The sequence below is a fragment of the Sparus aurata genome, chromosome 7 (genome assembly GCF_900880675.1).
Source record: "Sparus aurata chromosome 7, fSpaAur1.1, whole genome shotgun sequence".
Taxonomy (NCBI): domain Eukaryota; kingdom Metazoa; phylum Chordata; class Actinopteri; order Spariformes; family Sparidae; genus Sparus; species Sparus aurata.
This window is the reverse complement of record NC_044193.1, coordinates 23,404,799-23,548,977: the sequence shown is the minus strand read 5'-3', so window position 1 is coordinate 23,548,977 and position 144,179 is coordinate 23,404,799. Positions and strand designations below refer to the sequence as shown.

The 144,179-nt window shown below is 43.3% G+C and overlaps 4 protein-coding genes and 2 non-coding genes across 11 annotated transcripts in view; 5 read left to right on the top strand and 1 right to left on the bottom strand.

The window, feature by feature from the left end:
• Positions 1-24,667, top strand: part of slc26a6.2 (solute carrier family 26 member 6, tandem duplicate 2) — a 33,516-nt gene extending 8,849 nt beyond the window's left edge. Inside the window, exons 2-22 of one of the 2 annotated variants that reach the window (XM_030423392.1) lie at positions 2,256-2,356; positions 2,562-2,786; positions 3,034-3,173; positions 4,217-4,356; positions 4,518-4,628; positions 5,261-5,436; positions 7,083-7,247; positions 7,545-7,697; positions 7,785-7,867; positions 7,968-8,115; positions 8,196-8,309; positions 10,593-10,670; positions 11,114-11,209; positions 14,873-14,979; positions 15,176-15,245; positions 16,176-16,268; positions 18,804-18,917; positions 19,117-19,263; positions 19,771-19,825; positions 20,819-20,946; positions 23,489-24,667. In XM_030423392.1, coding sequence (XP_030279252.1) covers positions 3,064-3,173; positions 4,217-4,356; positions 4,518-4,628; positions 5,261-5,436; positions 7,083-7,247; positions 7,545-7,697; positions 7,785-7,867; positions 7,968-8,115; positions 8,196-8,309; positions 10,593-10,670; positions 11,114-11,209; positions 14,873-14,979; positions 15,176-15,245; positions 16,176-16,268; positions 18,804-18,917; positions 19,117-19,263; positions 19,771-19,825; positions 20,819-20,946; positions 23,489-23,503 — 2,103 coding nt within the window. In that variant the 5' untranslated portion in view covers positions 2,256-2,356; positions 2,562-2,786; positions 3,034-3,063 and the 3' untranslated portion in view covers positions 23,504-24,667. Of the gene's footprint in view, positions 2,787-3,033; positions 3,174-4,216; positions 4,357-4,517; positions 4,629-5,260; positions 5,437-7,082; positions 7,248-7,544; positions 7,698-7,784; positions 7,868-7,967; positions 8,116-8,195; positions 8,310-10,592; positions 10,671-11,113; positions 11,210-14,872; positions 14,980-15,175; positions 15,246-16,175; positions 16,269-18,803; positions 18,918-19,116; positions 19,264-19,770; positions 19,826-20,818; positions 20,947-23,488 lie in introns of both variants that reach the window. The other variant, XM_030423391.1, reaches the window with a different exon arrangement.
• Positions 632-704, bottom strand: trnar-ccu (transfer RNA arginine (anticodon CCU)). The gene has a single exon. It is a non-coding gene; the product is annotated as a tRNA-Arg (tRNA).
• Positions 24,668-27,926: 3,259 nt separating the features above from the next.
• mgll (monoglyceride lipase) lies at positions 27,927-76,764 on the top strand. 2 transcript variants are annotated; one of them, XM_030422408.1, is made up of 8 exons: positions 27,927-28,171; positions 30,448-30,583; positions 50,796-50,902; positions 55,585-55,721; positions 65,174-65,284; positions 65,813-65,902; positions 68,534-68,749; positions 70,101-76,764. In XM_030422408.1, exons 2-8 carry the CDS (start codon positions 30,456-30,458, stop codon positions 70,230-70,232), a joined length of 921 nt encoding a protein of 306 aa, XP_030278268.1. In that variant the 5' UTR covers positions 27,927-28,171; positions 30,448-30,455; the 3' UTR covers positions 70,233-76,764. The 2 variants fall into 2 exon arrangements, with proteins under 2 accessions (XP_030278268.1, XP_030278267.1); XM_030422407.1 differs by lacking the exon at positions 27,927-28,171 and having other exon boundaries at positions 29,980-30,583.
• Positions 76,765-80,800: 4,036 nt separating this feature from the next.
• On the top strand, positions 80,801-125,225 carry prkar2aa (protein kinase, cAMP-dependent, regulatory, type II, alpha A). 2 transcript variants are annotated; one of them, XM_030422891.1, is made up of 11 exons: positions 80,801-81,495; positions 82,375-82,654; positions 110,222-110,257; positions 113,953-114,089; positions 116,011-116,117; positions 119,082-119,223; positions 119,693-119,794; positions 120,613-120,687; positions 120,819-120,884; positions 121,345-121,483; positions 123,828-125,225. In XM_030422891.1, the coding sequence occupies exons 2-11, from the start codon at positions 82,408-82,410 to the stop codon at positions 123,950-123,952; spliced, it is 1,176 nt and encodes a 391-aa protein (XP_030278751.1). In that variant the 5' UTR covers positions 80,801-81,495; positions 82,375-82,407; the 3' UTR covers positions 123,953-125,225. The 2 variants fall into 2 exon arrangements, with proteins under 2 accessions (XP_030278751.1, XP_030278750.1); XM_030422890.1 differs by having other exon boundaries at positions 80,802-81,495; positions 82,371-82,654.
• Positions 125,226-125,876: 651 nt separating this feature from the next.
• hyal3 (hyaluronidase 3) lies at positions 125,877-136,607 on the top strand. 3 transcript variants are annotated; one of them, XM_030424269.1, is made up of 8 exons: positions 128,573-128,836; positions 133,530-133,641; positions 133,672-133,997; positions 134,637-135,072; positions 135,157-135,304; positions 135,424-135,550; positions 135,651-135,740; positions 135,820-136,607. In XM_030424269.1, the coding sequence occupies exons 2-8, from the start codon at positions 133,557-133,559 to the stop codon at positions 136,078-136,080; spliced, it is 1,473 nt and encodes a 490-aa protein (XP_030280129.1). In that variant the 5' UTR covers positions 128,573-128,836; positions 133,530-133,556; the 3' UTR covers positions 136,081-136,607. The 3 variants fall into 3 exon arrangements, with proteins under 3 accessions (XP_030280128.1, XP_030280129.1, XP_030280127.1); XM_030424268.1 differs by lacking the exon at positions 128,573-128,836 and adding an exon at positions 125,877-126,027 and having other exon boundaries at positions 133,530-133,997; XM_030424267.1 differs by having other exon boundaries at positions 133,530-133,997.
• Positions 127,442-127,557, top strand: LOC115585862 (U5 spliceosomal RNA). The gene has a single exon (XR_003984785.1). It is a non-coding gene; the product is annotated as a U5 spliceosomal RNA (small nuclear RNA).
• Positions 136,608-144,179: the final 7,572 nt, after the last annotated feature.

Sequence of the window (144,179 nt, the reverse complement as noted above, 5' to 3'; positions counted from 1 at the left end):
TAAAATTCAGATAGCAGAGGATGGTTTCGATCCATCGACCTCTGGGTTATGGGCCCAGCACGCTTCCGCTGCGCCACTCTGCTATGGTTCACCCCAGATGGGGCTGATGTGAGGAGCGCCCAACTGCGCGATCCATAGATAGCCAGACCAGATTCAGTCTGGTTGGATTTTGCTGTTCACCCTTCAGAGTGACGACTAATGTGGGTTTTGTCCATGTGACCATGTTGACCATCACTCCAGAAGAAGAATTATGTAGGTCTGTTTGAGTTTGTTGGTTGTTTTTAACTGCTCTACCCCTATAAAATCAAGGGCTGGTAGCTTTATTGGAAAGTACAGAGGTCAAAGAGCCAATTGAAAATCAGCTGCATGATGAACTTTTTTCTGCTCATTGGAACCAAATTGATCCATAGCTAGCCAGACCAGATTAAGTGTGTTTGGATTTTGCTGTTGACCCTTCAGAGCGACGACTAATGTGGGTTTTGTCAATGTGACCTTGTGCGCCATCGGTCAGATAGCGGTGGTGGACAGCGCCCCCTTGCACGTAAAACTCAGATAGCAGAGGATGGTTTCGATCCATCGACCTCTGGGTTATGGGCCCAGCACGCTTCCGCTGCGCCACTCTGCTATGGTTCACCCCAGATGGGACTCGAACCCACAATCCCTGGCTTAGGAGGCCAGTGCCTTATCCATTAGGCCACTGGGGCTGCACAACTGAGAAAACTATTCATTTTGAAAAAAAATACAGGTCAGACTATTTTTGACACTTCAGGTGCATCACCCCAGAAGAACAATTATGTAGGTCTTTGTGAGTTTGTTGGTTGTTTGTAAGTGCTCTACCTCTCTAAAATCAACGGCTGGTAGCTTTATTGGAAAGTACAGAGGTCAAAGAGCCAATTGAAAATCAGTTGCATGAAGAACTTTTTTCTGCTCATTGGAACCAAATTTATCCATCGCTAGCCATACCAGAGTGAGTATGGTTAGATTTTGCTGATGACCCTTCAGAGTGACGACTAATGTGGATTTTGTCCATTTGAACTTGTGCGCCATCGGTCAGATAGCGGCGGTTGACAGCGCCCCCCTGCGTGTAAAACTCAGATGACGGTTTCGATCCATCGACCGACAGGTCAGACTCTTTTTTACAGCAGCTTAGTTGGTAGCACTTTCTGCAAGGCCTTAGCGGTACACTTCAGGTGCACCACTCTGCTGGCCATCACCACAGAAGACCAATTATGCAGGCCATCATTTTTCCATCTGAAAACAAAACAAAATTTTGTCCAGAAATCTTTAGAGCAGTCATTTTAGGTCAAAGATGGTACTTTAAAAAATTATAGTAAGCTTGCACACTAATGACTAATTAATCGATGCAAGTCGTTCAACTTCAGCTGTCAACAGCTGCCACAGTTATCTTCCGTGGTTAGAGCAACATAATGGTGAGAGTTCTCAAGGCTGATGCTGTTGGAATGGTAAGTCATTTTCAATTTATTTATTTCTTTACTCTATTGCCAGGCGTTAGCAACATATTGCCCCTTCAATATATATTATCACAGACAGTCAAACCTACAGCACCTAGACAACACACCAGTGGAAACAATACTTATTTTTTTTTTATTCCGAGAAAAAGTCCACAGTGCATCCTGACAGTTTGAGCACTCATTTGTTTTGAGGAAAGATGAATAAGCAATTCAAAGGTCAGCGCTCAAGGAATCTTTAAAAACACTTTGTCTTTTCGAGAGTACATTGTTTGTCCTACTTAGTTAACCAGTATCTACCCTTCCAGTGATAAAGCATGCCTCCTCCTGACTCTCCTGTGGTGTCTGGTAATCATAAATTAACAAGAACAAACCCTGACTGGGCTGAAATGGTTGAGTAATCTAATCAGAAAAAGAAATAAGATAAGACATAAAGCACACTGATAAGACACTTCTAAAACTCTCTCAAGGTAAGTGAATATATTATTGTGTGTATGGGAAATCACATTCTTGTGATGTGATGTACTGTACTTTTAAGTCAAACACAAATTTAAAGTGTGTTGGTTTCATTTTGAACACATTTCTGCAAAGGTAATTAATAGTGGGAATTAAAAAGCCATGACAACGAAAATTAATGTGTCACTATAAATGATAAAACAAGTACATATTGTATCAAGTCTAATTTCTACAACTTATGTTACCGCTTCTACGAGTGCGCATGCAGTTTGGAACTTTGCCCTCTCCCCCCCAACAATGTCCAGTTTCATATCTACGTTTCTCTTCAAGGTCTCAAGACACAGCAGTGGAGCCACAACACAGACAGAGACTGTCCTATCCTTAGTCAGGGAGGAGACAGAGAAGAAAGAGGGGACAACGTATGACGCAGGGTGCTTGGTCGTGTCTTTTTGATCTGAAAATCCTCTCTGTTGTGGATTTTACTTTTGATATTTGGATTTGCTGGAAAACAGAGAGTGCACAGCTGATTAAATCTGAAGCCTGCACACATGGAGGATTTTCGTTTAAACATGGATGTGCCATCTTATGACTGAAGGACATTATAATAATAATAGGCGGAATATTTTCTTTTACAAGTTGGATCAATTTTCTCTGAACTGGAAAACTGGTAAAAGACATCAGCACAGAAGGCAGAAGATTATATAACTCCTCTGGAAACCTACACTTAACCTTTATGGTTCATCTCAGGGCTTCAGAGCATTCTGGGTTTCTTGTAAAAACCACAAACAGAACAGACAACATTTGAAGTTGGACATCTCTTCAACATAATAAAACATTTACTTGATAGAGCTGGAACACAAGGTAATTATTATCCAAAGTTTCAAACTGTTGCTCACATGATGAGATAAACAGCTCGTATGTTTTATAGTTCTTATTGTGCCAAAAGTATATTTAAAATAAACTCTTATGATTATCCTACAATGTGATGTATTTGTAACATATATTTTTCAAGTATTTTCTAACAAAGTGGGGGGGAAAACTGTTAAAAATATAATGCCAGCATTTTGGAAAGGATTTAGAAAGCAATTTTTTTACACTGATGTTTCAGCTAGTTTCAGCTGTGGCAGAGAGGAAAAGAATGGGCTACAATGTGCACAGAGAGATCCTGGATGAAGGAGCAGTGGATGAGATGGCTGAAAAGTCTGACTCAAAAACCTCTCTGTCTGAGAGGGTCAAGAAGTCAATGAGGTAAAGATCCCCAAAGCTATTCTACTGTGCATCTCCAATAATCTCTTTCACATTTTCTGCCTTGTATATTTACTTTTTGTATCAAAACAGAAAACCTATAGAAATTACACCGAGTCCTTTGTGGTCAATTTTGAAATTAAGATCGATTCACCCACTTCTTACATCAGATTTTGTAAAACTATAAAGTACTACATTTAATTTGTTGACTTACATTTTAGATCAGATAGAGCCCGTTCCATCAAAATAACTTTTTACTCAGTACATCACATTACAAAGTTGCACAAGTCCTGTTTTATCTACTTCTTGCACAAGTTGTACTGGGGTATTTACGTGAAAGGGTCTTTGTTCAGGTGGATAGATTATCAATAAGTGATAATACATGTGTGTATTAAGTGTGTGAAAGACTAATAATACGATTATGTCATAAAATCTGGATATATGAAGAGAAGTCAAATTAAACTACAAAAAAGACCATGTTTGAGACCAAAAGCAGCTTGTAATGTCTTTGTAAGAATAGTGTCAAATGAGAAAATGTATCATTTAATTACGAACAGCCTTTCTGAAATGTTACTCATTGGCCAAGTTGCATTGTGGGTAATGTAGGCGCCAGGTTTTTAAAAGGAAAGACAAATACGTGGAATAAAGACGATAATGTCTCTGGTTCTGTTGTATCCATTTTGACCATTTATTTTCAAACTGTCTATAATGAGTCCAGTGTTATGGGTGTGCAGTGCAGAGCAGTTGACTGCATGCCTCCATTACCCACAATATAACTTAAACACTGAATGACATCACTTGAGGCAATTTCAGATTATACGCAGCTTCCGGGGGAGCCACAAAAGGCTTTATACCACTGTTTCCACATATGAAGTAGTTTTCCTCAAACACACGTCAATGTGTAAAATTGGCTGAGTTACAATTTAAGTCAACATAAAAAATGAACAGTACATGACTGACATAAAAGACTAACCCTAATTAATTAAGATAACAATTTGGTACATTTCTTCTTGCTCTCTGTTCATCACTCTGACTCACAACCTCAGGTGTTCTGGTCCCAGAGCGAAGGAGTGCCTGCTAACAAGTGTCCCTGTAGTGTCATGGCTGCCTCGATACTCCCTCAAAGAAAATGCTCTGGGTGACCTGATCTCTGGCCTCAGTGTGGGGATCATGCAGCTGCCACAGGGTGAGGATGGAGTTTCAGATGTATAGATAAAGAAAGAGATGTTTCCATAACTTCACATTATCGTGCTGTGCTATTTTTTTCCTGATATAGCTGCTTTCAAATTATGTAAAATAACTGTATTGTAGGAAATCATTTCTTTTTTTACTCTGCTATCTCTGCAGGTATGGCCTATGCCTTGCTAGCAGCTGTTCCTCCAGTATTTGGCCTTTACTCATCTTTCTACCCAGTCCTCATCTACTTCATCTTTGGCACATCCAAACACATCTCAATCGGTTTGTACTTGTTTGTACTTTTTTCTGTCTGCAGAGTGGATCATTTTAAGTGGCAATTAATCCACCATAAAGTTGAGCTGTGAAAGTATTGTTTTTGTTGAGATACCTGGAAACCTTGTGTCAAAACGTCTGCCCAGTAAAGACTATAAGTGTGATCTGATCTGATTTGATAGTGGCATCTCCCTGTGAACATGAGGGGAAAAAAAGAAAAGAAGAGCCTGACAAACTTCTGATCCTGAATCTAGAGATGTGAAGTGGACCTTAATGTTACTCAACAAAGAAAAACATTCCCATATAACAAATATATACATTTATGTTTTGTTATATATCAAAGGACTAGATATTCTTTAACACAGTTTTGATACACATACAATTGTAAGTTGGGACTTTCATTTCTGGAACCACCAAAATAATTAATTCATCTTCGAAACTCCTTTTTTTTATTGCTCATGTCTGATTGGTAAGCAGAAAAATATGTGACATCACCTTCCAACTGATGTCAAACCAGAGAAAGGGACAGTCAAACACTGTAAAACAACCTTATGTGCTCACATAGGATCCTATCTGTAGTAGGAAGCTGATAAGAAATTTGGTTGCAGGCAATAATGTGTATTAATGTCTCCCTTCTCCAGGAACCTATGCAGTGATGAGTGTGATGATAGGAGGAGTGATTGAGCGCTTGGCCCCAGACTCAGACTTCTCGGAATGGGACAACCTGACCAATGAAACAATAATTAATATCACCAACCGGGATGCAGAGAGGGTCAAGGTGGCTGCAGCTGTCACCTTGTTATCTGGGATATTTCAGGTAAATTAACGGTATACTCTGGCCTGGTAGTCAAATATCAAATACATTTTTGTTTTAAAAGAAAAAATCTGGAGCATTTTTACTTTTACTGACTTACTTGTGTATTTCCATTTTCTGCTACTTGATGCTTCTACTCAACTCCCATATTATTAATAATAATAATAATAATAACAATAATAATAACAATAATAATAATAATGATGATAATAATAATAATAATAATAACACTTATAAAATTTAAAAAAAAATTACCTGAGCATTGAGTATTCATACACTGTGGGATTTTTCTTATTTTTGACATACAAGAAACGTATCGCTCCTCCTCAGTCCAGGCAAATGTAAAAGTATTTATATATATATACAGAACATACATACCAGAGGAGGCTCGTCCATAGAGGCAGAGGAGGTTGGTCCTCCTCTATTTTTGAGAGGCAAGAGGAAGATCAATTTTTTTTTAAGAAGGAGTAACTGGTTGAAATAAATCATTACCAAATCTCAGTATAATTTATAAAATATTATATATATATTGTATCATAAAAAAAAGTTTCTTCTTTGGAAGAAAATCCACTTAAAACAGTTCAACAGCGACAGCTGCAGACGGAGGAGACAGAGCAGTCTGTGAGAGGAGCAGGGAGCAGGAAGGTGGGGGCTAGAGGAGGATGGAGGGCTTCTGTCCTCCATCCTTCCATTCACTCAATGCATTTAGGATTTTTTCATGCTGATCTATGATTGGCTAAGGCACGTAAAATGATGCGCTAAGGGAGGACGTCCTCCCTTACCAATCAGCGACCAGAATACAAGATTGACAGTAGGTTGGTCCAATAACAGTTCCCAAATTTCATTCTCACATTTATACAACCGTAAACAAAAAATACTTCTATGTATTTTACAGCTTTCACTGCCAGCCATGCTCGGACAAGAAATATGGAGTTTTCAGCAATATTGGAATCGGTTTCAAAGGAAATATAAGCACATTTCTGAAAGGAAAAAAAAACTGTTTGGAGAAATCAGAGAGAAGCAGTCAGAAAGATAATTCATAGTTTTCATTTCGTGCGTCCTGCTGGAGGAGGACATAATGTTAGCGGCACGACCGGGACACAATACAGAGCAGCAACACAGCTGTTTTGGGCGATTGTGATGAGTGATGAGTGTGATCTTATGTGCTGTCATGAAGTATTTACATTGTTTGCTGCAGTAGCACAGTGGGTAGAGCAGTTGCCTGCCACACAGGTGACTGGGGATTGAATCCTGTAAGGGGTACACATTGTTTTTTTTGTCTTGTATATTAGCCATTTAATAAATTTTTTTTTAAAATAGTCTTGTAAGTCATTGTTTTATTGCTTAATTTTCATTGAATATAAGAAAGTAGGGATAAGTAGTTGACTTGTATAAAATAACATGACACCGTGGACTGGTTTTCCTCCTGTCCTCCCCAATTTTTTCAGTCACCAGCCGCCACTGATACATACATACATACATATATATATTCAGAAGTTTTTCTTTGTGCAGCTGTAATGTGCGAGTGGGCGTCACTATCGGCTTTCAGGACAGCAAACCAGATTATTTTTTTCGAAGCTATGATTGTGTGCCTGTTCGTTCTCCCTCCTTCTGAACCTTCTTGTGCTTTTCATTCTTCATGTATGCAGATTTTGCTTGGCCTAGTCCAGTTTGGTTTTGTTGTGACCTACCTGTCTGAGCCCCTGGTCCGAGGATACACCACAGGAGCTGCCATCCACGTCATTGTGTCTCAGCTCAAATACACCTTTGGCATCAACCCTAAGAGATACAGTGGACCCTGCTCATTGATATATGTAAGAAAGAACACGGCAACAGTCACATACCGTTGCTCTCTTCCACATATTCTTTTGAAACTAATGATAATTACTAAAGCTTGATTGGATCTTTTTTATGGACCATGAAAGCACCACGACAAATGACACTGATGTTAAGACATTTGCTTCTGACTTATGATTACAACCTGTAGAGCTGACAGTCTTCTCAGTGACTGGTCTAAAATGAGCATTATATCTTCTTTATTATCTTTTTTAAATATATTTTTACGACTTAATTCTCAATTTCTCATTAAAATTTGTATTCTTTTGTTTCAGACTGTGCTGGAGGTGTGTTCTCTCCTTCCAAAGACAAACATCGGTACTCTTGTGGTGAGCATTGTCGCAATAGTCGGTCTCATCCTCGCTAAGGAGCTCAATTCATACTTGAGTAAAAAGCTTCCTATTCCTATACCTGTGGAGCTGCTGGGTGTAAGTATACAGAAATACATGATTGCACTTATAAAACATTCTAGCTCTTACGCTCTCTAATACTCCTCTTATTATCTGTTCCTCCAGGTTGTTATTGCGACAGTTGTCTCCTGGCAAGTTGACTTGGAAAATAAATATAAAGTGGACGTGGTGGGACTGATTCCTTCGGGGTGAGAGAGAAATGCAGCAAACATGCAGGAATGTTTGTTAACACTTGTGAAAAGTTAAGTGTTCATAAGGGGTGATCTATTCTATTCTGTCCATGTCCAGTCTCCAGCCTCCTGTTCTCCCAGAAGTCTCTCTGTTTAGTAAAGTGATCGGGGACGCCTTCGCGCTGGCTGTGGTTGGCTACGGCATCGCCATCTCACTGGGACGAATCTTTGCCCTAAAATATGGATACAATGTGGACAGCAACCAGGTAGGGAGGTGATAGTTGGGACCATGAATGAACTGATCTTTTAATAACTTGTATAGAAACTGTGTTTTTTCCTGATTTAGGAACTGATTGCCCTGGGTCTGAGTAACTCCGTTGGAGGAATTTTCCAGTGTTTTGCCGTGAGCTGCTCCATGTCTCGCACTATGGTTCAGGAAAGCACAGGAGGGAAGACTCAGGTTGGTATGAGTGGAACTTATTCTACTGAAGTACCCTAGAACAAAACAAAACACTTCAGTCTCTTGAAGCAGTCAAAAACAAAAGTGAAGAGAATTTAGCGTGATTACAGAAATCAGTGATTAAATGTAGAAAAGAAAAAAAATTTAAGTGAGTAACATAATTCACTTAAAATGTACCTCGCTACAACTAGAGATGGGATTTATGGCTCTTTGAGGGGAGCCGGATCTTGGTGAGCCGTTCCTTTCAAAGAGCCGTTAAAAAAACTGGCTCATTTGACTGATTTTTATATTTATTAAGTTTTAAGAAGCCAGCCTGGTGTTAACTCATTTTATCTTGGAAATAATCACTGGGAGGTATGATGGGGTGAGATTTGGAACAAAATAATACAAAATTAGATATCCCACCAATATCTGAGTTTGAATTATTCTGAAATATTGATTATTACCTCATTTGACATGTGAGGACTAGATTTTAAAGTCTGATCTGGATTCATTGTAAATATTCCACAAGGTTGCGCCATATCAATCTGCTTTGACAGTGACATCACTATTTTGGATTCACCCTTTTTACAAATTGTTTGTATGTGTGTAAAGCTACCATGACTTGTTATTCATGCAACACCGTGACCTTAACACACAGTGATATAAAAAAATAAATAAAAGAACGGTTCCCAGCTGTGACTCAGTTCCCATCATTCATGTTAATGAGCCGTTCAATAGAATCGGTTCGTTCATGAACGTCACAACACTAGCAACAACACTTGAGGTAAGTTAGCATACACTTTAAAGGAACAATTTGTAAGATATGGCCAGAATTGTAGTAAACATTCAGAAAGTAGGAAGAAACAACAGTGTTGACATTATGTCACAGTATGTATTGTGTTGAGGAGATGTCTACCAAAGTTAGCATGCTAACCAGCTAGCCCTGGCTCCCTCCTTTCTCGTAATGACACTTTTAAATAGCAAGAGGCAATAGTCAAATACTCCCCGCCCATAAATGAACAAAAGAAACTCACAAAATGTCATTATTAAATACTCTTCCTTATAATTTATTTACAGAACAGAATTGATGTATCTCTAGTTTGATCAAACTAATACATTATCTACTCATTAACTGATCGTAAAAAAAACACTTAATTCAAGCTCAATATCAAAGTAAACTCTCAGTAAGATGTGAAAATGTTATTTGTCAGAGCCGCTGTAAATCGCCTCTGTACAGTGTCCAATGTCCAGGTCCAGATGCTATTGGCTTCATGGCTCACAAACCATTAGCTAATTGGCTAAAAGACGCTAGCTGAGCAGCAGTTGTTGGTTACTCTGGTGATATGCTGGCCCCCATGTTTTTGGAGCCATCTTCCAATTTCTTACATATTCTACAAATTCCACCTTTAGGCCAGATCACTAGTGTCAAAATCTCTCATGCTTTATCTTTGGGGAGATCCTAACACAAAATGGTGCAGTAAATGAACACAGAACTAACAAAGAAGTAAATAAACATAAAGGCAAAATATGAAGAAAAAAACACCACTTCCTTAAACAAAACACAAATTTTAGCTCCTTACAATGGTAATACTGATTCACATCATAAAACCAGAATAAACACATATTATAAAAATCATTGTCAACTCAACATGAAAACAAAATCTGATAAGTTACATCTTTTAATAAGGTCCTGCTACTGATGCATCACTATAAAGTTACATTTCTACAGCTCTGATAATTTTTTTTTTTAGTTTGTGTGATATTTGTTGCTTCACCTGTGTTTACTCCACACAAGTCATTTAGAGACATGCTTAATGGTTTTCACTCTTTGCATTTTTTGAACATTACAAAGATGATTCAATGAGACAGTTTTTTCAGATTAGAATTTTCATCCTGACACTTCACTCAGCCCATAGTCACAAACCTGGGCAAACTTAAAGGTTAAACTAATTGAAAAGCCACTCATAATTAATGGTACTGTGAAAAGTGGCATCATTAAAAAACACTTAGGGAATCGATTTTCCCTCACGTTGTCCACCTACACAAACACAGATTCACTGAAAGGCTAAACCGATTTGGTCTGACAACACCATTAATCAGCTCAGGCCCATTACAGACAAGAGGAGTGGAGAGGCTTTAACTGATGATGCCTTGACTCCTCTCATAATCATGAACCAATTCACATCTAATAACCACTACATCATTCATCTTTTCTGTAGTTTTTCTTTAACTCCCTTCCTGTGATCTCTCCCCCTGATTTCTATTCATCATGCCTCTATCGTCCCTCTCTCTTCACTGCAGGTTGCTGGGGCTCTATCAGCGGTAGTGATCCTTTTCATCACTCTTTGGATTGGATATCTCTTTGAAGATTTGCCAAAGGTAAATGTGTGTGTGTGGCATGTGTTCACATATGTGCTCAAGCATAAGCATACACATGTGTCCAAGGCTGAGAGTGAAAGTATTTGCCCAATTATAAGCACTTCTTCGCACTCAGCCAAATTGAAAAATATGGACAACAGCTGAGGTTTGGGTAATATAAAGCCGCCACCAGACACTTCTTCATACTCAGAATACAACTACTCACAGCTGGCTTTTTAACACAAATAATGACAAAATCAGAGGTAATGAATTAACCACACTGATCGAGCCTGTAAAGCAGAGTTATCATATGAAGATTCAACCCAGAGCACATAAAACTTCCAAAAGCCCCATAAGAGGTGTATCACAAACAAACAACCTTCACCTTCTCTTTTTTAGGCCTCATTACTGCAGTTTCTATATAGTCTCTCTATATAAACTGTTATGTTTGACTCACTGTGTAGGCAGTGCTGGCCGCCATCATCTTTGTCAACCTCCATGGCATGATGAAGCAATTCATGGACATCCCTGCACTGTGGAAGAGCAACAAAGTAGACATGGTGAGTGTACTAAAAAGTAGACAAGGAAATTATTCATGTCTTGGGAATATAGATTCCTTTATGGGTGCGCAGTGACATTCCGACACCCCTCCATTGCGAAACCCCACCATTCAGAAACACACCCACTCCGACACACCGCTGTTCCGACCCTCCCCTCAAAACACCGCTGTTCCGAAATTGATTTTCAAGTTTACATTACTTCCTACATCAAACACTGCCGTCCACACTCACACAACTCATTGCTTTTTATTGCTAATAGGCCTATGTCACTATCTTCATTTATTATGTATTAGGCCTATATTTTCGCTTGCAGCAAACACATTTAAACGTTTCTAACGTGTCTAATCTTTTTACACGCGCTATCCGTGGTGCTGAAATCCCCACTTCCAGCCGCACTCGCACAACTCTGAAATAAACTGTGGCCCATGGGTGCGATCTGCCGGGGAATGACCCTTCTGGTCGTTCGTTTTAACATAACTTGTCTTTGTGGAAGGTTAACAAGGTATGAGTGGATTGAGCACTGCTGCTCAGTTTGTCTTTGAAAAAAAAAAGCAGAGGAGAAGACAATAGGCTACCTATGTATTTTTGATTCAATAAACATTAAATGAAATTGATTGTGTATCCATCTCTTATAGCCATAGAGGGGATTATCATGACCACGGACCTACACACGCAAACTGTGCGCACGCAAAGGCGCTGTAAGGCAAGGGCGCAAAGGCTGTTACATAATTACACTGAATGTAATAATGTCCGCAAACGTAATAAACCTCAAACACCTACTAATACTACTGACCGTGCGTGCAAAATCCAGCTGCTGACCCTCCGTTCCGCTGTCACACAACGGATCCCCCGTCCGCGCTCCCTCTCTCTCTTATAATTGTTTGCCCGAAAAATAATTTCCATGAAGAAAACATCGCTTGACATTTAGATTTAAATTCCCATTGACAATACAAATCTCAAGAAATCTGGATGTATTGCTCATTTGTAAACACAACACTTAACAGTCTATAGGCAAAAATCTAAAGGTTTATTAATTCAATTCATTTCAAATTCGCTTTAGAATGCCACAACAACAATATTGCTCCAAGCACCAAGAACCACGAAAAGAATACCTAGCACAGTAAATAATAATAATAATAATAATAATAATAATAATAATAATAATAATAACTTTGAACATTATCACAATTAAGTTGTCAATCTGCGATGTAAACAAAATGCAAACATTACAGACTTCTAACCATTTTTTAAAAGTGTCTGTATTTTAATTGAGAATAGTTTTTATATAAATTACACAAAAGGAAAAGAAAATGTGATTTGTTTTACCTATTTCAGCCATAAGCGGTCATATTGACCGCACATAATTTCGCGGGATTTCATACATTGTCTCTCTTGTCTCTAACTTTGTTAGCGGTCTCCAGCTGTGCGACTGTAACACAACTTTATATGAAGAAGGACTAACACTAATAGCCTAATTGATTCTTATTTCTTCCACTTACAGAACTGTTTACGACTCGAAACAATGTTATTATATATGACGTTTCTGACCAAATGTCGCGGCTTCAAATGCATCAAATTCCCACATCCGGTTACGCAGGCAGCTATCCAGGGTGCTGAACCAGGTGACAGACAAAGGCGGCACTCTGCGTTCTGATGTTTGCTGGGCAGATCTGTCCCCCTTGCTTTCTCATCCACTCTGTCGTGGGAGATCTCCCACAGAGCAAAAGAAATACACATTTTTTCTCCCCCCGCTCGGCTCGAGCCCGGCTGACCTCTGGCTTGAGCCCACTTCACCCAGGCGCGAGCCTGCAGCCCCCGCTCCTGCTGACAACAGACCGGGGGAGAAAACAGACATTCCTTTGCTCAGAACCCATATCAGGCTGTGTCTGAATATGCACGAAGATCGGTATATCGCATTGGAGCAATTTTCATACAATTTCGGATATTTAGCATGATAAAGTAATTTCAATTCAACATAGCCATTTGTCCAGCTGAAGTCGCTTGTTTGGCGGTTAATCAGCCACATGATCCGTTTGAACCCACAAAGGAAAAAAGGATAAATGCGCAGCCTCCGTTTCCTTTCTGATTGAGTCCGTTCGGAGTGGGGGGGGGAATGGTTTCCCCAATAGACTTTTCGGAATAGCGGGGTCTTTGAAAAAAAGGGAAACCCCGCCATTACGATGAATTGAAGTCTATGTTCGGAACAGCGGGGTTTCGGAAAGGCGGGGCTCCAGGCTATAAAGCGGCCGGTGATTTTGTGACCCGCTGCAGGTGCGTGGGTGTGGGAGAGAGAGAGACATTAGCTTATAGCACTTTGTAGAAGAAGCTTTATAAAGTTCACTCCATTGACTTGTATTAGTTCACGGGGCTGAGCTGCCACATCCAATATGGGGGCGACGTCGACGTACGGTCCAGCTGATACCTTCAGTTTATTACCGGGAATACTGACTGTAAAGTACCGTGTGTGTTTCATGGGTCTGACTGTGAGTCTGTAGTCTGACCCACCGTCACTGCCAGCAGCTCTTCAGAGCGGCTTCATTACGATCACCGTAAATGTTAGAGAATTTCGCACTGGAAAAAAAAATGTGCGGCTGATTTAACCAAGCAAACGCGAACCATGGCTGGCTTGACCACAGTACAGCACTGGACATGGTGGTGATTTCCCCGCTGTTTCTGAAAACATGTACCACAGTCTATGCTACCAACACAGCCTTCACACTCTCCTCTTGTCCCTTCTCTTGCTCCAGTGTCGAATAAGCACACCGCCGCCCCCTAACGTAGATGCGTAGCACGGTCGGTCAGACTGGGGGCTGAAGAAGAAGAAGAGAGGCCGCTGACGTCACTCTCCTACGCCGCTTGGGATTGCGAATTCAAATTGAATTTTGGACCTTTTTTTGCGGGGGAGGGCTTCAAAACGAAAAAGCAGTTTTCTTTGTCTTTGTGTAACAAAATGAGCAGTTTTGAAGAAGAAAATGAAAATGCAATCTGGATGATTTATTACTAATTTTATTTATGAGTCTAAAATGCAGCTCTGACTTTGAAATGAGAAAGCATTTCTGCTAATGCATTTTAATTTTCAAATTTGACATTTCAAATTGAATTTTGGTACCTATTTGCTGGGTCATCTTTTGAAAATTATATCTTAAATGTCCTTTTCCTTATCATTTGAATTAAGTTACAAAATGAGCAGTCTTGAAGAAGAAAATGAAAATGCAATTTGGATGATTTATTACTAATTTGATTTATGAGTCAAAAAATGCAGCTCTGACTTTGAAATGAAAAAGCATTTCTGCTAATGCATTTTAATTTTCAAATTTGACATTTCAAATTGAATTTTGGTACCTATTTGCTGGGCCATCTTTTGAATATTAAATCTTAAGTGTCCTTTTCTTTATCATTTGAATTAAGTTACAAAATGAGCAGTCTTGAAGAAGAAAATGAAAATGCAATTTGGATGATTTATTACTAATTTTATTTATGAGTCAAAAAATGCAGCTACATTCTTAAAATGAAAAAGCATTTCTGTAAATGCATTTTAATTTGAATTATGGTACAAATTCGCTTCCATATGTAATGAGCTCCACAGCTAATGGTCGCAAGACTTGTCCTATTTTTACAACCCATTTCTATATTACATCATTCTCTTTTTCTCTGTATCTCCAGCTGGTCTGGGTGGTCACCTTCATCCTCACTGTGCTGTTGAACCCTGACCTTGGACTGGCTGCTTCCATCGGATTCTCAATGCTCACTGTCATCTTCAGGACACAGCTGTAAGAATGCATTGCCGCAGGGCTCACACACCCACAATTATACACTAATAAACACACACACACGTTTAGTGGGCGTGTGTGTAAATCTAAGCTATCAATCAAAACACAGAAAAAACAATTGAGCCAAGCCTTCTATTTCAGACCACACCTAAAGTATTACAACTTGATTCCCTTCTTTGTTTTGTGTGTATTCCAGACCAAAGTACTCTCTGCTGGGGCAGATCCCAGACACTGACATCTACAGGCCACTGGAGGACTACAATCAGGTATGGCATATCACATTTGTGTAACCTGACAGCATAATGATAAATGCTTAGCGTCTTATATGCGTACAGCCTGAAGACTGCCTGAGGGCTCTTTGAGGTGAGCAGGGTTATAAAGTACACCTGCTCCCCTTTGGGCCCTGCTGAGAGTCAAATATAGAGGTGTTAATGGGAGTTATGTGCCGCTCAGTGTTCAATCAGACGGCACTGCACTCCGCCTCCCAGCCAACACTCAACCTCTCACCTGCATTCCATATTGATACAATATACAGTGCTGTTATTGATCAGCAATAATGAGCATGAGTTTGTTTCTGAGTCAGTCAAACAAAAAAAATGGGATGCTTGACACTGTTAAATAGGATGTACACTTTTAAGCCTCTTGAATGATGTGGCTCTAGTCATAGTCATGATGGTCTGTTCATCTGTCAACAACCACCAGATGAACTGCCATGAAATTGTTAGCATGTTAGCATGCTAATGCCAGCAAGAAGCCACTGATTTAAGTACAGCCTCACAGAGTGTCTAACATGGTGGTATTGTTCTCGGTGTTGTGGAGGCTAAGTGTCTTTATGTATCATACTGCTTTTCTTGACCCGCCCAACTCTGCCTCTCGGCATGTGTCAGTCATTATCGACTCACTATATAGTGACTTTGGTATTGTGTAGTGCTGTCTGGATATATAGTGACATTTTAAACCCTGTATAGTTGACTCAAAGTTTCCCACAATAGAATAGAATAGATAGAATAGATGTTTATTGTCATTGTTTCAGAAACAACGAAACACAATCCATCGTGAAAGGAAATGTACAACTGGTGTTCACTGAACAAGCATTATATACCATCATGCCTGTTTGCCCAGTTGATAACTTATTTATTGGAAATGTAGTGATCTATTTGTGTACTTAACTGATTAACTGAATGACTGATTTATAGGTGAGGCCTGTGCCAGGGATTTTGATCTTCCGTTCCTCTGCCACTCTCTACTTTGCCAATGCTGAGATGTACCAAGAGTCCCTTGGAAAGAAGGTGAGGACACACACACACACACACACACACACGCACTTATTAACCTGGCTTTAATTTAGCCAAAGCCTAAAATCAAGGCCTATCCCTCTAACAGCTCCTTCATGAAATGAGGACTGACCAAATATATCCGATGTCCTCTTCCACAGGGTCCAAAAGTAAAATTCTTCCTCACAAAGACAGGGCAGCACTCAAACACACGCAGGGATATCAATGGTATTAATGTATTCCTGTGGACGCCCCCCCAAAGAGCAGTATCATACATATGAACACACCATAATGGACACAGAAGCCAAGATTGTCATGAACATAAAGATTAACAAGCCACGGCTACACACACACACACACACACATACACACACAGGAAAAGTAACAACAATCCTCCTTGTCACAGTTTCAGTGCAATCAACTCCTCTCTCACAAACATAATTTCTGACGTACTAATAACTGGCCCCACATTTCTCCAATTCACACATCACGACTGTGACAGACATTGTTGAATATGTCATCCCACCTTTTTCTCCTCTCTTTTCTTCTGGTAAACTTTTGTTCATACTCCATCCCCCCCCCCCCCCCCCCCCCCCCCCCCCCCCCACACACACACACACACACACACACACACACACTCCCCCCCTTACTTCCTCCTTCTCCTGTCATGTCTCTTTGGGGCAAATGGGAAGACAGATTGAGGGAAGGTAGAAAGAGGATGACAAAAGAGGAGGAAGAGTGGAGGGAGGGTGAGGAGCAGAGATTGAATAAGAGAGGGAGATAATGGGACGTCTCATTCATTAAAATGTCAGAGTGTCAAAGCCAATGGGTCTCCCTTTTCTTTTTAATCTTTGACACGCAAAGAAGCTTTCATAGAGCTGGTGTTGACTGGCAGATGCTTCACGTTTGTTTACAAGGTGAGAAATAGCCACCGGATGAATTCTGGTAATTTTTTAAATTTGGACGAGAGGACACTCAAATTTGGGGATTCTTTTCCGCGACCCTCTGAGCAGTGATGATCACTGACTGCTTGTGTAAGGGGATGCTATGGCTGTAATCTGATCAACTAGTGGAGCAAGGATAGTTTTTTGAGGCAAATCAGTCATAGTTTTTGCCTAAATTCTCTTTTTTCATATCATGGTATGACATCCTCATGATGAGTGAACGTGCCCTACAAACCGCCCAGCAGTGTTTTTGAGCTGATGCTCTTAAATTAGATTCAGAGAATAGAAAGGCTTGAAGGGCTGTGATCAAATTCTTATATATGTTATAGTTGCCAGGCAGGTTTGTTATTCATGGAAAAAAATAAATCTCCAAACCTGACAATGAAACTCTGATTGGCTGTAAGGGACAGATGACCCTGACAGTTTTTCTTTCCATTGCCATTTCCTGGTTGCTTACAAGAAACCTAAAAATGAAAGAGGGGCATTATGTCACCAAAGTCTATGGGAGATGCATGAAGAAAAACACTATACCCAACAAATCAACAAGAAATACCTTAAACAAGTGTAGAGAGCGGGTTAACCTTTAAGTTGTGCCCTTTAGTTGTCTGGATGCAGGAAAACAACCTTGCATTGATCATTTTATATGTTTACTTTATACAAGAACTGAAAGGAAACCAACTATCCTAAACACGTAATACTGGCTTTACTGCCATGCCCTGTTTTTGCATCATTCAGTGAGCTGCTCATCATTCCTTCTCATGGCTACCTGCTGCACCTGCCTTGCGGGTTGCGACTGACTGAACTGGCTGAGATAAACTTCTGTGCCTTTTGTGTCCTTTGACAGCTAGTGAGCTTGACCTGACCTGCGACCTGTTTTGCTGCTGTCTGTCAGCCCCTGTAGTAACACAGTTGTGGTGCAAATTTGAGAACACACTTCCTTCTCACTAGGTTGTATTCATTAATAGTTTTTAACCTTTTGCGACAGCGTCAGCTGGTAATGTTTAAACCTCATGAGTCTGTGTGTGTGTGTGTGTGTGTATGTGTGTGTCATGGCAAAATGTGTTCCTGGACGACACCTCTGGTAGCGGGAACTAACACAGGGTATGTTTCCCGGTGTTTGTCTGTCGTAGACATTACAACGATGCAAGACACGGTCACAAAACTTTATAGGTGTGTAACTGAAATCAAAATCAAGTCAGAGTTAGATGTTAGATGTGTGTGGTCCAACCCATGAGTACTGAGAAAAATACTGAAAACAATCCCAATTAGAAGATGTCAAGAGATACGCTTTGGTGTGGTTTTTGCAAAATGTATTTTGGTGATTGCGTTAGAAAGTAAAGAATAGAAAGATACAGCAGCTGCAACAAAAAAAGGTCAAATATGTGGTGATTTACAAAGTACACATGCCCTATAATACTGAAGCAAGTACTCCACTATCTACTACTCTAGAGAGCTGGTGCCATTTAAATCTGGAATAAAAAGGTCAAACAGTGGTGTACTGCAGTCATAATGAATACCTCCGGAGGAAGCTAGACTCGACTGGCTCTATGAAGTGATGTGAACATCACTGTTACCATGTTTGATTGTCTTTTTCTGTTTCTTTTAGTCTGGCATTGACATTACCAAGATCCTGTCAGCGAAGAAGAAGCTGGAGGCCAAAAGGAAGAGGCATGAGGCGAAAATTGCAAAGAAAGCTGCCAAGAAGAATGCGGTGCACATGGTGAGCTTGAGCAGAGATGTGATATTTACTATAAATGATGCGAAAGGATGTTTTTATTTCATCTGCAGTACAATTTTTTGCTGAGCTTGTGCTTCCGCGATCAACTTTTGATTGAGATTGATCGTCTGAGGCAAATTATTTCATTTCGATTAAGCTCTCATGAGTCTCTTTGCACCGTGTCATGTCTCTTCCTGCACAGGAGGGGGAGCCAGAGATGGAGGTGCAGAAGGACATCGCTGTCATCGAGGTGGATGCCGAGCCCGACCCCTCTCTCCCCCGAGCCATCGTCCTCGACCTCAGCCCCGTCAACTTCCTGGATACTGTGGGAGTCAAGACGCTACGCAGAGTATGAATATCAATGAATATAGATACTCAATCAACGTTTACATTTGCACACATGCATTTGGTTTATGAATTACAAAAGTACATTTGTGTGTCCAGTATTTTGACAAAATTAACAGATCACTATGAAGACTTTCTACTTTCTTGCCATCTAAACTGGATCCAAACACCTTTTTTTTTTTCAAAAGAACAAAATGGACAGACAATTGATAGCTAATGATGATATTTCTCCCAAAATTTGATAATGAACCAGCCCTGGGAGAATAAAGCAAACACAAGATGCATGATTCTGATCCTTTTTTATCTTCCCTGAATAAATCTTCTCTTGCTTATCCAACTCTGCCTTTCTCTTGCCTCTCTTCCTTCAACAACTGGTGCTTATCCTATTTTAATCCCTCCCTACCCCTTTTGATTCGGCTCCTCGGGCATTCAATTACCGTAAATTGAATCGTCAGGTTAATGAAATGATCCCGAGTCTAACCTTTGCTCTGTGCGTCTGTGTCTGCTTTAGATCCGGGGAGACTACGGAGAAATCGGTGTGGAGGTGGTTCTCGCTTGCTGCCAAAGTGAGTCCCTCTACATCACTAGAACATAATAAAACACGATTTTAGCCAGCGAACAGTGGGGATTTTTTTGGCGGATGAGATTTTGTGACAACTTTTTCACAATAAAATTCATGGGGAAAGTTGAAAACCTCAGCACCAGCACAGCTATGTTATGTATACACCAAAGACCTGCTTTCTGTGTGTATCGGCGTTATAAAGACAATGAACGTTATTATATCTGTGCGTTGATTCTCTTAAGTAAGTGAGGAAGTGAGCGCCTGACAGAAATAGTCCTATTCCGAAATCCCACTGGTATATTTAGTCCCACATACTGTAACACACACACACACACACACACACACACACACACACACCAATGTATTTTTTTACATTCACGTTCCAGAATGCACTCAGCCACACACAATTTGAATTCATTCAACAACACTGGATGTTGTCTTAGCTGTTTTCTGATGTTATTGCAATGTTTATGCGAAGGAAGGAAGGGCGTTCGGTCAGTAGCTGGTATGTCTTCCAGGTTTTCCGTGTTTGGTCTGATATGCATTAGCGAGTCGTGAGAAGGAGAAAAAAAAACATAAATGTGATGGGCTAGTTGTGTTTTTACTGCAATAAAGCATCTACCCTCTGTGTTTATTTTTTACATACCAACACACGAATGTGGGTCTGTCTTGCTGGATGGGCTGAAATGTGGGTCGCCAGGGGAAATGATATTACAACCACAAAGCTGAGAGTCATCTGCGCTGCAGCTCTCATTAGCCTGATCTGGGTTGGTAGACTGTAATGAGTTAAAGAGTTTATGGAGAGTGTTTGGCCTCACAAACGGACCGCAAAGAATATTTATGTAGCCAGGAATTATAACCAGGTTCAGTTAATACAAGGACTACTCCTCCCATCCGCGTCTGACTCTTTTACTTTTGGTCCATTTCATTTCTGCTTCTTCATACAGAGCCCTGTCTGCGTATCCATTATTCCATCTCTTTGTCTCTCTCTGTCTAGCTGGTGTGGTCGACAACCTGCAGTCTGGAGGTTTCTTTAATGACAAAGTGACAAAGTCCTGTGTCTTCTCCACCGTCCATGACGCCGTCTTGTACTGTCAGTCCTCCAGACCAGAGATCGCAGATAAGGTAACATACAGTGCGAGCACTCGTGCATGCACTCAAAGGACCACATCATCACAAAGTGTCTGAAGCCAAGTTGCACACTGACTTTAAGTGATGACCTCAATATTTATACCAATACCCTTTAAAACTGGATAAATGCACACAATAACAATTTCCAGCCAGACACAGTGTAAAAGAACCTACTGGTACAATTGTGTGAGGTTTTAAAGTGTCTTCTAAAATGTTCCTTGTGAGCAGCACAAAACCTAAAAGCAGTTTTCCAAAATTTAGTGTTGGCACACAGGACTTGGAGCATTAGCCGGCCCCTTGAATGGGACCTTAATGGCTTGTTTCCATTTCTATTTATTCATAAAGCCATTAAGGGCTTTATAAATAAATAGAAACAGATGCCTGCTTTTACGTTATGATGTCTCTGCATTGTGTCGCAGAGACATCTAATGAAGTTGGCGTGCTAACTAGCTCGCCCATGCCAGTCCAAAGCTTCTGTGCTTACGGTGTAAACACCAACGGTCCTTGTTCCAAGCCCCCAGTTTGGACCACTACATGCACAGCTTACCAAGCAAACCAGCTCACAGCAGCTACAGTTAGCAGTCACTAGGGTGGCGCTGCCCATATTTGTTCTGTGTATGACTTCAACAGCTGGGCAGTTCTTTCATTTTGCACCTTTAAAGACATGATTGTGTTTGGTATGCACTAAGAACTAGTTCCCTTTCACATTATGATCTTTAACTGAGAAGAAAATGCTATCCAGAGGCAGATTCATAATCATCATTTTTGTTGCCCACTTTGGCATCAAAACAATACGAAGCAACAATACTGACTCACTGACAACTCATAAAACTGAACAGGAGAAGGTGTTCTTGCCAGTTTACACATCGGGTGGAAACAGCAACATCACATAATCAACCTAACCTATAATAAATGAAATCTCAGTTTTTTGGTCTCTGTAGCAGCACTTCGTTCACCGGATAGTCGCTAACTGTGTGTGCCAGCTGTTTGGTGCTGGACATATAGCGTTCCTTTGGGTTTTTATGTTAATTTTCTTTTAAAACAATGGAAACAGCTGCTTGCTGTGGCTGAAAATGACACAGATGAAGTGGGAGTGAAGCTACGCTGCACAGAGCTGAGGGGAGCTGCAGAGTCAGGTGATCATTCTCTGAGGGTTTGTCACTATGAGCGGCCACTCTCACATCATAAATAGTCATTTGAGCATTTGTTTGTATGGAGAAAAAAAGTAAGCATCACATTTCTTAAAACGGTGGGATTAAGAAGATGAGCATTGATTTCATTGAGCAGCCTGGGGTTTGGGAATGATGTATTAAAGTCATTTTAATGACCAATAATTCAAATGTGTTTCATACATTGGTTCATTGATCTCTACTGAGCTGGACTGCAAATTGCTTGCAAACAGTCAGAGGTTTGGGGGATGGTTTTTTTATGATATCTTGGTGCGTTTAAATTTATTTTTGATGTATTTTTTTCACACTGCTCATCCCAGAGCACACCATCAATCTATGTCGAAAGGCAAATTACTTTCGGTCCTAACATACGCCCCTGCTGCCTTGCATGCATCCCTGCATATTGTTTGGCAAGTGTGCTTTTGTTTCTGCCTGCTCTGTTTTAGTATTTAGTTGGGTGCGTGACTTTATGTCCCTGCTCCCATAGGAGAGATCTAACAAAGAACAAAAACGTGGCACTGGTCCATGAAATACAGGAGCGAAGGCTTTTTATGGGGAGATAACGGGCGCTCACTCACACGCAAATACAGTCAGTGGCTCACACACAAGGGGATACAAAAATACAGAGGGTGGAAGAGAGTGGCTGTTCAGAGGAGCGTGAGGTTGGTCAAGGTAACGGTGCAAAGAAGAGCATGCGTGCAGGCAGGCATGTGCAAATTCATGAATACATGCATACATATGCATTCACATACAGAAGTTAGCCTATACTGCATGAATATATTTCACACGGAGGTGGTTTTGCATAACAGAGAGAGGTCTTCAAAGTGATAGCTTGGTTTCCATCTGGCGTATAGTCTATTTCCAGCTCACTTTTTTTTTACAATTCCATTCACAAAAGTGATCTTTGTTGGTGTTATAGACGCATTTAAGCGTATCAGAATGCGTTTTAGAACCCCCCCCCCCCCCAAGCCCATCAGACATTCAGAATGTAAAGATTAACATAATGGGACTGTGAATCAACGTGCTGCAAAGTGAAGACATCAGATTTAAAAGAGCTTAATAACATTTCTGAGATTGTGGCAGGCTGACCTAGAGTTTCAGCCAAAATGTTCACAGTCCTGTTCTGTTCTCTTCCTCCTCATTAACCTCGAATGAGACTTTCATGCCACTGGAGAAAAAATATAAAAAATCTGCCACATATTTTCTTTAATCAGGCTAGCATTTGTCTCTGTCCCACTTGGTATCTCTCTCCTCTTCTCTCTGGTTCTTCTACTTCTTCTTCTTCTTTTTCTTCTTTTTCTTCTTCTTCTTCTTCTTCTTCTTCTTCTTCTCTGGTTTCATGTCTCTGTTCTCCTTCTGTTTCACAGGAGACACATTTTTGAGTCCTGAGAGGACCGATGGAGGAAATTCTGAAGAAATGCTGCACGCTGTAGGAGGGTTTTATCCCGGGTTTTATCCATCTGCCACAAATACAGACACGCAAAGCCGCACATGATGACACATTGTAACAAACATATGAAGAAAAAAAGAATAGAATGTAAATAAACGACAACAGACTGCACACATGGAGTCACACTGATATGCCATGGTGGAAAACTATACAAAACGAAGCAATAACGCTCACACACTCTTTGTCATACGAAAACATACACACTTCTAGGGTAAGCTTATGAATAGACAGAATCACTGTGACATTGCACTAACAACAGTCACTTCAGGAGGGATTGTTGAGATATGTGAAATGGGCAAACTTGAAATTTTTAGCCATAACTGTATGTTAGTATATTAAAGCACGATGGTCTGACCTATCTGATATTCCTGCTGTGCTCATTTTATGTGCTTCATTGCATTGTTAGCATCTTTGAAACTGCTAGCTTCGTATGAACTGAAGCTATGATTTTATATTTTATTATGAAATTATTTCTCCGACCTAATGTCAGTGAAATTGTTGATATTTATATGATGTGACATGATACTACAGCATCGGACATGCATTTTAGATGAATGAGGTGTACGCAACTTGGGTTTCTACCCGGAAGTTATTGTGAACGAACACTGTGATTGGTTCAATACATATTCTTCTGTGATGTATTTGACCGTCTCTGCATCCTGTGTTTTAAAATGATCGCCTTTTACTTACATACAAACAAAATCAATACTTGTATAAAGGTGCAGTATGTAAGACCTCCAGCAGAAAGCTTTCAAAAATGAACTGAAGTTATCGACAGAATGAGAAAAATGACGTCTATATTTTGCAGAGATACGTTCTGAAGGTAGCATGCTAACCAGCTAGCAGTGGTCCACCCCTGTCCAGAGCTCGTGCTCTAGCTGCACGGCTAACTGAGCTAACTAGCTATTGGCAGCTACAGTTAGCAGCAGTTAGCGGCTACTTTGACAATATGCTACTCTCTATTTTTTCAGTATGAATTCAAAAAGGGTCCAATTCTTACATATTGCACCTTTGATGGTTTATTTATTAAATTAAAAAAAAATTGCCAATATCCATTCATTTACATTCAAAATAAACATTATTTTATTAAGTCAAACGCCTCTCTTTGTTCATTCCCTCTGCAAACATAGAGTTTTGATTAAAGTCTTCAAGGAAGACGAAACGCCTTCCGTGGAAGATTCTAATCAAATCTGTCTGTATTTGGTTACGGAATGACAGGAAATATCCAAAATACCTCTGGACGGATATAACAGATGCCTCGAATATGGGTGCAGGGTGTTCTCCTCTATCTCACTGGGAGAGTCTGCTTCATCACCACTCAGCCTCCTGTTTACATGTTGTCTATCTACAGATGTGTTCCGGGAATCTGTTTTACTATATTAGGAGTTGTTCTCTAAGACACTTTCAGTTCTTCTGAAACATGTTGCAGATGTTGATTACAGTAATCGGAGCACAGATAATCTAATTCACATCTAATCTTAGTAAGGAATGCCACGGTGGGAATCAAGCACTTTGTTCACTCGACTCATGAGACTGCATATTTTACGATACAAACCAAAGTGTTTTGATCAGAAACATTTGTTTCTTCCAGTTTAAAGTCACACATGGACGTCGTAACATTGGATTTCAGTTAGTCATCTACATGTTTCTTTAATTGTCAGAGCAAAGAAAGTGTCTCAATTTTTGAGCGTGTCTGTGAGCAGTTAGAGAAGTGGGAAGAGATTAGTTTCAAACCGTGAAGATTGAACCACAACAGTCCTCTGTTAACTACAAGCAGGTATAATGAGTCAGGACTGCAGCGGGAACACTCTGAATCCTAATGTCACTAACAAAATCACACACATTTCCAGTAAAGGCTTTTCTTTAGATGCCTTTTATGTTCCCTTGGCACAAAAGCGAGGTTCCATTTCTTTGTGGATTCACGCAGACAAAGTTTCTGTCAGCGACTCAACGAATAAATGACAGCAAAACAATCTATTATACGCTTTCCTGACAGGGACCTCAATCAGTCAATGAAAAAATAGATATATAGAAAAGCGGTGAATCATATTCCGCTGGGGACAAAAGTCTCCGGAGCGTTACACCTTTCAAAACACCCAGAGGTGATGTCATCGTGTACTGTCACTTCTACATCACAGCAGCACAGAGAAGTTACTCCACTAGAGGTCAGCAAAAACAAGAATATCAGCGGCTGTTAGGTTTCACTTTAACCATGACTGATACCTCTTCTAGTCAGTTAATCAGACTGAAGTGTTAGTTCCCTTCCGCTTCAGACATCATGTTAGCTTTTCTGTTTGGTGAGGCCTCTAAACAGTCAGCAGCAAGATGACACCAGGATAGATCTGTCCCCAACATTAAAGCTGCACTAATCAATATTTTATGTTTTGGATCAGGTTACTGTTTGTGAAGTGGAAGTGGCTGCTCTCGGTGACAAAATAGAGAAGTGGCACCAGCGCATTTTAGCACCTTCAGGCTCATTACTCCACCACTCTGGTTCACCACCGTCATCAACCTCATTAACAGCCTTAATAAGTGTAAATGCTCTGGTAAACTGTTTACTCCCACCCATGTAAAGAGGCAACTGTGTGCTATCAAGTCCAGCACATCACATTAAAGAGATTTCCTGTGAAGGAACATAAATAATGCTGACATGTTACTCAACTGGAATGTATTTTTTGTATCCTTAAGCTTTAACAATCCACACTGAAAGCATGTCCTCTAAATTAAAAGGTACAGTTTACCAGTTTAACAGGTTTTTTTACTTTTTAAAACAAGCGTTCATTAGCTGTGAAACTCAAGACATTTCTTGTGGGCTACGAAACTTCACTCAACCTTCCATCAGTTTGGAGGTGAGCATATAGGAACTCAGTTTTCCTTTTTGGGCGAACTTATCCTTTAAACACTTGCAAAGCTGATTTTGGGGACATTTTGAACTGGTGCTATCAAGGTACTGGAATTTATAACATCGATATTTGAGATGTTTTGGGTTTTTTTGATAAAGATAAACATCACAAGGCGTGTGTGATGTGTGTTAAGCACAAAAGCATACAAGATAAAATACCTCTGATCATAGTCATAGTGGAAAGAGGTGTGGACACTGCACTGTGTGTGGCCGTCGGAGAGGAGAGAGAGCGAGAAAGAACAGAGTATCGATACTCAAGAAAATCATTATTGAAACAATTTCAAATCTTCAGTATTTATATTTATTGATATTTCAATCATTTTGACAACACTATTGAAACCTGCATTGTTTACAGTCACGTTGACCAGCTTGCAATATTCCCATATTAGTCTTCGCTGTGTGTACAAGCCATTTGCTCGCACATTCACCATAACAACAGCATAAACACTTTATAAGAGGCCTAAATATGGTATTCATGCTGCCCCAACAAGTGACTTGTGATGCTGCTTTAACCAAGCAGTTTACTTGCCTAAATCCAAACACATATGAATGTAGGCAACACACGTTTATTTGTATAGCACAATGCAGACACAAGACAACCCAAACTGCTTTTACAGTGGCTTAACATGATATCAAAGACATTAAAAACAAGTTAAAAACATACAAGTGAAAAATAGAAAATAAGCTAAAACAGAATAGGTTTTAAAAAGACAAGACAATAAAGGTAACAGTTCAAGACGTTGATCACAGCCTTAAACTTGCTTCAGTAGAAGGCAGTGGCAAACAGTCCTCAGGTCCTCAGCCTTGATCGAAATGAGGTGAGAGTTGGAGCTGACCTGCAGTTTTCTGGTAGTTTGTTCCAGATGTGTGGTGCACGCGTGATAACTGAACGCTGCCTCTCCATGTGTAGTTTTGACTCCAGGGACTGAAAGCAGACCTGTATCAGACGACCGCAGAGGTCCGGATGGTTGATAAGGTGGCAGCAGGTCAGACGTGTATCTCCGTATAACCGTTCAGCGCTTCACAAACCAACAGCAGGATTTTAAAAAATCTACTCTTTGACAGACAGGAAGGCGAGAGGGGATAGATTCTGAGAGGACATTCTTTGAGACTCATTGTGATGGTATACAAGGAGTGGAGGCATTGTGTCATGGGGTGGAAGCTTTCCAGTAAATAAGGAGAGGCCATCCAGCCCATGATACTATTAATAAATAAACAGACTATCAATAGGAGTGCTATGTACAACATGTGAACCATGTGGATTCGGTTTTTACATTAGATGAGGGTTAACAGAAAGGGGGAGAGAGGAGCTGTGTCTCTGCCTCTGGGGGGAAAGTGTGTGTGTGCGTGTGTGTGTGTGTATGTATGTGCGTGCGCGTGTGTGTTATGAGAGAGAGAGAGAGAGAGAGAGAGAGAGAGAGGGTGTGCGTGTGCATACTTATTTAGTTTCTCCCCTATCGTCGCTGACTGCATTCTTCTCCTGGAGGGTGGTGAGAGCAGAGCATCAGAGAGGGAGAGAGAGACAGACAGACAGAGTGAGAGACAGGCAGAGTGAGAGAAAGACACAGAGAGAGAGAGAGAGACGTACGAGAGCGAAACAGAGAGAGAGAGAGGGGGGACAGAGATAAAGAGAGCGAGAGAGAGGTATCGGGGAGTCCGAGAAGAAGCTGAAACTTGACTGGAGACGCTCCTGCACAGGTTGGTACCATCTTGTCACTTATCGGCGCAGCGCGTCTCCGGTTGGGGGGACGACGACGACTCAGTTCTGACCTCAGGGACACTCCACGTATCCCCCCCCTTCAACGTCAGAGCCCTTCTACCTAGTGCTTTTAACCAGTGTCACTTGCACTTCTGCGGTGATATTCGCATCTTCGACCACCGACCTTAACGCTGATGCCACAGCGCGTCCTCCACTTCCACGGCAGGCATCCGTCTCAGCCGTCAAACCCAGACGAATCGGCTCCCCGCATGGCTTTTATGTCACGTTTTGCTCTTTCTCTTGAAGCCTGCAGCCAGTAACCATCCTCCCCCTGTCCACTTTTAGTCAGATCTCTCCCATGTGCACGAAGGTGGGAACGGTGGATTGCAGCGGAGATGAAAACAAAAGGGTGGTTTTGCGCACACATGTCAGTGGTGAAGCTTTCCAGCGAGGGTCCGCTCAGACGCACAGCTGCAAGTTTAGTAACAGTATATATTTTTTCTAACATGTGTGATGCAGACTTTCCACTGTTATTCATGCGCTCTGTCATGATTCTGTCATGTGCAGCTGAGATGAGGAATGCTGTCTGCTATGGGTAAAAGAAAATCACTCAGACTCAGTGGGCTGCGCGCATTGGCGTCGGCAACACAGAAATTCATGTTAGAAGTATCATCAGAGGAAAAAAAAAAAATCTTTTCTGTATGGCCCACAAACAAACAGCCGCATAGTTTACTTATCACTGGGCATAACCTATTCAATATAGAGGTCGGAGCTCCCCGGCTGTCAGGTCACTGGACCAGAAAGATGACACCTCACACCGATCACCTCAGGAAATACTTTCATGGGCCCTTCAAGAGCTATTTTTATCTCTGGCCGTGTGTCAGGCGGCACACACACTCACACACACACACACCGTCCACTTCATTGTAATGCTGCACATACCAGTAAGACTACGTGGATATACCGAGTATCCAGCTGGACCCGATGCCAGGGAAGCCTCGTGTGTGACGAGACTGATGTGTGTGTGTGTGTGTGTGTGTGTGTGTGTGTGTGTGTGTTAGTGTGTACAGCTTTCTTGACATGGTTTGGCAGAGTTGGAGAAAGAAAAACAAGTGCAAAGAGAGAATCTTTGTTTTTTACTTCCAATTCAGATTGTATTGCTTTGCCAGTGACAGGTCTTGCTTTTTTAGTGAAGCAGTTCATTGTTTGAAGGCTGAACAACAGACAGGTGAAACACACCTGTGAGAAAGGGAAGTATTGATGCAAATGAAATAGATGCATTCATTGTTCCCACGTGAAATACTGTGAACAAATGGTGTCTTTTTTCCGTTGTTTATATGCTGATGGATCATCTTGTTCTTTTATTCCTTAGCGTTTATGACCTGTTGTGTTGTTGCTGTGGGCCCATAGTGGATGTTGAAGAGCGCAGGGCAGCACTGAAGTTGTTGTTGTTTTCCCCCTAAATACATTTGTGAAAAGGGGGCCCCGATGTTCACTCATATTGGCACGTCTCGCAGTGCCAACTATAGACCCCCTTAAATATCCCGTACAGGCTCTATAGTGTGCACCAGTGCTGCCTCAACGACAACAACTTGCTATGTGTTGATGATCAGCTGGCCTTATAATGTGGGTTATTTGCAATGTGACAATGATGAAGTTGTTTAGTTATTAATATAGGTTTTAATTATTCTGCTTTTTAATTTTTTTGTATCAGAACATTTTACTAATGTGATTTTGTCCTTTTTTTTAAATTTTTTTTTTATTTGATTATTTAAAAAAAAAACAATGTTGATGAATGGACGTTAGGGGGCCCCCTGGGAATCTTTTTGCCCTGGTCCTCATCAGACTACAGAATCGCCACTGCTCACAGCTACAACCTAATTACAATAATGGTTATAATAGTGGTCAGGGCAATAAGGTTAATTTGAATTAGAGAGAGAGAGAGAGAGAGAGAGAGGGGGGAGAGAGAGAGAGAAAGACCTTGTGGAAGTAGAGCATATGGTCTGGTGACGTAACGCCGGTCGTTGCGAACGCTCTGACAACACAGCAAGTGTGTGTGTGTGTGTGTGTGTGTGTGTGTGTGTGTGTGTGTGCAGCTCAGGATTAGTTACACATCTCCGATGCATTCCTAAAAAACACGCACCAGCACAAACGCACAGCCCGCTCTCAACAATGAACGCCGTCACCGCCGCCACCTGCCTGCTCGCTGCCGGCGTCAGCTGCTACCTCTACGGCAGCGATGTGTTGTTATCGCTGCTCCGTGTCTCTGTTGCAGACCCCTCCATGCCCGAGCCGGGAGCTGCTCCGCGGCGGAGCCCGCAGGGAGTCCCCTACACCGACCTCCAGCACATCGTCAACGCCGACGGACTGCACCTGTTCTGCCGCTACTGGGAGCCCGCCGACCCGCCAAGGTCAGTGGAGAAATCGAGCGCCAAACAAAAACTAAAGGGAAGTGTGTCTCTGTGTCCGTCCCTCTGTGGGCTGCGCGTGTGACACGGAGTCCGCAGCCAGAGGAGTGCTGTTTTTAAATCGTTTTAGTTTGAGGGGAAGTGGGCTCACTCATATGGTCGCTCTCAGTCCGGGAGTCACATGAGGTCCTTCTTCTGAGGTCCTGCATGTTAATGATTAGACGTGTGTGTGTGTGTGTGTGTGTGTGTGTGCAGTCCTGGACAGAGCTGTAATAAAGCGCACAGTTGGGCATATAACCCTGCCTGGTCAGTGCACATTCACCTCACCACAAAACTCCACACCCGACTGATTCAGGCTGCTTTCTGTTTTTTATTGAGATTTCATTTCAGCTCTGGGACTGGTCAAACAACCCTCCTGTCACTCTCTTCCAGATACTCTCACCAGAAATGTGTTGTTTCTAAACTGGTTATTGTATTCTCCATATGGGTTATATTATGATGCTGGCTGGAAAGTAGCCCATGTTGTTCACTGTTAGATGTTTCAGAGCTGTAACTCAGTAACTCAACAGTAATAAATGCAAACAGGTCCATGCTTAAAACAATGCACCATTCGCATTCCTGACATCTAGGGAGTTTATTGTGGGCTGTACTGAGGGCCTTCTCAGACCTCACATTTAGATGATCAGTTTTCTGTCCAACACAAAAACATCACTGGGTAGAAATGGGACGACAACAACATGAGATTAGTCACAAAAGATGAAAATCAATCTGTGGTAGTGAATCTGGACAATCGCTGACCCAAGCTCGTTAAAGAACATTTTAATTATGGTAATCTCCTCACAGTGGCGACCACCAGATGCACCCGTGACTCATACTGGGTCATGACCCTGTTAAAAAAAAAGAAAAAAAACAAGAGCCAGGAGCAGTTCCTCCAACAATCAACCCAAAATGTTTTTGATAAATTAACAACAACAGTAGGCTACACTATTGAGATCAGCTGTTTGGGGCTTGGAAGGACAACAAACTGCAGAATGTTGATGATGATAAGTTTACCTTCATCCTCATTTGGAGAGAGAGAGAGAGAAAGAAGGAAAGCCACAAAAAAATACTGTCCTTTCCTTGTTGTGTATATTATATAGACATTAAAACTTAAGTGAAACACTGGTATTATATTGATATGACTATCCACAGATCGTTTTAAGGTAGTTTTTTGTTGCAGCTGCGCATGAGACTGACTGCTCAAGTGGGCTGTGTGGCTGCTTTACCTGTCAACATGAGCAAACAAATAGGTACCTTTTTTTTTTTTTTTTAAAGCAATGCAGATTATCTCCTGGCCGTTATTCTAGCAATGCAGTTTAGCTCCTGGCCGTTATTCTAGCAATGCAGTTTAGCTCCTGGCCGTTATTCTAGCAATGCAGTTTAGCTTCCAAATTAAAGCACTATGCAGATGAACAGGAACATCAGTATTTTCCCATCACTTTATTTTGAAAAACACACCTTTCATCTTCCCGCACAAGGAAACACCGGCCATTAGCTGTCATCTATCTGACATCAATTTCCTCATACTGACAAACCGTTGTGGTTCGAGGTTTTTCATTGTAGTTAAGGTGAATTATATTTCCAACCCTTGTGAAAGGCATCATAGCTCATTTACAAAAGGCCTGAGATCCTGACTCATCGGTCATTCTGGCGTGTGAAACAGTGTAAATCGAAAAGCGTTGTCGCCAAGCCACAAAGACATCAGACAACACAACTACATGATTAATAGTTTAACCGGGGTATTTTCCACATTCTGCTGTCGGAGGCCATCTTTCTGCGCTCCCTCGGCCGTTTTAAGTTCCCTGCCCACACGTGGCTGCGGCGATGCATGAAACGCGGCGCAGATGTCACACTTACGCTCACTTACAAACCACATATTTGCATGAAGTGTGAGAGCACTGGAGGAATAAGATGCGTCAGGAACCGGAGGCCCACAAAACATCTGGAGTCAAGATATTACTGATCTCTCTCGCTAACATACACACACACTTGAGGTTCGCACATCTCAGCAGAGCAGTGACTCATTAACTGACACTGTGTCTGTGCCTCAGCTCTATAATTGGTCCATGAACCATGGCTGAAAGTTTAGAGTGTGTGTATATGTGTGTTTATCCCGCAGTTATATGATTTATTCTACATTTGTACATGTGGGTGTTTGTATACCTGCGTGTAGCTATCTGTGTATAGCCGACCTCGGCGTGTTGTTTTTGTGGTTGGACTTAAATTCTCTGCCTGCTGTGCTCTGGCAGCTCTAGTTAACTCGTAAATGTACATGATTCTGCACAGGCAGTGGGGAAAATATTTGACCTTACAATTACCCACAATGCCACTGAGGCCTGAGGGCTCACTGGGGTCAAACAGAAGCCCTTTCCCAGAGCCGTGCCGGCACTACCGCATGAGCAAAAATGCACTTATGCAACATTATATTTAAAGTGCGTCAACTAGAGTCGTGGTGATAAATAACCAAATCTAAAAATGTGTCCCACTCTTTCTTGCCCAAAGCATCAATAAACAGAATAGCGAATGCAGTTTCACTGACATAACCAAAACAGATTTATTTTTTTCTCCTGCAAATCATGTTTTTTGGAAGTAGAAAGCTGAATCACTGCAGGCTTAAAATAGCTGCAGATCTCTCTGCGTTGTAACTGCTTTACAGAGCCAAGGCTTTGGATGGCTTATATAAGAGCTTTCTCATTGGAGGCCAGCCAGTGACCGGGCTGGAAATGGATGCATTCATGGCTAAGAGAGGCGTGCAATGTGTCCATGGGATGCGGTGTGTCGCGTTGTGTATATACATCCGCCAATATTTGTGTTCAATAGCTGATTTATGGATCGGTGTTGCGATGCTGTATGGTGAGTTTTGTGTGTCGTGCGCTGAAATTTGAAGCTGCATGTGGGACGGTTAAATCCTTCTCGACACCCAGACTAATGAGAATGTTTTAGCTGAGCTAGCAGCTCCTAAAAGCTGGATGAGGGAGGTTTACTGCAGGTTTTACAAGCTGACCAAACAGAAGCTATTAAGTAAAATCACACCCTCATCTGTCGGGCTCCTCCCAGAGCTCAAGTACATGTGCTGTATTCTGCTGCTGCTCGGAGCTGAACTGTTAGTTCGGAGCGAACTCGCTGCCATCTAAACCTCTCAATGCAAAGTCACACAGAATGTTATCAAAGAGTGAAATCGCTGAGTATGTGTCACTAATGGAGACAGCCCGTTGTCTGTCGTGCGGCCTACACCTTACCGTGAAAGGAATACTCTGACACACAACCTCCTCTTTTAGCACACGCTGCCCTTGCACTCTGGGGATTTCAACGACTCCTCAGTGGTCTGGATGGATGCATGCAGCCTCCAGACTCGCTGCAGCCCAGTCAGATTAGTAATTTAACACAATGTGACACAGCTTGGCTCGGTAGATGCAGCGCAGCCACAAGCTAATAGAATTATGCTGGAAGTATTTAGCTTTAAAACTGGTTATAGCCATGAGCATGAATAGGAAACAGGAATTAGAGGCTCGGAATATTGTGTGGATGCTTTTACAGTAAAAGTTTCATCATGGCTGCTTCTCTAAAATGCTGTATTTTCTAGAAAGGATGAGTACACTTTATGGTTTATAGATTATTTCTTTAAACGGTGGGAGCATTTATCGTCCATAGACTTTGTACGGACTACAGAGATTTTCTGCCGGATAGTTTTATTCAAACAGCAGCGTTTTGGATAATACAGTGACTTCTGATAATTGACGGTGTGACATGTACACGTATTTCCATTTTAATAGAGTTTCTTCAGTTAATGTGACAATTGTTTGGTCTAATAATCAATCCATCGTTTGGGCTATCAAATGCCAAAATTAGGTTTCGTCCAAAACCCAAAGATGTTTGGTTTAAAGTCCCACAAGAGAAGGAAAAGCAGCACAAATTTAGATCTCTGATTCTGGAACAAAGGCATGTTTGCGTGAATTTGGCTTAAAGGAAGTATCAATCATCAAAAAAAGTTGCAGATGATTCACCGTCATTGTTGCCACCACTGAAGTTGTGACATGCTGTATCCATGGTGACAGGCAGCAGTATGAAAATGCCAGGCTGACGTTTATTGACTCAGCTAACTGGAGCAACTGTGGGCCCGACACAGTTTATTGCACATAGCAGCATATAAGCGGAAATTAAGCAGACTGTTTAGATCTCAAGCTAAGCGGTTGAGGAAGACCCCTTCAATGTGTTCTTCATGTTAATCAGCCAGAGGGAGAGGGAAAGCACCTTTAGCCAGCAGGCAGATATGGACAGATCATAATAGGAGCTAGTTATTAACTCTCTTTGCTTTGCTCAGAAATCAGCCAGACATCCTGGTCTTTTTCAGAGAACATGTATTTTCAGTTCAATAGCAAAACTGTATGATGAATCAATGAATCCGTTGCTAGGGGACCAAAAAGCCTCAAACGTGCACTAGTGAGCTCTTTGCAAAGCTGTCAGTCAAAAAATGTTCAAATAGCAGGTGAATGAGACAACGGTTTAGTATCAGAAGGTAAATGAAGGCGATGGATTTGAAACACTTCAGTCACATGCTTTGTCATCCAGTAGTACTCAAGGAAGTGTAAGGTGAATAATCGGCCAATCATTTCATCAATTAATGAATTAGTTGTTTTGGTCTATAATTTTCCAGACCTTTTACATGTGCAAGAACCTGTAAAACACTGAAGGAAAAGGAAAAACAACGAAAAAAGCACAATAGCTCCTGTAACACGCTGGATGTTGAGCGCGCTCTACACGACAAAAGGATCATTGACGGAACCTCCAGCATGCAAATCTTTAATAGAATTATCTCTTTTTAGGATTAACATCAGACTTGGTCAGAGGTCACCGGCTCCTGAAAGGCCTTTCACTTGAAGCGGGGGAAGTAGGTGAAAGGTGGAGGGGTGGCGGAGAGTTGCTCAACACTGACTGACAGGTCTTCCAACAGACATTCAACAGGGGCTTTGAACTCACATGGAGACCAGCCTAGCAACCTAACATGCACTGCACACCTGTAGTTTTACATAACAGACGGACACACACGCTCATCTTGTGTAAATAGGTCGTGCGTTATCCGTGTTTTTTGCTGATAGTGTCCGAAAGAGTTTCCTTCCCCGTCTCTGTTTCTACGGCCAGGCTACTTAATTTCACTGCCACTGTTTCTCCTGCAGTGGAGGATTTTTTTTTACAGAGCTAAAAGCTCTACAGTGGTTTTCCCTTCATGTGTGCGCTTGGGGGGAAATGTTGGCTACGTAATGCAGTTTATAGAATATTAGGGCCTCTTGTGTTGCCATAAAATGAACTGAGTAGGTGATTCCAAGAGTCCGTTATGATCATTTTACTGTGAGTTAATGAGAAAGGAGATGGAGGAGAAGTGCTCCGGAGCCTGTTTTCAATGTTTAATCCACTGCCGCTCATTTTCACAGCGATTTATTGATTTCATTCGCACTGTAAAATAATGTTATAATTCCTGCATCAGTCCAGAGACATGTGAGTGTAGATGGTAGTCAAAGCACTCTATATAATTATAAGCTTTCCAGAAATTTGATGTTTTTCTGCTGCTGCAGACACAAGAACGCGTTGAATGTAATTTGATGATGCCCGTAGTGAGAGTGGAGCACTCCATCGGCAAATAGTGATAAGAAACATCAAAGGAAATTACGGTTACATAAGAACGGATCAAAAATGAAAAGCTGCAAAAAAAGAAAATGTGCAAGCGAAGGATTCCAATGCTAAAAAAGAAGTGGAAAACCAGCAGTAGCGGTGTCAGTGGCAGTATTTCATTCAAGCTTTTGTCGGTGCTTAATGAAAACAGCTGATCGAAGGATAAGTCTGATCAGAAATAGAACTATGAGTGAGACTTCAGGACGTAGCCTGCGTCGTCCACCGGGGCTTTCACTTCCTTCAGCTCTTTTTTAGCTCCTTTTAAGACTTTTCACAACAAGCAGATGATTGCATGTCAGGATTTCAGGAAACACAGTGACTGTTCAGTTCTTACGTAATTCTCTGCAACTGCGCCACTAATGATCTCCGGCGTACTGAGATCTGCAGTCTGCAAAGAAGAAAAGGTGAGCTGATTAAAACGTCCTTTTCAGGAGGGTTCCTGGGCTTCTTTCTATTTTTGTTTATACTGCGCGGTTTACTCCCTCAGATTGTACATTACTTCATTTTAAATATGAGTTATTATTAAATATGAGTTATAAAAAAAAAAAGTGCAGCGATAATCACCAGACATAGCAGCAGACAGGAGGACCCCGCTCCCTACGCGTTTGCGAGCAGACAGGACCGCCTCTTTATTAAGTTCGCTGTCCTGATTGGATAAAGTGGGCAGGGATACCAGGAAGTTTTTCTTCTCTTTTACGGCATGAGCAGGAGGAGGAGAGACGTGGTTTTGTTGGAATATGGAGCTATTCAACACTTAAAGCTAACCAGCTACTAAAATGTTTTTGAACGCGTGGTTCACTCTTACCTCAGAGGTCGCCACTGTTGGGTTTGTTTTTTGTCATCAATGTGAATTCACAGGGGAAATTTCACCCCCCCCCCGTCAGGTTTCTTTTACTTTTATGGTCTTAAAACGACTCTAAATTTGGCTTTTCAAAGGCTACTGATGTCCTGTTTCCTGCCCCGCATGCAGTTTTTCATCTCCTTCTGTCTTTGGTCCTCTCTTCTTCCTCGTCTCCTTTAATCTTGGCCTCTGTATTTCTTTACACACCCCTATAACTGTACATTCACGGAGTCTGCACTTAGCAGCCCTGATGTGGTCACCCCATCCACATACATACACGTATGATCATACACACATTGTACATCACATCCTTTGGGCATGTCTTCAAAGCAAGCGCAGTCATTTGTGGTTCTCTTTTCTACACTTACACCGTGATACACCGAGGATGGAAGGGACACACACACACCAGCACACACATGCACGCACACACACACACACACACACACACACCATTAAGTTTCTGAGCAGTCTAAGTCCATTAATCAGATTAACATGCCGGTGTTCGGTCGGTCTGTCTCGTGCTTTGGCTCCTGTTCAGTCTGGACTGCAGGGACACCAAACTCTTCAGTGTTAATTTGACAGTGCGGTATGTTTATACACGGCCACATCAGCAAGAGTTAATTAAGCAAGTTCGCATTGGTGTTGAACCGTTGCCCCAGAGACTTGAGCCAGTCAGCAATTTTTAAATGTCAAATAAACTGTTGCTAAGAATGCAAACTACTGAGCAGTGACTCAACACTTATCCTGCATGCTTGAACTAAATAAACCAACAGATTCATTATTTAGCCCAAATATTGGCAAAACAGGCGAGTCAGCTCGGCGTCGTTCTTTTTCACCGCAGACAGTTCGACTGGTAAATTGTTGTTACTTCTCAAAACTGTTTGTTTTTCTGGTGATTCAGTACTGGACGTCTAGCTGGCCCCTTGCCAGAACATAGCATTTTAGCGGCATGCCTAAAATTCTTGTGTAAAATTTGAAGGTGCAGAAGGTGGCGTTTGAGCGCAGTCGGAAGGTTTTTGCGAGTTCCTCCATAATCTTGGAGCAGCCAGTCAGCATTGCATCAAGGGGATTAGGGTCTTGGCTTTGTTTTGGGGCCTGTGGTTGTTTGGAGTAGCTCTGAGTAGAGCCGGAGGGAGGACAAAACTCTCTCCCTCGCTCCCTCGCTCCCTCAGAGTGTTTTAATAAGGCTGGTTATAAGCCATGTTGTTCCAGCAACTGAAAGTGGTGTGGGAGACAAGTGGGTCTCCAGTTCCCATGAGGAATGAGAGAAAGACAGGGAGAGGGTGAAGAGAGATAATGAGTGAGAAAAAATGAAAAGCCTCTTATCTGGATACTGGAAGTCAGTTTAGCTGCACACAAAATAATCACTGCATCATTGATAATGCACAGCGAGCTCTTGGTGGAACGAGCAACACCAAATGAAAGATGACGTTGATGTAAGAGATCTGCTTGGGAACTGAGAAAGCACAATTTCAATAGCAACTGACTTACAACTACAGAAGCAGTTTCTGCAGTGTAAATGTTGAATGTTTAAAAGGTTGATGCTAAACTGCACTGCTGCCTTTTAAAGTCGTAATATACCGTAAATATTTCAAAGATTTGGAATATTTAACTCTTTTTTTTTTGAAAGGCTGACGCTAAACTGCATTATTGTCTTTAAAAACTGAATAATACCAATAACATATGAAAGATGTGAAATATTTCATGTTTTGTTGAAAAGTTGACGCTAAACTGCATTGCTGGCTTTTATTTCTTTGAAGCAGCGGCTGAGGGAGTCATAGTTGTAAAAGTTGGGTGAGGTCGAAGGATGCAAACTATGCAAACCGTGGGCTAAGTCTCCAGAACCTGCTCACAATCAGTCAAATATTTCAGGTATTTACGTCGATAACAAGCTTTCAAGAGCATGTTTGTACGGCATGAAGTGAATAAAGCTGGGTTCAGGGACAACAACAGTTTTCCTGTCCAATATAGGCTAAATTATTCTATCAAGGGATGAAGACAAGTTTGTTTTTAATCTGTCCATCCCTCTACTGCATGTGATTTTATTTGAGTGATTTATTTATTTTGATACAGTTCAATTTCATGTAACTAGACAACTTAGAAACTGTATATCATCCCTAGCAAGCGGGTCAACCCTTCTCTCAGAAGTTGGTCTCAGCAGCTTGATGAGCAGCTCAGTCAGAAGCAAACTCTTTGCTTGGAACTTTTAGATTGGTCGACCCTTTCTGAATACGTTCCCATATTTTAGTCGATCCACGAAGAATAAAGTGAGATCCCGCAGTCAGACGTATGTGTGTGGGGGGTGTAGATTATTAAGTGTGTCACTCAAAAATGATTTCAAGTGTTTTCAAACCCATAATTCTGCAACATCTTTTATCTTTTTAGGCTCGAGAAACCAATTTTGTGGGAACATTCAAAACATTTTCATAGCTGCCATTTGTGTTAATGTCTTTCTTAGGGGCTGTCATTGGTCTTCTCTGTAACACAGACTTAAGACGCAGCGCAGTTGTCCACCCGGAACAATAACCCGTTCAGGTTGATGTCTGAGTATAGTGGAAACATGTCAAAGAGTGTAACACTTGTTCAAAGCGAATGCCTCTTGAGCCTCACCAGACCACTTTTTTGGCGAAGAGGAAAAAGTGGGACACACTGATGACGCTTGGATATTGTCGCTTGTCTGCGAAACGCCTGTAGCTGAATGAATGCAGGCATCTGTTAAGATTTCTGGGTAATTCAATTGAAACCTCCTAGCGGTAGCTGTCACCAGACATTTTGCCTTTATTTGATTTTTCTTTCCTCCTTCTTGCAACTCTTTAAAAACTGAAATTGACTCGGAAAAAGGCAAAGGATGGAGAAAGAAAAGGGAGAGACAAGATGAAAGAGCGATTATGAAGCAGACCAAGGAGGTATTTAGAGGATGACGGATTGATAGAACCATAGAACACACATTGCATTGGCACATTGCAGCCGGGGTTCTCAGCGGAGTGTGCGGTGTGCTGTTGACTGTACAGTCGTCTTTACAATGAACCCAGATTAGCCCCATTAATCCCCTGCTGCCCCTCGGCATGTGTGTCACAGAACATTGTGCCCATACAAAGACACTCATTCACTCACACACACACACACACCAGCATACATGTATACGCGCACTCGTTCTGAAGCCAACAAGTGCAGAGGAAGTCTAAGCCCGAGGCGAAGGCTTTTCTATAAAAGGAGGGAAAGAGCAGCGAGTGAAATCAGAGCGACTTGCTAATGAAGCCTGATGAACAGCTACTCTTATTCTGCTCTTCCACACCCCGCTTTCGCTCTCTCTCTCTCACTCACTTTCTCCCTGTTTTCACTCCATTCCCCCTTTTCCCTCCGTCTCCTGAATGCACTCGGGCTAATTGTCATGCCGCCGCTGATTGAAGCTCGCACAGGCTTCTCAGCAGAACGCCGGAGCGCCTGCTTCACTGCTGCTCCGCTGCTTGACATGCACAGACCGAAGAAGTAAAACCTTAAACAAACTTTGTGTCGCAGGGATGCTGCTTTGATTAGCGAGAGGTGCATCTTTGATATTAATCCCACGTTTCGAGGTCTTCGCTCTACGTGAGACCCTCTTAACTGTCTGTCATCATCTGTCTACCGTGACTGAAATGGATTTAATAGGTGGAAATGAATAAGGGATTATCCTGTTAGCTTTTACATAATTAGTGAATTTTGTGAAAAGAGTACGCTCCAGTGTTGGTTTGAGCTTTACCTCCGGGGCGTGTTTGACAAATCTCGTAATTTCTCGCTGTATGGGGATTCTGTCGAGGGCTGTTCGGATGTCACGACTAATTGAAAATCGTAATCATTGCGTAACCGCAGAACATTGGCCTGTTGGCAATAATGAAACACCTCCACAATCGGGATAAGGCACATGGAAGGTGGAGGTGTGAATCTCAATGTATGGCATCCTGTCAGGCGGGGGGTTAAAGGGAAGACTAAGGAAAGGGGAAGGTGGACCCAAATGCAGTTATACACGAGAGGCAAGGCTGGGGGAAACAAAAAGCGAGCTTTATTGTAAGGCTGATCATGAAAAACAGGAGCAGACAAAACGGGGGCAAGAGACAAAGTATCAAAAGAAAGCAAGGCGAAGTAGCAACAAAAACTGGGCAAAGTACAAATGAAAACCAAAGTTCAAATCAAAAAATGCAAAATGCAAAACTCAAATCCAGAACACATACCGTGGGGAACAAGGAACTGACAGGAGCAGGCACATGGACGGGAACATGGACAAGACAGAGGCTGACAATTACAATGACCAGACAGGGAGTGAAGGGAAACACACAGACTAAGTACACAGACACTGATGACGAGACGAGGAACAGGTGAGGTGGACCAACAGGTGAGGTAACGAAGGGGAGGAGCACATGAGGACATGAGGGGAACAAAACAATAGACAGAGGGAGCCAGAGGGAACATAGGAAAAGACACAGGAGAACTTAAAGGACACATGAGGGCATGGAAAAACAAGACACAAGACACGATACAAAGACATGGAAATCAAATACAAGAAGCAACAAGACAAAACCAGACAAGAACACAACAGACAGATTTACAGTCATGACAGTACCCCCCCCTCAAGGGACAGCTTCAAGATGTCCCTCAAAACATAAGTCCAAGTGAGCCTGGGAGGGTGGAGGGGGTCTGGAGGAGGGCCAAGGTCCAAACAAACAGGAGAGTGGAGGCGAGGACTGGAGCCCACTGGAGGCCGGGGGCGTGGGCTGGGGCCCCCTAGAGGTCGGGGACGTGGACTGGGACCCACTAGAGGCCGGGGACGAAGACGAAGACGTAGGCGTTCTGGAGGCCGGCGACGAAGGCGAAGGCGTGGGCGCTCTGGAGGCCGGCGACGAAGGCGAAGGCGTGGGCGCTCTGGAGGCCGGCGACGAAGGCGAAGGCGTGGGCGCTCTGGAGGCCGGCGACGAAGGCGAAGGCGTGGGCGCTCTGGAGGCCGGCGACGAAGGCGAAGGCGTGGGCGCTCTGGAGGCCGGCGACGAAGGCGAAGGCGTGGGCGCTCTGGAGGCCGGCGACGAAGGCGTGGGCGCTCTGGAGGCCGGCGACGAAGGCGTGGGCGCTCTGGAGGCCGGCGACGAAGGCGAAGGCGCGGGCTGGGACCCACTGGAGGCCGGCGGCGAAGGCGTGGGCTGGGACCCACTGGAGGCCGGCGGCGAAGGCGTGGGCTGGGACCCACTGGAGGCCGGCGGCGAAGGCGTGGGCTGGGACCCACTGGAGGCCGGCGGCGAAGGCGTGGGCTGGGACCCACTGGAGGCCGGCGGCGAAGACGTGGGCTGGGACCCACTGGAGGCCGGCGGCGGAGGCGAAGGCTGAAGCCCTCTTGAGGCCGGATCGCTGACTGGGAAACCCTCCTGGGCTTTGGCCGGACCACCAACAGAGGTTCGCAGGGAGCTGGTGGCCTGTGAGCCAATAAAGGGTCGCTGGCGGCAGACGACCTCGGCCTGGCCTCCGACCAAGGAGCTGGCACTGGACTTGGCACGGGACTTGGTACTGGCCTCGGCCGGGCCTCCGACCGAGGAGCAGGCGCTGGACTTGGCGTGGGACTCGGCCGGGCCTCCGACCGAGGTGCAGGCGCTGGACTTGGCGTGGGACTCGGCCGGGCCTCCGACCGAGGTGCAGGAACGGGCCTCGGCCGGGCCTCCGACCGAGGTGCAGGGTCTGAACTTGGCATGGGCCTCGGCCGGGCCTCCGACCGAGGTGCAGGAACGGGCCTCGGCTGGGCCTCCGACCGAGGTGCAGGGTCTGAACTTGGCATGGGCCTCGGCCGGTCCTCCGACCGAGGTGCAGGAACGGGCCTCGGCCGGACCTCCGACCGAGGTGCAGGAACGGGCCTCGGCCGGACCTCCGACCGAGGTGCAGGAACGGGCCTCGGCCGGACCTCCGACCGAGGTGCAGGAACGGGCCTCGGCCGAACCTCCGACGAGGTGCTGGGACAGGCCTCGGCCGGTCCTCCGACCGAGGCACTGGGACGGGACTTGGCATGGGCCTCGGCCGGTCCTCCGACCGAGGAGCAGGGACGGGACTTGGCATGGGCCTCGGCCGGTCCTCCGACCGAGGAGCAGGGACAGGGCTTGGCATGGCCTCGGCCGGTCCTCCGACCGAGGAGCAGGGACAGGGCTTGGCATGGGCCTCGGCCGGTCCTCCGACCGAGGAGCAGGGACAGGACTTGACATGGGCCTCGGCCGGTCCTCCGACGAAGAGCAGGGACAGGACTTGACATGGGCCTCGGCCGGGTCCTCCGACCGAGGAGCAGGGACGGGCCTCGGCCGGGCCTCCGACCGAGGTGCAGGGACAGGCCTCGGCCGGGCCTCCGACCGAGGAGCAGGGACAGGCGCCATCAGGTCCGCCGACTGAAGGCCACAGGCAGGAACAGGCCCCATCGGGTCCGCCGACTGAAGGCCACTGGCAGGTGTCGACCGGGCCGCCGACTGAAGGCCACTGGCAGGTGTCGACCGGGCCGCCGACTGAAGGCCACTGGCAGGTGTCGACCGGGCCGCCGACTGAAGGCCACTGGCAGGTGTCGACCGGGCCGCCGACTGAAGGCCACTGGCAGGTGTCGACCGGGCCGCCGACTGAAGGCCAGCTGGCATCGGCTGGGCAGCCAACATGGGAGCTGGGAATCGAGCAGAGGCATGGGCTGGTAGCTGTGCTGACACTGATGACGAGACGAGGAACAGGTGAGGTGGACCAACAGGTGAGGTAACGAAGGGGAGGAGCACATGAGGACATGAGGGGAACAAAACAATAGACAGAGGGAGCCAGAGGGAACATAGGAAAAGACACAGGAGAACTTAAAGGACACATGAGGGCATGGAAAAACAAGACACAAGACACGATACAAAGACATGGAAATCAAATACAAGAAGCAACAAGACAAAACCAGACAAGAACACAACAGACAGATTTACAGTCATGACAGTACCCCCCCCCCTCAAGGGACAGCTTCAAGATGTCCCTCAAAACATAAGTCCAAGTGAGCCTGGGAGGGTGGAGGGGGTCTGGAGGAGGGCCAAGGTCCAAACAAACAGGAGAGTGGAGGCGAGGACTGGAGCCCACTGGAGGCCGGGGGCGTGGGCTGGGGCCCCCTGGAGGCCGGGGGCGTGGGCTGGGGCCCCCTAGAGGTCGGGGACGTGGACTGGGACCCACTAGAGGCCGGGGACGAAGACGAAGACGTAGGCGTTCTGGAGGCCGGCGACGAAGGCGAAGGCGTGGGCGCTCTGGAGGCCGGCGACGAAGGCGAAGGCGTGGGCGCTCTGGAGGCCGGCGACGAAGGCGAAGGCGTGGGCGCTCTGGAGGCCGGCGACGAAGGCGAAGGCGTGGGCGCTCTGGAGGCCGGCGACGAAGGCGAAGGCGTGGGCGCTCTGGAGGCCGGCGACGAAGGCGAAGGCGTGGGCGCTCTGGAGGCCGGCGACGAAGGCGTGGGCGCTCTGGAGGCCGGCGACGAAGGCGAAGGCGCGGGCTGGGACCCACTGGAGGCCGGCGGCGAAGGCGTGGGCTGGGACCCACTGGAGGCCGGCGGCGAAGGCGTGGGCTGGGACCCACTGGAGGCCGGCGGCGAAGGCGTGGGCTGGGACCCACTGGAGGCCGGCGGCGAAGACGTGGGCTGGGACCCACTGGAGGCCGGCGGCGAAGACGTGGGCTGGGACCCACTGGAGGCCGGCGGCGGAGGCGAAGGCTGAAGCCCTCTTGAGGCCGGATCGCTGACTGGGGAAACCCTCCTGGGCTTTGGCCGGACCACCAACAGAGGTTCGCAGGGAGCTGGTGGCCTGTGAGCCAATAAAGGGTCGCTGGCGGCAGACGACCTCGGCCTGGCCTCCGACCAAGGAGCTGGCACTGGACTTGGCACGGGACTTGGTACTGGCCTCGGCCGGGCCTCCGACCGAGGAGCAGGCGCTGGACTTGGCGTGGGACTCGGCCGGGCCTCCGACCGAGGTGCAGGCGCTGGACTTGGCGTGGGACTCGGCCGGGCCTCCGACCGAGGTGCAGGAACGGGCCTCGGCCGGGCCTCCGACCGAGGTGCAGGGTCTGAACTTGGCATGGGCCTCGGCCGGGCCTCCGACCGAGGTGCAGGAACGGGCCTCGGCTGGGCCTCCGACCGAGGTGCAGGGTCTGAACTTGGCATGGGCCTCGGCCGGTCCTCCGACCGAGGTGCAGGAACGGGCCTCGGCCGGACCTCCGACCGAGGTGCAGGAACGGGCCTCGGCCGGACCTCCGACCGAGGTGCAGGAACGGGCCTCGGCCGGACCTCCGACCGAGGTGCAGGAACGGGCCTCGGCCGAACCTCCGACCGAGGTGCTGGGACAGGCCTCGGCCGGTCCTCCGACCGAGGCACTGGGACGGGACTTGGCATGGGCCTCGGCCGGTCCTCCGACCGAGGAGCAGGGACGGGACTTGGCATGGGCCTCGGCCGGTCCTCCGACCGAGGAGCAGGGACAGGGCTTGGCATGGGCCTCGGCCGGTCCTCCGACCGAGGAGCAGGGACAGGGCTTGGCATGGGCCTCGGCCGGTCCTCCGACCGAGGAGCAGGGACAGGACTTGACATGGGCCTCGGCCGGTCCTCCGACCGAAGAGCAGGGACAGGACTTGACATGGGCCTCGGCCGGTCCTCCGACCGAGGAGCAGGGACGGGCCTCGGCCGGGCCTCCGACCGAGGTGCAGGGACAGGCCTCGGCCGGGCCTCCGACCGAGGAGCAGGGACAGGCGCCATCAGGTCCGCCGACTGAAGGCCACAGGCAGGAACAGGCCCCATCGGGTCCGCCGACTGAAGGCCACTGGCAGGTGTCGACCGGGCCGCCGACTGAAGGCCACTGGCAGGTGTCGACCGGGCCGCCGACTGAAGGCCACTGGCAGGTGTCGACCGGGCCGCCGACTGAAGGCCACTGGCAGGTGTCGGACCGGGCCGCCGACTGAAGGCCAGCTGGCATCGGCTGGGCAGCCAACATGGGAGCTGGGAATCGAGCAGAGGCATGGGCTGGTAGCTGTGCTGACACTGATGACGAGACGAGGAACAGGTGAGGTGGACCAACAGGTGAGGTAACGAAGGGGAGGAGCACATGAGGACATGAGGGGAACAAAACAATAGACAGAGGGAGCCAGAGGGAACATAGGAAAAGACACAGGAGAACTTAAAGGACACATGAGGGCATGGAAAAACAAGACACAAGACACGATACAAAGACATGGAAATCAAATACAAGAAGCAACAAGACAAAACCAGACAAGAACACAACAGACAGATTTACAGTCATGACAGTACCCCCCCCTCAAGGGACAGCTTCAAGATGTCCCTCAAAACATAAGTCCAAGTGAGCCTGGGAGGGTGGAGGGGGTCTGGAGGAGGGCCAAGGTCCAACAAACAGGAGAGTGGAGGCGAGGACTGGAGCCCACTGGAGGCCGGGGGCGTGGGCTGGGGCCCCCTGGAGGCCGGGGGCGTGGGCTGGGGCCCCCTAGAGGTCGGGGACGTGGACTGGGACCCACTAGAGGCCGGGGACGAAGACGAAGACGTAGGCGTTCTGGAGGCCGGCGACGAAGGCGAAGGCGTGGGCGCTCTGGAGGCCGGCGACGAAGGCGAAGGCGTGGGCGCTCTGGAGGCCGGCGACGAAGGCGAAGGCGTGGGCGCTCTGGAGGCCGGCGACGAAGGCGAAGGCGTGGGCGCTCTGGAGGCCGGCGACGAAGGCGAAGGCGTGGGCGCTCTGGAGGCCGGCGACGAAGGCGAAGGCGTGGGCGCTCTGGAGGCCGGCGACGAAGGCGTGGGCGCTCTGGAGGCCGGCGACGAAGGCGAAGGCGCGGGCTTGGGACCCACTGGAGGCCGGCGGCGAAGGCGTGGGCTGGGACCCACTGGAGGCCGGCGGCGAAGGCGTGGGCTGGGACCCACTGGAGGCCGGCGGCGAAGGCGTGGGCTGGGACCCACTGGAGGCCGGCGGCGAAGACGTGGGCTGGGACCCACTGGAGGCCGGCGGCGAAGACGTGGGCTGGGACCCACTGGAGGCCGGCGGCGGAGGCGAAGGCTGAAGCCCTCTTGAGGCCGGATCGCTGACTGGGAAACCCTCCTGGGCTTTGGCCGGACCACCAACAGAGGTTCGCAGGGAGCTGGTGGCCTGTGAGCCAATAAAGGGTCGCTGGCGGCAGACGACCTCGGCCTGGCCTCCGACCAAGGAGCTGGCACTGGACTTGGCACGGGACTTGGTACTGGCCTCGGCCGGGCCTCCGACCGAGGAGCAGGCGCTGGACTTGGCGTGGGACTCGGCCGGGCCTCCGACCGAGGTGCAGGCGCTGGACTTGGCGTGGGACTCGGCCGGGCCTCCGACCGAGGTGCAGGAACGGGCCTCGGCCGGGCCTCCGACCGAGGTGCAGGGTCTGAACTTGGCATGGGCCTCGGCCGGGCCTCCGACCGAGGTGCAGGAACGGGCCTCGGCTGGGCCTCCGACCGAGGTGCAGGGTCTGAACTTGGCATGGGCCTCGGCCGGTCCTCCGACCGAGGTGCAGGAACGGGCCTCGGCCGGACCTCCGACCGAGGTGCAGGAACGGGCCTCGGCCGGACCTCCGACCGAGGTGCAGGAACGGGCCTCGGCCGGACCTCCGACCGAGGTGCAGGAACGGGCCTCGGCCGAACCTCCGACCGAGGTGCTGGGACAGGCCTCGGCCGGTCCTCCGACCGAGGCACTGGGACGGGACTTGGCATGGGCCTCGGCCGGTCCTCCGACCGAGGAGCAGGGACGGGACTTGGCATGGGCCTCGGCCGGTCCTCCGACCGAGGAGCAGGGACAGGGCTTGGCATGGGCCTCGGCCGGTCCTCCGACCGAGGAGCAGGGACAGGGCTTGGCATGGGCCTCGGCCGGTCCTCCGACCGAGGAGCAGGGACAGGACTTGACATGGGCCTCGGCCGGTCCTCCGACCGAAGAGCAGGGACAGGACTTGACATGGGCCTCGGCCGGTCCTCCGACCGAGGAGCAGGGACGGGCCTCGGCCGGGCCTCCGACCGAGGTGCAGGGACAGGCCTCGGCCGGGCCTCCGACCGAGGAGCAGGGACAGGCGCCATCAGGTCCGCCGACTGAAGGCCACAGGCAGGAACAGGCCCCATCGGGTCCGCCGACTGAAGGCCACTGGCAGGTGTCGACCGGGCCGCCGACTGAAGGCCACTGGCAGGTGTCGACCGGGCCGCCGACTGAAGGCCACTGGCAGGTGTCGACCGGGCCGCCGACTGAAGGCCACTGGCAGGTGTCGACCGGGCCGCCGACTGAAGGCCACTGGCAGGTGTCGACCGGGCCGCCGACTGAAGGCCACTGGCAGGTGTCGACCGGGCCGCCGACTGAAGGCCAGCTGGCATCGGCTGGGCAGCCAACATGGGAGCTGGGAATCGAGCAGAGGCATGGGCTGGTAGCTGTGCTGTGGCTGAGGCGTGGTCTGTGGCCGGAGCTGAGGCATGGTCTGTGGCCGGAGCCCCAGAACCTGACTTCAGGGAGCCAGGCCGCTGCCGAGAACGTCGCCTTTTAGGTCGGGGAGCCTTGTAGGCCAGGCGGGTTCCCCAGAACGGAGACACTTCAGCTGATGCTGGAGTTGAGACATGGGCTGAGGCATGGACTGAGGCTGGTAGCTTGGCTGTGGTGTGAAAAAAAAGGTTGCTAGCAGCAATCTGACGAGCCCTGCTAGCTGGATTAGTCATAAAGTCTTGGTACCATCGAATTATGGCTAAGCCATCAACTGCTGGGTCTATTTTTGGTCTGGTCATTCTGTCAGGCGGGGGGTTAAAGGGAAGACTAAGGAAAGGGGAAGGTGGACCCAAATGCAGTTATACACGAGAGGCAAGGCTGGGGGAAACAAAAAGCGAGCTTTATTGTAAGGCTGATCATGAAAAACAGGAGCAGACAAAACGGGGGCAAGAGACAAAGTATCAAAAGAAAGCAAGGCGAAGTAGCAACAAAACTGGGCAAAGTACAAATGAAAACCAAAGTTCAAATCAAAAAAATGCAAAATGCAAAACTCAAATCCAGAACACATACCGTGGGGAACAAGGAACTGACAGGAGCAGGCACATGGACGGGAACATGGACAAGACAGAGGCTGACAATTACAATGACCAGACAGGGAGTGAAGGGAAACACACAGACTAAGTACACAGACACTGATGACGAGACGAGGAACAGGTGAGGTGGACCAACAGGTGAGGTAACGAAGGGGAGGAGCACATGAGGACATGAGGGGAACAAAACAATAGACAGAGGGAGCCAGAGGGAACATAGGAAAAGACACAGGAGAACTTAAAGGACACATGAGGGCATGGAAAAACAAGACACAAGACACGATACAAAGACATGGAAATCAAATACAAGAAGCAACAAGACAAAACCAGACAAGAACACAACAGACAGATTTACAGTCATGACACATCCAAAATGTTCTGTGTTACTGCACGGCGTTTTCATCATTCAACACAGGCTGTAAGATAAATCTAAATTCCCTTTTTTACTTAGGAAGCCATTCCAATTATCGTGACACAACAGCCTGCAAAGCTCTCTTCTTCTTCCAAAACATTAAAGTTTGGGCCAGATGAATAAACAATAAACGGGAGCCCGCTATACAGCCTTGTAAAGCAGATGGGGGGGGGGGGGGCTGCAGATACGGCTGATAATTCTCTGCAACGTCATCGCCAGACAACGAACGACCCCCTTTCATGCTGCCATTTGAGACGGTGTCATTATAAAGATGAAGATAAATGCAGTAATTATCCGTGTCTGTTTCATAATGCTGCTCGAACTCCTCTTTCTCCTCTTTGACACAAGACACGTCTCCTCAGGCCGAGCGAGGACGGACACAAACTGGGCTGCTGAACACAACACACGGCTTCTCTGCATCAGCCAACACAACCAGAACAAAATATACAAATCGCACCAAATCACATGTCATTTATGTGAGATGTGAAATTCCAGCCCTGCTCGCTGTATAATTTCCTCATCGACAAAATGTTTCTGCCTCAACCAGCAGGCGAACCCTTTAGGATATGCGAAGTGTTTATTTCCCGAGTGAAAACTTCATAAATCACTTACTAGGAAAGCACTCGGATGGAAAACTGACCGGCTAATGTGCAGTTCTCTCAGAAAACTGAATAGTTTCCAGTGTTTTAGGTCAGTGAAATGAATTTTTGGGACAAAGAGAGCCGGGCTGTGAAAGCTGTTTGCTGTGTACCAACGGGTCACATCGTGTTGCACTGGATTCCCCTCAGAGTGTGGTGTTTTTTTTGAGTCAGGGCAGGCAGGGATGTGTTGAGGCAGAGAGAGGGACAGATGGATGATAGCTGCTATCTCAACACTCACATACGATCCTGCCATTTAATCTCTGCCACACACACGCACACACAAAGTCGAATTCCCGTGGAAAATCCCACAGTTTGCCAGTCAGGATTTTTTTCAGATTTTCATTTGATTGTTTGTATTTTTTTTCTTCCTCGTCTCCCCACCTCATCAGTTCCTCCATCTCGCAGCCCATGTTGAGAAATCTTCAAGATTTACCTTAACCGCAGTCAATAAAGAATGCAAACACTTTCTTTGTGTCTGTGTGTGAGTGATTAAGGCGGCCAGGTGGAGGTCTACGTTTGTGAATGCTCGACTGATGTTTTTCCTCTCCTCCTCTCAGGGCTCTGGTGTTCGTAGCCCACGGGGCCGGGGAGCATTGTGGGTGGTACGCTGAGATTGCACAGAGACTGAAGGAACTGTCCCTGCTGGTATTTGCACACGACCACGGTGAGTCACCAAACACGCACATTACTTTACATGAATGCATGCATACCATTACATCCACAATCTTTCTTGCCTTTGTGCTCATCAGCAGTTCAAACACTTACTCTGTGCATGTCTTCAAAGGAAGCCCATCACATCCTCCCTGTGTGATAACAGTTAATCGTTGGTTGAACAGAGCTTGTTAGGGAAAATTAATTAGCCTCAGCGCTACATTCCTTGTGTGTCTGTGTGTGCAGATGTGAAGGTGTTGTGCCTTGGATACATTGTCAAGGAAATCTTCACATGTGTTGGTTTGGTGTGAGTGAGAATTCCTTCTCTGATCGGGTTTCCACGAAACTGTCTGAACAAGACAGACCAGTCACACATTTAAATGTGGCTTAGGCAACAACAGTATTGGTGTGCGACCGCTAAAGCAGGATGATTACCTGACGCTAACCAGGTGTTTTTTTTTACCTGAACCTAACCACAGCATTAACACAGTGTTGTCACAACATAACATTAAAACTAAAAGTTGCCACATGAAGAAACGTAATGTTTCAACATGGTGATTGGTTTCAAAAAAAGATGGATAAAAGTCTATAGAGAGAACTAATCTTGAGATCCAGCTTCCTTGAGGGGCTGAAGCTCCAATAGTAGTGGTAGTAATAGTTGGAAAATGAACAGAAGACATAACAACAGGGTTTTAATCAGACAGGTGTGATGTTTTACAGCTGTTGATGGGCAGTTTTGCTTGTTAATTATACACTTTATACTGCTGTTGTGCTATATACAACTACTGATATTAATGCAGTTGGCTATTCAAACGATCAGAATGTGAGTCACATGTATCACCTTTTAAACACATCATCATTCCGTTATTAGAAATACAGAAAGTATAACACAAATGTGGTCAAGTTTTATCATTACAAGGTTGGAATCTCACACTAGCAGCCCGGCTCTGTGGAGGTCCGCCGGTAGGTTAATGCACCACTTTGGTCAACACTGACAGATCTTCACAAATGTTGGATGTATTGTATTAAATTTGGTAAAGACAGTCGATGATAAATCCTGCTGACTTTGTTGATCCTCACACTTATATCCACCGAAACAGAACTACTTTGGTCTGTGACCATGTTAATGCATTCCCCTCAGCCCCAGCTGTACTTTGTGTTTAGTGCTAATTATGCTAGCATGCTAACACGTTAACCTAGGACGGTAAACGTGATGGTTAGAATTTTGAACCCCGCCTGCTAAACACGATCATTTTACCTCATTGTAGGCATGTTAGCATGGTGATATTAGCAGTTAGCTCAAAATATCCTTGTAGAGCTGCGAGCGCAGCTTCTGATTTGTATTCTTCAGTTTCTCAGGTTTTTTAAGATGTGTTTTTCCTGTCTCATGTTTCACCATTCCCTGTATTCCCCTGTCACTTTGAGATGGGCTCAAAGAAGGATTAGATAGAAACAAAAGGGGATAAAGAGGCAGAAAAAAAAAATCTTAATAGTAAAAAGGCAGCAGCAATCTCGTTCCTCCACTAAGGTGCTAAGCCGACTGCACTGTGTTGTTGGGCCGAGTGGGTCTGAGATACAGCAGGAATGTGTGAACGCATATGACTGTGAATCAGAGCCTCACTGTAAAAGAGCATCATGTGTGTTCAGTAAATCCTTCCTACTGACAAACAAGGACAGAGAGAGGAGCCACGGAGGGTGAGAGGAGAAAGAAATCACGTGCCAGCTGTAAGCAAAGAAATATTTACCGTCGGTGAAGAGCCGACAGAGATAATAAAAAGAGGCTGAGTGATGAGGAGGGCTGAGGCTGCTCACACTGGAGCAGTTTGTTCAGTGACTCGCAGTGAAATGTCACGCTGAACTGGAACAAGTCCCCGCAGACACTCGCTCTTCATCTATTGCTCACACTCCTGATAGAATTTGGCAGCTGAGATCTTTCTCTCACACTTTCCTCCGCCTCTAATGTATGTCTTTCTGATAAAAGGACCCTGAAGTCTTTTCATTCACAGCCCACATGGCCCGGAGGTTCCTTCCGACTGTCGCACACTGTTTAACACGGCTAAACAGCAAAAATACAAAACTTATAGCGCACCAGTTTTCTGAAATGTTATTATCAGAGAGTGGGGAGTCGTTCATAAAGGACTGTTTGTGAGGGGCACGGACAACAGAGCAGCAGACAGGAACAGCCTAATGTTGTGTGGCGATGCCCAAATCGCGTTTGTCTTCTCATTACATTTGAGGATTATAATTTAATCCTAATAATAGAATTTTGACATTTAATTCGATCAGGTCCCGCACAGTTTTTGAATTCATCTTTCTTCCCCGAGAGGTCATTATCAAAAAGTGTTTTTGTTGGTTTAAAATATAAAAAAGTCGAGAAAAGGTGAACTTTGGCATTGTCACACACCATTAAACAGCCATCATTTGTACCATTGTATACACAAAGAACTCAGCAAGAACTCAGAACATCATGACTGTTATTCTAAAAGGTAAAAACTTTTTCCCTTGGAGCGCAAAACCTGAAACTTAGTGGTTGGGCACAGGCCCAGAGCAAACACCTACTGTAGTGTATTGGTAAGATGCAAAATGGTAGGTTCCAAAGCAGGGGGGGTCGAGCTATGTTGTTTAGTAGAACTGGAACACACCTATGGCTCACTTATGGCTCAATCCGGAGGTCAAGTAACCTCCGTTCAGTTAGTGGTTCTGAAAGTTTATATACATAAATCAATCATAACTAACCACATGGTTAAATGTAAACTGGCTTCGTTGTGTTGAGAATATAAAGCTGTGAATCAATCAGCAGACCTTAAATGTTGATATGACGTCTTTAACTATTCGTTTGTTCTTTTTGTCTGTCTTACATCACAGATGCTGTAGTGATAATTGGATCTTCAAGGGCTTAAAATGAATATGAGTTTTAACCGGATTATGCAAAACGTAGGGGAGCAGTGCCTTAGCAGCACTAGATCTATGATCCCAAGTCCCCTTCATTCACAAACATAAAACAGCTTAAACATTATTATGATTTTTTTTTAAGTGACGTGTTGGCGGCCCCACTTTGGATGGTGGAGGACAGAAAACACCAGGCAAACAGAGAAAAACAGTAGAAAACACGTTATGGCACCAACCATATCATTATGTTGCTCCGGTTGTGTAGCCAGTAAAATCAATTGTGCAAATGTTTCTAATTACTTGTAAGTAATTGTCAAACAATTGATCCGGCATTCTCATTCCTGCAGCAGAAAACACTGATCACTTCACTTGGAACCTTGGAAAATTTGAGAAAAACTAAATCATATCACACGGCAACAGATCTGTGTCAGCTGGGCTCATGTGTGTGTGTGTGACAGAGCACAATAACAGAAGATGTGGAGGGTGAGGTCATTGATCCGGCGTGGGTGGGAGGGGGGATGTAATGTGCATCGATCCGAGGTTCGCCATGCTCCGTCACTCACCGCTGCTCTTATTGGACATTGATCCCTGCGCTGTGTTGATCGCTCCAGTATCAATGAGGAGAAACACACACACACACACAGAGCGTAGACGTCCTCATATATATATACAGTGTTTATTAATACACGCGCTTAAGAAGTACAGAGCGAGAGCGAGAAGGTGTGAGCCGCACACGTTGTGAATGTTTAGGAGCTCACTGGTGTTATTGGTTCAGCCGTCGCCATGGCAACTCGCCTCACCTCTCCGCCACTGCTGCGGAAGGCTCGAGGAGAGCACACACGAGCGTATACGTGAATGCATACACACATACATATTCATCGATCGTCCCTCCTCTCCAGCTGTCAGTCTTCTTCTCTCCTTGCATTTATCTCGTCTCCTTCCCCTCCGCTTCTTCTTCGCTTAAGTTCTCTCCTCTTCTTCAGACGTGTTTTCTGTTTGCTCATTCGCTCTGTTCCTCCTTCTTGCTCTCCTCATCGTGGGGCATATGCTGGTACCCCTTTCGATCGTTCCGCACTCCTCGCTCGATCTGGAAATCGTTCCCACATCTTCCATCATGTTTCAATGCTCCTTTTTCCACTCTGACATTTGAGGACGGATCTCTCAGGAGACATTAGACCAAACCTTTGACCTGGCCGATACAACCCCCTTTATTGGAAATCTGTCCATGATTGGTCGCGCAACGAACTATAATTTGTTACCGGTGTGGACTGACATTGAACAGAACCAACTTAACCTGCTCCCCAGTGTTATATATGATTTGTTTTCAGATAAGAATAGTAGAGCTGTAGGTTGGATTGACAAATAATAAAAGTATTATACACATCTCCATTCCCTTCCTTGGTCCTCATTCACACCGTGTCCTCACCGCTGTCTCTCCCTCCATCCGGCCTCCTTCTGAGCTCCTTCCTGTTCTCCCCCCACCTCTCCTAAGGGTTTTTAAAAGAACGGATCAATGTTTGAAAATCACAACCAGTGGGAGAGGATGTCCTCAAAGCCGAGAGTATCTCGCTTTGAAAAAAAAATAAAGGAAGACATTTGACACATGTTTTGTGCAAAGCAGCCAAATATTGGAAATAAAGAGGAGCTAAAGATAGTTTTTAAAATCCATCTGGTGTGTTGGAGCCCGTTTGGAGAGCTGTTCTGAGAAAGTGTTTCAGACGATTTTCAGGAGATCTAAAAACATCTCAAAATGGCTTTAAAAAGCACTTCAATGCAATTTTTCGTCTTTCCACTCTCTCTTCACAGTCGGCCATGGGCAGAGTGAGGGAGACAGGATGAACATCAAAGATTTCCAGGTTTACATCAGAGACTCTCTGCAGCACATCGACGTGATGAAGGCTCGCCACCCGGACCTGCCCGTCTTCATCGTGGGTCACTCCATGGTAGGACACTGTCCATGCAGTATCTTGCTATTAAGTGCAAAGATTACACATCAATCTTTGTTTTTTCTGTGTGTGTGTGTTTTATTTAACTTTATTATTGAGTTACAAAACAGAGCTGAGAGGATCTTGCGACTCTCGCTGTCGTGGAGGTTTGTTTTGTTCGGCGCAGGGTTACATACGGCGTGCATGAGGCACACAGAGAGAGAGTGACAGCTGCATGAAAATTGAAGGGCAAGTCTGGTTCAAGCACGGGAATGGAAAGTACTGAGATCAGAGTCAAGAGGGTTTCTGCAGCACTGTGACATTCAAATGAAAGAAATGACACACACTCTGCTTTCAGTGTGAAGTGGTTTTATGTCCCAAAATAGCCGGGCATGAATAACCACTGAGCGCATGGTGTTCTGCTCTGAGCTGAAGGGAATCAGAGTTAAATGACAGAATCAGGTGTATTATTACCGCGCACTAACAATGCAGTAAAATACTTTATGTCCTGCTCGAGAGTCATCATTTCTGTAAGTTGGAAACCCCGAAACCTTTCGGCTACATGCGGTCCAGCAAATGTTTGCCAAGTTGGCTCTTCTCAGAAAAAGCCCTGGTTACCTTTTACACAGTGACACAGATTCTGCACAGGCAGCAGCAGATGCTCGCTGAAAAGCTCCAACAGAGCACTTACAGTACAGGTTCAGTGACCTGCTCAAGGGCACTGTGGCTGTGTTTGTGGACAAAGAGGAGAGAGTGTGCTCACTGTCTACAGCCGGTCAGTGGGCCTGCGTAATGTTTCATGCAATGTCATATTCTGCTGACCTCCTGCCTGTTATTATTCCCCCTCCGTTTCACTGAAACACACAGCACTGTTTAAGTATGGAACAATGTACAGCTGCAATTTCATTATTCATTATTTGTTATTCACGGATCTGTTGATTATTTTTCTAATATTATGTAAAGATAAATTAATCAGACTTAAAGGAATATTTTAACAATTTGAGAGCTACACGTGTTTGCATTAGATAAACACAAAGAGATGGAGGCCACTCATTTTTTTCTGACAAATATAAAGTTACAGGTTACACAACAACTCAGCATAGCTTAGCTTAGCTTAGCACAAAGGCTGGAAACATCTTACCTTCCTCTGTCCAATGGCAACAAAATTCACCTATCAGCAGTGTAATTATTGAGCTTTAGAGTTACTGGTAGATAGATTTCTTTTGTTTTCCTTTTTTTTTTACTTTAGCAGAGTGCCGTAGCCACTAACATAGAGACATGAGAGTGGTGTCAATCACATTTCTGCCCCATGTACAATTAATTATTAGAATGGTTAACCACCGAGACCCAACAGTCACGCTTGGTTCAATCATGTCTCATCCAATATCAAACTTGACAGGCTTGTGTCACTCTACATTTTAGACCACCAATAATTGCTTAACCATAATCCAAGCTCACCAGATTTAGGATCAGCAAGAAACGGTGCTCATAGATCTAAATACATCATTACATCATTCCCTGAGAAAGTGATGAAAATGTCTATCTCACAATTCCTGGGTCCGTCCCGCTGTCTGGATCCGCTGAAGAATTTCTGTTCAGTAGTTTTTGTCTAATCCTGCTGGCAAACCGACCAACAATCCAACAGACATGGGTGAAAACATAACCCATTAGGTCGAGGTAATTATTTTATCTCTTGGCGAACAACAGCAGCTGGACATTAACCGACACAAAATACAAACTGTCACCATTATATTTATTTTTTAATGTTTTTTGAGCTTTGGAGAAAGCCAGGCTAGCTGTGTCCCCCTGTTTCCAGTGTTTATGCTAGGCTACGCTATTTTCCTCTTGACTCCGCACTGTGGTACTTTATGTTTATTGTTTATATACTGTTTTATAAGGTGTTTAACATGACACATGCAAAACTGTTTGCGGATGAGAAATCAATTGTAAATCTTCCCTCTGTTTGAGTTCAAATGTGGTTTCGTTCAACACAGACAGCACCAGAAAAGTCTTTGAAGAGCTCCAAATGTGGATCGGTGAAATCAACACACACACGATTCTCATTGAGAAAAAGAAAATCACTTAACGCCTGGACACAAAAAACACCGTTGCAGGCCAAGAAACTATTTATAATTGATCAGTTTATTCAGTTTTTCACGAGGCTGCATTCAACTTCTCTGGATCTCCCTGGGCTCTAACAAACCACAGTGATGAGTTGTATAATAAATGATTTCTCGGTGTTCTGTAGGTCCATTCAGTGTGTGTGCTCCTGTTCTGCTGGAAGGGAAAAGCTGCAACAGAACGCACAAATATTTGCATGTATGAAGCTGCAAGAGGGTCTTTGAGCAGAGTGCAGTCAGCATCACCTGTGTGTATGCCAAACACAAATACACAGTTTTTCAGTCTTTAAGCCCACAGCTGGAGGGCTCCTTTCAAGCAGCGAGCGCAGAGGATGAATGCAAATTCGCTGCAGAGCTGTTCTTCCGTGAGAAGCGTGGAGCCTTGTTATCTCGCAGCGCAGCGCTGATTCAGTGGGGCTTCTGGATTCAACGGGAAAGAGGTTGTTTTGTTCAGCCGATATGACGAGCTGTGTGAAAGACCTTAACCTGTTAGGAAAAAGCCTCTATTTTGTTCCTCTGCTCGATAATTAACAGAGTGTATCTATGCAACTACAAAGGTCTATTTGAATAATCAGGGTGTCATAATAAAGGGAACACATGAAATATTTGTTCAGACGTGTTGTCACTGCCCAGAGGAAACAAAAATTGGAAAAGAGATCTCAGTAGTGTCTCATTCATTTCTCCTAGACAACGATGAGATCTATGTGAGACCAAAGTGAGGCTGTGGCTGATTTCTCCTGTTTCTCAATTGTTTCTCCTGAGAAACAGGTGCTGAAAATCTCAACTTGGGCTCCCTGTAAGTTTCAAAGGAGATCTCATCAAGCTCTCAATGAAGTTTCAGAATGTCTCCCCAGTGCTGGAAAGGAGCAAGGTTTAAGCGGTAAAGTCTCAATTCTCACCTATTGCTCCTAAGGAATTTTAGGAGAACCTACATTTAGCAGACGCTTTTTTCCAAAGCAACTTAAAGTGACGAGTGATTCATACACTGATGGCGGTGCTGCCGTGCAAGGTGCTGACCACCTCATCAGAAACATTTTTGGGGTTCAGTATCTTGCCCAAGGACACTTTGACATGCAGACCAGGGGAACTGAACCAGCGGCCTTCCGATAACAAGACACTGGCGCTACCCCTGAGCCACAGCCGCCCATACCCCTGCCAACTTTTATGCTAATAAAGTGAATCAGAAAAAAAATTAGAGAGGTTTTTAGTCTAGAGTGCTTGGGCTGAATCTCCGAATGTGCCATTTCAACATTCACGCCCTTGGTGTATTGTAGTGGAAGAACCCTTTATTAATGACATTCTAACTCTTTTACTGTCAGAGCAGATGACTTAAACAGTGAGAAAACTATTAGATTTCATGAGTAACGTTTGATCTGAAGAAGGGAAAGGGTCTCGAAATGCTTCTCACTGATGATCTCTAATGATTTGTTGATAGACACTGCGTGTCACATATCATATATGTTTGCTATCAAGCTTCTCCTACAATCTGAAGACAATCTGAAGCTACTTTATGTTTAACATTTTATTACCCAAATGTTATTTTCTGCTGAGCCTTTACCTTGTGTGTTTTACATCAAACTTTCCTCCAGCTCCTCCTTGTGACTGAGGTCATATTGAAGGACCTTTTGGATGCTTTAAACAACACTCCATTTAATTCATGAGTCTGTTTTTACAAACCTTTTATGGCTCGTGCTCTTGCGGGCAGCAGACCTGTATTTATACAAAGACAGAGGCTGCGTTCAGAACAATCCGGGGCCCAGGCGAAAATAGTTCAGTGCAAATTAAACTGTGGGATCCCAGATGGAGGCTGAGTGCCTGTTTGGACAATCCGAGTCTGTAAATATCAAAGCAGAACTGACCGAAGCCACTGTTTCTCATCCCCTCTTCTCTCCTTTCTCTCTCGTTTCTTCTCTACCTTCTGCTCATCCCTCCATCTGTGTCATTTCATTGTCATCCACTGCTGCCATGTAAGCCGGTCCACCTGTCCTAACAGCTGCTTTCATTTCCTGTCATCTCTTTCCTCCACAGCTCCTTCCTGTTGTCTTCCTTTCATTTGTTCGGCTTTGATTCAATTTTCTCATTTACTTTCGTTCTCCTCATTTCCTCCCAGCTCATTTTTGTCCCTCCTTCTCCTTTCTCTTTCATAGCCATTCTTCCTTTTCTTCCTTTCCTCTTTCTCTTACGGGAGACCCGGAAACCCTGCCCAAATGAAATGTTGTTTCGCTGTGTTTTTACAGGCCTCATTTCCCAGCTTCCCCGCGTTGTTACTCCTCATCCTGTTTCTATTAGCCTGTTCCTCTGCTCCTCTGTTTGTATAAATCTTTATTTAACGGGGCCAGGATGACGCAAAAAACTTCAAAACAAGGGAAACCACCTGTGGATTCTACAGTATCCAACGATAACATCCTGAGGAGACTGTGGGGCAGTTAACGGACTCCAGCTACAGTGTAGATGTGAAAAAGAGAGATGTCTCCCTCCTCAGACATCACCTGAGGTTGTGTGTTCAAGCAGGGGGGTTGAGATTTCAAAATATAGTGTCAAATTTAGGGAAGGTAAGTGTAGTTTTCTTTAGCATCGATCATTTTAGCCAAGCTACCGGCATGTGGCACCATCATCAGGTTTAACACGTCCAATTAATACTGACCTGGTTTACTGTGTGACCAAATGCCTGTAAAACTAATAATATTCTCGTTAGACTCAGCTGTAGTTTGAATTTAGTATCAATTAGCAAATGTTAGCATGCTAGCAAACTAAATTAAAACATTAAACATTAGAGCTAAATATCCAAACAATAATCCAAAATCACTCATTTCTTTCCCTTCTCACATAACCGACACTTAATAGTTAAGTCTATTGTGAGCAGTAAAGACACTGAATCGCTGTCATTTTCTTTATTTGCCAGCAGGTGTGGTGTCGCCCAACTGTAACTTTTGCATCTATAAATTGCCTTTTGTTTTCAGAAAGTAGTGTACAGTACTTTGCATTGTTGAAGACATTATATAGTAGATGTATTAAAGTAACACTCAAAATAATGGCATGTTAGCGTTGTCATTGCGAACACATTAGCATTCTGACGTTAGCATTTAGCTCACGTCACCTCTGTGCTTCATTAGGCTAAAGCCTCAAAGAGCCGCTAGCGTGGCTGTAAACTCTTAGTAACTGTAGGCGAATAATAATAATTACATCAAACAGGATGATTTTCAAAGCATGCGAGCTGACGTGAAGAATTTATTTGTTCACATCCCAAAGAGCTTTCACACAGCATTTAAACATGAGAAAGAAATCTGAAATAATTTAAACTGAATAAACGAATTACAGTTACTCAATTGTAGTTTATGTGTCAGATACAACACAGTGACTATTTCACAGTTTTCTCTGCATCTTGTTTCATTACGCACTAATTCAAGAACTGGAGCAGCTATCTGTGTTGTATCCGCTCATGGGAATGCTGACAAATGCCTTCAGCCCTCATCTCGCCCTTCCTCATTTCTCTCTGTCTCCATCAGTATTCCTGCCAAGGCCCATTTGTCCTACTTCCTCAGTGCCAGAGTTTTATATAATGGTTTGTCTCTGTTTAGGGCCTTCGGTGTATTTGTTCAGCTTTTCAACCCTCCATCTCTCCCTGAAGGTTCTCACTCATTCAGTTTCTTCTGTTTAACCTCTGCACTCGTGTTTGTCATTGTTCACTTTTTGCTGAATAGTTTGATCTCGTCGGTTAAATGTTGAATTTGTCAGGGCTTAATCCAAATCACGTAAACATAAGTGCTGTCCAATGAAAAGGCTTCTTATGTAATCAGAACTCCAGCAGAGTGAATTCCACGTTTCTCATAAACAAATCCAGGATCACTTGTTATTTAGGGATTTTCCTGCTGCAGCCTGGCAGGTTCATTTGTCTGCCATCTCCAAACATTTACCTAAGACCTCATTCAAATTCTAACCGGGAGGAGCAGGTTTGTTGCCAGCCTGTTGTTGAACAACCTACTTCATAAATAATGTCAATGTATTAGCTGTGTAGCCCATATAATGCCAGTATGTTAGCTGTATAGCCCTTATAATAGAATAGAATAGAATAGAATAATCCTTTATTGTCATTATACACATGTACACTGAAAAATTGTGAATGGCTTTCACTTCAGGTCAGTAGAAACAAAATATATAGTAAAAATCTACGCATATATGAAGTAATAAAAAAGACAAACAGAATAAAAATATATAGATATACACTGTATACAGTAAAGACAGAAGAAGAAGAATCTTTATTTGTCAGACATGAAACACACCTGAAATTTGTCCTCTGCATTTAACCCATCACTAGCTGCACATTCTAAGTATAGACATACATACACATACAAGCTAGGAGCAGTGGGCTGCTATGTCAGCGCCCGGGGAGCACACATGGGGGGTTTGGTGCCTTGCTCAAGGGCACCTCAGCAGTAACCTAGGAAGTGGACTGGCACCTCTTCAGCTACCAGTCCACTTCCATATTGTGGTCTGTAGCCAGACTTGAACCGGCCACCCTCCACAACCTCCAGTCCCCAAGCCAAGTCTCTACTGACGACATGTCTGTATATTGGCTGTATTGCCCACACAATGTAATTATTTTAGCTGTGTAGCCATATAATGCTAATATGTTAGCTGTTTTATCAATATGTTAGCTACAGTATGGAGCCTATGTAATGTCAGTATGTTATCTGTGAAGTCTATATAATGTCAGTATGGTCACTGTAAAGACCATATATTATCAGCATGCTGGCTCCCAAGGCAATTTTTGACAGTTCAAATCCGCCCACTGTCAGCGAATGGACAGCAAACAATACCAGTATTCATCTGCTCAACCAATGTTCTGAGGGAGAAAGTGTACTGAGGCCTCTTCTTAAAGAGCTTCTCTGTCCCCATCCTCCCTCTCTCCCTCCATCTCTCTCCCTCTCTCTCTCTCTCTCTCTGCTCTTCACTATTCACACTTATCTCTCTCTATCATTGGAACCCACTCCACAAAATGTGTGTGTGTGTGTGTGTGTGTGTGTGTGTGTGTGTGTGTGTGTGTGTGTGTGTGTGGAAGGGCATGACCCACAATGGGCTTTTGGACCAAATTGCATACAGTCATCTTGTTGTATTTGAGCAAAATGTGTTGAAGTGATCAGTCATTCTTGGCAGTTTGAATCAATCACGTTAATTTCACCATGTCATTTTTGAGCGTGTGTGTGTGCGCACACGCGTCATGGTGTTTACACATGGGGATTTTGGCTTTAACTCGTCTTTGAGTTGGTGCTGGAATGTGTGTGTGACGGAGAGACGTGAAAGTGAGGGGAAACAAGAGATGGAGCCTCTGTGTGGGCATATGCATGCAGGCAGCAGTGAGTGAGTGTGTGCTTTAGAAAGTAAGATTTTTCTGGTGGGAAATGTTTTGTGTTTTAGCGCCTCTTTTCATGAAGTGGGCCTGTCATTGGCCCCAGCCTGATGAATATTCAGTCGAGCGACAAAGAAACGCTCACATAAACAAAGTTGAAGCCAATTAGTCCCCAAAGAGAGAGAGAGAGGGAGAGAGAGAGAGAGAGAGAAGGGGACGGATTCACCCATGCAGATTCACAGTGCTCGTGTGTATCGTTCTGACACTTGCACTTGTTGCGTACTAGAAGAGAGACCGCGGCGGGGTGAACCGCGGCAAATCAATTTGAATCTTGGCCGCCACCGAGCTGCTAATTACCATGGCCTTACATCATAGGATTTAAATCACAATCCCCAAATGTCAGCGTGGGTGCCAAGGTGTGGCCCTGCTGCTGTTCACTGCAGTGATGCGGTGCAGGCCGCGCCCCAGAGGGCCGTGGGTTCACATGTGCAGTTTCTCTCTCAGTCTTTGCGGAGCGATGGCAACAAAAGGACAGGGTGGAAACTCTCGCCCGTCTAAACAAAAGAAGGATTGTTTTCTGTTCGTCTTGACCTCTGAGGAGTTTTCCCACTCCTCCTCGCATCAGAACCTCTCACCTACTTTTCCGGGACCCTCCCACTCCTGTTAGAGGAGAGAAGACACTCCCTGTCTACTGTTACATGTCAATACCCCCTCACCATTTTTAAGCCCTCCAATGGCTTTAACCTCTTGTTTTGTTACCTCTCTCTCCATCATCAGTCAGGTCACTGCAACACTGCATGTCTCACCATTGGCTGCTTTTACTGTTTTAGCTCTAGAGAGTCGGAAATATAACACCATTGCCGTCATTACAAGCTGCTCTCACCAAGTCTCAGATTGATTCCTGCCATGTAATAATTGAAGATAGGATCGAGACAAATCTTGCAATTTTGTATATCAACTAAGTTCACTACATAACGGAAAGGCTGCCTGCAGCTTATAACCTGAAACTGAACCATTTGCAACACTGTCTTGCACAACAACCAATCAAACATGCTGATATTAGATCTCATGACTGTCATTTGGTACTAAAAGGACCAGTTGACACTATGGTCAGCAAACACCTTGTGACACAGATCAACTGCATGAAATCCCCATGATTGATTTGTGATTTAACGCTCTACGTGAGTCTTGAATTCCGTTAATCAAATCGAGTTACAGGTCTGTCAAGTAAAACCTGCTGTTGTCCCAGGCAGCAACTAACAATTGATTTTAATTGCCAATTAATCTGAAGACTGTTTAATCTGTTAGCCTTTCAGTCTATATCAGTCCAACATTCCGGAGACTATTAACTGAACCACATCTTTTATCTATATTTGCCTTCATGGTCTGGGTTCATCTGCAGCTCACCTATGACTCAAACCGTAAAGAAACACCCACCATTAGAGCTAAAATCTAAACTATATATAATTTTTCTGAGTTGTGTTATTCTGAATGCGTCCAACAATGTTCAAACCCAGAGAAATCCCTAATTTTGTTCAATGTGATGGTGCGTTTCATTTGGTCGTCTGGCACCACAACTTCCAGGACAAAGTCCGAGCCTGAGGAAGGAAGTCAGCGACTGTGTCCAAACCTAAAATGCATAAAAACTCCAGATCATAAATGTTGGTTGTTTCAAAATGTGGACAACAAATCCCATGATCCCACGCTAGTAAATTCTTTGGTTGGTGCGCAGGTGGTCGAGTGGTTAGAGCGCATGCCGAAAACGCAGCCGACTCTGGTTCGATTCCGGCTGGAGGTCCTTTGCTGCATGTCACATCCCCCTCTCTCTCTCCCATATTTCCTATCTGTCTACTGTTTAATAAAGATGTCTATGCCAGAAAAAAATTCTTTTGTTTTGTTTTTGAGTGAGAGATTCTCAGCGGGGAAAAATAATCACAGCATCTCACCTTCTCATGAAGAAAAGTACCACATCAATTCAATTCCCAACTGTTTGTTTTATTCAGGGCGGTGCCATCTCCATCCTGACAGCCTGCGAGAGGCCTGGAGATTTTGCAGGAGTGGTCCTGATTGCTCCGATGGTCCAGATGAACCCAGACTCTGCGACACCGTTCAAGGTACCACATTATGTCCACTCGTTCTCTCAGCTGCTTTTGACTTTTTGCTCTCTGCTCAGTGAGGTACTCATTTAACCCAGAAGACAGTTGTCTTACTCCACTGAGCCCTTCTGCTGGTAATGACTGTAACACTGACACCTTTTATTCTGTGTGTGTGTTGAGAATCAGTGTAAGTACCAATTGAGCAGCAGTAGCTGTCTCTTACTGAATCACAGATACAAGTGTGTCCGTTTTTTTGTTTTTTTTTGGACCAAACGCAAAACGAGGCTGGTGTCAAAATCTGCATTATTAGTCTGTTTTAACAAGTTAAAATGTGTCTTTGGATCCTGACTGACATAAACATACAGTCAAAACACACTGGGTGAATTACGAGGTACACACACTCACAGTTCTGTGACTGTATCTCTTTGTAACACTCGGCAGATGGCGAGAAAAAAGGAGAGCGACAGAAAATTCTTTAGGGAGGTGTTGATGTGTGAAAATAAACAATGCAATGCCCCGGCGTGCTTTGTTTTTCGCTGTTTGCAGGTTTTCCTGGCGAAGGTCCTGAACCACATGCTGCCCAGCATCACTCTGGGCTCCATCGAGTCCAAGTGGGTCTCGCGGGACAAGAAGCAGGTAGGAGACAAATGTTGGTGGGCGAGCGTTGCATCTTCTTTTGTGATTGAGTTATCAGGTATGTGTGTCACTGAAAATAGAGTTTGTGAGGTCTCAGGGGGGAAATGTGCGTGAGTGAAGTCATGCACTGGGTTTTTTTTTGGACAGTCCCAGGATGGAAGTCCGTCACACCGTGCGTACTTTGATCCCTTTCCAAGCCTTATCTCGCCAAATTCCTGCGTGTACCTTGGGTGGGTTGTATTGTGTTATATGTAATTATAAAAGCAGGTGCCTTTACTGTGTCACCTACAGGACAAAGGTCTGTTGTGTAGTTTGTGTGTGTGACTTGTATAATCTCGAGAGGAACCACAGAAGGGACAAAAACACACACAGGCGCGTCTGCACGCCTCTGCCGGCACGTATATGTGTCTGTGAACGTCGCCTGTGGGTTTTTTGTACTGTTGGGGTTGTGTGTGAACATAACTCACACGTGTGCGTCTGCAAGTAATGACACAGTAAAGCCGGCCTTTGCAGAAACAGTCTGTAGTAACAATAGGATCCCACATCCTGCTGCTTCTGCTTCCCACGGTCCGTTAGAGGAAGTAGTGTTATCAAACGTCTCAGGTACAAGAACAGACGCAACAGATTCAACAGAAAAGTACCTGAAGCATTGACAGAAACAAGTACTTTTAAGATGTTTTTTTTTTCTTAATCAGGTAGTTAACAGCAGAGAAAGGTAGCATGGAGATAGCAAACTAAACCAACCAGGGGATGAGGTGCAGGTGGAGAGACTCTGGAAAGAGGGCGGAGCTAACAAGGCTTATGTGAGACAGGTGTGGGGGGGGGGGGGAAATCAGACTGGGGAGGAGCACAGGAACGCAGGAGGGAAACACAACACTGGGAACACAGGTGAGGGGGAAGGAGAAAGCGACAAGAGGATAGAACTACAAAATAAAACAGGAAATAAGTAAACAAAACCCAAAACCATCACAGTATGATGCAGGTTTGGATGTACTGTATAGTTTAGCTCGTATGATCACCACTGCGACAGTAAACAGGTGTATTGTACATGACTGGGCCATGTCATGCTGTAATTCTGATTTTATCTTTTTTTTAATCCCAAATCCTTACTTTCTTTCTTTGGCATTTGGATATGAGCAGCAGTGGAATGATCTGCCTTGTTTCATTACCTAGGAGTAATGAAATTGTTTCAGTCACAGTGATAACGCAAGGGAGTCATTTCTCAAATGGCTTCACTGTTTCACTGAAAATAAAGATGAGAGAAATATCAAAGAAATTGATACAAGTTTGTGGAGCAGAACTTATTTTGTCATTATTGTGACCCTTGGATTGGCCTGACCTTCAGGCAGAGGACCACTGTGCTACACAAGCTTATAACATATAAAAACTGTTTATATGGTTTAATAGATTGATATAGTAGTAACAGTAAAATGGTGTAGTCATCGTAGGTGTGCTTGTAGGCATGTTGTGTAGCATCATGTGACCAAGCCACCGGGATGTTCTGCAAGACCTTTTTTATGAAAAATAAAATATTGAGGAGCAAATTTGTTCTGATACAAAAACAATAAATCAACAACATTATGAAAGAAACTTCTAAATCCTCGCTCTAAGTATTTTTTATTTTTATTTTAACATTTATTTAACAGGGACGATACATACAGCATTGCCACAGAAAATGGGAAAATGTGATGCATAAGACGTCTAGCTTCAGCTAATTTGCAGTCTTTACTGCAGCTCTACCTTTCCACAGTTAGATGAAGTCACAGTCTGGCAAAAAGACTTTAAAGCCGATTTGTGTTATGTAATTATTTATCCCAAGTGACTTTGTGTGATTTGTTGTTATCTCAGTTCTGAAGGAAATGTCTCGCCTCGTGTCTTCGGAGTGTCGCGACTCCTCTGAGCCGTCGTAACAGGTCGTGTTGGGTCACAGCTCGGCTTACAGTCATTCATCATTCAAAGCAGCGGCACATGTGGCCTGAGAGGAGTTGCTCCTGTCAGGGTCGGCCATCAGCTGTGTTTACATGTACGCCGAGCAGAGAAGGGAGTGTTTGAGTAATGTGAGGGCACATGCGGAATGTGGAAGTACTCACGTTTGATGACGGTGAACTGGGGTGTGTCCCGTGGTATTCAGCGCTGATTTAAACTAACGTAAAGTGGCACATCCACTTTCATCTTTCCTCTGACTCTTATTTTTCTTTCCATAAAAGCCCCTCCACCATTAATTTATTCTTCTCACTCGCTCTCGCTCATTTTCATCGCTCTCCTTTCCTCCATGCAGGCTCTCCTTGTCTTGACTTTCTTCCATATTTGGATTAAACTATGGAATTTATTGTTCTTGCTAAATATAGACGCTTAATACAAACATCCCGTCCTTACACTACCACTTTATAAATGCCAAAATGCAATTGGTTGATTGTTATATTAAGAAAAAAACTGAAAAAAAAACATGCAGAGTTTAAAGTAGGACAAAGATGTTATCAAGAGATTTCTCAGCATCAAATGGTAAATTAGCCTCTGGGACAGTTGGTCAGAATAAAGCCTGGGAAATTCAAGAAACAGAGCATGCATCAAAGGAGCATATGTGGCCTTCAACCTTGGCCTATAAGTATTTCTTTCTTTCTCTCCCGCCAGGTGGAGGCGTATGACACCGACGAGCTGAACTTCCACGGCGGCATGCGGGTGTCGTTCGGCATGCAGCTGATGGGGGCGGCGGCGCGCATTGAGAGGGAGATCCCGTCCATCAGCTGGCCCTTCCTGCTGCTGCACGGCGACGCCGACAAGCTCTGCGACATCAGGGGCTCCAGGATGATGCACGAGAACGCTCCGAGCTCAGACAAGAAGCTCAAGGTGGGGACAGCCTGCCCTCAGGAAGTGTTTTGTAATGTGTTTAATATAATTCTGTGATTTTAAAGGTGTTTATTTGAAATAATTTGTTTGTCAGTGAGACTAAGTATGAAGTAGCCACAGCTTCATTTTGTCCATGCTGGTCCTTTTTTAAGAGGGATGTTCCGCGTCACTGACATTTTAACAAAGGCATTTGTCCTGGCCGTATGGGAGGTCGCTACAGCTGGAGGCCAGAAGAATAGATGATTTGTGGGTGACTGATACAACTGAATTTCAAAGCAGTGTTAAAACGTACTGTTGCCTTGAAAACCGAGTTCAGTAAACTCAGCTTATTGGCAAAAGGTGCCTAAGGGAAGCTGTGTTGGCTGTTTGGATGAGTAACAATGTATACATATTCATATTTTATATATTTATTTGATCATCATGGTCATTATCAGGTTTATACTTTTATTTGGGGTGTCCATTAGAATAGGTTTACATGCTTGTATGCTCAAAAAACACGTTACTTTTCTCATACTGTCCACTGCTGCAGCACCTCTGTTCACCCTCTGTCCAAGCGCTTTGCCCAAAAGGCCCAGCCTGCTCTGATTGGGCAGCTGTCACAGGCTTGAGCAGGCACCACTAAATCATGTTAATTCACCAGCTCGGCCAGTGTTATTGCATCCAACTGTATAGCTGTTACATCCCAACCTTACAGAAATCCTGATGGCTTGTTTGAAAGGCACAGCTTCTGTATACGAGCTGTGTTTTGATACTTGCAAAGCACCTGCGTAGCATGTAACCCTGCTTTGTCACCAAAGGGACAGGGAACGGCATTTTATACCATTCGGGACGTTTAAATCATTAAAAGGTGCATTCATTCATTAAATCATTCAGTTAAAACTTTCTCACACACAGCTGACTCCAGCAGGACGCATTCACTGACAGACTGACCCGAGGCTGTGTTAAATACTTCCTCCCCTGTAGAAGGATGTTAATTTGTAAAGAAGGAAGTGCATGCTCTGTCTTATCACATGTTTGATCGCATGAATGATGAACAAGACAAAATGTAACAACTGAAATTAGAGGTGAGAGGATTGAAGAGGGAGAAGGAAGTTAAAGGGAGTTCATGCTCACTTCTCATCTGCGGGGATGTTCTCCTTTTCGTATTGTACAGTATCACGCGGTGTCTGTGAGTTACAGAGGCTGCTTTATCACATGTGTTGTCAAAGAGGTGACTTGTGTGCTTTTGCAAACCCGAACAAATAGCACAAGGAAGTCAGTTAATCGGAGAAACAAATCTGCTCGTTCTAAACTTTGTGGATCGCAAACAAACCCGCTCACAACAACTTCTCTGTCGCACGCTCCTGTTCAGGTCTACGACGGAGGCTACCACGCCCTCCACCACGACCTCCCGGAGGTGGCCGAGTCCGTGTTGAAGGAGGTGACAACTTGGATCACGGAGCGCCTGCCCGCCACGACATTGCAAGAACCGCAAGGCTCCTAGAAACATGATTCGGTCAACCGCCCCCTCCCCACCGGCTTTGCTCCAAGGCGCCTGCTCACTTTCCAGCAGTCTGTCAGGCTTAACAACACTACTACACTCTCTGGTCTGGGGAAATACTTTTGAGCATATAGACTGATATTAATTTCTATGTATAAAAAGTTTACTGACTTATTACTCTGGGCATGTACTTTTGAAATATATCCACCTCGCCATGTGTACCTACTAATCAGCCCAGGTTACACTGATTCGAATTAGATGATGGGGTCAGAAACCGCCTCTTATCGCAGGAAGCGGTCCCTTTCCCTTCAAAGCTTCAGGGATGTGTATTTGGGGTGATGGGTTTATTTAGTTACTGTTGTACCCTTCATCACTGAGGTGCAGCTCAATTACAGTACAGTCTAAGCTGCAGTATGCTGGGGTTCAAAGTGCAATAATGACGCCTCCATCTCCTCGTTCATACACACAGGTCAGATTGTTTCAGTAGCCACGAGAAAAGTAATGTGATACGTTATTGATGCGCGGGGGCATTTGTTTTTTTTTGCACATCCATTCACAGGCAGGTCACTGGTCAGGGTCAGCTGGAGGGCAGCACCTCTGGAGCAGCACAGCCAGGTCCTCCCGCTGCTTCGCTGTCCTGCGGCGGACACAGTGGATACTGAACACATTTTCAGTGAGGCAGCGTTGTTAGAAGCAGTTTCCGTTTTCAGATTTTGTGGCTCAGGAGAAACTGTCATCCTCTCAGAAAGCATCCCCTCTTCGAAAATCTCCTCCGCCGCCTCCCAAATTTGCACAGTTTTAACCGAAAAATGCTAGACGTGACGAATGCAGCTCTCGTATAGAGTCACCCTGAAACTTCTACTGGAGACACGTGATTCTGCACATATAAAACAAATACTCTCTCCTCCTGACTTCCTCCAAATGTCCCCCGACAGGTTCAGGCCTGGTCCGAATGATTATATTCATTTGGTATCCAGCATTTCGTGACAGAGAGACCAAACAATACAATCATTTTCCATTTAAAGTACAATGCCTCTTCTATTGAGCCTATCTGAAAAATTAAGCATATGAATCTTCTCGCTCTGCCGGTGGGAATTAGAGGGAAATGTCAAAAGGTCTCCCCCTCAGTGTGACCTTTGAGCTTTCGGGTCACAGTTGACTTCACTGGTAGGGTCTCTCTCCGGAGCGGTAACTTCATTAAACCTTAGACTGCAGCCAGGGGGCCCAGCTGGGGGACGTGGGAGAGCACAGCGCTCCGTTACTGCGGACAAAAGCGTAGATCATCTGTTAGCGTGTGCCATTCGGTGCAGACTTGTCATCCGAACGCACCTTAAAGTTAGACGGCTGCACGTATTTATAGCACGGGTGGCCACAGCGGGAATCCGAGCCCCTATCTTATGACAATGCCCTGTTCATGCTTTTTAAACAGGAAGTCCTGTAGAATTGAATCCAGACGAGACAAAGGAGGAAATGTCTCCCCCCCCCAAAAAAAACAAACATATGTTGTCATGTCTAGAATCATCAGCATCATCATCAGCTGCTTTGTTCAGGAGTGTGTGCAGGCCAAATCGTAGCAATAACATCAGCGTATAGTCTTGTCAGCTGTTAATTATAAGCTATAGACAGACGCACACTGAGCTCATCCACCTCTTTATATTGTCAGGTGGACTGTAATAAGCAGGTGTCGCCGCACGCGTGGGGCTTTTTCCACCTATTCGTCGAGCACGAGAAACTTGCAGAAGCACAAGTTTTTTTGAAGCTGCACAACCGTCCGGCCGGCCGGCCCCCGCCATCAATCACATTTTTGACGTGTGTGGCGGTGCAGACATCCAGTTCATTTCTCTGTGCGTTGACTTCAGACACCACTGGCGTCCTGTAGGAAACACATCCAGTGCGCAGGAGACTCCGCCGTCACCATGGCAATTTTATTCATTATCACCCAGAGTTCAAAGGGACTCGTGCAGGGAGAGTAGGGGCAGCAGGGAGCTCATGTGTAACCACGGCAGCAGGCCAGCGGCGCGGCCCGTTTTACATGTGTAGTCGCCAGAGTGATCACAATGAGACTGGTGGAATGGGATGAATGTGCGGTCTCTCTCTCTCTCTCTAACTTTCTATCTCCTCACTCTCCCCATCTCATCCCGTGTCATCCCGTCTCAGCACCTTTTTTTTTCATAGTTGCTGTGGCGACCAGCACTCTTTGTTCTGTCCATCACAGAGCCCCTTGTTCTGTTACAGATTCAAACATCTCGCACTGTCAGCTGCGCGTACAGTACTGCCCCTAGGGGCCAACTGTCAGAACAGCAACAAAGGCTAAAGTACAGTACATTTGTTATGATTGTATTCTGGTTCTGTTGGCCGAACAGCGGCCTCTGTTTGAACAGAGGACACAACAGCCATCACCCCTGACTCTGCTGAGCGTGAATTTGCATCTTACCCACAAAAGGGTTACAAAAAGCTGACATCTCTGAGGCTGTATGCAAGACTGTGACCTAAAACTGCTCTCTGCTGACAATTCCCAGCTCACATGTGTTGTGTCTCTATTTTTAATCGTCTCTGTTTGCAAACTGTTCCCTGATCTTGGCTCCGAGTGAACCTGCTGGGCCGCAGAGTAAAAATGAGATACGAATCAACAGAGATCAACAGGGAACGTGAGGCAAGGCGATGTTATATTAGCGCATTTCCCTTCCAAAATCCAATTTAAAAATGCTTTGCAAAATGTGTGTTAAATTAGAAAGAAATCATGAGACAATAAAAAACACAGACTTGAAAACCCGGGGGAAATATAAAAAAAATGGAGCTCAGGATGTAAGCGCATCCTCCTCTCTGTTCAGAAGACATTTTGTCAGCCCAAATATCAGGTTACGCTGAGATGTAATGTGTTCATCAGTCCCAGTGGGAGTCAGACCCTTAACCTCAACCGGAGCTGCGGGGGGTTTATATCACGAGCACTTGAAACACAAAAGACTCCTGATTGGGCTGCAGCAGCCACAGCACACACAAAAGGCTGCACAGTCCCAGTTGTATTCAAACTCCTAATAGCACCCCTGCTACCTAACAGTAATATTGAAAGAGCTCTACCTGTCAGACTCCACAAGTGCATATTACTGCCGCCGCGAGCTCCGGAGGTGGGGACGGAGAAGAGACAGGAGAGAAGCTGTCAGTAACCATGGCAGCACGTTTTCAGCCCGTGGAAAATGTGTAATTGTTAATGGTGCGAGATGCGAGGCGGTCGTCGCCGCGCTTTCAGAGCTGGTTGTCCATTTTGCTGCTCCGAGGATTCCCTTTTGTGCGAGCGTCGAGATAAGACGGCAAACAATTACCGTCATCAGCTCACAGTGATTATAAATAACAAGAGCTACACACACACACACACACACACACACACACACACTCGCCGAATTCGAATCAGGCTTCGTTGCTGTTTGTACTGAAATTGCACTGTAATTTCTTGGAGATTTTAAGGCCAAAATGTTGCCTTTTTTTTTTTTTTTTTTACCAGGACTGTGCATCCATACCTTGTCTTGATTCAGTGCTGAATGAAAGACTGAAATTAAGGAGCAATCCACCACTTTTTCACTAGATTCTTTCCTACTCACCTGTAATAAAGGTGTGCAATCCCTGACACAATGCTCACATCTTGTAAAGCCAATCCAAGCATGAATCGTATGCAGGTTTGCCATACTGAGAGATAGCCATGTACAGATGCACTGCTCTGTTGATATGTAATAATCCACTCGACTGTTAATATCCTTTTTATTTAGGACAGAAGTTCTAAGTGAGGGAAAGTAAAAATATAACCGAGGCAGGAAACCGCTGAATCTAATCGGTCTGCGGCTTTTTCTAACAAAGCGAAAATTCAGTTGGCCTGCCGGTTTGTCAATGGGGCCGTTGTTGTTTTTTTTTTATCTCGACTTTATGACTGTTCCTAAGAAAAGAGCTGGTGTACAGGACAGAGGACTTACTAGGCACGGGGCCAGTCTTTCTGTAACTTTATGAGATTAAAGAGCGCTGGAGAGATTCAGTACAGAGTTTGCATGAATGAGTCAGTAAAGAACAGCGAGAATTGAAGAGGTTTTTTTTCTCCAAACTGCTGTGAATGCATGAAAAAAAAAAAATGCATCGTATCTGAAGTAGATCATCCTGTCTGTAAAATACAAAAGACCTGCTGAGTTGCACACGATCATTTGGTCTGCGAAATGTCAAAAAATCTCTCGCTCATCATTGCAGCTGTAATGAAAGCGTCTCGATGATGTTGCATTTTGGACAAAACCCCGATTCAAGTCTCGCTGCTTTTATCAACAATTATGGTGGATTTATTTCTAATGGCCGTACTGCTTGATAACTGAACATAATTGTAATACACTGTTTAAAAGCATAGCATTGCTAACAACACTTGACGAAAACAAACAAAAACCCACACAAATCAATACTGCGATGTATTTTACGTATCTTTTATTTATCTTGTCTAGAGTATTTATAGGAATTAATTTTATGTATAGGCTACTATATATTGATTAAACATCACGACAAGGCACTTTTTATACCATACACCAGCCATATTGTGTCATTTTTACTGTTGACGCTCAGCTACATGAAGCTCCATTACACTTGTTGAGAAGGAAACTGGTTCGAGGTTGTATGTATGTACAGTCAGCAATCCCAAAAACATGTGACAGTGTTTCTGAAATGGTTTTGCATAGAGAGTATTTTACTACTGTCTGTTTAGTCGTCGTCGTCGTGCTGAAGAAAAAAAACAAAAAACTCAAGTTCTTGTTGCAGTTTGTCACAGAAGTATGAATGTTTGAAACATATGGTATGAAAATGTTTTCGTTTGGTGACAGGACCTGAACAACCAGGGTGTTATTGCTACAAGTTTGGGGGAAAACGTTGTACACTTTTATTCCCAGAATTGTTTTTCAGGAACTTATTCCCACTTCAATCGTGTCTCTTTCTAGTTTCTCTTCTTAGAAAATGATGTTAGAATTACACGGACATGAGGGAGAGAATTAACGTAGCTCTCTCCAAGACAATTATGTCACATCACATTTGAGGATTAAAATTGCAGGTATCAGGTTTTTCTAGCATGTTCCTAGGAAAAATACACCTTGGATTCATTTGACTTCTATATTCTATAAGAATTCTACATTTTAAAGATTTCTATGGAGAAAAAAAAAAATTTACTTTTATTTTTGTATTGTCTGGTGTTGTCTGTGCCTTATTATTATGACGAATGTGTATCGAAGCGTGTGTGTGTGTGTTTTGATATAGATGAAGTGTGATGAGCTGCAGATCTGTTACTCTGGTTGTCACATCTGTTTCTGGTTCAGTAATTGTGTCCGTCCTGCTTGTCTTTCTCCTGTATGTCTCCTTCTATTCATGTCTGTCTCTTCGAGTTTCAAGGGTTAAGCAGACCTGGGTTAAAAGAAAAACAACAGTTTTTTAAATCTTTAAGTACAGGCTGAGATGTAGCTTAGAAAATACCTCCCAGCTTCTTTAAACACATGTTTTGTTTTAGCCTGCCTGAAGACACCCCCAGTATCGAGAGACATGATACTGTACATTAAAGATGAGGCTCCCTTGCTCCAAGTGCTCTATGGCATAATGACTGTAACATTTGGAACTTATTTGTTTTCAACCAAAAACAAGAGAGTTCAGTTCATCACACGATAACACGCGGATTTGTAACAGGACAAGAACCAGATGTTCTCCAAGAATGTTCTGTACTGGATGATTTCATGTGTCTGTATTTGTACATGTTGAGATACTTGGGGCTGTTGTAAAAAAAATGGGTTTGAAATTTTGAGTCGATGCAGAAGCATTGACTGAAAATAAACAAGTTGTCTATCAACATGATTGATTCTTTGGACCAACCAACAAAAGGCTGTATATGAAGATTCTCTTTGTTTTTTCTTTGTTAAAAGTATGAAAACTGTTTAATTTACATCATGAACAGTCAAGAAGGTTTTTGAATGAGCACAGCTATCGGATGTAGAAGCTGAGGTGAAGTGTGATTTGAGAGGAGAGGTCATCCCATCGAGACTTATAGTGTAACAATGGCGAAAAAAAGATGACAGTGAGCTGGAGTGTTTATAGGCAGCACCTCATGGACCACGCGACTTTAAGTTGAGGCGCCACATTCTTGAGTCTTCCTTGTAAACTAATGTGTTGTTTGTTTCAACAGTTCACTGTATACTGTCTGACACTTTAGCTCAACAGCCCTGCGCTGATACTCAACCACAGGTGACAAAAAGCAGACGTTAAAACCTTCATTTATCCCAAATTTATATATTAAAACAAACTTTTCACTGATGCATTGATGTCACGTCACAACACGTTGAGTATCTGCTTTGGACAATTGAACTAAAGTGTGTTTGTGACAAACTATTGTACGTACTATTGTACTATTGTATAAGATGTATATAAAGTGTAATAACGGAATTACTTATGAATCACTGAAAGTCAAACTACTTGTTACTAGAATGTTCATAATGTCCATAATCTCTTACAGAATAAACTACAAGACTGTTTAACTGCACCGCCTGACTGGAATATTTTCACAGCTCACGAATACACATGAAAACTAGCTCTTTGCAACATCCGGCCTAATATTGTTGTTTCCACCTCAATGTTAAGCAAATCATTAAAATCATTTGCAGTGTGAGGGGGAATGAGGATAGTTGCAATCCCCTTGTTAGCAAAATGACCAAAATGCACACCCCTTGTTGGTCGGCCATCGCTCTTCTCAATCCCTGCGAGCAGAGAGAGTGAACTGGCAGTGATAGCCTGCATGACTCAATGATGCTTTATTTGACTGAGATTTGTGCAAGTTAGAATTCATCCTAAATCCCTCTAAGTGCTGTACTGTAGGCAACTGGATGTGTTTCAGTTTCTTGAAGACGGTCCACCTCTCATCCAAGAGCCTTCCTCAGTTCTAACTGACTGGAGGGGAGTTGCAGGCTTTTAAACTCTGTGTGGGAGTGTCCTTACAGAGTCGTTGCTTGACAAGTTTTTCCTCTCAGTTCCGCCGGTTTCATCTTGGAGTTTGTCCCCATCACTTCTTAGCATAATTTGTTAAACATGTTCTGAATAACATCTTGCACCAAGAAAATTGTGACACCTGACAATGGCTGACTGACATGGCCTGGTACTGGTCTGTGTAATGTTGACATTGTTTCTATTGACGTGGTGCTGAATTTGTGGAGGTGATTATTGTTCTTGGTCAAGTAGAAACGCGTCATTACAGAAAAGCAAGAAGATCACAGAGAAACTGCTGCCTGAAGTCTGTTATTTCTATTAGTCCTATGATGTTTCTATTATCATTGAAAGTGTCGAATTACAAACGTCCCTGCGATGGTGCAACTTTTGGAAGGTATTCATGACTGTGTGTTGTTGACTGAGATCAGTATGCTTGTGCATTATGCCAGCCTGGTTTCTGTGGTGTTTTATGTACAACTGAAGAATGATGCTGGATATACATTACTCGGTCGAGCTGGAGAGCACCCATCAGCCAGTAGGTGGTGGAATTGCATCACAAAATCCCTTCAGGACAGCCTGCGTTGTATGAATGTAGTGTTTGCAGATGGGTGCTCACATACATTGGGCATGAATGAAACAAGGACCCAGCTACTGATTACAAACACAGAGATTTTCCAGTTCTTCTCACAGGGTTATTTATTTGGTTTTCCAAGACTCGTTTTAATCTAAGGACATTAAAAAATCCTGGTTTTATTCTGGTCCGAACTGTGAGGTCCAGTTATCAAAATATTACTTTACTCTCTCACCACCAGCACGTTTTCAGCCCTGGATGTAGTTTTGAAAGCGCTGATTTTGTGGTGTTTTCCTCCGTCATTGATCTCAATCTGAGCGCTCTTTTTCAGTTGTATCTGAAGGAATTAAACAGTTGTATCATTAAAGATGACTTCCTGAGTCATTGCTGGTTTTTTTTTTTGACTGCACAGATGAGGCAGTAACATTGAAACGCAGCAAGCCTCACAAGCCAGGTGACCCACATCACTGCAGGCATATGTCACAGTATTCATCATCACTCTCTCAGCCAGTCTCTCTTCTCTCATCCTCCTCCTCCTTGTTCATCCTCATGTCAACACCTGATAACACCTGAAGCGAAAACTGGCTGTGCGACAGCAGTCCAGGACGGAGATGTTGGAAGGTTTTAGATACTAAAACTCACGCATTACACACTGTTTAATCATGGTGTCCTTTCACTCTATCTCTGTCTCCCTCGCTTTCGTTTTTCTCTGCCCCATTTTCTCTCCCCCCTCTCTCAGAAAATGTAGGCTAGCCACTCTCCTTGAAACAGTTTTGGAGTTTGCTGGAACCACATTAGCAGCAGCAACTCCCAAAGGATGGCACTTCTAGGAAAGCCAAAACCACAGTCTCAACTGTAAATGTGAATATTCTTCTGTCACTTTCAGTCAAGAATGTACTGCCACTGTGGAGTGGAGGGAAATTATCCTTCAAAAAGCACTCCCACGGGGTGGCCCACACAGACATGAGTGTTATTTCAGGCCAAGTCGCACACATCACATACAGCGGTGATTATTCACGATTAGTCAAGGCGGAACAGTAAAGTTCACAAGCTAATTGACATCAACCTCCATCATCTACCCTGTGAAATTGAGAAATGTCAAACTGATGATGTGGTTTATTCGAGGCGTTTGATTCATTTTTGTAAAGGGCACAGTTTGGAAGTGGTTACAAACTCTGTAAAAATCTTTATGTTTACAAGAGTGCATTATTTCTGAAGTGTATTCTCCCAGTAGAGGGAGCCTGGAGGCTTGTTTTTCTTCTGTGTTTGTTGGAACCAAAGATCTAAGCCAATCAGGAACAGGTTTGAGGAATTAAATCCGGGCTCCCTGTGGCCATGGCAACGGCTTTACCTCTGTGACAGCTGAGGAATGGAAATGCAAGAGGAGAGATGCTACATGGACTCTGTAGGTGCTTAGCAAACCTGTCAGAAAAGGTACCTATAGCTGCAACCTTAGTGACCCTTCTCCACTTCGACTGTGTTGTTCCGGCCGGGGGGAAAACTGACTGTGGGCCCGGACTCAAACAAAGTTAACAAGAACAGGAAGAGGGGAGGGGAAACAGGAATCATCAGTAGTGATGTGCTGACGCGGTGTGTACAGAAATAGAAAGAAAAACAGACTGATGAATTCACTCAGATGAAATTTGATTTTGAAGGCTGCATGAAGATTTGATATATAAACTCAGGGGATGAGAGCAGAGCGTGCTGTCCTGTCTGAACAAAGTGGGAGAAGCGTGATGGATGGATGGCAAGTCGGGGCACAGAGTGACTGTGTGATGATTGCAAGGAATGGCACTAAGCCAGAAGGAAACCTAAGGTGTTAAGTCTTTTTACGCTTAAAGGGTAACTCCACCACTGTTACACAAATGCACTATTGCATAGAGCTGCATGGCAGGTGATGTGAGCACCAGCTTTTGAAAAGGAAGTAGAATGGGTGGATATCTCTGGTTCTGCTGTATCAGTTTTGATCATCTGTTTATAAACTGCCCATAACAAGTCCAACAGACGTTGTGGATAATCGCACCTACGTTACCCACAATGCAACTTAGTCAATGAGTAACATCACAGGCATTTTATGAGATATACATACAGCTTCCTCTGAAGGCTTTATACAACGTGTTTTCTGCTCCTTGTTCTCATTCTGTTTAAGGTGCCTGATCACTATGTGTTGTAAGTCCGTAATTTCAGTAAGTATGTAATAAAACAATAACACAACGTTGAGCTAGAGTGATTTTTTCCAGAATCAGAATCAGAATCAGAAATACTTTAATAATCCCAGGGGGAAATTATTTTTCTTACACACTCCAGAAATACAAACAACATATATTAGACAAGCAACATATATTAAGAACAAAATATAAATAAATGAATATATATATATATATATATATTTATAGCTCAAATGTACAGTTTAAATAATGTGCAAAGAGTGCAAACAAAAAAATTATTGTCCTTATTTTTGCTTGAGTCAGGTTACAGAAGGGGGGTTGTCTGACTCTCTTAGGGAGGCGTTATAGAGTTTAATGAACACAGGCAGGAATGAATCTCATCTCATCTGAGTGAGAGGAGTCTTCCACTGAATGTGCTCATCTGCTGATTCCTTCCTATGGTCAAAGTGCAAAGTTTACCAATTTGCTTTAAGATATCAGCAATACATGACTGTTTTCCTTTTCCCTATCACGTCACAGGTGCACTTTCGAGGAGAGATCCCACTAATTGCAACACAAATGCAAATACTCTGAACCCATTCTAGAAAATATTTTAGCTAACAAAAACTCTCACAGCTGTTATAGATCAATGCATGTGAACATGTCTTTTTCTCCTTACTGATCCCATGTTTCTAGATATCTCTACCAAGGCCACTTCTGTGGGTGTGGTCCTATTTGAGCTTTGCAAATGTGGTTCTGCCTTTGATCCCGCCTATATTTGCATTACCATATCCGATTGGCTGGAGTATCATCATACTTATTTTCTGATTCGGCACTCTTTCTGTCAATCAATGTCAAACGCTCTCTGCTCACTGACTAACCACGCCTCCTCAGCTCGCTTGATCTTAGAGATCCATTCGTGCGTGTAAAGCTGTGGAGTGCCTCGCCGGGAGGGTGGATGCGTGTTTTTCTGTTCATTTTTACAGGCTTCTCCGGTTGCAATTCGCAATCATACTTCAGGAATAGCGTTAAATAAGGGGTTTCCCCCAGCACTTCGGGTTGTACTTAACGGCAGTGTGGCGCAACGCTGTAAGCGCGGAGCTTAGGATCTGTCACCTTGGCTGCAGCAGCTGCATTACTTGTGTCTTGAGGAGAGTGGAGTCGCTAGGCAGTTGCCAAAAGAAACGGGCAGTTGCTAACAAGTAGTTAGCAAGTCAGCCAGTTAGCCTGCCAGCTAGCCACCTCTCCCTCCTGCCACAGCAAGTCCCACCCTCGGCAAGTGCGTGGACGTCGTAAGAAGCTGCAGCGGTGAAGTCGAGTGCTTTTCCCTCTCAACTTAGCCAGCATCGCTGTACAGCTGGCTGGCAAGCTAAAATAGCCCACCAGACGTTAGCTAGGTGACGCCAACGTGCGATTGTTGGCTTTAACGGCGGACAAGTGTCTTTCTGTGGAGGGATACGGTCGCTACACTGGCAAAGAGACTGGCTAAAAAGAAGAGGCGAAATAAGAGCGAACAAGGAAGACACCGAGAAGGAGGGGACTGGCTAGTGTAGCCGGGGAGACTGAATTTCACGTAAGTGACACACAGTTGGTAACATTAAGTTAGCTTGCCAAACGGCTTACTGGTCCTGTACAACTTGCTGTGCTTGCATGGCACCGTTTATCCAGACAGCCACTTAGCTTCATCTGTGGCTTAACGCTAGCTCCTACAGCCTGTGCGCCATACTATAGCGTAAGCTAACGGTAAATGCTTCCTTGAAGGTGGCACACTAGCTAGCAAGAGAGCTAATGCCTGATGGGTTGAAAGTGAGACTGCACTTGATTCGCAGCCTGTGCACGTTTGCTGCAGCCAGTCCTTATGAGCCAAGTTAAACAACTTTAGTTAAGTAGTCAGCTCGTCAATACGTACATTGAACAGTACACTTAACCGGCTGTCATGAGTAATGGCTAATTAGCTGCTTTGCTAGCTAGTCCAAGCCGGCCACCAAGCCAAGTTAACAGTTCAGTTTCTGGCGATGCCCAGCAGTACTATTACGGAACCCTGTGAATGTCGCTGGTTATCTGTTCCCCCCATAGCAAATGTTGGGCTCATATCTGTTTGGTGCAGCTGCGGGAACTGTGTGTTCCCTGGCTCAACCCTAGATTAAGTGGCCGCTCAGTGACAATGTCACAGCAACACTTCATGTACGACATTACACTCCCTTGCTTATAAATGGCAGTGTAGTGTCTGCTCAGCTGTCAGACCTGATGGTTATTTCTTCACTCTCAGTATTTTTCAGTTGCCATGCAGAGCTGTCATCAGTCACTTAACATTCTCAGGCTGCACACAGCATACTGCCATAGTAAAAGTCAAAGTCAGCTGTTCAAAGCAACAATTAGGCAGTCCTGAGTACACAAATATGACTCTGTACCCACACAAATTCTGACTTATTTTCTCTCCTTCTGTAGATAGATAGCAAAAGCCGCCACTGAGCCACGCACAGCCATGAGTATTGAGATACCGGTGGGCTTGACAGAACTGCTGCAGGGCTACACTGTGGAGGTGCTGCGACAAAGGCCGTCAGACCTGGTGGATTTTGCAGTACAGTACTTCACCCGTTTGCGGGACACCAGAAGTCAGGATGGAGCCGGTGCCTGTGGCAAGACGGGGAAAGGAGTGATGTTCGATGGGGAGCCGATGCAAACAGAGTCTAACGGAGAGGATGATGAAGATGACGATTCTGACTTTGAGCGTAAGTCCATGTTTTATTATTGTGGTTGTCAGCTGTTGCGTTGGACATGTCTCTGTGAGCGAGGATGAAAGAGTGTGTTTGTGTGAGGCGGCTGGATGGTGAAAGAGGGAAAGTAAAGAAAAAGGGGTTGGAGCCTGATGTAGTCAGAATATATTTCACCGATTCCTATAGAGACGGGTTTCTTTTAAGTGTGCGAGGTCTGCTATATTTACATACACACATTTGCATCCAGAAAATCCCATTGAGCAGACAGTTCAGCGAGGCAGCCCTCATCTGCCAATCATGTAATCTAGGTCTTCTCCATTCTCATTATCTATCTGGCTGCCAGCATCTAAAAATGTGTGTAAAGTTTCAAGGCCTAAAAGGTGTCATTTTGTTAAATTTAGCTTTCCAATCAAATTGTTTCTGAAACTGTGGAAATATATTACATCATGAAGGGAAATTATTCCTGACTACTCAGGTATTCCACTTTGAGTAGGAAAACTGAAATCGGATTGCACACACAACAATCAAAGTTAAGTAAGTAAAAATATGATAAAATGCATTTGTCTTAACAACAGTAGATATACATTTTTAAATGTAAGGGTTCATGACTGTATAACTTTTACTTTCTACCTTTACTTATCATGGTTCTACAGAAGCGCTGCCATGCCATTTCACAGCACTCTCCTGTCTTCAAAATGACTGGTGGAAGATGTAAGCTGCTCTCTACTCTGTACTGAGCTGCAGAGAGCAGCGTGGCCTAGATCACATCAGCGTGCTGTGGAGCCAGGGGCTGTTACCTTATGAATGGGGGTTCTGTGTTTTGTCAATGAGTTTATCCATTGTAATGATCTGCTGTGGATGATCAGTGAAACTATCTTACGTCTACCTTTTTAGAATTAACGGCCAGTCACATTTTAAAAAAAAAGTAATGATAAAATTTCATAACGCGTTTTGCTTGTGGAAATGTGAAATTAACACAGTCTAAACAGGGTTCTCCCCAGAAGGTGGAACAGCGGCGCTGCGCCGCTCTACCGCTCGGTCAGCGCCGCTATACTCCGCGCGTGACAGTGTCGAGCGTCCGTCCGTCCGTCCGTCCGCCGTCCCCCGTCCCCCGGTTGACGGCTAGGAGCTCCCGGCTGACCGCGATGAGCGTCCGTCCGTCCCCCGGCTGACGGAGTTGATGACCGGCTGTCCGTACGTCCGTGTCCCCCCCCCCCCCGGACTGACGTTGACGAGCGGTCCCGTCCCCCCCCCCCCGGACTGACATTGACGAGCGGTCGCGCACCCCCCCCCCCCCCCCCCCCCCCCCCCCCCCCCCCCCCCCCGGACAGACGGTGCGCCACTATACTAAGAATTTCTGGGGAGAACCCTGGTCTAAAGTATAACTTTGTCTGTCCATCTGTATAATTGGCAATGCTTAAGCGTTGTTGTGTGAGTGTCACATCTAGGTCTGCGTCAGCAATGTGAAATTTGGAATCCATCAGAATTGTTTCCTGCAACTTGGATACAACTTCTAATTTAAAGTTTAGTTCAAGTTTCACTCGTGTTTAATTTGTAGGTTAACCATATTTATCATGCCCCATATGCACATGCTCATCCCTGCTGAAAGCAATATTGGCCAACCTTGTAGATTGGTACAAGCTGGCTCAGGGTAAAAGAGGGATTACAGTTTCTGTTTCTATGCTCACACAAGTGGGGTTTGGCTGCTGTCAAACAGCTGTGACCTCAGCTGAGGGAGCAGTGTGTGCGTGCTTGTGCGTGTGCATGTACATGTTGTGTCTGTGAGTGTATGTGTACATGCACACTTGCGAAGGCAAACAGTGTTATGTCTTGATTTCACGCCCGTTCAAATTCCAGCCTGGTGACGGCATGAAGCGATTCTTCCTAGTACATTCTGATTAGCGATCCGTTGTTGAGCATTTTCCACACCTCTTCCAAGGTAGCAATAAAGTACAGGGAGCTGAAACTGTTGTGCTCCAGGGATAAGCTGGCTGGATGCTGTGGGTCACACACATGACATCCATGAAAGTAGGATAAACAGCTAGGCTTGTGTACGCAACCTCCAGGGGACATTATTTTTGAGGAGAACAAAAAAAGGCCTGTATAATGAAAGGCATCATGTGCTCTTGCCTGACCACTGTTGTAGCCTCATAGGTATAAAGGGTACCATAGTGTTACTAGTTCAACAGCACATGCTCCAGAACTGTTTGGTCTTGTGAAGAAAACACCTCAAAATAACTCTTAACTCGGGATTGCAAAACAGGGATGGATATTATTAGTTATTTCCATAAGTGACACACACACAGCCTGGCGTTCTTAGTTTCAACCCCTCAACACTGAACAGTCCACAGACATTACAGTCACACAGTACTTGGACGAAGTTCCAGATCATTCCAGTTTTATGGGGTTTTCTGGTGGCCTAGGGTCTCAAGACACTGACCATGTTATCACAACTTCCCAGGTTTGAGTCCAACTGAGGGCCTGTGTTAGATGTTATCATAGCTCTGCTCTCAGATCTGTATTGTTCACAAGCCTGTAAAGGAAAAAAGTTTAGTTTTTAGGTTGAAATAGAACATATTGTGTTAAAATTCTTTGGGCAAGATTAATAATACAAATAATTCAGCATTCAGTACAAGTCATTACCTCCCCCCCCCCAACACGAAGCACATTAAAACACAGTATCATAATAAGTAGGCCGATGACTAATTTCTGCTTTTGATCGCTGTGTTAAGAAATATGGCCATTGTGAAATATAATATTGCGGTGAGAGGCTATGACTCTGCATGGGAGAAGTTGTTTATTGGACTAATGATCAAGATTGAATATGGTAGTATAGTTTGGAAAAGCTTCAAGGTGAAATGCCAGTTGTGTAACATGAACATGATCTGTTGTATTCATCTGTCGTAAACTCCCGACACTCTGGTTATCGTCTTTTATTAGGCTACTTACAGTTACAGTGATTCACCAGTGTGCTCTTAACCTTTTATTTGTGCTGCAGGAAATGGCTGTGTATGAGTGTTCCGGCTTAACGCCTAAAATGCAAATGAGTTAGATAGCCACCAATGTATTCCCATGGACAAAACAGTGTACTCCTAAAACATGACGTTCTGTTTTACATGCCTTGTTTTCCAAACTCTTAGTGCCTAAGTCCACAGTAGGATCAGTGGACAGGTCTAAGCTGCTTAACAAAGGCAGATATTGTTTTGAATACAAACTGTTGTACCTCCATTATGTCTAGTGATGTTGGGCCAAAGATTTTTAAGTAACCCTTTGTGTCAACGCTGAGCTTCAGTTATGAAATGGTATACATTTGAATCAGAGCTGCTGTATTTTGCATAAGAGTTGACTCAGTGGCTAATGTATAGGCTCTGCTAGAAAAAAACAAGTGTAGTTCAGGATCACCTGTGGTCTTTCTTTTTTTAAAAAACCTAACTAACCTGTTGATTCCAGGTGACATTTTACCCAGCATTCACTTGAGTTAAAAAGGGCTGTGGTAGATAAATGAAAGAATGGGTTTTATGCAAAAGATGTTCAATCCAAATATGTGTCCTAATATGTGCATACTTTTTCCCCTCCTTCAAGCTGGCTGGGCTAGTGTCTGGCTGTTCACACAAAAAACAGGAGGGGATGAATGGATGCCTCTGTGACTGAAATGAGTGGGGCTTTTCATTAAAAGATAGATGGAGGCACAGATGAGTTCCAGGGATGATAATAGACGTGAATCTAAATGTGTTTTTATAGGGAAGACAGCAGGGATAACGCAGAGGCTATATGACAAAGTAATTGAGGGAGGAGAAAGGATGGGGGGGGGAAAAAACCTGCTCTCGCTAACTCTGAACAGAACATGACAAAGCTTAGTAGCTAGATGACGAGTCACCTGGATACATAACAGACTTAAAGCTCAGCTCTTACTCATCCCTGACAGCATGGTTTTTACCACAGGAGAATGGGGAATTTCTGCTAACTATCAAAGATTTACCTCCAAAATGATGTAATCTGTTTGCGGAAATAATTCTACTTCCTGAAAAGCAACCAACTAGTATTTTAAAATCCTACCTATGTGTGTTGTGTTGATCATTTTGTAAGCACCGTTAATTTGAAAGCGAAGGTCTTGGGAAGACACATAACATCAAGAGAAGCCTGCAAAGTGTTTCCTTTTCATTGCAGCAGCACTCTTACAGCAGCAACTGCAAATTTTCCGACATCTGTGTTCATTTTTGAGTGTAGTTCATAGGGGTGTGCATCTCTCCCTCATAAGACGATTCAATATGCATCTATTTACATGGGCTATGATACGATTCAGCGACGATACATTTTCAAATAACGGAACGATTTGGTGCGATTCGATACAATGCAATATGATACAGTTCTTAACATTTGTTTAACTTAGACATTTATTTTCCATTATAAATTAAAATAAGCAATTCTATAAAAGTGGCATTGCTTACCCTACCATGTCTCAAAAGCCATCACTCTCAACCACACTGTAAGGTCTTAAGTCCTTCGCAATAAAACGGGCTATGATGCCATGATTACCTTGGACCTCGCCGAGTTGTGGCTAAGTAGTGGCTGGAAAAAGTCTTTAAAAGCCATGTCGTTATCTTGCGTGTTCTTGCTTGTGCTAGCTCTAACGTTACTAATGTTAGCATCCACAGACTCCTCGTCGCCCGTGTAGTTTTCTCCATGCTGTCTCACTAGGTGAGTTTTCAGATTTGTTGTGCTACTGCTATATTAATAGCTGTTCTACGACCTTACATATGGCCAGACTTTTGTCCAAATGTCCCTCCTTCTTATAAAATCCAAATCTCTTCCAAACGCACTGCAGAATTAGCAGCAAAGCTTCCGTCAACCAATACGTAACTTTAAAATTAGGCCATGAACCAGTTAATGGTAAATTAATATCGATACAGGGGTCCGCGTATCGATGTAGTCGGTGAATCTTTACACTCCTAGTAGTTCAACTGTTGGTTTTAAACATTCAGTTTAAATGGACAGATGACCCATAGCTTGGTGAACTGTAACCATGAAAATGATAGGCCATGATACAAGGGAAACTTACTACACAGGTTGTCTGTGTGCAAGTTATGGAGAAGATTTAAAATGTCTGAAATGTTATTGAGTATGTTTAAATCCTTGCATAAATGTGCATCAGTGTTCATTAATTTTTTCAGTGCCCTTCTTTCAAGTAAACTTCTTTTGTACCCTTGGTCTCTGTATGTGGTTTTACATACTAACGAAGATGTGGTTTTACTGTACTGAAATATTTATTTGATCAAATCGGAAGTGGTGACATCAACATCAAATCCACCCACCCTGTACGTTGATCGACGGTGTGAACACGTCCATGTATACAGACCACAACGTGTCTGTAGCAGATAAATATTCCTTGCATGTTTGGTTGTTGTTAAGCCAGGGGTCAGAGTGGCTCGGAGCATGATCACACATAATGTGTTGAAATCCTGCCTGTTTGATATTCCTCACTCTATAATCTCTTCGTTGTCACCCTGACTCCCTCTCTCTGCCCCTCCCTTCACCCCCCACTGTTCTGCCGCTCTCTCTCTGTTGTAGTTAATGATTAGGCTGTGTGTTTTGTAGATAAAGTAACTCTTGACTGTCATAACATACATTAGGGTTGCTGTGGTAATAACATTTTCCCACTGGCTAATAAACTCGTGACAACTAAAGTGTAACCAGTACACCAGGGTTTTTATTTTTTTAATTAATTTTTATTTTTTTTTTGGAAAGATGCTCACGACCAGTTAAAATGAACCACTAATGCAAACTGCTGCTGCAGCTTCACATTACGACAGGCTTTACACCTCCAACTTCTCAGTAAGATAACCAACTACTTTTCCCTGAAATGAATAACCAAAATATTACCCATATATGCGCTTTGACAAGAAATACTCCACCATCATGTCAGTTGCCTCTCCTTACACTCGTCACCTGATAAGTGACTCCTGCTACTCTTTGCTGCGACTATCCTGCTGATTGTCCTACATTGAGTAAACACATTCAGTTTGTTATTGTAGTGTCCGTCATCCAAGTTAGTATTGATTAAACACCCTTTAACCCCAGTAACTCTAATTACCATGTCAAGCCTAACATACATAGAAAGGTTTTGTTGTGTACTATTCTCTTTCCCAATCTGTTTCTCTTTGTATCCTATTATCGTCTAATTCACACATATGTTCTTTGGTTTCTACTTTTTTTAACGGTTTTTAACAAATCTTGCTTTGTGACATTTTCTTTTCAGTTGTCTGTGTGTGCGTGGTAAATAGACATTACACTGAGCCCTTATAGGTGCTCATAATTAGCACAATAAGCAGAGCAGCAATGTCCATGTTCATTAGCCTGCAGGGTGTTTGCCTGTGTGTGTGTATATATGTGTGTGTGTTCACGGTTGTATGAGCGATTAAAAGGGAGAGGGAGTGCATGCGTGCACAGATGCCCCCTCACTGAGTGTGTACATTTGTATATCTGGATAGGTGTGTGTGTGTGTGCGTGTGTGCGCATGTGGCAGGTCTCAGCGCAGTGTTGTGCAACAGGTGACCTGATTAGCAGGCTGCAGTGTGTGTGTCCAGTGTGCTTTTAGCCTGCAGGCAAATCTAATGCAGCCTAGCATCCCTACAGAGACCTGCTGCACTGGCTGACTGACAGCGCTAAGTGGAAAAGCCCTCAGATGGCTCATGCCAGTCAGTCTGGCTTTCTGACTGTTTTTTAATACGGTACCTGTCTGTCTCCCCGACTTATCCCTCCAGGTCTTGTCTTTCTTTCTCTCCGCGTGTACTTATTTTGGCTCCTTGCCCAGTTAACTGTCTAACATGTATGTCTATGTGCTGAACATACTCTCTCCTGCTTTGTGTGTGTTTCTTTTCCTTAAATTTTTTCCTCTGATTCATGTACCTATAAGTCTGTTTTTATCTACCTGTTGATCAACCTCTCTATTTAATTGTCTTATTTTTCTGTTTGTTTTTGTGTCATTCCTTTGAAAGCCAGTCTGCTGGTTTGTCAACTTCCCTGCCTACCTGCTGTCATCCTACATTGCCTTTCTTATCTGTTGTGTCTCTTTGTTCAATCCCTCTGTAGCTGTATCTCTGCTTCTCTGTGTGTACCTCTTTCTCCACCTCCCTTTTGTTCTTTTTCTGTATTTTTATACTTCTCCTTCTTTCTGTCAGCATATTTTGGTACACGACTCTTCGAAATATTTGTTTGGTATCCCTTTCTGTGTCTTTATTTTTTTTATTATCATAGGGAGCATGTTAGAAAACATTAATAGTAATTGTTACAGACACACTATGTTGAGCAACCTAGATACTGGAGATGAGGTAAAAACAACCTTAAACAGTGCAGTGTCAATCAATTCTTAGGCCACAGTTCACATTACAGAGACACGCTTTCAGATTAGGAGGAAAAAAAGCATTGAAAGTCTGTGTCAACTTGTAGCTGTCTTTATCTAATCTCCATGTAAGGCGACATGTCTGCGCATCCACTAAGACATTTTTGTGCTTGACAAAAGGACATAAACAGGGCAGTGTATTTCTTCATTCTATTAGAATGCCATAGTGGCAATCTGCTCCTCTTTTGCAAGAGTACAAACAGACAAAACTGAAAGAAAGGAAAAACAAATATACGCACACATTTCTGAGCCAATGAACGAAGAACAAAAAGGATAAATCCTGTGACTGTAGTACAACCTGGACTGCTTGCATTTACCATTACACATCATTAATCTTTGGTATCCCCCAATTCTCTGTTCACAAGCCATCTTTTGTAGCACTGCAGAAAACTTAGGAAATAGAGGGGGTCGGCAGGCATTTAGCCTGTGGCTGTACATCCTCATCCGCTGCCCCTGTTAAGAGTTCACATGCCCCCCTTCCTTTAACACACACTGTCTCTGTAAAACGTGGTGTTTCCCCCACTGACCCATCGGGTCTACCTAAAGCCTTAGCTGATGTACTACATATGATGGTACTAGATGGAGGTATGAATGAAGTGAACATAACCCACAATGTTTATGTAAATGTGATAACCTCCTACTCCGAGTCATCTATATTTAGCGAGGGTGTGTTGCGTGTCCTTTGTCACTTTTTCTTATTGTGAATTTACAAGCCATTATTAGTACCTCTCACCTCAGACTGCATTGCTAGTAAGAAACAACAGCGACACGGGATAAAAGCCACATGTCCCATTCATGGAGGCAAAATTTAAAAATCCAATGAAAAAAGCATTACCGGTCATATGTGGGAGTGAAATTATTTTGAGAAAAATGTGAGGGATAATAGTGTGAAATATCTGAGGAGAACCATGCTTTAGACTACATTTAGATGGAAAACAGTAACTTTTACTGTAACAAGAGGCAGCAAAGCGATTCGCATCAAAGCCCTGTACAAGTGGGTGATGTTTAAAGAGAAACACTCAGTGGCCATGGACCTCAACTGACCCCTGATCCACTATGTACAGAGAGAGGAGGGAGTAAAAATAAGAGAGGGGCATTTATGGGTGGGGGTCGGGGGTAGGAGGGTGTAGGAATGGTCACAGTGGAAGTTGTTCTTTAGAGAGAGAGACAGGGTGTTAAAAAAATGAATTAATCATTTAAATTAATCTGAAAATCCATTATTTTAAACTGGATTTCAACTTATCATTCATTACAGATTTGAACAGTTATTGAAGTCAGCATTTATTCAGATACAACAAAGACTTTTATTGTCAGTTTTTCAGTATTTTCACTCCATTGCCAATTTAATTAGTGCATTACTTACAGGAGACAAGACCACAAAGATGCAAATTCCTCAGTCGGCCAGATAGCAGCTAAAAAACTAACATTGGGCTGAAACAACACTGCTACTGGAAGTGATGCCCATGTATTGATGCTTCTCTCAGGAGAGAAGTGGGAGTACAGAGGGGGTGAAGAGAAGGGCATGGGATAGAAACAAAGTTAGGGTGGGAGATGAAGGGAGAACAAATGAGAAGAAACTCAAAACAGAACAAGTCTGAGGAGGAGGAGGAAGAGGAGGAGGATAAGCTGGGCTGAGAGTGGTCAAATTACAGAGGATGTGGGAATCGGGCCTCCAGCGATCAATGTTGTGACTGGCTCCACATTCATCTCAAAGATTTTAGGATCATCAATTATTCCAGAGAATTAAACACTCCTTTTTTATTAGAATTTTTTTTAGATTATCTTGTTTTGCGAGTGCCATCCTATATATTATAAGTCTTAACAGTGTTCCAGCATTAACCCAGTTAGGACACTTCTTTAGCCAAAGTAAGGAAATATTCTGCGTTTGAGGTTTCACAACATTTTGTCACACCTTCGGCAATCTGTTTTACAATGCATGCCAACGATGTACCCTTGTGAAAGAGCACATCACTCTATACAGTATATCTTCCATTGTTTTGTCATTTACAAGCGCTTGTTGCCACTATCTCATTCTTGGCAAACATGCTTCCTGTGTGGCCGTTTTCCAAGTGCTGTGTCTTTCCTCCGGGCAACCATCTTTGAGCTCCACCTCCCAGTTGAATTTACTCATGTATATATGTGTTTACAAGGAGGCTTGGAGCTGTGTTTTTGAATAATGTAAATGGCGGATAGAAGGGATAGTACAGAAATGATGGCAGCACAGGGATAAGATAAATGGTTGCATCATTGCAGTTATGCAGATATAGTCGGTGATTTGATTCAGACATTTATCAGCACTATATCAGGCCACCAGTTCTTTTTAAATTTAACTATGCTTAGTTACTCAACATGGTAGCTGTCGGTAGATAAACTTGCCACCTGCAGTTCTTGTTTGTCATCGTTTCCTAACCTAGCAATATGAGATAAGAGTGAATTGGCCTAGGTTTTTGGACTAGTAGGTTACCTAGCATTCGTTTTTTTCTTTTTTCTTTTTCTTTTTTTATCATTTTCTACACTTGCACAAGAAAAGCTTGTGAAAACAGGTCACAGCAACATGTTCAATTTGTCCTCCGCTGTGGAGTCAGCTGCAACAGCCTTAATCATGGTCAGACTGACAGAATGAGAAAACACACGCCATGATTTGATCTCTTTCACACTCCTGGTTGCTTTTTTTCTTCTCAAATCTAGACACGTTTAGATCCCTACCGCTCTGAGGCATGGTCCACCACAGCTTTGTTTCTAATCCGTAGGTCTGTCGTTGTATGTCAGCCATCACTCGCTCATCCTGTTTGCCCTGAACCTACTCTCTTGTCCTTTCAATCCTCCCGTCTCCCTCGCTCTGCATGTGTTGGTCTCGTTGTACAGGCCCAATCTCATTAGACAAGATGGCTTAGAGGGAGAAAGGGTTATATGGGCGGTTTTGCTGAACCGTATTTGGCACGGTAAGAAAGGGAGAATTAACAGGGGGAACAAGTGTAGAGAAAGATGGAGAACATGAATGAGAGGAGACTGAATGAGAGGGAAAGTAGCAGGTTAGAGCCAGCCTTGAAATGCCAGCCAAATACAGTTAATTTCTGCCTTGGACTGCCTGGTTTGTCTACCCTTTCAGACACCTTGGCAGACAGGATGTAGATATCACTAAGAGGTACTCCAGAAAATATGTTTGTCTTGTAAACTGTGAAAAATGGCTGTTTTTGGAATCCTTCTTACCTGCCTCAATACCAGCCAGTCACTCCAGCCATCTGGACTTAACCATGTCCCTCAAGTGTCTGTAGAGCAAAACATGACCATGCATTGAATTTCTGTGCAAAGAGAAATGTGATTTATCAATTCCAATTAAGCACTGTAGTTTCATGATGTCTAGAAATGCAGCCTTGTGAAGCAGATTGAATCACAGCTCTTCAGATTATGAGTCAGGATGGAGAGATGGATTACATGAAGGTGACAATGGCCTAGTTCTGGTATAGTACATAATTTACTTTTTTAAAAGAGGTGTTTCAAATTTGTCGGATCATCTGCGCAGATGTGTCTCTGGGGGTTATAATAAGGGCATTTAATAATATCGACTCCATTAAAAGAAGTACAAAAATTTTCAATTTAGTGTAATTTATTGCCGATACAATATGTGGAAATGTGTGTCTCCAAATATACTACACAGGCAATGGTGATTTATTTTTTGCACTCTTTTACATCACCCGTTCAGTGTAACCTTAGACCAGGGTTATGATTGTACTTTGACCATGCTGGGTGGACAAAAGAGTTCCCTAGCCTCCAGCTTGTGCGAGTTTTAGAAAAGGGGTGATGGTTTGGTTTTCTGCCAAATTGGCTGTTAGAGCAGACAGCTGAACAGACAAAGAGCAGCGTGTCGCTCACACCCTGCCTCAGATATCATTCTGACTTGTCAACTGAACAGTCGAGCACACATGTGAAAATGGGGTATATTTTATAAATTCTGCACCGATGCTGTAAGTTCTTTGTTGCTTTTAAACAACTCCAAACTTGTAGACATGGTTAAGGCCACATATAAGATCATGCTAGTGATAGAAACTAATATTTGTCCTACAATATGGCCTATTTATTTTCGTGAAAGTTGTTGAAATTTGTTCATATGTTTTTAGAAATGTGACCTCCTTGTTGGAGGCAATGAGATGATCTGCTCCTTCTCCTGCATTGAATAAAGTGGGCCCTCACATAAACATAAAACGGTCTATTGTTATGGCAGCAGTTTTTAATGAATTCCAACCTTCACCCCATTTTTGATGAATCCCAAGGCTTAGTACCATACCTTTCTTTTAAAAAACAAAAAACAAAAACAACAAAAAACATGTTGCAAGCCTGGGTTGATTCTGGGTTTAACATGGTGGCACTAAAGTGGCAGCAGCCATGGTCACTATACAAACCACTGACATTGAAACTGCTCTCAGCTGGAAGTGACTGATGGGCAGTGGCCTCGCTTCATCATGATTCAGATAAAGAAACTCGGGAGGTCAGTAGTAGTTCACAGCCCTCAGTTCTTTAACTAGTATCTTTTATCAGTGTATTTGCATAGCCTTTTATAACGCTGTCTTTCTGTTGCAGTTCTGATAATGTGTGTTTGTGTAACCCTCTTATTATTTATCTTCTTAAAGGGCAGCTGCACTGTCAGTGAGGGATAAAGTTGTCATTTGAAAGCAAGAGAGGGATAAAAAATAGCGAGAGAGAACGAGCTCAAACTGTTTGCCCCAGCTGTTAAGGTTGTTTATGTATAATTGTATATTGTATGAACCACATTTCTTCCTATACTAGCCTGTGTTAGTAAAGACCTAATTAGCATGACATAACCAAAGTTTGACCTGCTCACCAAACTCGGGTACCTGGTCCAATGTTACTGTTTTGTCTTTTTATGGCTGCAGTCTGATTTAAGGTAAGCATACAAGTGTGCATTCGTAGTTTCCATGGCACGGGAAGTGGTACCCATGTAGCTCCAAGTCAAATTGTATTACATTTAATGACCTTACTCTAAACATAGGCTTGTAAATGTGGAGGTTTGGAGCTCTTTTGTGACTGTAAATGGTCACGTAACGGGAGACCAGATTGGCCTTGTTTACGTTACACCCCAGTGGTTTGATGAGAGTATGTTGCGCTCTCCTACCCGCAGGCTGGCCACTAATGTTATTCTGCAGTTTGACATTTTACCACCGCACTGGACCTCTGGCTGATATTGTGCTGTACTTGTATGTCAATGCCATTCAGTTTCTAACCTGCGCGTTAGTAAATTTTTTAACCCGGGGAGCCAAAATTGAATAAATTGAGTGTCATCCTCGGGATAAGAAAACATGTCACTGTACTTGTCATGTGGAGACATGATGCTTTAGACCCAGATGTTGGTGCTGGAGTTTTTGTAATTGTTAATGTCTTAAAGCTTGCCTTCCCAGGCTGCTGGCCTACTATTGTTCTATGTAAAGTCTTCAGGGTCGGATATCTTAAACTGTGTGTCAAGATGCCAAATAATTACAGCCCATCTCTTGTGGGTTCTCCTTATGGCGAAAGAGGCAATATGTTTTCATGAGAGAAGCTCCAAGGGGTAGAGCAAAGTTATTTGTCGGGGTTGACACTGTAAATGTTGCAGAAAACCTGCAGCATCGAGTTTCATAAACTCATTGTCAGATATGGTCAGGAAACAGATTCCTTTCTCCCACATTCTGCAATGTCACATTCTACAGGTCACAGGTAACACTCCTCAGGTTCTGCAGGTTTACTGCTATGCAGGCTGTTACTGATAACATGGTGGACTTTGTGAGCAGAAGTTGAGTGGAAATGTGCTTACAACACATACCAGCCTCATGTGGTAATGCTTAAACGCATTCAGAGTATTTTCACAGTTTGTAAACTGAATCTTTTTGTTATATTATATAATATGAATAATTTCATTCATATTCCAAAGCAGTGGCACAAGTTCACATTACACTGCCCTGTTTTGATATAAGCACAAAGCAAAAATCATTAATGACCACTTCCTGCTTGTTCTCTGAACAACTGTCTTTTCCAAACTGCTCACTATTTACCCTTGAGAAAGGAAGACTGGGAAATGCCAACTCATAAACAATCTACAGTCAGTTATTTAGGTTGATCTCTTCAGAAGTCTTGCATCAGTTTTAAATAAAATCTTTTTGTATTTATGGGAGTTTTCTAAGTGCTGGCTTACAGTTTTACAGTTTTCCTCCTTATCAACACCAAAGTCATACTTGCATGTTAGCTATTGTGAATGAATGGGCGATTTGATTAAATTTCATTTATTTTCTCACATTATTGAATATCGAGCACAGGAAACAGTCTGAAATTTTACATTGCATCAGTATTACGTCATATGGCTGTGTTATTATAGGATGATAAAATAAATAGTCTCTCAATACTCTTCTAAACCAATGAATTGTGACCTTACTTGGGTCAGTCTCAGAGCAGCATGTCCTGTAGAAAAGTGGGACAGTCAGGTCAGGAATTAACAGGCTAGGTAACCACGAGTAAATTAAGTTGGCATTGAAAGCTGTTTTGTGTTGCTTTCATGCAGCATAGCTTGTCTCCATGCCCTGTCTTATATGTTTGATGTATCCAGTAACTGAAAAATATCACTCATCATTACTCACTTATTTCTAAAACAGTAATTTCTGCTTTTTTCACTGCAACTTCTGCTGGCCTGTGTGGGGAATGCATAGTATTAACACTACCAGGGTCATGGGGGGATTTCCATGGACACTAAATAAGCACTTTCTCATGGCGCACTAAGATACTTTGACAAAGCCTGTGCTTAATGGTGTGTGTGTGTGTGTGTCTGTCTGTATGTGTGTGTGTGTGTGTGTGTGTGTGTGTGTGTGTGTGTGTGTGTGTGTGTGTGTGGTTCCATTACTGCTGCTACCAACGCATAAAACACTAGCTGCTGGGCTGATAATGTGTGGACTGTACAACCTGTGGAATTTCTGTTTGGAAATTGTTATTGTTATAACTTACTTTTATTTATACTGCTTGGTCAGATTTGTTTGTGTTAGTATGAAATTATTATTATTGTTACCGTGTGTTTCGGCCACATAGACCATACACTAAGTGGTGTGTTAAAAAAGGTATGGACACAAACAAACGTAAGCAGCAGAAGCGTTCTGTAAATTAATCATTTGATAAAACTAGAAAGAAAAACACCAGAAAAGTTGATTGTGGTTTCTTTCCTTAGTTTAGTAAATATCCAATAAGCTGCAACGACATCGTCTTTCCATTAAGCCTCAGTTTAATTCTGTTTTTTTTTTTGTGTGTGTTTTTTAGATTTTATCGTATCATTGTACAGGGGTTGCCATTACTGTTAGTACCGCTGGGAATCAACACCTGGATCAACAGCTCTGTGCAGCTGAGGCACTAAAAAAAAGAAAGCAAGTTAAAAACACATTAGCCAGAGCAAATTAATAAGTGTAATTTTTGAGTCATCTGCTACCTAGCAACTTACATATTTATTAATGGGTTACAGGATGGTTACTGCAGATGCTTTGATCATAGTATTACTTTTATGTGATAATTAGCACATAGTCTCTGCTGAGGCTGTCACCCTCTGCTTGTGACATGCTAAAGATTAGACCTTGGTAAATCATGGAAAGGTCATCAGGTTAAGTCAAGCTTTAAAGGGTTAAGAGGCATCAACAAATCTGGTTCTGCTGGGAAAGGGTTAACAGCAATGCAGCTATGAGCAGGACATGGCTACTTCCTTTTAAGGGCTTAAGTCCTCTGAAGAGAGCAATAGGCAGAGAGAGAGAGGGGAAAGAGAGGGTGAGATACTGGGAAAGGGACAGACTCAGATATGGGGCAAGGGGAGACAGAGAATGTCAGAGAGAGAGACCAACAGGGAAATGGATAGAGTTGGATAATAGAAAAGGTAAAGAGAGTGAGAAGGGAGCTGCATGGTGGGAACGGGGAAGAGCGTGAGAATAATGGTGGAGGCTTGATGACATAGGAAGCAAGCGGTAAAGGCTGTGAGAGAGGAGTGAGAATGAAACGGAAAAGCTTACAACCAACAAGAAAACAAAAAAATGGAAAAGGAAGAATTTGAAAAGTGAGCTGATGCAAGAGAATGTGTGTGAGAAACATTTACAAGTGTTTTTGTGTCGGAAAAACTTAGTTTGAAAGGGAAATGCAGCATGGTGGGGAAAAAAAGGACAACAAAAATTTGACAAAAAGTGCTCCATTAGAGAGAAGTATTATTTACGTAATCAAATAGACCCCTGCTGTAAATCTGTTACAGAGGAAACCCCAAGTGTGTATTTTTTGTGATTGAGGTATACGTGAAGTGCAGATATTATTTGTGTGTAAATATTTATGTTTATATATCCCTTTCCCCAGTGTCATCTTGTTACCTCGTATATTTGTTTGTTTACAACTTCTGTGTAGTCAATTCAACATTCAAACAAGTTCTCACAGCCATAAATCACAGAGCTGAGAAACCATAGATTGGTACAAGCTAGCAAATGTATGACGCATGTATGCTCTCAGCATATTTATGCATCTTTTATAGAGTCTGCTCAGGGACTCCATACACCACACGTTCGCGTGAGTCACAGAAAGAGTGAAAGAACTTCTATTAACTTTAGTGATAAGCTACAACCGGGCATGTAAGTTTACTGTATGCGTGTACACTAACTCAATAACATGTTAACCTGTTTTCCTCCTCGACGCTACCAGTTCACCCTGTTAACCGTCAGTAAACCAGAAAAGGGTGTCACTATGGGAGACGTACTGTAATAAACTGTGAAATAGCTGCACGTGTCAGAAAGCATCTTTGCTGATTACACAACCTAATCAGATTGTCCCAAGGCCATGCAGTCCACCATTCAGTTTCCCAGTTACACCACTAAAAATGGCTCAAGTCCGAGCCTCTAGATTTTCACTTAATGGATGCGAATGCGATGGCTTCTAAATCAGTTGCTTTTCCTAAACATTGCCCTTCAGAGTAATTCGCACGACACATCTATCTTGTCTAATTTCACTGCAACTCCGCATCAGGATACAAGAATTTTTACTTCAGAAGAAGCATTGAAATTGTATTTGACTTAATGATGGCTGCAGTTTGCAATTAATCTGCAGTACACAAGTGTGCTGAACGGCGCTATGAATCATGGAACAACTATGTTCTGCAAGAGAGCATGAGCACAAATACAGTCCCACAAGCTTCCTTTACCTTTTGCAGTTTTTTTTTCGCTGAAGTTTTGCAGCCCAAAAAATTGTATTAGGCACAGTCCTAACCTCAACTCACTTTGAGCAGAATTCTCATACTGATTTTAGCGTCTTGAAATGTTGTTTCTTTGAATCCATCAAATTTCCAAACAGTCCAGATTTCTGATTTATGTGTTCATTTAGGAGTCATTTGTCATCATACATACAGATTCTTTTGCTCATTTTACTTATGTCATCCTCGAGTCACAGAACAACACAGGTTTCAAACCTACAGGAAAATTAGTCGCTGATCAGCTTTACATCATTTGATATAAACTTGTAAACCAACAAGTCGGTATAACCACACAGGAGCTCCATTGAACTTGGTGCCTTGCTCTAAGCAGTCTCAGAGGTATCTACCATAATTTTTCATAATGGTGAGAATAATGTCAGAAACTCGCTCTCTGTAACCCCTATTCTGCCGCCAGACACATTAGGATGTATTATTTCTCAACAGTCGACTCCATTCATGTCATCTATTTTTCCAGCTGACTCTCATGTGATACAAACAGCCACTGGCGTGAAAACAGCCAGTGCTGATGACACACATTAACTCCATGTGCGTGTGACAAAGGAGAATTCCACCGTGAAATACGATCCTATTGCTGTTATCCAAAATACAGTTTTAATATTCAGTATTTTGAGTTTATTCTCAATCCATTTTGTAAGGCCCCAGTTTGCTGGAGGCAATAATTGATGTGTTATTTCACACTTATAATTTGCCTCCGGTGTGACGCACCACAGCTGGCAGACATGACACATCAGCAGTCCTGATACCTGCATTGCACTACATATTTTACCTGAAATGACACAAAGGATGTCATTATTATGTTAATGTTTATTATCAACTGTCTGCTCCCTCTCTTTGGACACCAGCTGCATCAGAGCGGTCAAAGTATGTCTCTGTCTTGACATTTGTAGTTAAATTGTCTGCAGATCCTGAAACCATAGGAAGACGTTTACATGATGACTCCAGAACTTAATTATGGACTACTTGGAAGCTATATAAGACAGCGGCAGATTAAATCTAAATGATGCCCAAACTTATTTTCACTAGGGGCAACAAATCTAAGTGAAAATCAGTTTCATCTGATTTGCTCCTTTTTAAAAGTACCTTCCAGTGATAATTAGCTTATACTAAACACAGTGACCTATATTACAGCGTAGTCTCTAATAGTAACTTTTAGGGGTACGCTTTGTTAAATTCCTTCACTTGTGGTGGGCTGCCACGCCTATATTTTCATTCCAAAAGATGTAACAAATTCAGTAAAATATGTCACTATAATAATACAAATATTGTCCATATTGCCTACACCCTGAGTCATTTGAAATGCATTTAAAATCTGTGTTGGGCTGGACAGCGGTTTTAAAGAAAGCAGTACTAGATTGTAGTGCATGTATTGTATTGTCAGGCTGTGTGCGTATTAGTGTACCTCCTCAGCTGTCTGTGCCTCTGCTTTTTATTATGCGGCTCTCCACATACACTGCAAGTTCGCAGCCTGCATGCATAATTGTGCAATTGTGTGCACATTTTTATAACTTGTAATGTATTGCAGACATTATGTGCTTTTTGATTAGATTCCCACATTAGCCTGGCATTGTATTGCAAGCTGTAGAGCCTGCAGTCAATGCTGCTGAGCTCAGCACTTCAGCACGCATCGACCGCTGACATATAGAGGCAGACTACATATATCTACTCTGCGGAGGAGGACGCGCAGGGACAGGATTTATGTTTGTTCCTCTCTGCACAGGTCTTGGGGGGGAAAAACGAAAATGGGGCTGGAGGAAAAAATGAGGAAAAAGACTTGGAAAAACTAGAGATATATTGATAACAGATCATGATGACTCAAAGTTGGGTGAAGATGAGAAGGTGGTCGGGTTGTTGGCAATGCAAGCTCCTGAAGAGGATTAGAGGGTGATGTCACAGTTTCAACAATCATATCTCAGCTGTTTTCAAGGGAAATTATGAATGATTCGGTTTTTGTTCATCATGTTTATTTCACAGTCAGCCACTGTTTATTATAGTATAGCAAATGCTGCCCCACCGTGCTGCATGAAGAAGCTGCATTTGATTTGAAGGCATGATTCTGGAGGGAATTCTGGGTATACGTGGGTGTGCAGTAGGAGATTGGAGCTCATGTGCTTTATTGAGTCTGCTTTCAGCTTGCCAATTGTTGCATGTCTTCCTCCTCATGTGTATGTCTGTATGAGGTTGCAAATGTACGCATGTACTGTGTATGGGGTTCACCTCTGCCTGCTTTACGGTGTGCCAAAGTGCATGATTAAGTCCCCCCTGTGAGTGCATGCCAGCAGAGGCTGACAATGACGTCTGAGGCTGCTGGTTCTGGAGGAGAGGCAACACGTGAGGGAAGCTCCCTGCTCCACATCTGACCCTGCTGTTATCAATCAGATCTTGAGAGGAGGAGAAGTGGGGTGGGGGGTGATAAGCAGAGAGGAGAGAGGCAGAGAGGACACAAAAAAAGAAAAGAAATGGAGAGACAGAGTGGGAGGGTAGAAAAAGAGGACCAGATGGCTGGGCCGTTGTTGAGGAAGAGGAATGTAGGGGAAAAAGGGAGATACTGTCAGTCAGAAGAGAAAAAGGGGAATGGGTGTAGGAAAGGGGATCGATAATTGTATGACTGCGTTAATGTAAAGTGACTAATTATTTAGTATCAAATTAATCCTATGTTAATATTTTTTATGAATACCAATAGTCCGTTTTTATAGTATTGTCGCAATATAGATATGGAAGTATTTGGTAAAAAATAAAGTAATATTGATATTTCATATTGTTGTCCAGTCCTGGCATTTATGAGATGCTTTTGAGGAGATTTAAAAATATCAATATATATTTTGTATCACCGTTAGCCTAGAATATATATTTATATTTTAAGGCATGGGTATAGGTATTAAATCAAAACCTTACGATTGTACTTACTTGTGCGCTCAAACTTTAAAATTTTTAATTAAATAAAAGTTGCCACTGGTTCCCTCGACTGTGTCGGACAATCATAGAAAGATGGAAGAACAGTAAATGACTGGAAAACTTGTCAGCCCTCTGTGCTTGAAATGGGCACAAATTGGCCATTTAGGTGACAAAAATGTCACTGAGTCAGCCACTGAAGCATTAGGAGAGTGCCTCTGAAACTTGAGAAAAAGGAAGTCAAACAGCTTGATGCTCTTCATTGAATGCAACGAATGAATAGGCAGGCGCCATTCATAGTCTACATGACTATTTTCAGTGATGGGCTGAAAGACCGCCAACAGCACACCCATCCCCAAACATGATCCAGCTCCTTTCACTATTTTATTCTGCCAAATCCATCCTGTCCAATAGATTAAAGGCTCCAAATGGTGGTTGACTCACTGCCAAAGTGGCTAATGTAATGGACAGACTTGTCCTTTTTAAAGCACAAATTTTCCCTGTGTTTTTGCTGATTCTATTCAAGGAAGCAGTGGTAAGAGGGAAACCAGGAGGTGTGAACAGCAACAGGTGGGCGGACAAATAACAGACCTGTCCAAACCTGGTTTACGTCACCAATTTTCCTTTAACTCCTCCAGTTGAAAGCCAGCTGTTACTTCCGCAGTTTAGGTTCGGGTTCATTTAATCCTTACCAACTGTGTTGCCAGATCTGTCTTTTTTTCATTTGTTTGTCTTCATCTGTTCCCCTCTGTCTCATTCATCTTACCAGTCTAACCTCTCTGGAGCCGTTTAGGGACAAAAGATTAGCAAAATGTGAAATATTGAAATTTGAAGTGAATGAGGCGGAGTGGCCACATTGAAGTTCTCTCCTCCAGCTAACTGGCTGATGTATTGACGGGCCCAGCAGACAGACAGTCACACATTGAGAATGGCTGTAAGGAAAATCGATGGAAAACACCAGGCAAGGACAGACATATCGCTCCCTTTTTCCCTTCTTCATTTATTCACTCAGTGGGCTCTGTCTCAGTGATTATCTGTCCTTTTCTTCTTTTGTAATTGTTTCTCTACATGTTTTTTTCTGAATCACCAGTCATCACATGCTATAATCATCCTCTTATCCCCTTATCCTTTTTATCCTTCTCTTTCAGTATTTATACACATAACAAATCTGTAGCTAGTTTGCTGTCTGTCCATTTTTCTTTCCCCTTTTTCTTTATATCTTTCATTTCTCTTTATATATCCACAGGCATGTAAACTAGCTTACTACTCATCACTGCCATCATTTTATCCTGTCTTTTTCTCACCGTTTCCTTTTTATCCCGTCGCCCCTTCTGGTCTGTCTTTTTGTATATCCCCCTCTGGTTCTCCCTCTGTCCTCCCCTCTCTCCTTTTCTCTCCCCCTCCATCTCTCTCTTCTCTCCATCTGTTAATGCTGTTATGGCAGTGAGTGGGAGTAAAGGGAGGGAGGGATGGAGAGAGATAGAAAGCGAACGTGAGAGGAGGTGGTGGTGGGGAGGGGGGGTGATCAACCACTTGGATAGAGGATAAGGGGGGTGGATGGAGGAGGGAGGGGGAAGGGGGTAGAGTTGTTATGGTGATGAGATCTTCTTTGTGTTAGGTTGCTAAGGCAACTTCAGGCGTACACTTGATACAGCCACCATCACCATCACCACCACCCCCAATCCCCCCCAGCCACATGACTGTAGGGAGAGCACTTCACACATTGCACACTCAGACTAGCACACCCACACATCGAAACACACAAATGCACGTGCACGCACACACTTTTTTTTTTTTTTTTATTATGTCCACCTGCTCTTGACAGACAAAACTGCATTTTATGTGACTGTTGGAGACAGTGTATGATTCATTTTCAACTCAACCGAACCACTGCGACTGAACATGTGTTTACCAACCTTCTGCTTTTGGTTTAAAAAGGACAAGAACAACAAACTCGCTAGTGTTCCTCCTATTCTCCTGACTTTTTAAAAATTTCCCCAAAAGCTCCAGGCTTATGTGTTCAGTTGATTAGTAGTTGTATAATATTTGCTTGGGTAGAGTTTGAGAGCTAAAAGACTTTAAGGTCACCTGACTCTTGAGTCTAAACAGTAAGTGTTGAACCAAGGCAAGAATATCCACCCAACTATTGCATTCTTCAACAGTAATATAGGGTATGTAAAGATATAAAGGGTACAAACAAAGAGGAGCGACACAACAAATAAATGTTCCCTTGCATGACCTGCTTTGTTTGCGTCTATGCGTAGATCTTTAATTGTGCACGTGTTTTCATTGGTCTTTGTGCCTCTTTACTGCGGTACCTGCAGCGATCTGACCTGTTCACGAGTTTGACTTGGATCAAAACAAATCATTTGAAACAGTTTGGAATGTGTCCTCCTGGTAGGTGGTACTGTTGCAGATAATAGAGTTTCGGAGTGAAGGGGATGAAAACAGAAAGCAAAGTAGGAATGAATGAGGGTAAAAATGAGGTTACTGAAATGATGATTCTAATTCTTTTCAGGTGGTGCTATCATAATTTTGTGAATAGACCTTTTTAAAGGATGCTTTTGGTGGGGCATGTTTCATTCCATTAATCACAAATTGTGTATACTTTAAAAAGATTGTTAACCAGTGAAGGAGGAGGTTTTGTGTCTAAATTGCATTCATGGAGAATAGGCATCAGGGAGTACAATATTGATGATCAGTGAGTCAAGTGTTGTTAAAGGATGTTGCTGTATGTTTTAGAACAAATTACATAAAAAATCAGCTGTATCCATATATATTTGAATGCCTTATTTGTGCTGAACTCGAATCAAATGAGATAATTAGCTGACTTGCTAAAGCCTACAACTGTTTTATTGTTTTTTTTCTATCCATACTCAATTGACTGTACTTACTTTTGTAGTTTTGTGTGCCAGGGACAGGGAAGTCAGAGGTCAAAGCCCAAAGTTGTTATTTAGTTATTTAGATGTGGCACCACATAACTCGGCTGGGCATTAGGTCATGGGAGCAAAGCTGTATAAAAATAGCCTATTTGATTGTTGTTTGGGAAGAAGCCTGAGATCAGTTAAAGACATAAACTGTCATTACAAATAAAAGCAGAGGTGTTTCTGTAATTATTGCCCTTGTCATTTGTTTTGTAATTGTTGTTTGTCATTCATATTGACATTACATATTCGTTACATCCTGAAATAAGTAAACAACACAACGCCACCCTAGAAAATACAGTTTGAGAAGAATCTTGCAGCTGAGCATGATGGCCTGCAGTGTAAATATGATGGTAATGTACTGTGTTTAGCAGAGTAAACATCCTAGCTGAACAAAAGGCTGGTATCTGTTAAATACTGCTATCGGAATGTCGACTCTCATCTTGGTCATAAACTGGTTAAGACAAAATAATATATCAGGAAACACACCACAGTCTCTATTTTGTTACAGTCCCCGACAACAGCCCTTAAGGACTGATGTATCTCTTGAGGTTAAGGATATAAAGTAAGAGAAAAGACTGAGATGCAAAAGAGAAGATGACGGCAGGGAGAGGAGTCATGAAGCTCTGGGAGCAATACGGGGGAGGAAGGTCTGTTCCATTGAGACAACTGAGGGGGCGACGTATACAATAAATGACAGAGAGGAGGGAGCTCGAGAAACTGAGAATAGTGTGGAACTCATGGGAGTGCATTACTATGACTGTATTCCTTTGTAGGAAGAAGATTCATGCTGATGAAGAATTCAGTCTAAACATGTATTTGATGTTAAGTGGCTTGTGACGTTATTCAGGTCATCTGTATATTACTGTCCTCTCTATGACTCATTCTTCATAGTTTTTTTTGTGTAATTTCAAGAACAGTCACATTGCGATCGTAATAGCCTGAAGGATTTCTGGTTCCACTGTCACAGGGTTTGGTATACCCTGCAGGTACTTGGATGGGGATTACGTAAAAGAAAGACAAAGACTTGCAGGTCAAAGAGTTGATTTGGTTGCTACTCATTTCCTACTCCATTTTGGCCGTGGCTGGTAGGTTTGTCTGCCAGTCTTGTTGGCAGGCATCCAAACATGGTTCTGAGATCGATTCCATCCTGGATTGAGTCGAAAAGTAATGATCTCAAAGATCTGCCCTGAGTCATATGAATAAAAATATTATGGATGCGCGATATGGATTTTTTTTCAGCTGATACCTGAAATGATCTGTACCTGCCTTTCATGTCTGATATTGATGAATAACTGATCATTTTTGTAGTGTTCATTGTTAGATCACAAACCAACTTTTAAGGTACAAACAGCCACCTACTGTATCTGAGTTTATAAAGTGCTTATTAAATCGGTCAAAGTAATTTGGCTTCATGTTTATCAGCTAGAATGTCACAGATACTTATAGATACCAGATATTAAGAATTTCTCAGTATGTCACTGATAATTTATTGGTCTGATATATCCTGCCTCCCTAGAAAATATTTAGAGGGAGAGCATAGCCTTTGTGAGTAGAGACAAGAGTCAAGCAAAGTAAGGGAGAAACTAATAGGTAAGCAATATACTTTTGGGATTATTTGAAGTGTCTCTTGTAGCTGCACTCGTAACTCATTTGTCTTCATCTCAAATATCTGTCTTGTGTCAGTCTCGTATAGACTGCAATTCACCATGTACTTCCAGCCCATCCGGCACCCAGTGTGGACAGGATTAGAATGGATCCTCTTCCTGTTTCCTGTTTCAACTAATGTTTATTAACATGACATGCCACTGCTGTGTAGAACCATTCCAACACACTGACATTTATTTGTATTTACTTGTTTAATTGAGCCATGGTTTTACTTATTTGATTGGTTGATGGACAGAATGTGCTGTGGCTGGCAAGGAAATCTCTATCTGCCCAGAGCCCATTTAGCTGGTGTTTGATACATTTTGGGTTATTACTCACCATGACCCTTTGTTTAAACAACGTTAAGGCTTCAGATGTGGCAGGCACAATGAGAGTTCGCATAGGTGAAGCAGATGCCAAATGAGTCTAAATGTCCAGCGTGTATGTGAGAGTTAACACATGCATACAAATGGAATAGAAATGCAGAAGTCACTCTTACTGCATTTTGTCTTTGTGCTGTAAGAAAAAAAATCCTTTTCAACAAGTTACTATGCTGATGTAGATCATTTCCTAAAAAAAGAGACAAACTTTGTACGTAAAAATTTCCTTTACAAAGGGTATCAATGTTAGTACGGAAGTGGCTGAGACCATGCTTGAGCTGTGTTGACTGATGGTAAGAGTGATCTCCATGGAGAGTAGAGTGTTAAACTCTGTCCATCTCCCCAGGTGACCGGGGGGGAAAGTGTGTGTGTGTGTGTCTGTGCGTGTGTGTGCACTTCCCCCAGGCTCCCATCTTCACAGTCTAGATCTAATGGGCTCTGACAGGATGGTAATAAGGTAGCAATGGACACACACTGTGCATCTGTGTATGTGTGTGGCAGCAGTGTGCTCTGTCCATGCTGGCTAGTAACAGCCCAGCCTTAGAAAGCAGGTGTTTAGGACTCTGACCTCACCCTCTGTGTGCGTAATTTACAACACCCTGTTACACACATTCGCAAGGTCAAGGTGCCCCTATACATGCACACAAATGCTGCACAAGGCCAAAATGCAGTCATGCACCATGTCGCACATAATGTGCACACACATACACAGCCCTTTTGTTCCTCCCTCATGCACACAGTTCGTTCTCTCTTGACTTGCTACTTTATTAGCTCTGATGCATATTCATATCCAGCAGTGTCTTTCCAGGCTCCCGCTACTCTGATGAAAACTGTCTAGTGTCAAGTACACAGCGCCGAAATCATGACCAGAAATTAAACTCGATTACGGCTGCTGTTTAGACATTTCCAGGAAACATCCTCTGCCTTGCACAGGATGTTTTTCCTGTGTTTGGCTTTAATTTTATTAGAAACATAGGTTGTAGCCAGTTTGTGTCAACATCATAATCTAGGAAATGTGGCTTAAAGATAATGCTTTATTACACAAATAGGCTGAAACGATGAAATGAATGAACTTTGTATTATATTAAACATATTTACAGGGTCTGCTTTTACATACATACGACCAACCATCCTAAGTATTTCACTAGCAAACTAAATCAGGTGAGGCAAAACCCCCCTCACCCTTGGGTCTCCTCGGCCTCTGCCTGTAGCCAGGTCTGTGGAAAGCTTATTGGCAAGAGGCTGGTGTCTTGGCCTGTTGTCCTGGGGTAAAGCTGCTGCCAGTGAAAGGAAGTGGTTGCTCTGCTGCATTCGTCTGGACAAGCAGAATGAAAATGAGTGAAAGGAATTAGACTTTTTAACAGAATAGGACTGATTACCCACTAACCTACAGAATAAAAATGCAATGCCTGTGCCAAGAAACATTTGCATTGGGTGGTGTTATTTTGCCTTTTAATATTTAGATTTGGGTGAGGCTGTTAATCGGCTCAATATCCTGCTTGCAAACATCCCTGTATACATGGAATATTCTGTAAATTTTATAGAACCATTACTGTAATAACAGGATGATTAATTTAGGCTATATGCCATTCTTCCCTGGCGTAAATCAGCGTCTCTCACAGGTTGTAATTTCACACAATCTCACTCTTTTGGCCTAGTGTAAGAGGCACTTGGTGTTCTCATGGGCCATCACTTAAATAAAGTAGTAACTTGAATATTAATGTGAATAGATATGCACGTTTGCATTCCGAACAAGCTGAACAGTGTGATTAGCAATGGTCTTTTGTTAGGAAATATTCAGTTTTTCATTTACATTTTCTGACCTAGATGCAAGGTGTGAAAAGGGCACACAGCATGCCTCAGTAATGACAGGCTTTTAACAGAGAGGCATCATTCAACAGTATTTTACTTACTTTATTTTAATATATTTATTTTATTTTATTAATCTCTCTGGCCAGAGATCTCCAAGAGGGTCAAAGATCAGGGTCGCCACTCAATAGCTCATCCAGTAAGCCTCGTGTTTTTCTTAAGGAACTACACAGATGGGTAGGTGCCTTTTGTTGAGAGTCCTCAAATGCTGAATCTTAAAGCGGAAAGACGTCAGATGTGCCATCCTGGTGGCTCAGGAATGCTAACAGTGTCCCAACATTATCTGTTCATCCAAACAGTGCTTTGCAGCAGCTGGCTACGCTTGCACAGACAAGTCTGCTTGTTGAGACAAAACGTAAACAACCTCTTTGTCATTTGTAATGAACAAAGAAACAGTTATCACAAATACTGATAGGGTAACTGTCAGTATTTGGGGAAAGAAACGTGTTGCTGGTTCAGACGGCCTAATTGATTATATGTAGAACATAACTGTCATTACTCTTTCAACCTTTTTCTCTCCTAATACATTATTCCTTATAAATATTTTACTTGTAAACATGTAACTATGAGGGCTTTTATTTATATATTTGTTAATACTCTCATATCTGTCTGGCTTCAGGCAGTCACTGTGCCGTCATTGCTGCTTATTTTGATCACGTTTTGTTTTACTAGATTTAAATTGGAATTCATGAAAAAATTATACTGCCATTTGTTCAGTGGAAAGTGTGTGTGTGTGTGTGTCTGTGTGTGTGTGTGTCTGATGTCAGTGCTTGAGGCTATAACTGCCACAGAAGCATTCATGTGTATAAAGAAAATATAAACTTAATATATACAATACTGAAAATACCTTTTTTCTCAATTCATCTCCTTACTCACATCTTCTCTCCCGGTTACGCTCTATCTCTCTCTATGTTTTTCTTCATGTCCGCCTGTATCTTTGAGCATGTCCTACTTTCTGTCTCTTCACCTCTCGTTGCCTTTATCTGTTTGGCTGTCTGTGTCTTTCTTTATTTCTCCAATGCTGACTGTCAGTCTGACTCACTGTCTGCCTTTTCCTTTTCTAAACCCCTTCTTTCACTTCAGCTATTGTTATGAAGAGCTTTAGAGCAGATAATGTAAATTGGGTTTTGAATGCAATCATAAAATCATATTAAATGTCATTATGTTAAAACAATGATGTTAATTTCACCTCTCTCTCTCTCCCTCCCTCCACAGCTCCACCACCCAGCAGATTCAACAGGAGAGTGTCAGGTAAGATGTGTGTGTGTGTGTGTTTGACGTCATGTCCCTTAAGTGTAATCCACACCAGGGACAACATTGCATACATCACCACCTAAGTGGCCCACCAGCAGCTTGTATTTGCGTTATTGTGTGTGTCATGTGCGTCGACTGATTTGTGTCCGTCTCTGTCACTGATGTCAAACACTGTTCAGGCAGTGTTTTCATAATGAGAGCATTTGCGTATGTCAAGCATGTAAAACAGTGTTAGAAGCATCACTGCGGTGTGTTTTGGGTTTTGTGTGTGTTGGTGTCTGTGGTTTGTGTATACGGTGCTCTTGTTTTCTCACGCTTGCTCTTGCCCGTCTAGTGTTTACATATGAGTAATTGAATGTCGTCAGCCGTCACAGAGCGCTGCACTTTGATTAGGCTCAGGGTGTGTCTGCTGATGTTTATCTTTACTGCTGTCCTACTGTCACTGTTGACCCTGCTGTCTATACCGCAGCGCCATAAAGATTTATTGTGGAGGATGCTCATTTGTGCAAGTCGTGAACTTTGTTTTTGTAGCTGTAACATGTAGTTGCGTAGAGTTCCTTGTTGTTATGATGTGATAAACAAAGTGGTTTCAAAGTTTCTTGTTAACAAAATGTTGTGTGATACAAGTAGATCCTCTTTGTAGTGGTAATGTTGTAAGACATAATGATCCTTTTTGAGCCTTGGAGAGAAATTGTGTTAATACAACAACAGAGGTGGAGCGTCACAGTGATGCTCATCATGTTTCCCAGAGATCTTCCTACAAAAAGCCTGTTTCAGTTATTTTGAAAAAGATTCCCATTTGTAATTTGCAAGTTGTACAAAGTTGTTTTCTTTTGCAGGTGTTTTTGTATGTGGGGTGTTTTTTTTTAGGCTAATTAGAACCACCCTTTTATCACCATAATATTCTATTAACAAAAGAGAGGAAAATGCTTTATGTGGTGTCCCATTTGGTTTGGTGTGTTGTAGATTTCTAAAGATAATTGGTTAAATGTGCAGGACAAGGTGTCATATTAGATAGGTTTTCATCCAAATATGGTACAAATGTTAAACAAATGTAGAAAAAATTGTCAAAAAACATGCAAATTAATGTGTTTTTATGCACTACCATTATGTGATTATTAGGGATTGGTTAATGAAAATTAACAATTGGATAGAAATCCAACTAATGACACACTTTCAATGCAGTTGCACTTAGCAGGAACATAAAAGCCCTTAAACATTTAAATGCAATCAGAGACGAAAAAAGGTCAATCATTTATATTATCTTTTGAGAGACTTATCATTTTTAGTTAGTGTTGACACTGTCAGAGTAGTGTTCATTCAACAAGTTTGCCATGGAAATGTACTGGACTGCATTGAATCCTAAGATGCCTCAAAACCTTAAGTTCATCCATATCTGGATGTACATGAGGTGGCGGATATCATTAACATATTTCAATGTACCATACAATACACAGACACAGACAGCCAGGTGAGGTGGTATTCTCGCAGTACTAAGGCAGTACTTTTAAAGACAGGCTGAGAAGTTTATTGGGCCCTCTGGATTAAAGTTTTATGCCTGTTTCACCTTTGACCACTGCATCACTGATAGGTGTGGTTGGTTGTCATCAAGAGCGTGCTTTGTTGTACAGTGATGTCACGGGGTCAAGGAGTACACCTGTACATCTCTGTAACAGGACGAGAGGTCAAACATCTGGTGGTCAGCAAAAAACAAGATATTTATTGTGTGTTAAGTTTGTCTTAGTTTATGTAATGCAGAGCTATAAAGAATTACATAAGATTGTCCAGGTGTTTCTGTTTCCCGTTCATGGTAAATGTAATCAAGTGTGACGATATTTGCATGTTGTACAGCCTTCGGTGACTGTTCAACCAACACCAATGTTGTCGTTATAGAAACAAAATTATCTTGCATGAAGTCATTCAAGGTAGAGAAATCTGTATAGAATATAACAAATCCGACTCATTTTACTCCTGGAACGTACACACGTACTTTGTTCGCAGGTAATAGAATACATTTGCTCATTAATCATTGATGGACACACATAGAGGACACATCTGTTTTACAATCCTTATCATGAGACATGCACACTACAGTCAGGCAGGAAGATATCATTGATGTTACTAGGAATCAGCGTTTTCTTACATGTGAAACATGAGACCACAATCACAGCTACATCTTTTATTTATTTTTATTTTTTTGTGGCTGAAAGCAGTGTGGAAATGATGACTTGATTATATTTGCTTTAGATTTGACCACGCTGCCCTCTTACAAGTGAACTCAGGCTTGTAAACAAAAACATGCTTTTGGCTGCTGTTTTGATATCCTGTCATCCTGCCAGGGAGAGATAGATTTGCTTCCTCCACGCTGCCAAAAAATCTGATTCCTGCAACTTAAGCTAAGCATGATGGACCTGCCTCTCTGCCTTAACTGATTTTTAATTCACACCAGTGAAGAGCTAAATATTTACACTAACATCTGTGTTTTCATACTTTTTAAACCCTTGTGTGGGTTTCAGGGTCGTATCTCGTCGTTGGTTGAGATTATGTTCTCACTCCTAATTAACAGCATCACATTCTGCTTGGCAGCGCTCTGAGGCCCACATTAACTGCTTTTTACTCTGTTCCTTTTATTGACCTGCCTTATCGAGCTGAAACTAAAGCAGTAAACACGTTGACACTTGACAGGTCACACGGCTCCAAACATGATTGGTATGAATGCTGAGAGATAAGGCGTTACACTCATGACTGTGCACGCACACATGCGCACACACACACACACACACGCACACACTTAGAAACTACCGTGCATTTTGTGATAAATGTCATGTGAGAAGTGGAGTGTGTCTCTGCAGAGTTGGAAGAAACACAGATACACAGTGACAATTTAAAAATGACCTTGTCAGTGTTTGTCATCCAGTGTGGGGAAACATGTCGCTGTGCATGTGTCATTTCCTCACTTCTGGGCTCCTTCAGTGGCCCGCAGTAATGATGTCCTCTCATCCCTTGTCCTGCAGGCTATGGTTTTATTTTGTGTTATACAATATCTCCCTCTCTACTTATGTGTGTTTGTGTAACGTCTCACCTTTCCCTGTGTGCGCGTATGTGTAGAAATATTTGACCAAGATGAAGTGGATACAGTGTCTGTGTTAGCATCTTTGTGGTTTTCTGTCCTGCTTGTGTTTGTGTTGAAATCATAACATGAGTCTCCTGTCACATCTCAACAAACCTTAAAGTTGTTTGTCTCAATGATGGATATGTATTGTGTATAATCTGCAGAAATTTGATTATTTACAAAATTGCTAGTCAAATGGCCGAAATGTATTGGTAATCTTGATTGTAAAATCTTTACTGCCTGTGGTGCCACAGCCATGCCTACATATTTTGCAAGTTACAGGGGAAAAAAACCCCATAGTCATACAATTAGTAACATGGAAATGAACATCAGTCTGTCCTTCAAGAAGAACAATGAACATTTTATATCACTTCCCCATATACGGGTAAAGTGGCAGTATGTACAGAGCTGCCTGCAACCTGTCTGCTGGCTTATTTTATTCTTTATAAAGGTTATTCGTAGTTATAGTTATAAATCATTGCACTTTCTGAAACTGTCTATAGCATACTTTCTTACTTGATTATTTGTACTACACATGTTAAACCAGTATGTAAAATTAGTTTACACGGCTTCCCTCCAGTGTGTGCGGAGGCGTTCAACCCAGACGAGGACGACGAGGACACGGAGCCCAGAGTGGTTCACCCAAAAACAGATGAACAGCGCTGCAGACTGCAGGAGGCCTGCCGAGACATCCTACTCTTTAAAACACTAGACCAGGTAAATTGAACTTGGCTCTGATACTTGCCGATGGCTGCGCAAACTCCACTGACCACTTGGGGGAGTGCATCACCATTTTGCATGGACGATAAAGTGAGTCATTTGAGGGCAACTTCTGCTGAAAATATCTTTGTGCGTGTGTTTGGCACAGACGGGTAACTGCTGTACATTAACATTAGATATACAGCAGCCATACATATTTGACGGACTTTAATTGATGCCACGTTTTTCAGAGAGACTACGTTACATCAGAGGTATTTTTTCATAAAGGTATTCTACACTCCAAGAAATTACTTCCATGCACTACTCTGGCAAAACATATCCAGGGGGAACGTTGGAGCAGCTGATTTTACCAGAGGCTGACAAATCTGGCAATCAAGTCATATCTAGCCTCACATAGCCGGACCTCTCTCATCTTACTTGTTTTCAGTTTATCCGGCCTCAACAATATATAACGCAACACCATCACCTTGTTCACGTGGGACAGGGCCCTGAAAGGCAGCAAGGCAGGCAGGAACAGAAACCATCCTTTTAACGTTATGTTAGGTTACGTAATACTGTACTTACCAAAAGGCATTCTCTCAATTCTCCTAACCCCTGGGAATATGCACAAACATTTAAACATTTGTGGTTGTAAGGGAGTGATTTAACAATGTAGAGGGACGTGTAACAGAAGTAATCCTGTAATTTTTCACCGAGGGAGAGAGGGCCCTAAAGTTCAACAATTCTAATAAAGTTAACACTTGAGATTGTTCTATTTCAACAGTTTTACATTTAAAAAAATAACAAATAAAAACATTTAAAATATGGATAAATATGACTATGTTGTACCTATCCAGCTTACAACAGCAAAAAATTATCACCATTTTAATTATACATGTTTTTCTAATATTCCTTCTCCCAACTATTGTTATTTTATTGACCTTTAAAAATCCCCTATCGGTCGACCTCTACCTCTAATATTTTCTCACTTAATCGACATACGATGGGGCAAAAGTACTCGCCACCCAATAGAACAGCACCAGAAACTCCAGCTTTAACAGCAAGGAAAAATTCTATGTTGCATTAAAATAGAGTTTATTGCAAAACAGTTACATTGGATTTTGTGACAAAAGACAGTTTCCGTCTTGCCTGCTCAGTGTATGAAATCACTCTACACTCCTCAGGAACCACACTTAGAAGCAACTGGTCCTTGGGCAGGTCAGATGATCAATTTGTGAAAAAAAAAGGAAAAATAACACAGCTGAAGAACTGTCCACGAACATGAAGTGCAAAAAAAATGGACAAAGAAGTGCTTGTTAAACATCTTGTCTTCCTTGTATCATTAATCAACACAAACCATTCTCTGCTTAGTCCCCAATGCCCATGTTACAGTGGTTTGAATATGTGTTTTGTTGCAGTATTAAAACTTCTCATCTTAAACCCTCCTATATATGGGCATAAGTAGATTGACTCAACCATTTATTTTTGTGTTTCCAAGAAATCACATGTCTGTGTGATGTCACTATAGCTGATTTATCCAAGTTTGTTTTGGCTGGGAAGATGCCTTTCAAATCAATTTGATATTTTTCAATCCCATTGTGAACCATGCAGCACTTGGAATCTACAATGATAAATCTATGAGATTAAGATGAACTCAAACCCCAGTGACAACAGTATTGTCCTGGAATGGCATATCCTGATAAAACATGGAGAAATCGTCACGATATGAAACAAAACGTCCTCTGTTCTTTCTGCTGAGCACTTTCTCAGTTTCCCCACTGGGATAATTCAATTTAATCTCATTTCCCTTCAGGAGCAGCTCTCACATGAGCTAGATGCCATTTTGAGCAGCTCCATAGCAAGTTTTCACTGATGCTCCATGTTTCTTCACCTCATCTGTGTCTGACGTCCTTTTTCTAATCCCACCCCCCCCATCCAGGAGCAGTTCTCAGAGGTGCTGGACGCCATGTTTGAGTTAAGGGTTCAACCCCAGGAGCACGTCATCGACCAGGGAGATGATGGAGACAACTTCTACGTCATAGAGAGGTAGGGGCATGTAATAATTTACTTACAAAGTGGTGGACCTTGTTCCATCATTGCTTGTGATCAGCTGAGCCTTTTGAGGATGGCCCATTCAAACTCTATCACGTGTTACCAATGAACCCGTTTACTTGTAGAATGTTCCAAACAGGAGTTTTTGGAGCATTCAGTAACTTTCCCAGCCCTTTGTTGCCCCTGTACCAATGTGTTTGAAACATGTTGCTCGCATCAAACAGATATTTGCAAAAAAGACAATTAATTTTCGATGAGGTCAAACATTACATTCATTTTTTTTGTACTGTTTTCAGTTGACAATATGGCAAAAAAGATTGGCAAATTATCACACTCTTATTTATTTATGTATTACATGGCCTCTCAACTTTTTTTTTTTTACTAAATATTTGTTTTGTAATTACAAGGAATAGATATGAATGGAGAGAAATAAAGATGCAAGAAACAATTGCATATAAGGATTGTTTAAATGAATAATGAATGAATAATAATGATGTAAACCACAAAAAATCTAAAAAGGGAAAAAAAAAGATTTACAACAGTGCAGCCATTTTGCTGGTCTTTCCTAGTTGTGTGTACGCTGTTTGTGGTTATGGTGGTTCATATGTGTGTGTCCATGAATACAGTACCTCTGAAGGCTGTGTGTTATTTTCCTACCATATTGCCGAATTGCCCAATCTGGAATACAGCATTTGATTGTAGGAGCATTTAAATGGTTCTTCTCATTATACTTGTGATGAATATGTGATGAATAACACATTTTAACTGGAAAACTATGATTATGCATCAAGCTGCAGGCAGCGTCTTTAATTGCTGTAATAATGTTCCCAGGTTCTTGTCATGTAAAGAGGTGAAATGGAAACATTGTAGGTTGAATCGATTATCTTTTCAATCATGGAGGCTACTTTGATCATCCATGAAGCTGCACTGCATGATCATTTCACAGTCTCTTGACTAGCCTAAGTGATTACATAGGTTTTTAACCTCTGCCACCAATGAGAAAACGGACCTGCCAGCGTTTGGCTGGAGGCTGCTCATTGTTTATCCCACCCTGGGCTCTATTCATTCTTGGCATGGGACATATCAGTTCAGCACAGCGGTTTGGTTCCACTTGTTGTGTGCTATCTTTCTATCTGCATACACACTTTCTAACACAGCATGCTGCCTGTACAAGAGACATGTGATGACCTTTCAGAGCAGCACGCCTGCCTGGTCATATACTATCCCGGGGTTTTCCCTGGCCTGTAAATGGCGTAGGTTGGAGCTAATGTCACCAGCAGGGTGTGGTGTGAGCACGGACACACACAGAGATGGAGGGATAAACACAAACCAAAAAACAAAAGCAGGAAAGAAAACAGGGCAGAGTAACACACTGAACCACATGTATACATCTCCACTGCCCCCCTGCTAGCACATCATAATGTTAGTTGTTAACTTAAACAGACTTGGTTGTCAAACATGCCACATATTGGCAAACTGAAAGCACTGGCGTCATTGGCCTGTGTTGTGCTAAAACCTAAACAATCCAGTCCTGAAACCTTGAAGACAGGAAGTAGCTGGAACATACTCCGAAGCCCTTAGGGACAAGGAGTTAGTATTTAATAAGAGGGATGACGTGTTTGATGTGAGAGGAAGTTAATTTGTTTATACATTAATGTTCCATCAAAGTTATCACAAGATAACTCTTTTTTTTCTTCTTTTTCTGATCATAATAAAGGATGAACGACCTAGTTGTATTTCTCTATATTAGTTTTGAAATGATGAACAGCTCAATTTTGTATTTGTCATTTTATCTTTAGTCCCTGCATCTTTCCAAGAGCACTAAAACATCCCAGTTGTTTACACATTTGATACTGAGTAGTTTCGTCTTCTATCTCTAAGTTTTGAAGAGACCTGAGGCTACAGTGTACAACTCAGTCTTTCCAGTTGTTAACCAGCAAGTCAACTTTGGATCGAAACCTCAACATTCTGGCAACTTAAACATAAACTACTTCTTCTGGGTATTCATCGATCATAGCTGAGTTGCCTGTTTTCCAAGAAGTAAAAATTGTTATTAAAAGAATCTTGGCTCTTTCTTCTACAGCTGTCTTCTTGGCTCAAGCAGATTTGTGAAATGTATCAATGATCACAGCTTTCACACCTGCCAGGTTTCTTTATTAAAACGCTAGCCGCACTGTGTTTAAAACACTGCCTCTCTCAGCTGTGCTCACAAAGGTAGGCGACGACATAAGTGATCATCGTCCCCATCGTCATGGTAATCCAAATGAAGTTAATACTCCAGCAGCGACAAGGGTTTCAGCCCCACTATACAGCCAATGGGAGGACAGGCTACCTTAGAAAATGACTGGTTAATCCTGCAGAGCAACAACGCTGCAAATTACCTACGCCGGTATTAATCCTCATACAGAGAGAGAAGAGGGAGGGAGGGGGAGATTGAGCTGCTCTGCTGAAGTACTACTATCTGCCAGAAACGTAAAAACCATGACCAAACATTTTATGATACTGTACATGAAGGTATACAACAATATTCAGACATGCAAAATTTCTTTCACCATTACATTTCTTCACAATTTAGCACTTTTCAGTCTCCAAAAAGAGCATAGCACAACTATACACACTAGTGCACCCACACAAACACAATTAGTGGTTTGACCCTGGACCCTCCAGGCTCCAGAAAATCGGAGATTAGATCTTTAGTTGAACCAGTGAGTAGGTCGGTAAACAACACTGCCCCCCCCCCCTCTTAGAGTTTGTTTCAACTACATAAGTCATTGTAGAATATGGATTTATGTGATTTTCTCTTTCAACGTTTGCCTTTTTCTTCTCTTTCCCTAACTCTCTGTCCCTCTCTTCTCTCTCTCTCTCTCTCTCTCTCTCTCTCTCTCTCTCTCTCTCTCTCTCTCTCTCTCTCTCTCTCTCTCTCTCTCTCTCTCTCTCTCTCTCTCTCTCTCTCTGCAGGGGTGTGTATGACATAGTGGTAAAGGGAACATGCGTGGGTCAGTATAACAATAAGGGCAGCTTCGGGGAGCTGGCACTCATGTACAACACGCCACGCGCCGCCACCATCGCCGCCACCACGGAGGGAGCATTATGGGGACTGGTAAGAACATACAAATAGACAAACACACCAGGGTCATATGTAGATTAATGTGATATTTTATGATCATTATGAGTTAAAAGTAAGATCAATTTTCTGTCAAAGCAAACAATTGCTTAATTACCTGCAGTTTGTCCTCAGTTGTATTATATATCAAAGAGGTGTGTTCTGTCACATGTTTCCAATGTTGCTCTGTCAGTCAGATTCTCAGTTATAAACTCCGCTCCCCTGTCAGGATTGTTCTGTGAGCAGGTTAGGTCCAGTTTCTGTTACCAAATACAGTACATTGAGCTATGATGCTTAGACATGTTAAGAATGGAGCTATGTTATCTATGAATGAAGCCGGTGCTGTTCTCTCAGGGTTTGTTCTGCTGCAGCTCCTCCCTGTGGTTGAACAGAGGAGGACCAGCGGCAGTCTGTCAGTCTGAGAGAATGTGCCCTCAGGAGGTGTTTTTTTTTTTTTTTCCTCCAGGACCGTGCCACCTTCCGTAGACTCATTGTGAAGAACAATGCCAAGAAGAGGAGGATGTACGAGTGTTTCATCGAGTCTGTGCCCTTACTCAAGTCACTGGAGGTGAGTTCATTGGTTATAGGCTTTCTAGATAGTCCTCTCGCTGTCTGCAGCAGAGACGGTGTACGTTCCACTACAGAGTGGATGCAGCATCATCACATCTCAACCTAGCCATCCAACTACCCAGCCAGTTAATCATGGGAAATTTGTTTATGATGGGAAAAAAGTTTGGGCACACTCACCAACAAATAGTATATTTAAATCAGACGATGGACGATGTACTACACTTTTGAAGGATGATAATGAACTTTATTAAACCCAAAGGAAATTCCTGTGCCAGAGAATGTTCAAAAACACAGTAGCTTGATAATAAAAGAAAGTGTAAATGGAGTAAATGCTGATATCCCTGGCTAATAGAATAACAGTAAAAATAAAATCAGATACATTTAGTAAAAAAAAAGTCCACTCCAAGAAAAAGTAAATAAAAAGGTAGTTTGAACAATGATATTGAGAAGTAATAAAAAATGATATTGCAACTGATGAACAGTGAAAAAGTAATATTGCACACATTCAGTAGTATTTTATATAATGAGTTTTGGCATTTCTATAAAAAAACATTTCAAATACAACTCCAGAAAAAACAATAAACACAATATGGGGATAGATCTCAGAGAGATTTCTTTTGCTTTTCCCCCACCAATCACCCATCCTTTTTTTGCACCACCAAGCTTTAACTGTCCAAAACACAGAAGAATAGATATTAGTATCGCCCAGCGAGAGCACAGTGAAAGAGTTGATTGGATTTTGCATGATTTTCTCTGCTCCCACATTTTCTCTCATTATTTCTCATGACCTGTCTTGATTTTTTTCTTTCTTTCCAGGCAACAGAAAGGATGAAGATAGTGGATGTATTAGGAGCGAAGCAGTTCTCAGATGGCGAGCGCATCATCACACAGGTAAGAACTTGTAGCTGGTGTGGTTTCCAGCAATGGGAGTGTGACTCGAGCATTGGAATGTTGATCATTTTATCATTCACAGAACCACCTTTGAAATGCATTTATAAGCAATCTGTTTTCTTCCTCCTCAGGGTGACAAGGCTGAGTGCTTCTATATTGTAGAATCCGGGGAGGTCAAGATCATGATGAAGAGTAAAGTAAGATCCTCCACCTCACCTTCTTCATTTCTGTTTCATCACATAAGGATTTTTACTCTGGGGTTGACTTTATTTGACCTTGTTCAGCAGTCACTTTTTTAACTGTTCATCTGCAATGTAAAGAAGGCTGGCTCACATAAATGGAATGCAGAAAATGCAGCTGCTTCTCACGAGGCTGATCATGATTTTAAAAAAAAACTTTCATTGGTAGGAATATGCACCAATATTGAAGATCACTCTAGGTACTTTCCATGTAGGACATTTAGGCAGTGACAACCCACACTCTCCAGTAAAGACCACCAGAGTGTTCCCTGGTTTTGCCTAGCAACAGCTGAAATCACACTCGTCTGCTCAGCCACCGAGTGCTCCTCGCTGGGGGGAGGAAATAACTCAGTGGTTCCTAACCTTTAATCCTCTTCTCTCCTTTGTTCCCATCCGTCCTCTTCATTCCCGCCTGCAGACGAAAGCGGACCATGCAGACAATGCGGAGGTGGAGTTAACGCGCTGTAGCAGGGGTCATTACTTTGGGGAGCTGGCCTTGGTCACCAACAAGCCCCGGGCCGCCTCAGCCTACGCAGTGGGCGATGTCAAGTGTTTGGGTGAGACGGAATGCACTCGGACACACTCGCTAAACGCATTTGTCAGCATCGACGCTCAAAAGAGAAACAGTAATGTCAGATGTCAAAAAGTCAGACGTGTATATAAAGTAGCTCTGATTCATCATCACATTTCCACAATGTGATACCTGCATCCAAACGCTCAGGGTCAAAAGTTTACATACAGTCTCACTTCCAATCATTTCTACAGCTCTCGTTTTTCAAACACATTTTACCTGGTCACAAAAAAAACATTCATATGAATCTTTGTAGCATGGCCTCATAACTTCTTCTGAATGGCTAGTGACTTTTCTGTGCACATTTTAATGGGGCATGTTTGATAAACCCACTAGACTCACAAAAACACTACAGTTTGAATGTCTGAAGAGCTCAGCATTGATCTAACAGAGCCGATTATTGATTTGAACAAGTCAGTAAAGTCACTTGGAGCCATTTCAAAGCAGTTACAGGTCCAAAGATGAGCTGCTTTTCTTCTGACAGTGTAGTTTGTGTTCTACTCATTCCATCACAAAATGATGAGCTGTAGAAAACGCTGGAACTGAAATTGCCATGATATACACGTTCTTAACACGTGTATGTAAACTCTTTACCACGACCATACGTGAACATTGATATGGGATCGTTCTTCATTTTGTTGTATGATCTGCGTGTTGTTTCAGCTGCTTCACACCGAGTGCAAAACTAGGCTCTCTATGAACATTATCATGTAAAAGATTGCAAAAATCCTGTTATAGTTAAAGTTGATAAGCAGCGTTATACCACTCAACCTTACAACAACATCTGTGCTATTCATTCATTTTCCAGTAATTGTAATGTTACAAGCAGTTTGTCATGAGATATCAAGTGGCATTTGAGTTTTGTTTAACTCACGATCTGCATTCGGCTCATATCTCGTCTGTCATCACCTTGTATTTCTGTTAATTTGAAGGCCATTCAGTAATTATTTTTGCTTTTGAAGTGGGTGTACTAAATCAGCCTCGACTGTGACACGAGCAGCTCTTCACTTTGGAAAATATCACAGGATTTTCAACAGCTGCTCGCGTTTTCTGTCATTTCTCTTGATTCTGTCGTGAAATCTGTTTGCGCTTTTTTTTTTTAATAGCTCTCACTGCACAGCTTTTATTTGTTTATCCACACAAGTTATTTTTTTCATAGTAGATATAGTGTGCCGATGTGTTCTCCCCTTCAATCCCAACAATGCACACTCCGTCAGTATACTCGCTCACCTGTCTGTCTGGATTTTTCTGTTTACTGTACTCACAGTACAGCAGCCTGTCTCCAACAGCTGATCCGCTTTGAAGCAGAGAGAAATGTCAATCAGCCGCACTGCAGCACCAGATGCTGTCTCTTCTACTCTTGTCATTCTCCTTTTCTATAACAGCTGTAAAAGATGAGCAGGACTTCAAGGGTCCTCTGGGGACAGGTAGAGAGACGGGAGTGCCTCTGCCTTTATCTAAAACCACTTTTGCACAGAAATCAGTGTGTGAATGTGTTTTTGTTTTCTTTGTAATGTGCATACACTGGCTAAAAACATATGATTGACTCCTCTCCCATTCCAAGGAGACTAGTTTGCCTTTCTGTCATTTATTTCCTTGCTTGTCACCTTCTTCATTGCGAACATGACCAAAAAACAAAATAGCTGTTCAGACTACATACAGAGCACGGTAAAACTTGTTTCATAAAGTCTTAGTCAGCAGCATTCTGAATTAGTTGTCGTTCTTTCCAGAGCTGAGAACGGAAGTCGCTGTAGAGTGAGACATCTCGCTTCTTTCTCATCTCTGTGCAGCACATATCAGGCAGCTGGCAAGTCACTGACGTTGTAACAGTGGTTACTTTTAAACAAATATATTCAACTCCAGTCTCTCTTTCAAACTCGGCGCCAACGGCGCTGCTTGAACTGAGACGGATGGAAACGTTTTAACAAGCCAGCAGCTTTAACTTCAGCACGTGTGATGGAGTAACATCGTGCCTGAAGAAGGGCGACAATATGTGTTTCCATCCCAGATGATCAGAGGTGGAGCCAATAAACACCCGTGACTAGTGCAGAGTCACTTGACCCTGGAGTTAATGCTGATCACTGACCACAAAAGCCAGATGTTAGCAGGTGTTAGTGAACTTTTTTGTCAGTGTGAACGTGGTGTGATGAATGTCCAAGCACAACTTGGATTAATATGCTTAACCTGCAAAAATTAATAAAAATAAAATAAAATATAATGGCCTCGGTTCTGATGCAAGAACAATTAGCCCTTGAATTATTTGACCAAGATGATGACACCTAACATATCTTGCTCTCTCTCCCCCTCTTTCTCCCCCTCTCTCCCTACAGTAATAGACATACAGGCATTTGAGCGCCTCCTGGGCTCCTGTAAGGAGATCATGAAGAGGAACATCGCCCACTATGAAGAGCAGCTGGTGGCCCTGTTCGGCTCCAGCATGGACCTGAGAGACTGAGCCTCCCACACCACCCTCCGTGCCTTCTACCACACCCACACACACACACACACACACACACACACATACAAACACACACACACATACACAGACATATGTCCTCTATCATACAGTGGCTATACGGGCTTGTAGTAAGCGTTACACAGACAGTAAAATATATGAGAAAATTGGCATACCTGCAAGTACATAACTGCCCACACATTCTGAACACACATACATGTACACTGACACCTATGTAGGCACAGATAGACGCTCACTTTACTTAGCCTGCTCACCCTCGTGCACATACTAGCTCAACACACTCCTTTATAAGCTCACTTTGTAGATGCGCACACACACACACACACACACACACACACAGCTAGCTAAAAGCCACGCACCTTGTTAATTGAGCCAGCTTCAACCTCTCAGTATGAATGTCTTTGCTGCAATGACCTTGAACCAGGTAATGCAGTGTAAGGACATAAAACACACACATTCGCACACACTCCATACACATGTTAAAAAAAACATCGTCATGCTTCATTTGTGCAGGCTTTGCATTCACATTGAGCACATAAACAACTTAAAGTTGTTCGAACGAGCCTCAGTAAAGGACACATCGACACACACACAAACACACACACACACACAGGGGTACAGGTACTCAAAAGTACATAGGTTACCACACTTGCAAAAACGGACACATTGTGGTAAAATGGAGACGAAAAACTTTAAAAATCTCTGAAAAGGAAAATGAATCAAAAATGCAAAAAAAGAGAAAAGTTTAAAGAGAACAGATAAGTTTTAGAAACATTTTATGAAGATAAAAAAAACAGAAGCTTTGATAAAATATTATTTAAATAAAAAAAGTGTTTCCTCTTTGGGAGGCCGGGGTGCAGAACTTTGTGGGCGTGCTCCATTTCTTCCTCTACTGTTGTTGATTGAGTTGAGTTAGTGCTGGTGATTATTGCAGTACCACAGAAGAAGAAGCGAAAACGATAACAACCCTACGTTTTCTGGGACATTGTTATTCTGTCATTGACGCCACTCGTCATTGTATTGAATTAATTATTAATGTATTGTTATTATATATTCATTTATTATTTTTTTGTTTTACTTTGACCAATTCTGATAAAATTCACCATCCATCTGACAAAATGATAAAAACAGAAAAAAAAGTTCTAATAAAAACAGTAGTGCTTATTTCTCCTTGATTATCCTTGAATGAGTTGTCCTGGATTTAAAAAAAAAGAAAAAAAACTGAAAAAATAAAGCAAACATTTTGTTAAAACTCTTGTCTTTTGTTGAATTTCTACTCACACTCCACTAACACCTTTGTTGCCTCGTGTGTATAATTTGTAAAACTGTTATTTTGATGATTCAGCCATGCTCTGTCTGTATGCTCATACGCAGGGGAAGCTTGCAGGTTGTCACATTCAGTATTTGTTGACTGTGAGGTGATGATTGAGCCCAGGGGTGGTGTGGAATCCAACAATTTGCAGTTCTATGAAGCAAGTACCCTGTTAAATGAGTATCAGTATTTGTGATATCAGACAACTTCACTGCTGTGTTGATGCAGTTTGCTTCGTCTGCATCTACCAGACCTCTGGTTCATGCGGTCATTACTGCAGATCACTGTAATAAAGCTACACAGGGAGTCATATTTAGTTAAATGCCAGCTGAGTCGTATGCTTCAGCTTTAACAAAAGGTTGATGATTATCATGTTTTTATAAATACATAACAATTCACCTCAATATAATATATATTTACTGCCAGACTGCCTTTTATTGTACAGCACCAACAGGTAGGTAGTTTGATCAGATGTATGTGGTGTGATAACACTCCCAGCCGCAGGGTGGCAGACACGACCTCTTAGACCAGTGACCAGACGAGCATCAACGTTTGCTCATGTTGCAGAAGAAGCAGTGTTTATGACTATTAACTGATCTGGGAGCGGATTTAATTGACGGTCACCAGCTGTTGCTCCGCGTTTTAAAATGTAAACCCGACCGCAGATCAGCTGTGAGTCCCACACTAGCTCTCTGAGGAGGAAGGAGGACCAGCACCGGCGACGAACCGCGAGAGTAAAAATGTAGGTATCGTTTCAGTGTGGTGAGAAAATAACGCTGAGTGTTATTCGCTAATGAACATTAAACATGTGGTTCTTTTCTAATATCTAATAAACGTCACTGTACTGCATTCGCGTCCTAAGGTAAAAGTAAGCGCATGAGCTAGCTATAGCATGCAGGACTGACTGCTAACGGACAGATTTGTAGTCTTACCTTACATGGAAGTTAGCAAGTAGTTCAGAGTGTGGTGGAGCTGTCTGTTGTGTGCGGGGAGAGGAAATATAGCTTTTTCTTTAGCCCAACGAGTGTACTCAGGAGCAGCAAAGTGAAGAGGACATTCTAATATCTCTACAGTCAAAGCAACAGTAGTGCGTTTATCTTTACTACTGCTGCAACTAGCTTGGGGGAAAAGATTATTCCTGACAAGATAGTAACAAACTAAGTTAACTTACTATTTGCATGATACTATACATTTATCATACTGTCCACCCACTACACTGTTAACTTAGTGTAAAAGTTATTGTAAAACCAGGGGGAGCATGAATATACACGAAAATGCACTCGAGCTTACAGTAGGTAAGAGTTGGGAAGAGTCTGCAAAGATTTGACGGATGAAGGGCAAAACTGCTAAATGGTATACAATCGTTATAAATGTTTAATTAAGACTATATACAGTAATAAAACACAGATGGGGCATGGAACAGAAATGTTCATGTTGGGATACACGGCCCCAAATAATACATATTTAATCGTATCTTGCTGGCTGGAGAGAAACTTCCGTGATTGTCACACTACGCATGTGCGAAAATGCTCCGATTAAAAAGAAACAACACGTATTCGAATATGTGAAATGTGTTAAATACATTACATGCAGTCACTTTGTCGATGCAAAATCACGAAATACTCTCGGGGAAGTACTATGAATATAATTAAATATACTAGTTTTATAAACGTTTTCGCCATGGCGAAATTGAAGGCGATTACTCTCTCTGTGCCGGTTATCTTCGGACTGTTAAACGCGCATGCGTACAATTTAGCGCACACGTGGGGAAAAACATGAATTAGTACCGTCTTTCTGGTGTCTGATGGAAACACTTCACATCATCGCGTCGTTCAAACTTCTTAGAATCATCACACCTTTGTCGATACGAAAAAAGCATTCAGTGTTTAACAGAATAAAGCATTTTCAAGAAGTAGAGGCGTGGCCAGGGTAGTAGGAGTCCCAGAATGCGCAGCGTGTGTGTAGCAATATGTTAAATTATTCGTACTTAAAATACATTCAGAATACAGTAATGTGATTTATAGTCATTTTTAAGATCGTTTGTGTCGGAATGACACAGATGAGCCGTGTTCGCTAACAAGCACATATTGTGAAACCCTAACAGAGGACGCTATGACGGAGAATGACTTCTTACACTTAGAGATTTGACCGTCAGTACACTCTTGTTTCTCTTCAGATCGTATAAATCTTTCGCCTTTTACTAAAGATTTCCGTGGAGAGGAACAATAAGAGTTTCAACTAATTTTTTGATGCCCTGCTTTATTGCGGGGCTTCCTTATTATGTGAAAAATAAATGCCGAAGATATGGTTGTTGGCGATGAGTCGGTAGGATGGTACTTTTGAAACGTCAGTCTTGATTATAATGTGTATACGCTCTTTCTATAGTCCCTGTGCTTGCATCCTGCTTAATGTACATATACATAAAACTTTAATTTATTTAATGATCTAGTCACTTAAACAGATACACACATATCACTGTTTTCAGAGACTGAAATAATGAATGAATGAACACAAATGTATTTCAGACATGTGAAAACAAAACAAAAAAGTTAAGTTAGTTCATTGGGTAAGCATAATAAAGTGACAAGCAGGTAACAAAGTATATTCCATTAACAAACACTGACATGCCTGAAAAGGACTAGAGCTATATACTTGTTAAATCCTTCTCCACAACTCAGTAATTAATCATAATCAATGTACTTCCATTCCTGAACCTGTGTGCCAGTTTGACACCGCTGATTGAAATGCACTTTCTTTTTAATCTACATTTTTCAAACATTATCTCTCAAACATCTACATGCAGTTTAGTAAAAAGAATATACATCAAATCCATAGAAATAATAAGTCAATTTCACATGTTCTGATCATGATAAATAATGTAATTGATCAAAAGTTCAACATTTTTCTATCAGAAAAGCTTAAAAATAAGTCATGTTTCATTCTGATACTACTGTGACTAAACCACAGAAATCCCGCTGAAGGCGACTGTGGAGCTAAATGTTGGCAACGAGAGGTCAAAGTATCTCCACAGAGCTGTAGCAGCATTGAAGACAGCAGGAATAAGTGGCGAGGAAAGACACGAACAGCAAATGTGTTCAATAAGAACACAGAAAAAACATGCATATTAAAGCTAATAAGTATGAAATGTAATCATAAAATCTCTTTTTTAAATTGATGTCTGTAAGCAAGTTATTTTCCTGCAGGTCTCACAAGAATGTGAGGGAGTCGGTGCCTTGCTCAAGAGCCCTTCAATGCGCTGGAAGCCTAAAGGGTCTTTTTCACAGCAGACACTTTTGTGGTGTTGTTTCCTGCTTTTAATGGCATTGTCACTACTGTGTCTGCTGTGTCATTGTGTCACCATCTCAGAGGGAACAGTAATTTTCTATTATCTTGTGGGTATTTATCAGTCGAGGGCCAGTTTCCTGTTGGGTCTCTGTAACATCCCTTTTTTACGTATACGTGTTGAAATTATGTTAAGTACACAGCACATCGCCACAGCGCACAGCAGGTCGCAGCTGTTTGACAGTCTGGCTTCAGCCTATTCTCCGTTGGTGAGTTTGTACCTTTTATTCCCCCCGATTTCTGCAAATTAATCCCAGACTATTTGGGCCACAGCATTTTAAAAAATCATTTTACATCTACATCGTTTCTTCAGTGAACATTTTAGGTTGCGGTGAAAATTGAGAAGCTCCTCAGTGCTTTCTCACAGCTTTAAGGTGATCTCTGCAGATGAGTTTATGGAAAATACAGTTTGAGACTCTTAGCTTGTAAAAAAAAAAAAAAAAAAAAACATGAATTCTACTCGAAACAGATTATTGATCGCTGAGCGATGTAGCACTGCTGGTCCTGTGTCACAACACAGCTGTCTACCACTTTGTGCTACAAAATGCCAACTTTTAGCTTACATCTTGTTCTAATAGCGTGATCTGATACAAGAATATGAGGCTGACATATAACTTAATCAGAGCTGACACGTCTGAACAATGTTTTTATGTACTATCATCGAAAAATGACACAATAGAAGGCTTTAACGCTGAATGCAACAGAAACCGGCATACTTATGAGTTTAGCAGAATAAGTGTCTTCACTGCTGGGCAGGTCAGCCTTCTCAACACTGTGTGGTAAGATGTGGTAGATAAGAGTCGACTTCCCCATTCGTGATGACTGCATCAAATTGTTGAATGACTTGACAGTAAATGCACACAGAGGTCTGTAGAAGTGTAAGGTTCTTGTATTACAGAGGTTAATGGGTTTCATTCTTGTCTTCATATCAGACACCAGCTTTCCATCTAAAGTTACATCCAGTTGTATCCTGCCAAAGCCGACATGACGCTGCAGTGGTCTGTCATAGAATTACTGTTTTTGTGACTACAGCGACCACCCCTCGTCCTTAACCACTCTGTAACCTCCTGTTGCTGTTACATTTACCCATTTCTTTGCTAAATTAGCTCTGGTTCTTGAATGGGTTCTGTTCAGGATCCACGTTTCCACCAGTCTGCAGCAGAACCATTGCAATCAAGGGTTCATGAGCGACGTAGGCACGAAACGGGGGTAAACGGTAGCAGCGACATGGCAGATCACGCTGTTCTGTTATCACAGATATGCTTGCTACAACAAGCATGGAGCAGCTTTTAATGAAAGAAGACGTAGAAGACTATCAGGTGTGAGACCAACAGCCTTCTCGCCCTCTCTTTCCAACCTGTGGAATATGACACTGAGGTCGTCACTTCAGGACTAGGACAACCTGCTGCCTTTTAGTTCCAGTTGGAAACCTGCTTTTCAGGCTCCAAACTCAATTATATTTGGACAATTTGCTCCAAATGTTTCAAAAATTCGGTGCACAAACTGGACCAGAACCTGTGTAATGGTGGTAACTGTGGACATCAAGTTGGATCTGTGTGGTCAGCACCTCAAGACAACTTATCTGTGATCGTCAGAATGATCAGTCATCAGTATGCACGTTCAGGAAAGGCCAACTCATACTGCCAGGGACGAAGGCGCGCTCACACAAGCACATGTTCGCACTCACACTGGTAAAACATGCAGCGTGAGAAACGTTTCTTTTGTGATGAGACTTTTTCATGTGGCAAGGTCCTAAAAACAACCGTGGTTAACAGCAGAGGGTGAACGTATCTCTGTGGCCCCCAATCAAGTGCTCGTGAGCAAGGCACACCTCCTCACAGAAACCCAGGGTGAACAGTAAAGGTTATAGTGGAAACGCAGATTAGAAGGAGAGCGACTGTCTAGTTTCATCCTCCTGCGAGCGTCTCCTCTTTCAGCGGTTCTGTGTCAGGATCCTGGTGACAGGTCTGATCCATGCCTGCTGCTTTCATGACGACGAAAGTCTCGTTTATCTTGGAGACCTACGAGTGCATCTTTGACCGGTCCGGCCTCCTGGCTCAGGCTGTGCCGTGATCGGACTAACCCACGAAGTTGAGAAACTGCATGTTGAAAACATTTTCTAACATTTGACATGTAGCACATAGCATGTAGCGTATAGTTGTGTGAGGACTGACTTTAGTTGAACCCTGGTCACCACAGGTCAGAACCACTAACGGCGAGGAACTCCACATTGAAGAGCGGAGGTGAGCTGAACTCCTTCTCGACTTCAGACAGTCCGACACCGTGTGCTGAGAGAGACTCTGAACAGCCTGAGAAGATCCGTGCGATTCCCATCCACCGGCGTCCGGACCTTCTGGTACCCTGTGCTGACCTGGTCAACTCGGAGTGGCAGAGGAGCCAGGCCGCCCGGGTCCATTCCCTTCAGAAGTCCTGTCCGGAGTTCCCTGTCTGTCTGGTCCTCCTGCAGGGCCACAGAGACACGGAGCGGCTGCTCGGCCACGCCCGGCTGTCCCGGGTCGTAGGTCACGGCAGCAGCCTGTTCGTCGAGTCAGTGGTCGTGTCCAAGGCGGAACGAGGGAAGGGCTACGGCCGGACTCTGATGGACGAGATTGAGAGCTACGCCAGAAGCCGAGGGTTCAAGCGTATGTGTCTGACCACCCACGACAAGCAGCACTTCTACGCCCATCTGGGCTACGTGCTGTCGACGCCTGTCCAGAATGCGGGTGCCATGACGGCGTTCGTTCCCATGGAGATGCTACTGAAGCTCTCCAGAATGCCAAGTGAAGAAACGTGGACAAAGATGGACGTACCACCAGGGAACAGAGACTCAGGAAGTGCTTGTGACGTGGGGTCACCTTCACCCTCTAGTTTACCTCCTCCTCTTCTGCCTCCTCCACCACCTCCTCCTCCTCCTCCTCCTCCTCCCACCATCCCTCCCCCACCACCTCCTTCCTCCATTCCTCCACCTCCTCCGCCATCTTTCCCTCCTCCTTCCATCCCTCCTCCACCACCTGCTTCTCCTCAGTCCGCAGGGCCGCTTGTTGCTCAGACTCTGACTGAAACTCCCTACAGAGACGCCAAAGGAGTTCCCATCTACTGGATGCACAAAGACATTTGATGAACACACAATCAGAAACACTTGGGAATGTATTCGCCCACATTAATTAATGTTCTCTCAACGCACAGGAAATGAGTAATGGAGGATTTCTGGTTAACCAAAGAAATACACACAAGCACTCTTGTACACATTTATTCACTGCCAGTACACATTTGGACACACCCGGTCTCTCTCAAGCACGGTCGGGAATCTTTTGGGCGGACACTCGGACAGCACAAATGTAGAACCAGAGATGTGTGGTGCCGTGAGCCTTAAAACAAAAACATCACTAAACATAACACTGAAGTGAAATCTTTTATTTTCATGCCGTTGGTCATCATTCTTATTAGATATCTTTGAAGCGAAGAAGATGAAGGTGCTACTGCTGGCAGCTTGAAACAATCAACTTCCACATACCTCGTTTAGATAATTACATAGAACTGTATCAAACTGAACTGAACCTCAGTGGAGTGTCTGTGTCTATCCGTGTGTATCTGCGTCAAAGCAGTGAGTGCAATAGAAATGGTGGGGAACACTGTGAAAAAAGAGCTGGGCTGATTCATGACTTTTTCCCACAACATCGCAGAATGTGTTATGGTTATTGTTTCCTTACTTGGATTGCCTGAGCTGCACTGTGCAGAACAATCAGTGTAAAGATCCAGTGTGTACGGTTTATGGCAGAAATGGAATATAATATTCAAAATTATTTTTGCAAGAGTGTAAAACTACCTGTAACTAAGAGTCGCTTTGTTTTTGTTACTGTAGAATGAGCCCTTTACATCTAAAGAACAGACTTATTGGCGACAAAAATTGAGCTAAAGGGCTCAGATAATTAATTCAAATGGTAAGAAACAGTAAAATAAATTAAAAGTACCCCCAAAATTACAGTAACTTAGAGTAGCTGTAATTAGTTACTTCCACCCCTGTTGAGTTGGTTGCAGTGTGCCACCTCACCACTAGATGCCACTAAATCCTGCACACTGGACCTTTAAATTCCTGTACTCAAGGGGGAAAGTTTCTCTGTGCTCACCTTTCGTCTGAGTTTAGGGTTTAAGAGATGAGTTTGTGACATCACAACTGGTTCAGGAGCCAATCACAGTCCACCATCCAACAGACACAAGTGTGATGTGGAAACATGCAGCCTTGGCGTCGCGAACTCCGAGAAGGAACTGTTCAGAAACAATACAACGTTTGACATTGAAATGATTTGCATTTTTATAGAGTTTGGATTTTTAATCAGGGAGAAGAAGCAGATACAATTTAGAGAGTATTTGACTATTTAACTGAATATCACACATTATTGTTCAATGTTGAGTGTTATCATATGTGTTACAAGATGTCTGGGGGGAACTTTAAAGAGGTGGAGGGGTGGTGACAAGGATGGCATTTGACTGTGACTATTTACCCTCATCAAACAGCCAGTTAAATGAAATATACCCACAGCCCTGCTCTTCCAGTCCACTATCTGCTGCTGTAGAATTATGTGACGTGTTAATGTTGAACTCGAGGTTTGATGTGCCTTGTTGAGCTACCAGAGAGCTGAAGCCTTATTGAGGAAGTGATGCGTCTTATTACATCTGATGTTTCAGTTGTGAAAAATTATGTTAATAAAGATAATTTTCATAAAATATTCCTTTGACTTTTTCTCATTTTAATTTTATGAGCTTACATTTAAAGAAATTCTGGCAGCTAAGTTCAAACGACCAGTTAATGTCAACTTTGATTCTTGACAATAGTCTGTATCCCAGTTCAGAAAAGTTCCTCATCAACCAAATTTTTACTGGTCCATTTCTCTCTCCTGTCAGGAAGGACACATCAGTCTCTGAGCAGCCATGGTGCTGTCTCACCTCTCGATTCTCCTCCTCCTCCTCTCTTTCATCCCCTGCACTTCTGTGTCACAAACCTCCACCCGTGGAGATGCCCTCCCCCATAGTCCCCCCCGTGGAGATGCCCTCCCCCATAGTCCCCCCCGTGGAGATGCCCTCACCCATAGTCCCCCCCGTGGAGATGCCCTCCCCCATAGTCCCCCCCGTGGAGATGCCCTCACCCATAGTCCCCCCCCAACTGCAAGCAGTGGACAAAACTCCACCCATGAAGTTGCTGTCCCCCACACCCCACAGCCCGTGGCTGCAGCAGCACCGATCCTGCAGGACCGGCCCTTCGTCGTGGTGTGGAACATGCCCACGGCACAGTGTCAGAAACGTTACAAGATCAAGCTGGACCTGAAAGACTTCGACATCGTGGAGAACAGGCAGCAGCGCTTCCAGGGAGAGGTGATTGATCTCAGACTGTGTTATAGATTTACTCTGGTATTCAGGGATTGCAACTGTACGGCTGGTTCAGAGGCATTTCCAAAGTTGCTTCTTAAGCTCATATAAGTTACGTGTGAACACAACAGACAAGATAATAAAGTGACTTTTTGCATCTGTCCTAACCTTCCTAATTAATTTCTGGCCGGTTTGAGGCAGAATAAGTCAAACGATTCAGCCTAATTTTTTCGTCTTAAACATGGCTAATGTTGTAGTGAAAGATTGCCTCTTATACATACTCTTAGTACTTAGTTGAAGTCTTGCCTCCATCCATCCCATATTCCATTTTTTTTATCTTTAGTTGGGTTTCCACTAACTCACTGAGTAAAATCTGTGGCTTTTAGATATTATGCTACATTCATTAGCTGGTTACTAACATTGTCTGTCTGCTGTTTGATCCTGGGCAGGTAGTGTACAGTGGGTTTATCAGATCCTGTCAGCTGAATGAAGTTGCCTGCTGCTGTTTGAAGCAAGGTTGATGAGGATGCTAAGACTCAAGCAAACATAAAATCTGTCATGAAACCAAAACAAGCTAAAACAGGCTAAAAAGCACTGTCGAGCAGCAGAGCTCTGTTATTATAATAATTATCTTTAATTTTCCAGAAAATGACCATCTTCTACCGTGACCGCCTGGGGAAATATCCGTACCTCTCCCGAGACGGCAGGAAGGTGAACGGAGGCATACCGCAGCTTGGCGACCTCTCAGCTCACCTCTCCCGCACAGTGACTCAGGTCACCAGCATGCTGCAGCCGGACTTCAGAGGTTTAGCCGTTATCGACTGGGAAGAGTGGCGGCCGTTGTGGGGGGGGAACTTTGGAACCAAGATAGAGTACCGGAGGCTGTCCAAGCTGCTGGTGAGAGAGGAGAGACCGGATCTGTCGGAGAGGGAAATAAAATCGCTGGCAAGGAAGAGGTTTGAGGAGAGCGCTCGGAGGTTCATGGAGGAGACGCTGCGGACGGTGGTCAGATATCGTCCAAATGGACTCTGGGGGTTTTATGGTTTTCCTGCCTGCTTGAATAAGAAAAGGGGAAAGAAAGGTAGGACAAAGACTAAGTTAAGTACTGCTTGGTTGATGGTGATGACCTTCTTTGGAACTGACGTGTGTCTTTGTCTGTGATCAGGTAAAATATACACTGGACGCTGCCACAGGGGGACCAAAAAGCGAAATGACTGGCTGTGCTGGCTCTGGTGTCAGTCCACCGCTCTCTATCCCAGCATCTACCTGCCACAAAGGCTGGCAGGATCCAAGGATGCAGCACTGATGGTCAGGTACAGAGAGCTGAGAAACAGCAACACCAGATCTCTGTGAAACCGAGGATGTAAATGACTGTTTTTGATGCGGAGTTTTGAATGATTTGCTGATGAACGGTTCTGACTCCTCCACTCAGACACAGGCTGCTGGAGGCTTTGAGGGTGGCGTCGGATTGGCGCCATAACAACGCTACCCATGTTGCCAAACCAGTCCTTCCCTACGCTAGGCTGGCATTCACACACACACTCAGCTTTCTTAACAAGGTGGGGTTTGTTCCTACTCACGCATGCACAAACCAGTTTATTGGCAACAAGATAAATCTCTCATTCAAACTAGTTATTGTGAGTGTGTTTGTGTGTGCAGACGGACCTGATGCACACGCTGGGCGAGAGCGCGGCGCTGGGAGCTGCTGGAGTGGTGCTGTGGGGAGAGATGAAGTTCGCCAAATCCAAGGTACGCAGTGTTTGTGAGAGAGTTACTTACGCGTGTGTGTTTATGTGTGTAACCCTCTCCCTTCAATCCCGCTCCCCAGCATCAGTGCATCGTTCTCAGAGACTACATACGCACTGTCCTGGGTCCATTCGTGCGGAGGCTGAGGTCCAACACCCGTCGCTGCAGCCACCAGCTTTGCCACGGCAATGGGCGCTGCGCCAGGCGACGCTCCAGCTCGGGTCTCATGCTCTCCTCAGCTCCAGCCATGACCTCTGATCACTTCCTGTGTCGGTGCTACCAAGGCTGGAGCGGCAAGGACTGTCAAGTGAAGACGAGCGAAAACAGACCCAAACCAAAGTAATCCAAACCAAGGACATTTTAGTAGATGTGAGGCCTCCACATTATTATAATTAATTAATTAACCGCCCCCCGTAGCAATGTAAAGAAAATAAATAAAGTGAATAATGAAGGTGAATTTATCAGCGTGGTTGAATAGTTGAATAGTTAATGTCTCCTGTGTTTTGTATCATACAGGTGTATCAATTACACTTTAAAGCTGAGTTACATAATCTTCCCCAGGGTTTGCCCGACCACACGCAGCTGGTGCCCTTTTGATTATTTTTGCCCCCGCCCCTCAGACAGCTTGAGTCCAACACTGTAAGCTGTGCTCATCGCAAGCTGATCTTGTCTGATGTGCAGTACACTGTATCTCCTTGCTGCAGGAAAACACAAGAACATTGAATTGCCTGTCCAGTACAAACTCATGTTTTTTATAATTAAAAAAGAACAATGTCGATGATGCAGGAAGAGCAGCTCCAAGAGCAGCTCTATCTGGCTGGATCTTTTCTAAGGAGCAGGAGTTTGAAATAAAATAAAATATAATCTCTAGGGTTGCAATGCTTTAGGTATATCAGACCTCTATTAGAACATACATGATTCAATAATAGACTAAAAATGGACAAAATACGAGGCTAACACATACTCGGAAAACACTATTTATCACAGTTATTGATTTGTTTTTGTGATCAGAGGCAGTTCTACATTTTGTCAGTCCACCATATTTTGAGTGTGTGCTGTCCCACATGCACCCACACATCATGACACAGCTGAGCTGGAAGCTTTTAAAAGTCGCTTACAGTAAACACACTTGGTGTGGGACAATGGCAACAGTCTTAAGACAATCATTATTTTGAGCAATAACACTGAATGTGATTTTCTAAAGGCATCCAGGGTGTGTCATGCTATGTAATGATGCGACACTCTGCCTCCATTCATTTTATGTGATCTCTTATTTATGCTTTAATGATAGCGCCATCGCAGAGAAAATAGTTTCTGAGTTCATTCAGAAGTCCTTTTCATACAGTGGCTGAGGCAGGAGGGAGTGGAAACCTCCCATCTCTTAATAAAATAGATCCATTAGATACATCTAAAGTTTCCTCTTCAAGGTAAATCCACTGTAAAACACAGTTTTACTGCACTTGAAGGCATCCGATGTCCTTTACTAAAAGTGTGCATGTATACATGAGCATGTTTATGGTTGTAAACATATCCTCATGTTGCCCCTCTGATGGCTGTCAGGTTGTGTCTCAGTGTCTGCAGTTCTTGGATCAGCAGTGACAGCTCTGTGGCTGCTGCCTCTCTCTCCCTCAGAGCCTCCGTCAGCATCCGAACTGCGCCGCCCTGCTGGACTGGAGGAGAAACCAACAAAATCATACTGTCAATTTGAGAAATCTTGCGCTACACGACCCAAAATTCCCTGTTGTAAGGTTTAAAGAGATGTTTTAATGACGTTAAAAATGATTGGATGGTGTAGGCCGAAGTAAAGATTTGAAGTAAAAATGTGAACACATCCGGGACAAGAAACTGGATGAAGTCTAATTCATAGATGGGGGAAAATCAAATAGGATTGTGTGAATATGGTATCTCACCCAAAAAGTAGAAGATGAGTAACACAGTTAGCAGTAGCAAAGAGATAATAGCGCAGCCCATTGCATAGGCATGCGATGAACTGGGCGTCAGCATGTCCTGTAGACGGCTCTGCCATTTGCTGCCAACCGGGCGGCCTCTTTGATTGACAGCTGTCGCGTCAAATGCGTAGAGGTTCCCATTCTGTGAGGGTGTGTAAGCAGGGCGAGGAGGCCTCATCACTGAAATCATAGAGAGCACAGTTCATCAGTGGCAATGTGTGTTTACATTTTGTGGCTCCTTCAAGACGTGTGTGTGTCTCTATGTACCTTTGTGGCTGTGTTCCGTGTGTGTGTGTGTGTGTGTGTGTATGTACCTTTGTGGCTGTGATCATGGTGTGTCCGGTGGAGGTCGTTGATGGAGTCCACAGAATGGAGCTCGATCTCTGTGAGATCTCTCTCGCTGACCCTCTGGAACTGAGGGGTGGTCTGGGAGGAGGGAGGCCTCGACATTCTCTCCTCCGCTTCAGGGGGCTAACAGATAATCAGACAGTTCAAACACTTCACGAGTTAACACCCTCTATCCACAGTATGAGTTTCTGAATACCAGGAAAGCCGGCTTTTACACAAAACTCTCAAGCTTGTGTCAGTAAACGGCACATTGAGGAACAGTGTGTTCCAACCGGGCAGAACTGTGAACAAACGGATACAAAGAAATGCAAACGGCCCATGTATGTGATTTTTTTGTAGCCAATCCAAGAACGATATGCCTTGTACAAGTACAGTGAAGCTCTGAGTGATCTGTTTTACTTAGAGCTGGCAACTTGACGTGCTGGTATTCCACAGACAGACGGGTGAAACACACAGTGCAGCTACTGCAGATGCTGTTAGTAATAAAGTTTTAGTTCTACTGGGAAAATATGTTACACAAATATTAAGTTGGATATTAGAAGAAAAGCAAGAAATGAATGAATTAGAAGTAACAAGTGGAGCAGTGGGTCGGCGTGTATCATGTGAGAGGGCAGGGAAACAGATCACCCTGGTTTCTATTTGAAGACAAAACAAACAGGTCATATGAATAGCTGATTTATCAGAGCTATTAATGGAGCTGGTTGTCAAATCCACAGAGGCACAACATTGCTGGAGTATGAATCAAGGACCAAAGGACAGCACAGGTTCTTATCTAATGACTAACTGAATAAATGGATGGATGATTAACTGGCCTGACTACCTGATTGTGCTCAGACTAGCTCGGTTTCAATGGATAACATGGATCAATAAACGCTGTTCTCCTCCTCCCACTTACCCTCTGTCGCCACGTATGGCTGCTTGTTCTTGACTATCTGCTGCTCTTCTCCTTCACCCTCACACTCAGACTCTGGATTGTGTCCGCACCCACGCGAGCAGCGACAAGTTGCATTAAATATCCACACAGGTCGTCCAGAAGTGATCCAACCGAGCTCAAATTAAATCCCAGCAATGAAATACGTAAATTCCAGTGCAATCCTTGACGTGTGAAAGCAGGGAACCTCCAGGTTTTGCCTCGGGGTCCGAATCCTCTTTGTGAGTGTGTGTGTGTTTGTCACTGAGCAACTGCAGGATGCCCCTCTGCCAACCCCTCACGCTAACTATGTTTGTGCGCACCCATGTTCCCATTTAGCCCACCGTGACCGTGTGAGAGAGGCAGAGAGAGGTAGAGACGTGGAGAGAGAGAGGGGGGGGAAGTCTTTTCAGCCTCCAAACATGCTCTCTCTTACACACACACACACACACACACACACCCCCAACCTTGCAGACCCACAAGGCCTAAAATAGCAGCAGAGACATGGGGGTATTATTAGTTTCTCAGGCCATAGGATGACTCAATAATCTGGGTGGAGGGCATGATGGATGAACACACACACAAATACTCACATGGACAAATGTCACGGGGCAGCTGTGTGGGCGAGTGTATCCGACCAAAAAACACCTGTTTGGTTTCATGAACTCAAGAATCGAGTCTGTTTTCTGAATAACGTGATGACTTGATTTATGCGGGATGTAAATAAGAACACAACTCTTAAACAAGTTCCATTTGACTAATCGTGAAGGAACAATTAGCAGTAAGACTGATGAATGAACGAGCTTCCACATCACACTGCTGAATGTTGGACCAGGATTGGCTTCTGAACTGTTTGTGATGTCACAAATCATGCTCGTAGCCCCGCCTCTTTGAATCAGATTTTGAATGAGCGCAGAGAAAACACACACTTTGAGCAATGAGGGTGAAAACAGCCCCCTCGCGCCAAACTGTGCACCTACGTCACACTGCACAGTGGAACTCAAACATTCAAGAGGAGAAACATGATTTTGACCTGGAGAGGGACTTTAAGACCAACTGTAACGCATCAGTTACTGCTTTTTTTCAAAGCCCATGGTCCAGCCGACCGCACAGCTGTGCCAAATTTCACTTACAATGTTCTTAATTTCTTTTTCGGCTTTACTCCCAGGTTGTGATCTTGTTGAACCAGCTGCCAGGTTGTCTTGTCTTGTCACGTCTTACATGCCTCAATCCTTTTCGTATCAGCTTTAGTTTGCCCGTTAGAAACATTAGGTCGGACATGGTGTTGCTTTTTTCTTTTTCTTTAGCTGCGCTTCCTGAAATGTCCCTCTTCACAACACTATCAGCACCAAACCCAAACATGAAGCCAAAAGTTTAAACTTTCTATGACATGATTATTGGATCCACATTAAAGCAGTTGAGCTTCCTTAACGGATACCATATTATAGATAACATAATATGCCATTGGTTGCAGATTCCGCAAGATAAGGCTGGCAGAATCAGTGCCTTCTATTAAATCACTTCATAAAACCCAATTTTGTAGACGTATTTTTAAGTGAAGGCACCCTTTTTAACTCTAAATCTATGTATCTGTTTTTAATTCCTCCCTTGTGGGTCCATTACTTTGCAGCCATTCGACTTTTGTAAGAGAACAAAAAACGGAAAATGACTCGTGTCCTGTTATTCGTTTTACAATTGGAAACCGAAAAACGGGAAACAACTTGTTAACTGATATTAGATACTGTTTTCATGAATGGGAACTGGGGATGAAATAACAGTGCCATTTTTCATTCCAGATTTTGTCGTACGTCTTTTTCAATGACCCAGAAGGCACCGTATGCCACGAAAACACTTGATCTGATCCTTAGAGCAGCGTACTTCGGGAGGCGTTTTCAGATGTCTTTATCTGAATATTCAGAGTTTATAACAGCCAGGAGGTCACGTGGGACGTCCTGTGGCGCTACGGCGAAATCTGGACGACAAATTGAAATCTGGACGACAAATGTTTGATAACCCGGAAGTCATTGTGGCCAGATTTTGCATGGCAAATTAGAAGAGAAGAAGAACAATAGAAGAACAAACAATAGAATCAATCTTAGAGTTGCCAGCCATGGACAGTTATATTTTGTTCAGAGGTGCCAAGAGACTGGCCGTCAGGGAGGATGACATGACTGTCACAAAAATAGCAAAAGGTTTATTAGCCAAGGTTATGCCATAGTAAGCTTTGCAAAGTCAAAAAAGGTAGACAGGTTTAAAAAGATAAAAAATTATTTTATATGGCTCCCTGCTGTATGTGTATATATATATATATATATATATATATATATATATATATATATATATATATATATATATATATATATATATACATATATATATGTCTCTTATCTTAAATGTTAAGCTCCAGTTACTTGATGAATTAATGTCTCTGTAATGTCTTGGTGTCCTGCTTTCTTTCTATCGGCAATTTACTTTAATTTGCTGTCATCTCTGTAGCAGTCGTAGTCCGTCGTCATTATCTTCTGACCTCGTATGTGAGCATTTAATAATTTAATAATTATTTATCAGTAGTACATTTAGTATATTCAATCAGTTCAGATGTGTCCAGATGTGTGATTGATGAACAAAAGGCCCATTAGTGTGAGGCTGTATCACTGCACTCAATCTAATTATTGTCACCACAATATTTATCAAGCTTTTTCTCAAGCCTATTCATATTCACCATTAGCCTACATTACAACAGAGATGATAAAGAAAAAAAAAATTGAAAAATTAAACATTTTCAAACAAGAACCAGAGATGAGTGATCACAGTAAATTCAACCCTTTCTCCACATTCTTTAAGTGTAAGTAGATTTAACAATCTAAAAACCATAGACAGTTGAAAGCTACCCATTAGCAAACACAGGTGAATCACGTCAAGGTCACATCTGTTGTCAGGATTGATTTCTGTGCTGCTGCTCAGTGGCAAGTGAGACACCTTACATAAATAATTTCATTAATGCGTCAAACGTAACTTTTTATACAGTACAATGTAATAAGAGGCTAATTCCATGTCCAAAATATTTCACTGCTGCAGCAAAGTGTTTTGACATGTAATGCAATTTACCTTTTAATGTCCAAAATATTGCATTCTCCACATATAAACCATTAACAGTTCCTATAAATTGCTGTTTGGATACTCAGAAAATTACAGTGTTGACGCTTGAAGTAAGAAGATTTTTTTGAAATGGATATAACATCAGTCATTTTACTTTTTACAGATACTATTTCATTGCAATGCTTATTACTTTTTATTTGATCCAACTCCACAGGTCAGTGGTGATTCCCTGTATCTAACTGATGATACAAAAATGGCCATTTTTCCAGAATGCACAGGGCATTTCCCACAAGCAAATCTTGTGGGAAATGCTATGAAGTGCATGGAGACCAGGAGCAAAGCCCTGCCGCACAAACTCCTGGCTCGGCACCTTTTAGTTTCAGGCAGCCACCCTCCTCCTCCTCCTCCTCCTCCTCTTCATCACCCAGTCCATCCTATATACCTCCACGACTGGGAACTTATGGGGGAACCTTTCAAAGGTTAGGCTACTAGGTTACTTGTGGAACACAACTGATCTGTTATTGAAATATCATTCAGTAATGTAATACCACAATAACACATGTCAGGTGCAGCCGACCTCTGCAGCTGTAATGTTGTGCATTGATACATAAGAATGTATGTCTGACATAACCGATCGGTTTTATCCTCAGGTCAGTACACTTTGCTGATGTTGTCGGCAACCGGCTGACAACCTCCGCACAATAGTGATCCGATTCACTGAGGCTGAGGCCACAGTCGAAGGCATCACAGCCAAAGTAAAAGATGCCCTTGGCACTGATGATTCAGTCACCCTTACTGACTCTCAGGGGAATGAGATTTCAGACTCAAAAGGCACAGTAATATGATCTAACACTTGCTAGCAGTTTATTATTTTGAATTAAGGTTAATGTTGATTTTGAAATACTGAAGTAAACTAAATGTTTCTGACTCTTAAGCTATCCACTACTGGAAACTTGATGATGAAGCCTTGATGGACGAGGACTTCCAGGAGTTCAGGTCAGGGCGAAGATTAAAAACAAGGTAATGCAACATGAGATGAAGCAAATGCCAAAGTGCAGAAAAAGGTTTGACTCCTTTGTTAAATAATTTCAGGTATTGACTCATGTTTTTTTCTGTACATTTAAGTCGCAGGGTGAAAGACAGCAATACTGTCCAGCAAGCACAAATAAAAGAAATGACAGACAACATAACACGAGACAAAGGGTCTCTCTGCAGTACTGTTACTTTTTAAGAGTACACAGACCTAATCATGTACGTTAAATGCTGCTGAGTGAAGACCACCATAAAGTTTAAGGTGTTGTAGTGTGTGCATTGGCTGTTTTGTTGTTGTTTGTAGTTTGTTTGGTTTTGTTGATTTAAACCATATATACATACTTTATAATGACAAAGAATAGTAGGTAATATGCACCTTCTGATTGTTATTGATGTCCCTTTATTAGATAGTGTGACAGTGTGATACGATTCTAAAGTTGTAGGAACAATTTATGCAATGAGACAAGCATATTTACAGTTATTCTTCTTCTCTGTTTATTTATTACACTTCTGACATAGCACATCTTCTCGTGATGTCAATAAGACACTTCAGTGCACTCTAAAATGGGGCGAAATTGTTGTTGAGTGTACTAACAGGGACACAGGGACAAATTGTGATCCAAACTTGCTTTCAGCATTTTGCTGGGCTTCCTCGTTGGAAAAAGGGTCCGTGCCAAACACACCCTCTCTGGTCAGTGCTGTCCCCACTGGGGGATCCTTGTCCACTGAGGAGATCTGGTATCCCCTTTCCTGTAAAAAATAAATAAATAAATAAATAAAAGAAGTGCTTGATATCATGTTGCTATCAATGAAAATGGAATGGAAGAAAACAGTGGAATAAATGGGAGAAATCACACCTGGAATTCTGTGGGCATTCCATGCTTTCACAACATTTGCGAGGCCAACTCGGGCCATGTGGCATGTCAGTGGCCTGCACAGACTTTTTGAAGGGCAGGGGCGAAAAGAAATAAATGCTAAATGCTTCTCTGCTGTTTGTGGGTTATACTGCGTGCACTAACATTGTTTTTTAATGTATATTTATTTATGTAAGGTAACAGGTTCTCTCTCATAAACAAGGAGATGCTGCTATCTGCTGATAAATGC

What these genes read in the sequence shown, in the direction of transcription:
- prkar2aa (XM_030422891.1), top strand. Translation starts at nt 82,408, where the DNA reads ATGAGTATTGAGATACCGGTGGGCTTGACAGAACTGCTGCAGGGCTAC. An exon ending in TGACGATTCTGACTTTGAGC is followed by an intron (nt 82,655 to 110,221) that starts GTAAGTCCATGT and finishes CTCCCTCCACAG; the next exon opens with CTCCACCACCCAGCAGATTC. An exon ending in AACTTCTACGTCATAGAGAG is followed by an intron (nt 116,118 to 119,081) that starts GTAGGGGCATGT and finishes CTCTCTCTGCAG; the next exon opens with GGGTGTGTATGACATAGTGG.
- mgll (XM_030422407.1), top strand. Translation starts at nt 30,345, where the DNA reads ATGAACGCCGTCACCGCCGCCACCTGCCTGCTCGCTGCCGGCGTCAGC. An exon ending in ACTCTGCGACACCGTTCAAG is followed by an intron (nt 65,285 to 65,812) that starts GTACCACATTAT and finishes CGCTGTTTGCAG; the next exon opens with GTTTTCCTGGCGAAGGTCCT. An exon ending in GCTCAGACAAGAAGCTCAAG is followed by an intron (nt 68,750 to 70,100) that starts GTGGGGACAGCC and finishes GCTCCTGTTCAG; the next exon opens with GTCTACGACGGAGGCTACCA.
- hyal3 (XM_030424268.1), top strand. Translation starts at nt 133,557, where the DNA reads ATGGTGCTGTCTCACCTCTCGATTCTCCTCCTCCTCCTCTCTTTCATC. An exon ending in GATGCAGCACTGATGGTCAG is followed by an intron (nt 135,305 to 135,423) that starts GTACAGAGAGCT and finishes TCCTCCACTCAG; the next exon opens with ACACAGGCTGCTGGAGGCTT. An exon ending in CACTCAGCTTTCTTAACAAG is followed by an intron (nt 135,551 to 135,650) that starts GTGGGGTTTGTT and finishes TTGTGTGTGCAG; the next exon opens with ACGGACCTGATGCACACGCT.